The 107,167-nt window shown below is 34.5% G+C and overlaps 12 protein-coding genes, 2 non-coding genes and 3 pseudogenes across 29 annotated transcripts; 7 read left to right on the top strand and 10 right to left on the bottom strand.

Moving 5' to 3' along the window:
- The first annotated feature begins 222 nt into the window (after positions 1–222).
- Positions 223–3,045, top strand: LOC142542561 (glucan endo-1,3-beta-D-glucosidase-like). Of its 6 annotated transcripts, none has more exons than XM_075649249.1 (4): positions 223–2,280; positions 2,382–2,419; positions 2,511–2,745; positions 2,829–3,028. In XM_075649249.1, exons 1-4 carry the CDS (start codon positions 2,214–2,216, stop codon positions 2,861–2,863), a joined length of 375 nt encoding a protein of 124 aa, XP_075505364.1. In that variant the 5' UTR covers positions 223–2,213; the 3' UTR covers positions 2,864–3,028. The 6 variants fall into 6 exon arrangements, 1 of the variants encoding a protein (XP_075505364.1); XR_012819552.1 differs by having other exon boundaries at positions 244–1,009; positions 1,082–2,419; XR_012819548.1 differs by having other exon boundaries at positions 264–1,773; positions 2,281–2,419; positions 2,829–3,045.
- Positions 3,046–3,262: 217 nt separating this feature from the next.
- LOC142542560 (transcription factor bHLH144-like) lies at positions 3,263–5,509 on the bottom strand. The gene is made up of 3 exons (XM_075649248.1): positions 5,244–5,509; positions 4,397–5,087; positions 3,263–4,290 (listed from the first exon to the last, which is right to left on the bottom strand). The coding sequence occupies exon 3, from the start codon at positions 4,095–4,097 to the stop codon at positions 3,390–3,392; it is 708 nt and encodes a 235-aa protein (XP_075505363.1). The 5' UTR covers positions 4,098–4,290; positions 4,397–5,087; positions 5,244–5,509; the 3' UTR covers positions 3,263–3,389.
- Positions 5,510–6,079: 570 nt separating this feature from the next.
- Positions 6,080–12,837, bottom strand: LOC142542558 (tobamovirus multiplication protein 1-like; annotated as a pseudogene).
- Positions 12,838–20,210: 7,373 nt separating this feature from the next.
- On the top strand, positions 20,211–29,758 carry LOC142542557 (3-oxoacyl-[acyl-carrier-protein] synthase I, chloroplastic-like). Of its 2 annotated transcripts, XR_012819545.1 has the most exons (8): positions 20,211–20,775; positions 26,287–26,718; positions 27,303–27,476; positions 27,721–27,834; positions 28,041–28,142; positions 28,329–28,395; positions 28,503–28,691; positions 29,612–29,758. XR_012819545.1 is itself a non-coding variant. In XM_075649246.1 (7 exons), exons 1-7 carry the CDS (start codon positions 20,308–20,310, stop codon positions 28,568–28,570), a joined length of 1,425 nt encoding a protein of 474 aa, XP_075505361.1. In that variant the 5' UTR covers positions 20,211–20,307; the 3' UTR covers positions 28,571–28,790. The 2 variants fall into 2 exon arrangements, 1 of the variants encoding a protein (XP_075505361.1); XM_075649246.1 differs by lacking the exon at positions 29,612–29,758 and having other exon boundaries at positions 28,503–28,790.
- On the top strand, positions 29,628–31,944 carry LOC142541344 (DNA replication licensing factor MCM3 homolog 3-like; annotated as a pseudogene).
- Positions 31,945–33,033: 1,089 nt separating this feature from the next.
- On the top strand, positions 33,034–33,162 carry LOC142544048 (U6atac minor spliceosomal RNA). Its single transcript, XR_012820016.1, has one exon. It is a non-coding gene; the product is annotated as a U6atac minor spliceosomal RNA (small nuclear RNA).
- A 274-nt stretch (positions 33,163–33,436) lies between these two features.
- Positions 33,437–33,590, bottom strand: LOC142543982 (U4 spliceosomal RNA). The gene has a single exon (XR_012819952.1). It is a non-coding gene; the product is annotated as a U4 spliceosomal RNA (small nuclear RNA).
- A 1,101-nt stretch (positions 33,591–34,691) lies between these two features.
- Positions 34,692–37,099, bottom strand: LOC142542555 (large ribosomal subunit protein eL20y-like). Its single transcript, XM_075649244.1, has 4 exons — positions 36,899–37,099; positions 36,667–36,782; positions 36,442–36,505; positions 34,692–35,253 (listed from the first exon to the last, which is right to left on the bottom strand). The coding sequence occupies exons 1-4, from the start codon at positions 37,085–37,087 to the stop codon at positions 34,912–34,914; spliced, it is 711 nt and encodes a 236-aa protein (XP_075505359.1). The 5' UTR covers positions 37,088–37,099; the 3' UTR covers positions 34,692–34,911.
- Positions 37,100–37,770: 671 nt separating this feature from the next.
- Positions 37,771–40,237, bottom strand: LOC142542556 (large ribosomal subunit protein eL20z-like). Its single transcript, XM_075649245.1, has 4 exons — positions 39,885–40,237; positions 39,577–39,652; positions 38,647–38,761; positions 37,771–38,105 (listed from the first exon to the last, which is right to left on the bottom strand). Exons 1-4 carry the CDS (start codon positions 40,114–40,116, stop codon positions 38,046–38,048), a joined length of 483 nt encoding a protein of 160 aa, XP_075505360.1. The 5' UTR covers positions 40,117–40,237; the 3' UTR covers positions 37,771–38,045.
- Positions 40,238–40,402: 165 nt separating this feature from the next.
- LOC142542554 (uncharacterized) lies at positions 40,403–44,141 on the bottom strand. Of its 4 annotated transcripts, none has more exons than XM_075649243.1 (10): positions 43,984–44,141; positions 43,780–43,849; positions 43,560–43,688; positions 43,430–43,493; positions 43,249–43,336; positions 42,598–42,682; positions 42,352–42,408; positions 41,934–41,978; positions 41,305–41,375; positions 40,506–41,185 (listed from the first exon to the last, which is right to left on the bottom strand). In XM_075649243.1, exons 1-10 carry the CDS (start codon positions 44,097–44,099, stop codon positions 40,792–40,794), a joined length of 1,119 nt encoding a protein of 372 aa, XP_075505358.1. In that variant the 5' UTR covers positions 44,100–44,141; the 3' UTR covers positions 40,506–40,791. The 4 variants fall into 4 exon arrangements, with proteins under 4 accessions (XP_075505356.1, XP_075505358.1, XP_075505355.1 ...); XM_075649242.1 differs by having other exon boundaries at positions 40,519–41,185; positions 41,862–41,978; XM_075649241.1 differs by having other exon boundaries at positions 40,403–41,185; positions 42,352–42,682.
- Positions 44,142–45,032: 891 nt separating this feature from the next.
- Positions 45,033–48,952, bottom strand: LOC142542553 (phospho-N-acetylmuramoyl-pentapeptide-transferase homolog). 4 transcript variants are annotated; one of them, XR_012819542.1, is made up of 9 exons: positions 48,818–48,952; positions 48,576–48,727; positions 48,388–48,462; positions 47,719–47,942; positions 46,866–47,313; positions 46,695–46,759; positions 46,000–46,218; positions 45,645–45,853; positions 45,033–45,456 (listed from the first exon to the last, which is right to left on the bottom strand). XR_012819542.1 is itself a non-coding variant. In XM_075649237.1 (9 exons), exons 2-9 carry the CDS (start codon positions 48,717–48,719, stop codon positions 45,274–45,276), a joined length of 1,542 nt encoding a protein of 513 aa, XP_075505352.1. In that variant the 5' UTR covers positions 48,720–48,727; positions 48,818–48,952; the 3' UTR covers positions 45,033–45,273. The 4 variants fall into 4 exon arrangements, 3 of the variants coding, with proteins under 3 accessions (XP_075505352.1, XP_075505354.1, XP_075505353.1); XM_075649237.1 differs by having other exon boundaries at positions 46,025–46,218; XM_075649239.1 differs by having other exon boundaries at positions 46,025–46,218; positions 48,824–48,946.
- Positions 48,953–54,988: 6,036 nt separating this feature from the next.
- Positions 54,989–57,065, top strand: LOC142541449 (gibberellin 2-beta-dioxygenase-like). The gene is made up of 3 exons (XM_075647985.1): positions 54,989–55,493; positions 55,809–56,163; positions 56,722–57,065. The coding sequence occupies exons 1-3, from the start codon at positions 54,991–54,993 to the stop codon at positions 56,962–56,964; spliced, it is 1,101 nt and encodes a 366-aa protein (XP_075504100.1). The 5' UTR covers positions 54,989–54,990; the 3' UTR covers positions 56,965–57,065.
- Positions 57,066–57,920: 855 nt separating this feature from the next.
- On the bottom strand, positions 57,921–59,857 carry LOC142542551 (uncharacterized). The gene is made up of 5 exons (XM_075649236.1): positions 59,602–59,857; positions 59,048–59,215; positions 58,433–58,672; positions 58,294–58,353; positions 57,921–58,220 (listed from the first exon to the last, which is right to left on the bottom strand). Exons 1-5 carry the CDS (start codon positions 59,716–59,718, stop codon positions 58,116–58,118), a joined length of 690 nt encoding a protein of 229 aa, XP_075505351.1. The 5' UTR covers positions 59,719–59,857; the 3' UTR covers positions 57,921–58,115.
- A 796-nt stretch (positions 59,858–60,653) lies between these two features.
- LOC142541448 (glucan endo-1,3-beta-glucosidase 14-like) lies at positions 60,654–62,905 on the bottom strand (annotated as a pseudogene).
- A 16,412-nt stretch (positions 62,906–79,317) lies between these two features.
- Positions 79,318–81,493, top strand: LOC142542550 (9-cis-epoxycarotenoid dioxygenase NCED2, chloroplastic-like). Its single transcript, XM_075649235.1, has one exon. The coding sequence runs from the start codon at positions 79,398–79,400 to the stop codon at positions 81,222–81,224; it is 1,827 nt and encodes a 608-aa protein (XP_075505350.1). The 5' UTR covers positions 79,318–79,397; the 3' UTR covers positions 81,225–81,493.
- A 7,965-nt stretch (positions 81,494–89,458) lies between these two features.
- LOC142542548 (F-box protein At5g46170-like) lies at positions 89,459–92,092 on the top strand. Of its 4 annotated transcripts, none has more exons than XM_075649234.1 (2): positions 89,459–90,977; positions 91,738–92,092. In XM_075649234.1, the coding sequence occupies exon 1, from the start codon at positions 89,771–89,773 to the stop codon at positions 90,935–90,937; it is 1,167 nt and encodes a 388-aa protein (XP_075505349.1). In that variant the 5' UTR covers positions 89,459–89,770; the 3' UTR covers positions 90,938–90,977; positions 91,738–92,092. The 4 variants fall into 4 exon arrangements, 3 of the variants coding, with proteins under 3 accessions (XP_075505349.1, XP_075505348.1, XP_075505347.1); XM_075649233.1 differs by having other exon boundaries at positions 89,459–90,984; positions 91,727–92,092; XR_012819540.1 differs by having other exon boundaries at positions 89,460–91,082.
- Positions 92,093–93,534: 1,442 nt separating this feature from the next.
- LOC142541343 (putative protein S-acyltransferase 9) lies at positions 93,535–94,215 on the bottom strand (the record flags this gene model as incomplete). Its single annotated transcript, XM_075647891.1, has 2 exons — positions 93,535–93,916; positions 94,014–94,215. Coding segments are annotated over 2 exons (516 nt in total), but the record flags the coding sequence as incomplete, so codon positions are not given.
- Between the last annotated feature and the right edge of the window lie 12,952 nt (positions 94,216–107,167).

Here is a 107,167-nt window from a genome sequence, read left to right as displayed (position 1 = left end):
TCCATGGTATCAACATTCGAGCTAGGCAGGAATAAGATTCACTTGAAGACCTCAAAATTCCCATTGCTCAAATAACTCATAGTAATTTACATCCACTTAAAAAGTGAGTGAATTAGTTTGTAGCAGAGGCCCATCATGCGTTGCTGTCTACGAAGGTTTTTGTGTACGTTCCATCTGGAATAATGCCTTTCTAAACTCTTAGATAATATAAATCTCCCTTATTTAATTTTATAGAAACTTACACCATATTGGAAATCTAAAGCCCAAACATTAGAATTTGCATAGTACGAGGAGAATTATTCCAAATAAAACATAAGCAAAACCAGGTTTGCTAGATGATCAGCGAGGTCTATGATGGACAGGACAGTTTCCAGTCGCAATACCCTGCACAAAGAATCCAAACATGGAGTATGGCTAAGTCTACCATTCTTTAGTTTTTCGAGTTCTTCATTTTATTTTAAATGAATAACTATTATTGAAGAATAAGAATTAAAGTGAAGGAAGAGGACAAGGCTTAAAACAGAAACAGGGGAAGCAAAGACGTGCGCGCCTCTAATGCGTTCTATATAAGCGCTATGCAAAATTTTTCGGGGTTGCATTTACTTCAACTTACCCAGATCTTTTATCATCCATCCATAGAACCCTCATTGCATCAATCTCATGTTGAAAGTTAGAATTACACGCTAGAAAAAGAATGCAAAAGAATTCACCATCCCCTCAATCGCAATTTTTCTCTTCTTTAAGACAAGCGGAGAAAAGACTCAAACTTGAAGACAGTGCGCAACAATCCTCCACCCTTTCGCCGCCGCCGATTCTTCCTGTGGAACACCATGAAAACACGGAACAAACAGATTCTCTAGGTACACCCATTTACCTCAACTACAAAAATCCGCCCCCCACCACCGATGCGAACATCTCAACCCTCCAAGAAAGTGAAGTCCCCCGCGAGTTTCTTACAGATTCCACTGATTTCCCATCAATTCATCGCAGCCCGCCCGAGGAAAATCATGTGAGTGCGGAAACCACCGTTGATCATGATGAAAGAAGCAATCTTGGTGATGACATTCAGCTGTTGATGCAGCTTTTGCAGCTGTCGGATTCTGGGGAGCAGATAGAGAGAGTCAACCTGATTAATGTGGGTTGTGATGATGGGTTTTATAGGAAGATCGCCGGGTTGAAGGGCCCCAAGAGTCTGAAAGAATTAGAGAGGCTGGAGGGGTGGATTAAGCATTTCTTGAACAGTGAGGAGAGAGAGCCATTTGTATTGGCCCATTTGCTATTGGCTAAAGCTGCTTTATGGCATTCAGATGATAACTGTGATGGATTTGCAGGCCTTGAATTCCCCTCTACCATTGATGAGTTTTTGGAGAAAGATCCACCCTTAGATTAGGCTTATCATTGGATCATAATTCATATGCAGAATTTACAGGAGCGTGATTTCTTGCTCGTGTTTTTGTTATTCTTCACTGTTTATTGTTCCGGTGCAAAGCTAATGCTTAGTTTTGATGTATTGGTTGATGTGATGCTATACAAAGATAAACTCTTCCCTTTGAGTCAGAACTCCAACAAAATACACGGATCCATGTGCAGCGATCATCGGTCTTTTCATTGGGTAGTTTTGCGAATATCTTTTCTTGGGGCTTGGGTATTCGGGACTAAGAAGGCGATTGATTATCTCATAGGCATCGCATAAATTTCTGAGTTCATACAGCTATCCTTTTTGCCATTTGTATGGGAAATTCTACAGACAAAACAAAAGTTCCCAAGGAACGGGTATGGAAATGGAATCTTTTCCTGTCCTAAATCTTATTTATCAAACACGTTCTCAAAAATCGTCTTGTTTTCTGATTTACAAGACCCCCTTCAAAATAATAAATATGAGAGTTCAAAACAATGGGTCACACCATATACAAGAGTCGCATAAGAGACTATTAGTTGACCAACTCACTCACCAATATAGAACCAAATTCATAAGTTTCCTGGAATAACACAATCTTTAGGTGATTACACAATCTAAAGGATTATTCACTCTCTTGAATCAAAGAAAATGCCAAACGAATGACACTATATGATAAACTAAATACATCTTTCTACTAGGTTATTAGATGAATTCTTTTGGCATTTGAACTCTATAAATTTCCATAGCATTTTCCCACATCCAACAATAATTTTCCACCATTCTCCAACTGTATGTGATCACACAATTATTATTTATGGCCAATTCAGTTATTTTCCTTCCCCTTCTTGGTTCGTCTCTTATCATCTTGCTCTTTGTATCAGGTATGTTTATGATTTTTCTTCTCAATATTCATTCAAGAAGTTTGATGGTCAAAATAAATTGAGGTTCCCACTGAGGCTATTGTCAAGTTTTTGTGAATCAGGTGGAATTCTGAAGCCTGCGATGGGTGCATCTGAACAGGTAAGAACATAAAGAGATTCAAAAAATATTAAGACAGCGTATCAATTCTTCCGAGCATCATCGAGATATATGTTTCTTCCATTCATTTCAGGGAACTTGGTGCATTCCAAGGCCCTCGACCTCAGAACAGACGTTAGTGGATAACATAAACTTTGTGTGCACTATAGTGGACTGCAGTTTGATCCAAGAGGGAGGCGCCTGTTTTTATCCTAGCAATCTTCTGAATCATGCCTCAGTTGCCATGAATCTTTACTACCAGAAACAGGGAAGGCATTCTTGGAATTGTGATTTCAAGAAATCAGGTGTCATTGTTGTCACTGACCCTAGTAAGTATCCTACGGCTACTTTTACAAATGTACAAAAACATAAACACATGCTCGATTACCTCGATTTTTCATGGATTTTGCAGGCTACGGGGAATGCAAATTCGAGTTTTCCTATTAAGGGTGACTGCTGCAATTGAGCATTCTGAATAATTATGCGTTCGTTAACCTGAGACTGAAGATTTCCATTTCTGTTATTTTCCTTGGTCTGCCAAATTAATTAAATCTCGTTGAGCTGTTCAATGGTTCAAGGATGGTTTTTCGTATGATATTTTATATTTTCTGCTTTAGTTAGTTTACAAAATTACCATTTCGTTGTCTACAAACTACACACACTTCATCTGCCAGCCGTTGGAACATAAAAAAAATCATGATTTCACATATAATGGAGATCAACACCTTCGGTTACAGAGAGTCGATCAAGATGCACGAAAATAGTTGAGAATGATTAGCATTAAACCCTGCTTACAAGACAAGGAATAATTTCAATAACAAGTAGGAAAACCTGGCGATTCGGAACTAAAACAAATAAAATAACTGATTATCAGCTTCAAGAGTGGCAGTAAAGGAATGACTTACACGAAAACAAATTACCGGCCACAACCTGGGGCAATGAAATGTTTCTTGCAGCTGATTTGGTAGGTGAATCAGCTCTGAGCATGGGTTTTCGAATTTCCAGTTTCCAGATTATGCACTTGTGCCTTAAGGGACTTAAGGTATCGAACAGCCTCATCAAGGACGGTCACATTACTCATCCGTTTGGCTCCAGGAACCATTCTTCTTAATACCTTCACCATCGTCCTCATTCTCTCACGCTTTTTGTAATTGAAGCGAATCAAAGAAGATGTCCCAAAAACTGACCTTTTTCTGGGGGGTGACTCATAATTAGAGCACGAATCTGGAGAGTCGCGTTCATATACAGCATTTGTTCGTGCTGTGCTCACCTCATCATCATCACATTCTTCGTTTTCTACATCTTCCATGTTCAAAAGTGCATCAATATCATCTGAATCTTCTTTCAGAAGAGAGAAAAACTTTCCCTCATAGTTTGCATCCTTCCTATTATCTTCGTCTTTCAAGATCGATGCACCATCAGCAAGACCAAAATCGAAGAATTTGGAACGTATTTCGGGATGGAAAATTATCTGGCTTCTGGTATTAGATTTATCAAATATAACAAAATTTCTAGGGCAGGCTTCAGAGGGTTGGATATCAACACCATGGAAGGGCCTGAGAGGTTCAATACCCGAGGGCACAGGCATTATTCTACTGTTAAATGCAGGGGCCATATGAGCATTTTGCACAAAATAGCCCACTTGACCAGCCAGATGGAAGTATGGCTGATCACTATGCATGAGTTATGACTTCCAAACAATTCCAAGGTCAAAGTAAGTGGCAGCTTCAAGGAGGTAACATTTGGGCTTGGTAACTCACGAGCATGAAATTTCTCTTACACGACCAGAACTCGAGGCAGTGAATTAATGTCCTAATGCTCGTACCGAACCTAGATCACGTGACTGGTTTAAGCAACTGACGGAAATACTCAGCCTGTATGCAAAAACATCCAAGTGTACTTGAGAATTTGAACATATAGCGGAAATGCCACAAATCATGCATTGTGGGCATGCATAGTGATGAAATACGAAGCACTGACCTGACGAACTTGCATCAATTGGTAAAAAGCAATGCCCCCAACGCTCATCCTAAGTTTTCCCAGTTCTTAAACTTTTGTATTTTTCTTTCTTGCAACAACAGTGTGCATTCTAACTCTCCCAACCAAAACAAACTATAGGAATATAGAAGTCAGTCCAAATCTGGAAAATCTAGAAACTTTAACTTGCAAAGATTACAAACTCAAGAAGGTCATGACAATAAACAGGAGTCAAAATTACGATCCTCAACGTGTCATTTGTCCGCTACAAGTCATACCACGTACCAGCGAGGAATACACACAAAATTCTAAATGTAGAGTCATTTCACCATTATAATGTGCCAGTGTTAACGTCTACCTATGATTTACTGAACATCCCTTGAGGCAGTTTCAAATATGGGATTGAACTCATCAGCATATAGCACTTGAAAAAAAAATCTGTGAATTATGTATTCTTGCCTAGCATATTATCCACACGCATCACTTTCAACGGGTCTAAATTGTTAATGTGGTGATGGAACGTTAGAAGTGATAAGATCTCAAGGGAGGAGAGCAGAGCAACTCACCGAATCAAATTAAAAATCACAGAATACATGAAAGACGGGGACCAATTGTACGCACTTCCCATGATAGTTCGGAGATTCCCGAGGCATGTTCCCGTCTTTAGCATAACTTTTAAACTTGAAACAAAATCCTGTCATCAAAATGATAAAAAAGATTCGAATGAACGTAGGAAGAAGGCATTAAAATTCGAATAAAACATCCGATCATACCCTTCTTAGCCAGCACTTAAACAAGAAAACAAACAGGAAAAGAAAAGAGATGATTATAGAAAGAGGAAGACTGAGACCGCAAATTCTGAAGATACCCAACAAGGAATCACCAACCCATCACAAGATCCAAAGCCACCAAATTTGAATCTCTCTATCTTAAGGAAAAGGAAGTCAGCACTTTTCCGTATTACTAGAACATCGGTGTGGGTGCTATGTTTATAGGTCAAATGAGGGCCGTTGGATTGTGGGCGGATGGGTTTGGTGGCCGTAGGATCGGAGAGTGCGCGTGACTAGAAAAGGTGAGCCTTCACGAGGTTTGACAAAATGTGTACCTCTTATTGGAATTTGTTCGGAAAACCTGTTTTGACATTTTATTCTGCTAAGTTCATTGATAATCTAAGGTAACCTATTTATTTATTTTTCTTAAAAAGAAGTGAAACTTTACCTTAATTCAAGATTTCGAAATTATTATATACGTGAACTAAAAATTAAGACGGTGAACAAGTTGGATCACGTGAATTTCTCGTATTTTTATAACAAATTTGGAAATAGTCGCCGGTGATCATACATCCAGTTTTACCTTAATTCATGTTTCTAATTTTCTAATCTACTTGATGGAAATTTTTTGCTGCAAGGTAGCCCGACAATGAGACTAGAAATATTTATTATTACATTTGTTTTCGAAAATCTTTATGAAAAGGTGAAGGGCCCTCGCAATAAATGCTTCAAAAATGGTGGCTTCTGTTTTCAAGCAGTTGCGATGCTTTCCTGACGCGCATGCTTAAGAGCACGCTTTCTGTTGTGACAGCTCCATTTTTCTGGCGTCGTGCGAATAACAATTAATGTTGGCTCTTTGTTTTTTTTTTTTTGCACTTACAAGATTTTTGTCTCCACAGTCAACTTGGCCTACGAGTTTTGTTTAGAATGACTATGATAATCAATTGATGGAGAATTTACAGATTAATCGAGCATCATGAAATAAGAATAAACAGAAATCTACAACATATGTATTTGATTCTTGTCACTGTATACGCAAGCCAATATATTTCTCAAATGCAAGTCCAGTCTAGCGGCTGCAACCCGAATGTGATATTCTCCGTTGAGCTTCGTCCTACTTTAATGACCCAAATTTCTTCTTACAAATCATTGTTTGTTCATGTGATAACAGATCCAAGTATGATATCATATGGGGCTTGCTCTTGATATCTACATCCAAGAAACAAAATCTCAAAACAAGGAAACAAAATGGTACATAAAATCCAGTCAATGCTAAAAGCAAGCATTGGAACCTGATTCTGCAAGCTCGTTGCAGCAGTCCACCGCTGCTGCGGTTGGGAAGAAAATGAGCCATCGCTAATGAAAGCTATCGCCCTTGATTCTTCTTGTCTGTTGGTCAAAATTGGGGTGGTAGTTCTCTCATCACATAAAGTACAAATGCGGAAGGCACCGATGAACCTGGAAAAATATTCTAACCTTGAAATATGTAGCAACACTTCACATATCGTTGTTCAATCCCTAAAAATAAAATGAATGACCATTCTTCCAATAAACATAAAAAGATTTTACCGAACAAACACACACAACCTTAATCTCCACAATATTCAGAGAACATCATTGCCTTTAAAATGGTCAGAACGAGGACATGTAGCCATATTGAACAGTAGATTAAATTAATATTCAAGTGAAAGAGTTGCATTATGATGAAAAAGTTGCGAGAGTTACCCACGAAAAAGTACAGGACAAGTAAAAGGGATGTATAGGCACCGTCTATCTGTCTCACAGACCAGTGATAAAACAGCTGCAAGAATGAAACACCTGTTTGCCTCTGAAACCCTTTTTATCAGAAATATGAATTTAGGTGAACATGTAAGAGAATCGGCAAGAAGAACATACGGGTATATTTGTTGCTAAAGCAACAACAGCACTTAACGTAAAGCATACAACAGATACAATGGCCAATCCAGCAACCTGTTATCTCGTAAAGGAAATCAATCACATTAATGGTAAGAGAAATCAATCATTTTAATGGTAAGAAAAAGGAAAAAAGAAACTACCATTCCACACATAATCAAACCAGCAACACGATTCCAAACAAAAAGGAATAAGAACTATAGATACACATCTAAAAAGAATCGATCCCATTGAATAGATTAAACATAGTTATGGCAAATAATGATACGCCTTAACTGATGCATGACTTTTTAAATGTCAGATGACTGACTTAGGAAACAAGCAATTTCAGAAATTTCTCTGGCTGCCACTTGTCTTATAACATAATTATTTGAATTGAACCATGATAAACCACCAGAGTAAATTGAGTAACTACCTTCCACACCTCTGAGGATGCCCGCTCAGATCTCACTCTTCTCATTTTCAAGAACAAAATAAGACCTGAATATCAAATTTAATTGATGACAAGAAAATACATATATATAGCAGGGAAAATAATACAAATCATGAGGTGAAATTAGTCAGATCAAATAAATAATAGCAAAGATTGTCCACAAATTTTGGTCACCAACTTCTTGAATTACCTTTTTAAACTTACTTTATCGCTGAAGAGAAGGCAGTTGGTTACAAGACTTCATTTTATAGGTTCATGAGCATTTGAAACACATAGCATGTAGAGATTTAAAAATTTAAGGAGGGGTTGAAAAATACTATCACAAGTGATTGGGTCTGATCACAAATTTCTCAACTTACCTATTTTGATGGAAAAATATGAGAACGATGATTCTAGTATGAGGTATTGTACTCATAACTCAATATAGTAATAAATAGACACAGCATACTTAAGCCATATCTACTTCACTTAGTAGTAGTTACAAAAACATAACTATAATAAAATCTTAGAACGTGCTATTTATGTGCAAGACATTTTAGAAATTTTTTCCATTCCCCCTCCCCTCTTTGGTTTCTCGGTACAATGCTAGGCAGGTGCTGAAGGTATGCCCTAATGCATGTCCATGTCTACCATGTGTCAAACATGACACTTGTTCGTTTTCAAGATTCTAGAAGTAATATAACTGCCAAAATCGGCTGGATGGAAAGAAAAAAGACTTCCACCGAGAAGCCAACCATATAAATCAAGTCACAGTATCAGTAAGAACGGGTAATCTAGAAGTTTATCCCTTCGATATGCCTTACAGTTGACAGGTGGTCACATTTGATTTACTTAATAGTCTGTTCAACAAATTCAGTTGTGTGATGTGTCATTGACAACAGTTTATAGCAAAAGTCCCATGGTCAGGTTGTTATGAAATAAATGTCTACAGTCAATAAATATTCAATGATATAAGATGGTTTCGCCTCATTTGTTGAACTCAGATAGTTTGTAAGCTATAGTGATATCTCTCTCGCTCGTCTTTATCAATACCCTAATGAATATGCATATTTGCTTTCTTTTGGTTTAAATCTTTTAGATACAAATCGACCCATAACTCTCAACTCCTAGTTCATACAATGGGATGTTGGGTTTAATTCCAGATATTAAAAGCATAGACAGATAAAAAATTAATCCTAGCACCCAAAACGGGGGGAAAAACAATCAAGTTGTGGGTGAGACTGTAGGCACTCACCATAGCATGCCAAGGCTCCTCCGAGCAAAAGAACAGCTATGGCAATGAGATCTACATATACCTGCAATATAATTACAAACTTTCGGTTATTCGAGAGCCCTCTTGTATTATATATGGTAATAGGTCAAACATATTTGACACAAAAAACCAAACGGCAATGCATACATGCCTGCGCCACAACTGCTGAATCAATTGTATTCTTTCCCATGCCAATCCAGATAAGCACAGAAGAGGCGGCCATTATTGCAAAAACCAAGAGAGTAACCTGTTGAAAGTTTGAGATCAGACAAAGCAAAAGATGGCTGCAATATAGATTACAAGAATGTGGTGCTCAAATTGCTTGTATACCAAAATCACAACTTTCTGTCGGCTTCCTACATGAATCAACCTAAAGGAGCAACAATTTCTACTACCATTTGCAGTAGGATTGGCTTTATTCTTTTTATCCAGAAGAACTTCTTGAGGGCTTTCTTCATCTTCATCATCATCATTTGACTGATGACAAAGGTCAACCCTGCAAATCCCCACAATTGATGTTTATCTTCCCATCGTGAAATATTATCATATCCGTTCACATTAAACACATGTTGGACTCTGACAACATTAAGGCAAGATTCATCAACGTACTATAAATAACAAAAGCACAATCCACTAGAGGGCAACAGAATGTCAGAGAATCCATCTAAAGAATGAAATTGAAAATAAACAATTTCTTGTCCAAGAGGCTCTTAAACTAACTGAACTTGTTCTAATACTCTCTGTTATACGTAAAATGTTAGTTGATCTCTTTGAGAAATTTTGATGCACGACAAATAATAATAATAATATCAAAAGTAATTGTTTATGAACAAATTTCTCACAGTGTAAATATAATAAACACTAGCTGTAATTTATTTTTAACAGATACCGTTTTAGCATTCCCTAAAAGCATGTGTGGAAAGGTATCAGTTTTAGTTATGATAAATATAATTGCTACTTTTTTGCATTGTGCTGAGGGTTCACATCCGCATTGGAAATGCTAGATTGTGGATATTGCAAAAACAATTATATATTCCGCTGAAATTGTGAGCACATGGAAATATTATGCACCATAATAATACCGCGACTGGACTCTAAGTCATAATTAATCAATCGAACATCAGCTTACCAGAATGACAAGAGTAGAAGAAATGCTGCAACAAATAGAATTTTGGGGAGAGCTGAAAAGGAAATTTGGAAGTAAACAACCTTGTACAGTTATCATGTATCTAAACTTTATTGATCACCCAAGTAAAGAGTAATTTTCTTACCCATGACAATGAAACCACAAGAATGTGACCAGCAACTCCAACCCTTACAAGCAGCAATAAGATTTAACACAAAATAAACAAAATAGCCTGCCAAGAAATGTTGAATACCACAAGTCGTCATAATCCAGAAAGAGAAGCTGCTCAAATTAAGAGAAACTTCAAGACAGGGATAAATAATTTATCCAAGATAGAAGGTAGGGTCATTGTTGGGATATTTTTACAATCAAAACCATCATTATTGTAAAATAGAAGTACCCACAGCACTCTGACTACTAGGAGAATCTATAAGCGCTAGCATTCATTTTCCCCTCTTATTGCTATTCTACAAACAAACTGGCAAAGTCCCAAATATACCCTAGCATTAATTGTTTCAGATATTCCTCGCCCAACCTACTACAGTTGAAGCAATAGATGAGAACCTTTTGAACAGAATTAGTATAGATTTCTGCATAATAATTTAAATTTACTATAGAAAACAAACCCTACATATCAATTGAGATGAGAAATGCACTCCATATATGTAAAAAATGAGATTGCAAGCATTCAGCTTTCATATATATAGCACATCAAAACTGCATCTACCAAAAGACATGGTAAAACGAAAATATAATCCCAAAGCTAATGTTTCTAACCCAAATTGCAGGATCCAATCATTAGATGAAAGACCTGCAATCAAAATATATTCTAATCAGCCGACATCTAAAAATAAAAATAAAGAGACAATTATGGAGCCATAGTATAGATAATAGACATCTAAACAACAAAACTATATTTTTGAGCCTAAATTTTCCTTTTGAATCAAGTACCAAAGCAAAATGGGTACTAATGCGCAAGACAAACATTATTCTCGTCATCGGTAGGAAGACATGGAGACATTGACTGCTTAGTTAACAGGAGGCTAATGCACTGATAATATCGCTAATGCGCTGATAATATCGGATGCTTAATGAACAAGGTTTCACTGTAGTCCATCTTATCCAGTAACAAGAGAAAATTAAAGAACAATGTTTGCTTTTTACCGAAATTTTCGTGGTCAAAGTCATGTTTGCATTATATAGTGAAAGAGATAGATGACAAGATAAAGAGTCATGTAAATCATATTATTACTCACTTTTTGGCGGGTGCAGCCAGCCACTGAATTCCTTGAATGAATCCTCATCAACTGGTAAAATGTTGGAGGAAGGACAAGTGAGAAATAAGGATATCCTAAAGAGTATATAAGATCAGAATAAATGAAACAGGCATAAACAAAAAAATGGTTGATTATAAACTCGTTTTTATTCTTAAATCATGTTTGGCATCACCTGCAAAATTTAAAAGATATAAAGCCCTATCTAAAGAGAAGTCATTGCTACATACTGAGGTATTTTGCCAGACATCATGCCACAAACTACATGTGTAATAGGCATTTTGACAAATATTACTAACTTCCTGAGATATTTGGAAGCTATAAATTATTTGAGTGAAATATTCAGCAGAAAACACCCACCAAATTTCCTAGATACGAATGTCATCATACAGAACAACCTGCAGCACATAACTAATAATACTCTTCTTTTTTGAATTCCAACCATGTCATAACATTAGCATGAAAATGGCTTCTGATGCTTTCTTAGACACGTCTTTAATGTTTGATTGAAATACTGTTAAAATCGAAGGGCAGAATTCAGCAAATCGATTAACAGCTTTGCTCTTTCTTAACTAAAAAACTGTTAGTGAAGAAGATGTAGACAGTAGACACCATTCACGTGGAAAAACTTACATGGTAAGAATCCCATGATAAAAAGCAAGAATTGAAATCACCCGGTCAATTTAACGTATTAAGTTGGCTGAAACTTGGATTTTTAGAGTTCCTATACGTTAAATTCTAAGAAATTTTCATGTGAGGTCTGGGGCCTGCACTGCTAAACTCACAAACCATCCCACCGCAGTCTTTGGATGGAAACTCACCTCCCCCAATTCCCACATGGTTCACTTTCATGTCATTCAAACAAACACGCGTTTCTTATTTATTTGTATCGCACATTACTCCTCAGGAAAACCCAATGCAAGAAGCAAAATTTAGGATAATGCGTAATACACATCTATCCTGGTCCAAGACTTGAAAGAATTCAGATGCCAGATTTTCAAGAACACCACATCACGCACTGTAGCAACAAAATCATCATCACATACATAAAATAAAGAAAAACAAGAATTATCGGAACTAGAACACAACCCAATAATTAAAACAAAAAAAATACCTGACAAAAGGCAAGAATTGCAATCACACAATCAACAGAAGCCAGACCCACGTTGACTCCCACCACAGCCTTAGGATAGCAACCTCCATCTCTCAATTCCAACATCTTCTTTCTCACGATTCTCTCTATTTTCCACTCACACTCCACAGCATCGTGTGTATTTGTCTGTATCTCCCAGATACACTTCAAGAAAGTCCAAACGCAAGGGACGAGATTTTGCAAACTGTGTGTGACTGACTATATGGATTTATCCTCGTTGAGAACCGATGTATGAATGACAGAATGGTGCTACGGCGAGTATCGAAAGGGATACCCTTACTCTTTATATATGGAATTTCAATGGCGCCTCAACAGAGTACAGATCTATGTGGGTATTCCTCCTTCACACCCTACAATACATATATATCTGTCTTGTATCTATACATTGTACGTCTCTTCTTTGATGAAAATATGTCCTCGCATATGTGGTACAGATGTGATAATACTAAGTATTGTGATTTTTTTAATATTTGAGATTGACCCAGAAAGTGAGTCACATCGTAAATTTGACACGGTCGTTTCCTCCTATGATCCCAACATTTTCGAGAAATTATTCATGTTTTTTGAACGGACAATACATGGTCGGGTTTATGTTATTCAAAGCATTCTTTGAACTATTCATAACTACTTGTTTGTCTATTAAAAGAATCAGAAATTGAACAAGTAATGTTTGCCCTACTAACACGTTGATGTATATACACATACATACACATATAAAAATGTTATATATTAGCAGATCGTGAAAATGACTTTTTTCAGTTTAAAATTAGATTTGTTCAATTTTAAAATTGAAATACAAAATATATGAGATATAGTGAAAATTCGTTTGAGGATTTTTTGGACTGTGGATAGATGAATTATGTTTTTCCTTATTGATGTGATGGAGTGAGAACCATAAAAAAGTTCTGAATGGGTTTCCAGCAATGTAGATGTCTTAACTTGACATTGTATATATCAGCACTACGTTGATATCATATCAACGATGTATTAGTGTCGCTCCAGCGTGAAGTTAGAAAAAAATATAAATTATTTTTTATACATAAATATTACTTTTTACTGTAAATATGAGTATTGTTGACTCGTCTCATAAATAAATATATGTGAGAGAATATCACAAGAGACATACTCTTATTTTATTAGTTATTTTGGTTTGTACCTGAAGTAAGTTGGGAAAAAACTTGTGTAATACGATTTCACGGGTCGTATTTTGTAAGACAGATATCTTATTTGGGTCATCAATGAAAAAGTATTACTTTTTATGCTAAGAGTATTACTTTTTATTGTTAATATCAGGTTGACCCGTCTCACAGATAAAGATTCGTGAGACCGTCTCACAAGAGACATATTCAGTAAGTTGAAATTACACGTTTTGATCCATGAATTTTTATCTAGCGATAAAATAATATCTGAATTTAAAATAAACTTAAACGTGCATTGTTGCAACTGTTAATTGCTAATATTCGGAATACTCTATAGCTCATAGATTGTAACAAAAGTGTTACATATTCCCCTGCCCCTTGTGTGCAGGAGTAGCACACAAATTGATAGATTCGAAAAATGACCGTTCACCATGTATAAAGAATTCGTTGTATGGAGGCTCCAGCTTTTGGAGAGTATATTAGTATAGTGGGTTTAAAAAGTACTTGTTTTTTCCTAAGCACCAATTCAGTGATTCCGCCAAGTCTCAATAAAAAATGAATATTTTGATAATATATAATCCATTTAAGAATTCAAAATATGATATTTATTTCTACAAATTACATATTTAATATAAATATATCATCGTTATCTAAATAATAAGTAAAAATCATAACAAAATTTTATAAATCAAATTGAACTATCAATGATTATACGTAATAATCATTGATAATACATATATCGAGTGTGTGCAGTTAGTTCATAATAATAATAATAATAATAATAATAAGCAATAGAAAATGATAAAAACTTCTTTGAGACGGTCTCACGGGTCGTATTTTGTGAGACGGATCTCTTATTTGGGTCATCCATGAAAAATTATTACTTTTTATACTAAGATTATTAATTTTTATTTTGAATATTGGTAGGGTTAATCCGTATCACAGATAAAAATTCGTAAAACCATCTCACAAGAGAAGAGATCTATTAATAAGATATTAGATTTGTGGCTTTGACATAGCAGCGGTGAAATGGCGTCTTTCGCTTTAAAAACATGTTAAAGCATTTTTTTTAAAAAAATAATAATAATACTTTTATCAAAGGGCACATCCAGACATCCTTAGTTCCTTACAAGAAGAACTACGAAGTAGCTATCAACCAACCATATTTTTTACGTGACAATAAAAATTATTTCAAAAATTTCTTATTTTATAAATCAATTTCGTGTATTTGAATTGTGTTAGTTATCAAATACTCGTTCATTCGTTTATTTCTCAAATTTAAAATATTTATATATATATAATTAGCAGCCGTGAATCCCTGAAACGCGGACCCCACTCTCTAAGCCCATAAAATCTTCCTCCCTCCAATGTTGAATCCTTCAAACTACTGCAACACTCAAGTCCATTGAACGCTATATAACTACATCTAATAGTTGATACCGAGCCACAGATTCATGATGAAGAAGCCTTCGATCAGTTTTCTCTACTTCTTCAAGACGCTGAACAAGAACAGAACCAGCGTACACGGCGGCGCGTGGCGGTGGAAGACCAAAAGATTCAACTTACACCACTGGTTCATGGATAGTTTCGTTTTCAAGATCGTTTCTGTTCTCGAAGCCGTCGCCCTCATCTCCACCGCCTGTTTCTTCTGCTGCTGCTGCGGCCACTTCTGAACATTCTTGCAGGATTTCCAACAAAAATTGCTCTTGCCACGGATCGGAGTGATTAATTATGCACGACTTTTTTCCATTTAACAGATTAAAGGATTGTGAATTTTCATTCTTTTTATAATGGTTTATCTCACTTGATTCGTTCGCATTATCTCACGGTTTCTTGTGTTTATAAATTGAATGAAAGGAAAAGTTGCATTTATGATGATATAAAGATCTTTATCTAATAATAATAATATATCTTGTTATTATGGATTAAAAGGTTGATTTTTAGAACGAGTTTCAGATAATTAGGATAAACGTTTCAAATTATTCAAATTGTAGTTTATTATAAATTCATTCAAATATATTTTTTTAACCAATTTATGCATCACGAAAAAACAAGTTCGAGTCGCTACAAAGACAATAGGAGTTAGTGACGAAAAAAACTTCGGTTTTTGTTAAAAACTTGCGACGGTTTTTGTTTAAAATCGTCGCTAAGACAATAGGAGCTAGTGGCGGAAAAAACTTGCGACGAACCAGCGACGGTTTAAACCGTTGCCGATTAGATCGACGACACAACTGTCGCTAATAGCGACGGTTTTCTTCTTTAATAGCGATGGTTTTTTTCGAAAACCGTCGTTTTCTCGAAAATTGTCTTGGGGTAAAGTTTTTAGCTTCAATTCTTGGAAAATTTCAGAGTGCTGGTTAAGATCATGAATTTTGTCAGCTTGTAGTGCATGTCGTTTTCTGGTTGATTTTTTTGTGCGTACATAGTGCTTCGGCGTCTTATACTGTCAGATTGTAAGTTTGTTGTAGATTTATACATAGTTTAATTTATTTTTATTGTATGTTATTTAGAAATTAAATAATATATATTAAATGTTTGTTCAAATTGAATAAATATTTTACGAATTTTCAAATTACTGACATTTTATGGGCTGTGATGGATAGACAAGCCATCTAGAATTATTGATTCTCCGATTTCAGAAAGTGTGAAACACAAGGAGAATATTTGAATATTGCTTTAGGAAGCTTCCGAATTAATGCATCTCTTGGCTGTACGTCACTTGTTGGTCAACTTCTTCCGGATGATAACGAATAAAAGATTGAAGGATCCAATTGCATTGACCCCTCTTATTTCAATAATATTTTTTTTGATATTGAAAATATTATTAAAATCATTATTATTGACCCCTTCTATAAAAATGTAGAAATAATGGAAGGGGGTCAAAACTCTAGATTGAATATAATTTTCACATAATTTTAATTCGAATCAACATCTTAAAAGGCTATTATAAATTACGATTAAATTGTTGAGGAAAAACAATATATTTAGGACAATTAAAATATTCTCACAGATTGGTCCAAATTTTCTCCCGAATGTCCTGAAAATTGTTCATGGCACTAAATCAAGTGTGATTCATGTCATACAATGGTTTCTCTATTTCTATTACAAGTTGTTTTGCTTCCCTCCATCATATTAATTGGTTTTTCTTATGTCGATTTGATTTCATTATATCTTAATGTCCAAAGGAAATTTTGTGATTATTTTTAAATTGCGGTATATCTATTCTATTACCCGTATTGTAGTATAAGAATGAGTTGAGTTCAATCTATCCTTTGGTATCATATCCATCCATGGTATATCCAACCATTAGTAATTATTCTTGTTATGTTATGGAAGTCGCATATATTCATAATAGTATGATACCGTATACTTTGAGCTCAAGCTATCATGGATTTGCTTTACTTTTGGTTTTTATCCAAAAATGTCTCGTACCAATAGAAATATTATTACATCTCTATTAACTCATGATAATCAACTTATATTTTCAATATGAGACTTTAGTTGTATTCTCAACAATCATAATCCTCTCCTCAAACAAAAGACCACAATTCTCTCGTGGTCCAGATATCCCCTCAATCACGTCCATCCATCCTCGAGATAATACTTGGAGCATTGTCTGTCTCGATCTCATCACGGATTTACTGAGAGTCCTCATCTAATTCGTTTAAATATATGAGGATTCCACACACATGGATCGATCTAGACCATGATTATGTTTCTCACATATGGCATTACTTGTTATGTCATGGAAGTCGTATATATCCGTAATGATATGATATTGTTCATTTTGAGCTTAAGACCTTATGAATTTGCTTTTTGACTTTACTCAAAAGACCTTATATTAATAGAGATATCATTCCATATTTATAAGCACATAGTCTTCCCTACGTGAGATTTATAATTTTTTGTGAATATCATATATGAGAATGAATGTCAACAATTGGATGTACTTTCATGATAACCTCTAATTGACCAAAATATATAGGAAAAGATAATGTTATAATGTCATATATCTTTTCTTACTTATTATCCATAGGAATTATTTAATTTCTAATACTTATTTTGTAAAATGTGTAGTACCAATATATATGTATGCATACTCACTTATCATCAAATTATGTAAACGATTTAAATTAACTATCAACATATTTATTTTTCGACGGGTCGACCAATGATCAGGTTGTTTAAAGGTGGACCGAATACTTTTCTTATATCGGGCCATATGTTTAGAGGTGAAATACTGGAACTGGAAATTGTATGACCGGGTTGGTTTCAGTAATTATCAAATTCAATATCAGAAATTACTCGAAGCTACCCCGATGTTGGATCGGGTTCGAGCCCGAATGACAACCTGAGATGTTCGTACCGGAATGTATGCCCAGCCTCTATGAATTATGATTGCCTGATTTGCTTTCTGCATTGTTTCAGGTTGCTACGCAAGAAAAGAATAGTTACAAGTTACATCTCCTTTTACTTCATAAGTTTTCGCAATCAATTTTCCATGTTGAATGAGATTTTTTATTTAGAAATTATCGCTCGAAGACATTAATTCTCGGGTTTTTATCTTTCTCCACAACGGTATTGTACGTAGGAATCCTGGGTTTAAGAAGGTTTCTGAATTTCTTCAATGAATGTTTTTTTCAACTCTTCACGATTAGTCAATGGCTCTGAATTTAATTGGGTTCAGAGATTTTTAAACAACTTAAATGTTTAAAGCTAATGTGCACTGGAATATGATGAAAAGTGAAAGGAATGTTGCTCACTAAACGTACAGGAAATTAATTAAAATATTATAATGTGTGCATCAGAAGTTAGTGTTGTGCTATGATGTTATCAACACGAGCGCACAACATACAGCGGAAATTTATTTTTAACACACACGTAAACTTTAATAAATAAACACCAGATTTAAATTATGCACAAGTACGAATACTTGTGCGATGCCTCATGGCAAAAATTTCACTAGAAAAATATGTAAATCGTTTACACCAAAACAATACTAGTAAAAATAACAAATTAAATTCTTTGACACTCCAAGAAATTAAAACATGCATTAAAAACACAAATCAAATCTAGATGTATAAAACAAACATGTATTGCTTAAAACCAAACGAAACCACTATTCGACCAACACTCTGCGTCAGTGTTATTTTTCGAGTGTTGACAACACCAATCAGCAACACGGTATAACAGTGAATCAATCACACAAATTCTTCATAGGAAAATCTTCAACTCTGAACTATGAGTGTATTCAGAGACAAACTCCAGCAGCTGCGCAAAGTGATCAACCGATCACACGAAAACTTTCAGCAACTGCACAAAGTGATCAAACGATCACACAAAAGCTTCTCATCAAAACAGACTCGACTCTTGTATTTTTCTTCTATGTAAGAACTCCTCCGTCGACCTCTCTCAAGCCTCACGAAAAGGTACACACGAAAAGCTCCCACGAAAAAGACTATCTTCTCTCCAACTCTCTCTATAAAAGCTATTAGCACATTCTCTCTCTAAAAGCCATTCTCTCTCTAGAAGTTGTTCTCTCTCTGAAAAGCTGTTCTCGAGAAGCCCTTTGTACGGCTATAAGGCTATACATATTTATATCCATGATTTGACCTAAAAGTTATTCCATAAAAGATTCCTACAAAATATGGAAACAAAATTTTCATTAGATATAAAACTCTTTTTAACAAGGATAAAATATCTTGGAGATAAAAATCATATTAAAAATAAATCCTATAATATCTAAATATAAATCAAGCAAGATCTTATCATCTAAAAATAAATCAAATAATAATCTAGAAAGACAAAATCATAAATTGATAATATCAATTATCAAAATAATAAAGGAATAAAATATTACTTTCAAACAAGTTGCGGACTACAGAGGCTCCAAGATCCAAGGAAAATTCAAGAAATTATATAAAAGAAAAGAAAATAATTTGTTATTATCGTCTCAATTTGTATCCATTTTGACTCTTTCCAAGCTTGAATTTTTTTTTTTATTACTGACGGGTTTTTTTATGTCTACATAATTTCGGGCTATATAGCTCAGTTGATAGTTACTGAAGTGTGTGTCTTCCTTGTTCAAAAAAACGTTTCTGTGACAAAATGCTACCATTTCCCTAAGAACCTGATGTTTTGTATATATTCAGAGTATACTTGCTTCTGTTTTAGGTGACGCTGAGGGCAAGGGAAACATTAGAAAAGAAGAACTTTATCTTGCCTCTGCCATACTGAGGGCGATGTTATCTTTGACTTGATGCTTGTAATCTCTACACACAGTGCCACACGCCCTTAGCTTTGGCGGGATTTGTGGCACAGGAGTGTGATTTCCTAATTTACTATTATAATGGGCTGTAAACTTCAGGTAGGTTGTGGGTACCTGAGTTGTAGCCAACTGTCCCTCTCAAATTTTTTTAAAAGTTTTTATTATTATATATAAATGTCTGTATACAGACAAATTAAATAAAGTTGTTAAAATTAAAATAGAATGTATAATATATTTACATAGTCTTATTTGATTTCAATGTCGTTAAAAATTATTGAGAATTTCTGATTTTATTTTTTTATCTGAACAATACTATAATAAAATGTTCTTTTTATTTTTTTTTAAAATATTGTTATAGAAGAAGCCAAAACACTTTGTCTATATTTTAAATTTGAAAAACAAATAAAATGTGTAGCTCCGTCTCCGTCGATGTAATCATTTTTGACCTGTGGTGGGAACAAGATGAAATTGAGGAAAATGTATATAATGATTAATAATAATTTGATCCTGTATCCAACCTCAACTACCTCAATCACCCGCCATTAATACCACATAGTTCTCATCGAAACGCCGGTCCCAACCTCCATGCATTCCCTTCAGTCCACCGCCGCCCTCCGCCCCTCTCCGCTCGGTGCCCTCCGCCAACCATATTCCTCCACCCTTATACCCACTTACAATGCCAAGCCCCGCTCTCCAAAGAGCCGTCTCTTCACCATGTCCGCCTCCGCCACCACCGTTTCCGCGCCGAAGAGGGAGACGGACCCCAAGAAGCGTGTAGTCATAACTGGTATGGGTCTTGTATCCGTGTTTGGGAATGATGCGGACGCGTACTACGACAAGCTACTCGCTGGTGAGAGTGGTATTACTCGCATAGACCGCTTCGACGCGTCGAAATTTCCTACTCGATTTGGGGGTCAGATTCGGGGATTCAAATCTGAGGGGTACATTGATGGTAAGAATGATCGGAGGCTTGACGATTGCTTAAGGTACTGCATTGTTGCTGGGAAGAAGGCTCTCGAATCTTCGGATCTTGGAGGCGAGAGACTCAACAAGGTATATTGGATTTTTTAAGCTGAATTAATTGTGCACAGAGGCTTTATGAGTGGTATTGTTAGAACTAAGAACAATGCTCGTTTATATACATGATAAATACAGTTACGTGGGGTTAATGAATTAACCTCCTTACCGACTATACTAACCAACTAACTGTAAAACTCCCCTCAAGGTGGACGACAAAGATCTTTGATGGCCATCTTGGAGATGAGTGGAAGGAGAACTCTTGGAAGGGGTTTTGTGAAGACGTCAGCGAGTTGAAGTTGTGAGCGAACATAAAGGAGTTTTATGGAACCATCACTGACATGATCACGAACAAAATGGCAATCTAGTTCGATATGTTTAGTACGTTCGTGAAAAATCGGATTAGAAGCAATATAGATGGCTGCCTGATTATCGCAAACAGTAGAGCCGGTTGGGTACAAGATAAATGTAATTCTGAAAGAAGTTGTTGTATCCAAGTGAGTTCACTAGCAGTTGTAGCCAATCCGGTACCCAGCCTCGGGAGAAGAACAAGATATTGTCGTATGTTTTTTAGCTTTCCATGATGCTAAGGAATTTTTAAAGAAAACACAAAAACCAGTAGGGGATTTTCTTGTGTCGAGACAGGAGCCCAAATCAGCATCATAAAATGCTCTGAATTGCAAGGTCGAAGATGAAAAGAAAAATAACCCCTAACTTGGAGTGCCTTTGAGATAACGTAGCAAATTATGGACAGCTTGTAAATGGGGTTTATGAGGATTAGACACAAACTGGCTTAGTTTGTGGACAGTGAAGGTGATATCTGGCAGAGAGATGGTGAGATATAATAGGCGACCAATGAGCCTACGATATTGAGAAATGTCAGCCAAAGCTTCGCCATCAATAGTATTGAGGTGAACTTTGGGATCCATGGGAACTTGAGCTAGTTTGCTAGAGAAGAACCAAATGTCTTCTAGAAGTTGCAAAGCATAGTTCCTTTGAGATAACACAATGCCAGTACTAGAATGAGCAATTTCAAGACCCAAGAAGTATTTAAGTTGAACAAGATCCTTGAGCTTAAATTGCTTATGTTGAATGTTCTTAACAAAGTTGATTTCTTGAATGGAGGGGCCGGTGATGAGAATGTCGTCTACATAGACAACCAAGGCCATGAAAGTGGATTCCCAAACCCTCAACGAACATGATTAATCCGACTTTGAACGAACATGATTAATCCGATTTTGACTACTGGAATCCGAGTTGAATGATTAAAGAAGATAATTTGGAATATCATTGGCATGATGCTTGTTTTAACCCGTAGATTGATTTGTGCAGTTGACAAACTAGCTTGTTTGGAGAAGAGGTGGGCTCCCCCTGTCGAGAATAGCCAAGAGAGAGATCCATATACACTTACTCAAACAAGTCACAATGGAGGAATGCATTACTGACGTCCAATTGGAATAAATGCCACTAATGAATGGCAGCAAGTGAAAGAATAATCTTGACGATGACAGGCTTGGCCACAGGCGAAAAGTCTCAAGAAAATTGATCCCTTCCTGTTGATTGTGACTTTTAGCCACCAACTGGGTTTTATGACAATTAATAGCTCCAGAGCCGTTATACTTGATCTTATAAACCCATTTTGAGCCAATAGTGTGTTTGCCGGGAGGTAAAGGCACAATTGACCAGGTTTTGTTAGACTCCATAGCCTTTAACTCATCTTGCATCGCGAGACGGCACTCCGAAAATTTCACAGCCTGATGATAGAATTGTGGTTCGTAGTTGGTAGTGACAGTGAGGGCAAAGGTCTTAAATTTAGGACTCAATGCATCATAGGAGACATATTTGGACATTGGGTATGGACATGTGTATGGAATGACTGAGGTAGTAGGATTATTAGCCAAGGGATTGCAATGGAACTCACGAAGATAGAATGGAGTTCGAGAAACTCGCGTAATTCTTCGAAGAAGTGGTGAATTAGTTTGCTGTGAGACAGATATTGGAGGGTCCGATGTGGGTGCAATATGTGGAAGTGGAAGATCGAGGTCTATCGAAGAATGCAGTATCACCATGTCAGGAAAAAGATCATCCGTCAAAATATCACCATTCTGATACTGAAATGGGAACTCATCTTCATGAAAGATAACATCTCGTGAGATAAAGACTTGTTTTGTGGTGATATCAAACAGTTTGTAAGGTTTCATCCCTAGTGGATAACCCATAAATACACAAGTTCGAGCTCGAGGTTCAAACTTTGTTCGAGATTAGAAAGCGTGGAGGCAAACACAAAGCAACCAAACACATGAAGACTATCATAACCCACTCCAGTTTTGTATGGCTTCTCAAAGGGTGATTTATTGAGAAGAACAGATGGTGTCCGATTGATGAAGAACACCGCACTGACTATACAATCAGTCCAAAAAGAAATAGGAACACGTGCCTGGAAATACAAGGCTCTAGCTACATTTAGTTAGTGTTGGTTCTTTCGTTAGACCACTGAATTCTGCTGGGGTCGCTCAACACAAGAAAAGAAGGATTTTTTGTATCTATATTTCCAATTTTTAGACTAGTTAGTTATGAAGATGTGCCAAAGAGCATTTACTAGAGATTTCTAATCTACTCTTTTGTGATTCCTGTTGAAGCATATACTCGGATAGCTGGTGTATGACACCTTTTTGCTTGAAAAAATCAGTAAGGGCAAGTTCCTTTGCATTATCCAAGTGAAAGTTTTGATAGAGACTTGAAACTGAGTTACAATCATATTGAAGAACTTAGGGATAATTTGAGCAACATCAAATTTTTGGTGAAATAATTAAACCCATGTAAATCTTGTGAAATCATCGACTAGTGTAAGGAAATAGCGAAATCCACCATAGGAAGCTGTATGTAAAGGACCCTAAATGTCACAATGCACAACTTCAAATGCATTTAAAGCCTATGATTATTTGACTCAAATGGTAATCTCTTTTGTTTAGCTGAAGGACAAATGTAACACAGAGTATGAATGCAAACTTTTGAATTATCAAGCTGTAGAGAATGTTTCAGAGTATGTAAACATTGATCAGATAGATGTTCTAGACGATTATGCCAAGTATGTACAAAAATATTGTTGACAATGGCATGAGTTTTATTCTGCAAAAAATTCATCTTCATCTTTGGTGCCCACAAACACTTATAGGTCACCAACACGTTCACCGCTGCCAATCTTCCTTGGTCGGTGTGGTCCCGAAGAATAAAAAACTCAAGATAGAAGGTCAATGTGAGGTGATGAGAACTCGCTAGAGCACTGACTGAAATCATATTAAATTTGAAGCGAGGCACGTAGAGCACAACTTTTAATACTATACCCGAATCAAGAAGGATGTCACCAGTAAAATCCACAAAAATACAAGATTGATCGGGCAACGTGACATAAAAATTTTGGACTTGCCGTAAACACGTAAATAAAGTTATATCATAACATACATGCCTTGAGGCACCAGAATCGACAATCCAAACAGATGGATTGAGAGGTCGGTGTTGGTCATAAAGAGAAGCAGACGCCTATGTAAAAGTCAGTAGATGTGTCTTCCTCTTGTTGTTGCGGAGCCATAGTTGAGTGGAGATGGCTCGAGATAAAAGTCACGAGTAGTTGGCAATATGGCATTGATAATTATTGAGAGCGTGCAGAAAAGTACCCAAATTTCCACTTGATTGAGTTGAGTTGTGCTCAGTGCCAAAAACTTGATTCACTACATTAGATCGAGTTGGAGGAGCTGAATGGCGGGTTTTCTGGCGAAAACCTGGAGGATATCCATGGATTTTGTTGCATGTATCGATGGTATGACCATTGACCTTACATTTAGTGCAGTAAAGGCGCTCTTTCCTCGAGCCTTGCGGACCTCCAAAGATCTTGGGACCCTTGTTATTCTTGACCATAAAGGCTACATTGTTCATCGAATCAGAGGATAAAGAAACTCGAATGAAGCTTTGGCGTTCTTCTTGAGAGATGAACGAAAAAACTTTGTTAATAGTCGGCAAAGGATCCATTAATATGATTTGGCCGAATGTGAGAAAAAGACTCATTCAATCCCACCAGAATAGAGAGCGCATAATCACGTTCAAAGTGATCGTGAATGTTTTTGAGACCACCGCAAGTGCATTGTCCACACGTGCAATTTGGTCGAAAGTTGTTTAGTTCTTCCCATAGTGTCTTCGGCTTTGTAAAGTAAACACTGATGGAATCCGAATCTTGAGTGACATTAAGAAGATCACGACGTAATTGAAATAAGTGAGGTTTGTTGCTTTGTAGGATTCGATCTCGGAGATCACTCCAGATGGCAGCAAGAGAGTCATAGAACAAAATGCTAGCAGAAATCTCCTTGCAGACGGAATTCAAAATCCAGGAAATAACAATGTTGTTATTTCGGATCCAATATGGAAGGAGTGTACGATCAGTACCTTCGGGTTTGGAGATTGAGCGATCGACAAACCCTAGTTTGTTCTTGGATGATAGCACAGTAATCATTGCTCTTCTCCATGCAGCATGATTTTCGCCATTCAATTGTTGTGAAACCAGAATCATGCCAGGATTGTCAGAACAGTGAAGAAAAAACGGAATCAATGGATCATCAATAGCGGACTTGTCGATTGACACGGAAGGAGTCACCAAACCGAGATTCTCCATCGACGATCTAAGTATTGTATACCAGGGAATTGGAAATCGATCAACGATCGGGAATTGATCAGTGTGATCAGATGCAAGGAAACGTGCGCTTGCGTGAGAATTGTTCAACTATACCATATTAAAACTAAGAACACGAAAAAATGAAGTATGCGAAGGATTTCTTTATTATGAAAAATTGTAACTCTATTCTTTACATTGCTCATTTATATACATGATAAATACAGTTACGTGGAGTTAATGAATTAACCTCCTGACTAACTATACTAACTAACTAACTGTAAAAGGTATTATTGGAAACTTGAGTTAGCATTTGGTTCTGTTATGCCTTTTGAGGTTGGTTAATTATGAGTCTGGATTGTTGTTTCACTAATCGATAGCTCAGTTTTTGATGGGTTATTGATTTCTGAAGATTTTGAGATTTGTAATTGAATTTTGCGATGTATTGAATCCAGCTTGCTATTTCTGAACAGTGCTATTTGTTTTAAATGATAAATTTCTTATGCAGCATTTCTTTGATCGAACCATGGATGTTTTCTATAATAAGTATAAGTTTCTGTTTTCATGTTTGGGTTTCATTGTGTTCATCATTATGATATGTTTTATGACTTTTACTCCCACTTTATTTTCTATTATTTTGGACTTCTGTTTAGATGCTTACTGTGTGGATTGTCTTCTTTCTCAGTTAAATAATGTTGAATCATGATTGAAATTCTTTAACTAATGTATTATCTGATTATGACATCTTTAGAGTTTGTTCGAAAGCTACTCTGGTATCCTTTTATTGTGAGAAGTTTAGTTGTTTGCAAGATTGCTCCCTTTCTTCACTTCTTGGTATTTTATATACAGGCACAGAGTTTGATATATTTGGTTTTCTATTGATGCAGATTGACAAAATTCAGGCTGGTGTACTGGTTGGAACTGGAATGGGTGGTCTTACAGTTTTTTCGGATGGTGTTCAGGCTCTAATAGATAAAGGTTACCGGAAGATAACTCCCTTTTTTATACCTTACACCATAACAAACATGGGGTCTGCGTTGCTGGCAATTGATCTTGGCTTGATGGGGCCAAATTATTCAATTTCTACTGCTTGTGCTACATCAAATTATTGCTTCTTTGCGGCTGCTAATCACATCCGTCGAGGCGAAGCTGATCTGATGATTGCTGGTGGAACTGAAGCTGCCATTGTACCAGTTGGATTAGGAGGCTTTGTTGCTTGCAGAGCTTTGTCCCAGAGAAATGATGACCCACAAACTGCTTCTAGGCCTTGGGACAAAGATCGAGATGGATTTGTTATGGGTGAAGGAGCTGGTGTCCTGGTGAGTCTACTTTATGGTAATTATTGACCATGGTCCATAATATTGAAATTTTTGAAATTACTATGAATTAAAGATTGAGTGATATGTTATTTATGTAATTGTCCAATTTAGTGAGAGCATTAAAAACGGGATGGTGAAGTCCATATTGTGTCTCGTTCTCGTTATTCTAATCCAATCATTTGTTTTTCTATATGTATCCATAGTAGGAGTGATGTTGAGACGGAGCTAAAAAAGTTCGTAAGTATTCAATTCCTCCTTTAGCTTGAAGAAAAATAAAAAAAAGTGAACGCCATTGTCTGCTGGCCATACTTGGGTTGGAGAAAAAGTAATGATGAAAAAACAAAGGAAAAAGGGGCACCCATGAAATCAAAGATTCTCTTGTGGGCCTTTTGTTCCCCGCTTCTTTCAGCTTGTGTTTTTTGAACGGTGTGATCTGGGATTGGATAAATTTCTGGATTTGGAGTTGTGCAACTGTGAATCTTATCTGTTTACTTTAATATTTCTGGGATTTTTTGCTAGTCGGAACGTGCAAGCAATCTTGACAAATGAAAATTTGAAGTTCTTTTGTCTCTCTTCTTTAACAGGTAATGGAAAGTTTGGAACATGCAATGAAACGAGATGCGCCAATTATTGCTGAGTACTTGGGAGGTGCAATAAATTGTGATGCGTATCATATGACAGATCCCAGATCAGATGGACTTGGGGTGTCTTCATGTATTCTGAATGCTCTTGAAGATGCTGGTGTATCAACTGAAGAGGTATTGATTTATTCTTTCATTATGAGTAGTAGTTTGTCCATACACACTAAAATAAAAGAGCTGAGACTAATGTCGGGTTAAATTACCTTCTCCCAGATTTCTAAGCTTCTTTTTATCATTATGATCTCAAATCTATATCTCTGTCGTACTTCTTTTGTAAACTTGATTTACATTAATCTCGAGATTAATGTCGGTGTCTCTGAGACAGTAACTTGACAGGTTTTAACCGTTGAATAATTTTCAGGTTAACTACATCAATGCTCATGCTACGTCCACCATAGTGGGCGATCTGGCTGAGGTAAATGCTGTTAAAAAGGTGTTTAAGAATACTTCAGAGATCAAAATGAATGCAACAAAGGTTACTTTCTCCCTACCTCTCTTACTCACGCACAAAGCAGAAAATATTAAGTTTGAGCAGTTATTCGAGCTTGGCTCAAGAATAGGAGTCTAAAGAATTAAAAAAAAACACTCGCAAGAGGAGATATGAATTGACATAAAACTAAGAAGAATATCAGAATGAAGATTTACAGTTCATTATTAACCTCACTTTATATCTTGTTCCAGTCTATGATCGGGCACTGTCTTGGTGCTGCTGGTGGTTTGGAAGCCATTGCAACGGTTAAAGCCATCACAACTGGCTGGCTTCACCCTTCTATTAATCAATTTGTAAGTTAAAATGAATTTTTATGCCATATTTTTTAATCCGGTGAAATCTTTGCATTTCTTTCCCTTTACTGTTTCTTCATGGAAGAAGCGCATTCATGGCAGTCCTTTTCTGTATTTCAATTGCCTGGTGACAAGTCCCATCCTCTCAATATTCAAACTCACGAACTTTGTTTTTATAACATTCAGAATCCTGAGGCTTCTGTGGAGTTTGACACAGTTGCAAACAAAAAGCAGCAACATCAAGTCAACGTCGGTACGGTGATTTGCATTCCAGGAAAAAAAGGAATATAGTGAATGCCATTATGAACAACCATCTTTCACTTTGTTGCCGATCCTAATTTACTTCGTTTACATATGCAGCCATCTCAAATTCATTTGGATTTGGTGGTCATAACTCTGTTGTGGCGTTCTCTGCATTCAGTCCTTGATCAAAACCTCTTGTTCATGCCAGAGCATTCTCGCTTATCCAGAGTGGCTGTGGCCACAATCTTTTATTTTTGGCTCCCTTCTACTAGTTGCTCAGATCACCATTCGAGCAACTCGAATTAGGTTAGTGTAATAATATGAGCTTTCAGCTCACTTAGTTTTAAGGAATCTTGTCTATTTCTTGGATGATGATTTTGTTAAATGTATCAATTTTTCTGTTAATCCCTTATTTAATGTAGGAGTTACCTTCCAATAATGACTAATTCACGTTATCATATATATAACTTCTCTATTTATCTGAACTAAACTAAATTAAATTACGTTTAATAAAAGTCGCTATGCCAGCTGCCTGGCCATAACGTTAATAATTTATTTTATTTTTCGGAATAGCCTTTAGCCAATCACTTTTATTATTATTATATATTTTGAACTTTTAAAACTCAACTTATTACAAACGATTATTTTAAGCGTTTTCAAATTTTTAATCAATGAAATATTTGGAAATTGTATGAAAAAAAGCAAGAATCACGTAAAATAAATTCTTGCAAAGGCTAACATATTGTTTGAAGAAACAAAATATTAGTAACATAGGCTCTCTGCTCTCAAAGGACAATGGTCTGTCATCACTCAAATTTTATAAGAAAAATCTCTAACTAAAATTTCAAGAATTTTTAGTTGAAAAAACAGAAGTTGAGAAAACACAGCCTAAATTTTTTGATTCATAAAATTAATTTCGACAATATTCAATGCGTGACACCCCATTGTAAGTAAAGCGGGCCCGATCCAAGTGTTTCGTGTAATTTCCAGCCCATTATCCACATCCGGCCCAGTCCATTTTCTAATGTGCACAAACATCGTCTCCCCCCGCCACGCACAGTGAATTTCCCGCCAAAAATAGCAAGCCCTAGAGCTGAGAATAAGGTCTACATTGCATTCATTTTTGTTATTGCTGTCTCTGGTTTATATTCCAACTTCCTAACATGGATGTTTCATAATTTCCAATTGTAAGATGCTTGATGATGCTCACCACTTTGACATTATAGTGACATAAATATGATGATGGTTGGTGATCCTTCCGTTGCCAAGTCTCAGTTATTGAGAGCAATCATGAATATTGCTCCTCTAGCCATATCAACCACTGGCAGGGGGTTTTATGGTGTTGGATTGACAGCGGCAGTTACTTCCGATCACAGGTAATTATATTCTTGATGTTATTGAAGATAGATGTAGGCAATTTCTCAGAATACTGGATCCTTCAACGTAGGGGAACGAAGAATAGAAGCTGGCGCAGTGGTTCTTGCTGATCGAGGCATCGTTTGTATTGACGAGTTCGACAAAATGAATGACCAAGATCGTGTTGCTATACATGAGGTGATGGAACAGCAGACTGTAACAATTGCAAAAGCTGGTATTCACACATCATTGAATGCTCGCTGCAGTGTTGTAGCAGCTGCAAATCCAATATATGGAACTGTAAGTCTCTTGAAGCATTGACAATGTTAGGCATGCCTACTTGCCTCTTCTTTTTCTCTAGCAGGATTTTTGACTCTTCTACTTCATTAATGCTTTATAATGGTAAACACAGTATGATCGTTCCTTAACCCCAACAAAGAATATCGGACTGCCGGACTCCCTGCTCTCTCGTTTTGATTCATTGTTCATCGTTTTCGATCAAATGGATCCTGGCATTGACCGTGAGATTTCAAAACATGTGTTGCTTATGCATCAGTGTGGTTCGGTGGGAAACGGAGGTACGTGGACATTATAGTAAATTGTGGATGGTCAATGATCAAATGAAAAACAAGGGCTTGTGAGCTGGTCTATTGACTGAATATAAATGTCAAAAAGTCATTTTATATTTCAGGCAGCACAGCATTAGATGATAATGCTTGGCGTGACAGAGAAGACGACACAGAGTCTGGCTCATCTGTTTTTGTTAAATACAACAGAATGCTACATGGGGAAAGATCTGATAAAGGCTGCAAAAAGGACACACTCACAATCAATTTTCTGAAGAAGTTTATTCATTATGCGAAAAATAGGATTCAACCTGAGCTCACTGGTGAGGTGACTATTGTCTTCAATCTAATATAGACTTCACGAGTGCATACTTGTGCTGATGATTTCTTCTAATCTTAAACTTAAAATTCATATTTCCTTCTTCACTTTGGTACATTAGGTGCAATCATTATACACTCATTCTGTTAAGGCTTCAAATAAGTATTTGCATTGCAATTTCGCTGATTTCTCTGTAATAAATCATTTTCTCCAGGCATCTGAACACATAGCGACTACATACGCTGAATTCAGAAGTGCAAGTTCAACCACAAAGGTTGATAAGTTATTCATCTGATAGCACCAAAATTATGTTCTTTTGTTTCACAGTCCCTGAAGATTCTTAAAATAACTCGTAAATATTTTTTAGACTGGAGGGACGCTACCAATCACTGCTAGAACCTTGGAAACAATAATAGATTATCAACTTCTCATGCCAAACTGAAGCTGCGGAGACAGGTAGTGTTCTTTATCAGTAGGATGGCTGTATGTAAATTTTCTGACATTCAAAAATTTATTTTATCAATTGAAGAAATAAGCATCTCATTTGAAATATGACATTAGTAGAAAGAGATATATCTATAGTTTGCTGAAAAATATCATTCATTTGATTCCCGTTAGATAGCATCAAACAGTAATAAAAAAAGTACTTAAACAGGTACTGAATTCTGATGTCGAGGCAGCTCTTCAAGTTCTTAACTTTGCTATATATCATCAAGAGTTGAGTGAAATGGAAGAGCATGAGCAAAGAGAAATGGCGAGACAACACAGATCTAACATGGACAAAGGTGATAATGATGCTCCTGGTGGTAGCAGAAATATGACTGCAAATGGCAGATCTACTGTAAAAAGAGGGTAAGCGTACTGAAACTTTAGCTGTTGTACATTTTGCACAACTTTTGCAGCTTCTTTATGTGCTTCACAATATCCATCCACTTGGGTTCTATCGTAGTAGTTGTTAGGCAGATAAGTTGATGTAATCTTGTTGATATACCTTCTTTTCTGTGTTTTGGTAAGTGAAACGGAAGCCATGGAAGTGGATACATACTCCTAAACCTTATTTTTTCTGAAAAATATCTTTTCCCACTTCCTGATTCATGTTTATTTATTTACTTTTTAAAATTCTGTATAGGTTAGAAGCGTCAGTTCTGCACTAGGGTATTACAGGCATGCACAAAATGTAGAAGTAGAACAGATGTCAATAGCTGATATAGAGGGTGTTGTTAACAGTGGGGCAGCTGAACCTTACTCAGCATCAGAAATTATGTCCCATTTGAAGGTAAGTTTTGAACTCTCTCAATTAGCCATTTGGACCAATCATCTGCAGAAGTTTTGGCCTAGCATCAGCATAAAAAACCAACAGCAGAAATTTTTTTTGAGTCTGCTGATAATGCAAGACAAAAGCATCTTAATGATAGTCAAGGACAAGAATCTCGATTTTTTAATTGTTAAAATTATAAAAAAAATAAGATATTATGAGTTAATATAAGTAACTATATATATATATATATCAGATTAGTTTTATAATTATAATGTTTTTAAAAAGTAAATTTATTTTATATTTATATTTAGAAAAATTTATGTTGTTTTAGAAAAATATTTAATATTATTTTTAATGTGTGTAAATAAATGAAATGTTGATTAAAATATTATAGTTAATAATTTATTTAATAAAATATTAACATTTTTCTTTTTTTATATCTTAATAAAAGATAGAACAAAATCGTATTTTAAATTTGATTTAAAAAAAAACAAAATGATAAAGCGAGAAATTAAAAAGTGAATTAAAATGGATAATTTAAAAAATATATAAAGATATTTTGGATAAATATAATATAAAATTAAGATTTTTTTGAAAAAATATGAGATATCTCACTTTTTTTGAAACAATTCATAAGTTGTCATTCAACTTATTTTCACAAGTTATAAGTTATTTATAAATTTTTTTTATCAAAGAACTTATAAACTCAAAGTCATATCACAGAAATAGTCTTTGCTAAGTTATAATAATACAAAAGTATACGATTCAGTATAATGCTGACATCATACAGGATAGTTTAAAAGCTAAGACAATTTTAAAATAATAATAAAGAATAATAGCAGGACACTTTTTTAACTCAAGAGAATCTATTGTTATTAGCAAAAGTTCACTTGAACCTTTTTTCGTTTATATATTTTCGATCTTTTATAAAATGAGAAATAAAAAAACAATAATATTATATTCCAATAGTAGTGGAAAAGTTTAGCATGAAATTATAATAAATGAGAATTTTAACTTACTAGATTTTGACAAAGGATTCTAATAATAATATCATATTCCAAAAGTAGTGGAAAACCATAATATATCCCACATCGTATAGATTATCATGTCTTATTTAGCATTTATAGAGAACAGTCAGTGCAACCTGCTGTGTTCGTAGAAAGGAGAGATGGTTGGCATCTCCCCCGACAGGGACGGGAACAGCTCTCGGGCTTTCTTGTTACCATACACATCCGGTTAAGGCTACCCACTTCGGTGGATCTCTAACCCAATTTTTTTCCCATTCTCTCTTTTTTCATCGCCCAGACCCTCCGCAAGTTTCACATTTTTCACAAATTATAGTATCCTTGGGTGTCTCGATTCCATGGCGATGCTAAATAATTTAAGAAAAATCATACTTGATCTCGCAGTCTCATTTGGCCAAAAGTTAAATAAAAAAGTTCTTCCCTTCTTTTCTGACTAACACAATCATCACTCACACATACACAACGAATAGAGACTGCTGAAACGATGAAAGATAAACTTAGCGAGTAAACTAAAACTAGAGTTGTAGGGCTTTACCTTTATAAAAGGAGCCCTTCCAGAAATTCTCGAAGGCCAGGGACAAGCCCAGGCCTAAGAGGGGGTTTGGAAATAGTTTTCAACCAGCAATAGACGCGCCTCGGTTAGAACCTCACTAGCTGCGTCATTGCCCCAAGCGCAAAGATAATTACAACAGCTCAAAATTTCTTCCTTTATAGCTCACACCATAGTCTTGATTTCTAGTACTTTCGATGTGGGACTTTGCACCAAAAGAAAAGAAGGCCCATCTCAGGACAAAAAATCTTCACACATTCATTCATCTGCAATGGAATGCGCCAAAACAACACATCTAAATATCGAATCATTTAATCGCAGGTTATCAAGAACCATAAACATTAGAACGATAATGTGAAAACCGCAGCAAAAGATACCGAGAAACAAGGCACAAAATCTGAAAAATAATTTTAAAAACTGTGGGGTACCGGTGTCGGTGCAGGCGCTTTTGCCATTTTTACAGCTTCAAAATGCGCGGAGCGTTTAGGAAATTAGCCAGAGGAAACAATTCACATTTGTTTTTTCGTCTCATTTTCTTCGAATATACAGGATAAATTTTGAGGTCGGTTGTGGGTTGTCGCTGGGTGTAGGGAAATTTGAGGAGAATGCAATATTGTTACAGCAACTAAGATCGAGAAGACGTACAGCTTCTGGGAATTTGGAATTTCACGCGGTTATATCTGAATTCAAGTAGGTGGATGACTGTATTTGGTTTAGACGAATTTCCCCCTTTAAATATTATTTGGAATAAATCAATAACTTCACATTTACATAAAAAGTAAAAACAACGTTATAACAAGTAAAAACACTTATCATTGTTTAAATATATTATATAATATTTGAAGCCCTCGTAATCACATTTTTATCAATTATCATTAAATTTTCTCTTAATCTTATCTCAAATTTAATCGGGAATCAATTATTATTAAATTATCCGTATAAAAATCTAGTCACACACACGTCATATGTACATAGTTAACGAATTATTATATTAAAATTGCGTATGCATCGGTTAGTTAGTAGGTTGGTATATGTTTTTTGTTAATCGTCAACATCATCCCTGTAACCTCTTCATGTTTCTAATTACCCTTTTGATAATTTTAGTTATCAATATAATAGTGTCAATTTTAATTAAAAAAATGAACAAATTTATTTGATTTTTTTTTTAAAAATGAATATATATATACTATATACACACACACACACACACACATATATTTAGAAAACCTACAAACAAGCAACACGAGATGTAATCCTTTCCACAATTCAAAAAACATATCCAAAAAGTAGTAAAATTCTTGAACCACGATAGACCACAATACATCAAACAACCACAAAAAGTTCCACATTGACTTTCCACCCGGCAATGAAGAACTACTTACTAGAATCCAAAATTCAGAAAGATTAATTAAACCAAATAGCATAAATTGAGGCTAGTCCTTTTCCAGCAAACTACATAAACAAGTTTGGCCTGGTCGCCTTGTATGTAGTTTTGAGTTTCCGGGTAGGTGGCCTAACTTTCCTAAACACCAAAGGGAATTTGATCTTAGAGTCATGGAACTGTTTGGTACTCTCCCTCTTGCAAAGCTTTGCTGGAATGGTGGCCGTCTTTATAATTTGAATGCAATGACAGCGGACTCTGTGACGAGATGCCATCTCAGTGTACATTTGCTCCACTGCCCCATTCAATGTTGTGTCACGGTACTCCTTGTACATGTTGTGATAACCGGTCCTGCTTTGGTAACGTAGCCAGATTCCATAATTCTTGACTGTGGTTGGATTCTTCTCAAATATCTGTAAATAAAGAAATGTTGGTGACATCCTTGGACATCAATGTTGAACATAGAACAGCTAATTCGCGTGATACACTAGAAAATCTCAAACAGACATGAGAGTGGCTCCAGTTATAAGTGAAGTAAATTTGTAAGTGGTTAAAGGACTAGTAATGGGGAATGAATATGCAAAAATTGGATAGTAGAAGATGCCAAAGAAGTTTTCAGCCCTATTCATCAATAAACAAACCACAACTAGATCTCATGAAAAAATTTGAGTTCTTGGAACTTGGAAGATTGATTTTCCAAAAAAAAAAAATCATCTCAATGGATTATTCAGTAACGATCATAGATCCCAGTCATATTTTTAGTAAGAACAACAGTTGTAAAATTAAATAACAGAACTTTCGAAGAAATTGGAACCATTTGAACTATGATTTGTAGCATACCATAGCCAAACTTCCATTTCTACCTCTCCTTGAATGAGAATCAAAGAAAATGTACAAGAAAGGTAGCTCGTGAAACATAACAAAAAACCGATTAGCCAAAAATATTGAAGATGTGTTTAAACGAGTCATTTCTTGTCCAATTGCTTGATGCAAACACCGACTTACAACCCTAGCACTTCGATAGTGATGTTACAAATCTTCTTACAGGCAAACAGTAAGCAATATCTTCTAATCACATTAGAGTATGTGAAAATTCCGTGATTTCACATCAGTTAAGGAATTTTAAATAGTGCTCCACGCCATATCGACATGAGAGTGTGAAACTTAGGAGATTCCAAACCAGCGTGGAAATTTTAAACATCCACTCACACACTGCAACCACATATTCCAATGCATATTATAGCACGTGCAGCAACCAATTCGACGAAACCTCCCCTGTACTTAGTGTATTTGACACTTAAATCACTTCCATGTTATAAGTTTTGGACCTGACAAGGAAATAAGGGGCTAAGCGCCAAATACACGAAGTACAAGGAGGCTAATGCAAAAAACAGATGCATATTTTCAAGAAAAATTCCACCTAAGTCATTTTAAGTAAAAGGGCCCAAATTAGATAACTTATGGATTCCAGGAACACTTTTCAAGCACAGAGTACGTGTTTTAACTAGATAATCGTATGATTTGGTAGATCTGGAAGCATAAAACTCACCAAAAATTGTCTATCACAAGGCACCAGAAAAAGAACAAGGGAAACAGCCTACCTCATTAATAGCAAGAACCTGACCGATGCTCTTCTTCACCTTCTTAAGCTTCCTCAAGAAGTACCTTCATACATAAAAGCCAATCCACAAATACATTTAGCGCAATCACAAATAAATCTTTACTCAATTGTCTCAAATCAAATGCAACAGAGCATTGAGTATATAATAATTATCATATCAGATGCACAGCAGCTTTTCCTATAAGACACAGAACGTAAAGGTTACCAAAACTTGGACTTGGCGCGGACTTCATTGGTGGCCCATAGCTTCATGCGGTAGATCTTCGGGTGCTCTTCCTTATCAGTCGGAAGGGCTCTCCCCACCACCTGGTATTGATGGAACTGCACAAAATACAACATTAGAATTAAATAAACAATCAAACCAAATTGAAAATATTTTTACACAAACATAAAAGATCAAATCCGTAACGAAGAAAGCGATGAACGAGGAGTCATACCCTGTAAGTTACCATCTCGATCGATTTCAATTTTTCAGCACCTTTCTCTTTTGCAGGGCGTAAGCTTGCGGGTGGAGCTGGGGTTGATAGGTTTTGCTGCAAAGCTTGGCTGATCTCCTGATAAAACCCTACTTGAACTATAATGGGCCACATGATGCACTGACCCATTTCGTTAATGGGCTCCATCATTGTTAGTTGGCTTTTTTCTGGTGGCATATGATGATTGTATGGGCCCAAATGGGCTTTACCAAGTCATGTTTGCCTATCGAATTTCTTTATATATATATATATATATATATTTTTTTTTTGAGAAAGTAAAATTTATTAATTTATTTTAATGTGTTGAAGAATATCACAAAAGTTTTTTGAGGAGTGGAAGAAATTCGATCGAGTTGTTCATCAATATTCTCACTTTTAAAATACGAAGAAAATCTGTTTGACATTATTTATAGATATTTTCAAAATATTTACTTCAACTATTTTAACATCACCTGATAAAATTATAATTAACTTCGAATAATTCTTGTACTACTACATGGTTCTATTACAACATTAAAGTTTCACCTTTAAAAACAGCACACGATAAAAAATGATGATATATTTTGTATGCTATCACATTTGCAATAAAAAAATATTTAGTTTAAAAGTTCCACACTGAACAAATAAAATAATCTCAAATTTATCAAACAGTTTTAACACATTTTGTAAAAAAAATAAAATAACAAAAAGACAACTATACATTCTCGTGCTTCATTAGATTTGATTTTGCAATAAAACTACAATTGCTGGAGGTTATGACACAATTGAATAATCTCGTGGAAGCACTAAAAGTGAGGTGCGATATACGTAACGCACGCACTGCAGGCACGCTGTTTCGATACTAAAAAATTTACACGTTTCAAAGTGCTGTTTTTGGTATATAAACAAGAAATTTTGCCCCGCAGCACTAAAAAGGGATATGACGCTGTCTCTTCAAGAATTTAACAGTAAATATAGAACAAAAAAAAGGATACACACATTTTTTTTATCAACAGTTACAACAACGACGAGTAGAAAGATAACGAAATATATTTCAAACAGCAACTTTATCTGTTTCTGAAGGAACATTAGTCGAGATTGGGGAATATACATGCAGAAACTGAAAAATTCACCAAGAATGAGATGCCCTTGTCACACCAAGAGTAACAGCAATGGAAGCTAGGATTGCCTGCCAAATAGAGTTGAAAATCAATCAACACCCCAATAGTAAGATAATAAACGGTTGCAAAAACCTTATGCAATCAAGCTTGTACAATGACTCAAATTCTCTCATACATGAACACGATTTTTAAATTTAATGTAAGAGCTGTTTCCCCAAGTTATCTTCAATATGTCGGTACTTATACACAAGGGCCAAAAAACGCCTTCAACTCACCAAATCAGGATACAAGGAATAAATGAACAAATACGGGCCAAAAGTAAGGTAATGAGAGAGATAGATGCCTTTTCTACTTTAGTGTTCTAACCACCCAAAATTGAACCCTCATAATTTCTCCTCAAAAAACCTAGGCAAACTTTCATTTGCCTCTCACCTCTCTACTGAATCAGTACTTTCACTTGGAAGTTGGAAGCTTTAAATTATAAAAAGATATTAATTTTGTTACAGAAATCACATAAAATACTAGTCTAAAACACAATTAAGTAACATTGAAGCAAAAGGTATATGTCACCAAATAAAAAAGACAGTAGTAAAAGGTTGAAACAATTACAGCTAAAGTGCACGCAACCAGACCAGCCTTTTCTCTGTAATTCAACCGAACACATATCAGCAGAAAAGCGCCAATATACCATGGAATGGCACCAAGAAAGAAACCGCTTATAAATCTTGCATACAAAGTCAAGAAAGCTAGCAATTAGCACCCAACAGATAATCTGCATAAAAAACTTGATGCTGTTCAAGCTACAATAACCAGTAACTCCTTGAAGAATTTTAACAAGTTTTAGCATCTAAAACATATAATAAGCAATGAAGGTTGTAGACTTATTAACTCAACTAACAAGAATTTGGCAAAATTGTTTTGAGACAATCCCTCAAGGTCCCTCTTGATATAAAAGAGAGCACCTTGCTGGGCAAGTGACAACAATATTTTTTTACCAAAAAGAAAAGAAATAAATCAACCAAACATTTTAAGTTCTTATGTTATCCTTCAATCAGAACTACAGCCATATTAGTTCGGCATTGATCCTATGATGAAGTTTTGGATCAATAGCTAAGGATACGATAAACCAAAAGAGTATGCAAATTTTTTTTAAAACAACAAATGCATGGAATATGTTGGGAAAGAGAGTAAAAACAATGACAATCAATCACAGAGAAACCAATATTCTTTTCCCTCCAAGATAGAAATCAGCTAACAATGTGAAATCAGTTAGTTCCACAATAGCAATCACCAACAAAAGTAATTCAATGAGTGCAAGAAAGTAAGTCGACGTTACAAATATAATGTACAATACCCAAATTCCGAATAACTTAGTAGGGTCAAATTCTCCAATCTATCAGCAGTGGGCATTAAAACTTTTGACCTAAAATAACTAGGGGATAACAAATATTGTTGGGCACTGGCCGACAAAGTCTTCCCGAGCAACCGAGAGAATATAAAGAGTATGAAAAATCACAGTATTGGGGAGGGGGGACTTACAAGAACCATCCAACTCCAATACCACAACAAGGAAGCCTCTCCTCTCTAAATGGTCGTCCTGTAACAACAGCATAACCTAGAAAATAACAAAAGTAAACGAAACGGAGAAGATCAATATGGTGCCAAATGTAAATTGCTGGAAACCCAAATCTCCTATTAATCCAGCAATAAACACATCAACTCTGGCTGAAAAAAATCCTAGAAAACTATCTAGACCATCAACAAAATTAAAAATAATCCGATTTCAATATAATATTCCAGATACATATCGGTGGTAAAAAAATATAGAAACTGGTCAAGAAAATTACCGGGAACTGTCTGATATCCATAATGATAGTGTTGAGGAGAAGGACATGAAAAGCCGGGAGGAGGTATGGGTTGAGGAAATCCCATAACCGGCTGCGACGGCGGAGGAGGAGGATAATTTGCAACACCTTGAAAAGTGCCATAATAATAATTCGGCGGAGGAGGAGGAGCAGATGGAAGGTGGCCTGCAGGCACCGAGATGCCTTTGCTTTTCTCCCCGCCTTGTTCGCTCATTTTTCCTTCTCAGTTAAGATTTGATTTCAAAGTCGTCTCACGCGCTGAATTGAGCTGCCTGCTTCTTACAATCTCCCCTTTTTAACGGTGATACCGATCACTAGTCATAAATATTATCAAATAATTATACGACTCAGAATATGTTTTTTCCAAAAAAAGGAAAGGAAAAAGAAAATCTGATATGTTATAATATATAAAAATAAAATAATATAATATGTTACATCAGAACAATAAAAAAATAAAATATATAGTATATCTGAAGGAAAATTATATCTAATAAAAAACATTCTATAAAACGTAATACCACTTTGTAAAAAAAATATAAGAAGCCAAATACTATGATTTCTGAATATCGGCTTCATATTTTTTTTTAAAAAAAAAGAAAAAAAAAATACTAGTACGCAATCCAATTATGAAAACTGCTCTAATTTTTTTAAAATAGTAATAATTAAAAGTAATTTTTTTGGGGGAAAAGGGGGAAAATGTTTAAATTATGAATTATTTGCTCAAATTAGCTCTAACATAACCATTTTTTTTACTTTCCAAGGTGCGGGCGCTGAAGTTCTATCTTCAAAAAGTTCAAAGACACGGAAAGAGATTGTTGTAGTAACTTTCTTATATTTAATATCATAAAAATGCAAACATTTGGAGAATATCAAATCTGTCACTGCTGAATTAGACTAAACTGTTGCTACTAATAACTTGAAAATAAATCTTAAATATTCGAACATTTAATCGCGGGTACGAACTTAAATAAGGAAGAAACTCGAATATCTCGACCTTCTCAGTAATGTCCATGACAATCAGGTCGGCCTTTGCTGCCAGAGCAAGAAAATAGTCGAAGGTTTTGATGTTACGAATCACAGAAGTAAAAAATGCAACGGGGCCATTGGCCGAAGGATGGCCGAGAATTTCCGAAGCTGGAGAGCCATTACTTGTTACTTTTTCTTGGAGAGAATGATTGAATCTTCTTTCATTATGTAATGAAGAATCGGGTCTCAAAAGGGTGGCCAGCACACGAACAAGATGAGGGAGGCATGATGGATTATAAATTACGTCTGAACCTAAACTGTGGAGACAAAATTATGAATATAGGAGTGGCATGACTCCTAGAAAACTACTTTTGATCGAACCAACAAAAATGGCATGTTAATGTTATGCTTGAGAAAAATGTAAGTCATCACTTACATTATGTCAGGTGAGAAGCTACAGAGATCCTCCTTCGAAGCAGATTCCCAAGGTAAACAAACACACTGCACCTGTACTCAGAATAGGTCCATCGTGCCATGAAATAATTGAATTGCATAAAAGCAGGCTTATTCAAGACATGGAAATTTTTAAGCTATTAAAAGCCACAGCATCCAAATAATGAATCAGGTTACAAATGATGAATGGCGTTGGTTACTGATAAAATAAAGTTATCCCCTATCGGAGAAGTATAAACAAATGAAAACGACTTAAAAGACATAGATCTTAAGGACATAATTCACATTCTCTCTACCATCTGGAGAGGCACTATATTAGATGTCATTGATCAGTTCTCACATAATTTCCGTTGATAAATGTTGGTAATCAAAGGCCAATCAAACAGGTCATAGCTAGAGCTGTTGGTTTTCCAGGACACAGCTCTTGGATTCGAGTCATATAAATGTGTGAGTGTGAATTTTAAAACAAAAAAGTTGGTTATGAAAGCACAAGGGATGGCAAACATAGTTGATCATGTAGCACAAAATATTTTGTCTCACCATACTGTGATCCACACTATGGTCATCTATGGTGCAAGTATTGGTGGTCAGATGGTTCAGTTCCAAGTTCACCTTCATGTTTGCTAATGCTGACAGGTCGCCGTCGCTTAGTATCACCTGCACCATGATAGCAGTTTAGATGAGAGGGGGGGGGGGGGGGGGGGGGGGATCAAAATAAACAATACTTTCAGATGCGGTATGATACACAGAGTTTTCCATACGGGAACAAAACACAAGATTAGATATAAATCTATAAATCAAGTTTGGAGAACTTAAAATGACTCAGAGTCAAATTCCACATCTCAAGATTTTAGAGGAATGTGTAATGCACATTTATTGGGATTGAAAACATGTCTATGGGTTAGATGCACAAATGAGATGTAAACATCATTTGAATTTTCGTTAAATATTTTATCAAGAAAACCTGGAGGGCTTTCTTGTAACTGATATTATCTTTTACAATACATTGAGCGAGCTTACTTGTGCTTACCTTGGATGCTTTCACATGAGCAATGCAAATGCCAACCAAACCAACTCCTGAGCCAACCTGTTGACGCAGGAAATCAGAATTACAGCAAGAGAGAGAAGGAGACAGAGGTTCTTGATGTTTCTGTGTAAGATTTAAAACAAAGACACAACTGGTAAAGGGAGTAACAGATCTAAAGTACATACGCAAAGATTTAAAACAAAGACACAATTGGTAAAGGGAGTAACAGATATAAAGCACATATGTAACCTCAAAGCAACACTTATTTACAAATATCTCTGGGAATGAAAGGACAAATTCTGACATGAATATACTGGATGGCCAAAGAGAACACCTACATAACCATGTAGAGAAAGAATTAGGGGAAAGGAAACAAAGAAACAAGTTCAGATAGAAATTAGAATGCAAAGTACGTGAACATGAAGCTGGGAAATAATTTTTAATAGAAGTCATGCAATGAAGCTGCATGAACCACAATTGCTTTATGGTGAATACATCAGTAGAACAGAAAACGTCTAAATTGGCAAACATCTACTTGAGACCATTCTTCAGAATTTCACTTTGCGGAACGTATATTGAAGAAACAGGCAGGCCAGAAAAAATGGTATAATTCATTAATTTCCTGTTCAATAGTACAAGACGAACAGAGATCATTATTGATATAGAAAAAATGCAAAACCATGGATCCCCTTCAATTAAGTATAGCACCACTAAGACTATCCTTGTATTACACTAGCAAAACCAACAATGATCTCGTGAAGCTTCAAACCATCTTCAGAAAAGATCAAGGTGATGATGATAAAATAAATATTATAAGACTATGTTGATGAGGGTTCTTGCTAGCAACTAAAATTTCTAATGACCACGACAGCGATTAAAATACTATAGGATGGTTGATACCCAGTATCTCCTTCCAGCAGGTTGAGAGAACACTGAAGTTGAACCTCTAAATTCCTAGACTTTGGGCAGCTAACGAGTCCAGACGATTCTACACATGCATCCAAGTAAGCTATACTTGCCACCAAAGCATCAAAGACATTAACCAAGAAATGAACAAAAAGTCAAAGGAATAAGCAGCTACCATCGGAAAATAGAAATGAGAAACTTTTCAAGATTCTCGAGTTCCCCTTGTCCACATCATTATCCTGACAGAAAAACAATCAATTCCAACATATGTTGACCTATGAAAAGATCAAAAAATTATCTTATACCTGCAAGGAAGTCAAGTAAAAAGCATAGCGTTCGTACAGTTCATCCAAAACGTCTTCGCCATCAGATTCGATTTCAAGAATTAGTTTCTTCAAAAACCTTTTCAAGTAAGGACCTTGCAACTTCACATCCTGAAAGAATATTTTACAAAAAGTTTTCTTTCATCTCCACATTCTTCTTTTATTGGCTGTAATATATCGGCAACCTAGTAGAAGTACCTACAGCTTTACAAATACATTGGCGCCAAATGCAACTCTGTACTCTATCATCGAGGCAACCGCCGCCAAAATCCCTGATGCCCGAGAAATCGAGATTATATTAAATCACAAAAACATACTGAAAAAGGGAATTATGACAGTGGAAAACACCAGTGGGATCTTGATTCTTGGATGGGAAATTGTGCCTGGGTCTAACTCTAAGGGGTACCTGGCGAGTGAGATTACAACATCTGGTGGTTCCATGGCCAGAAACGCAGATACCATGTGAAGCTGCAAAGGGGGCGAAATGCCATAATCTTCCGCCGCCGCCGCCATGGCCAACATATGTAAGCACTCGAGTAAGGGCAACGCGCAATGGTTGATTAATCTATTCTAACACAGTAACATTTCTGTTACATTTTTCTTCGTTTTTCTATATATAAAAAATTAGTGATATTTTAATTGTATACCGTAAAAGTAGCAAAATGTATGAAATTTGTAATTAATTCAACCTTATTATGCCACTCAGGAAATTTTATTTTTGTTATTGTAAAAAAGATAATGCCAAATTAATCATATCACTGTTTTGTATGACAAATTTTAATTTTATATTTATTTAAATTAAATTAACACTAATCCCATAGCTACTTAGAATTTGCTCATTTTGAAAATAGAACTAGCAGTAACATAAGAATAACAATAACTTAAAAGCAACCAAATTAAAAAAAAAATCAAATAGTTAATTCTTATTTTTATTTAATTGGGAACCTATTTATTTCGTTAAATATTAGCTTTAGAATCAATGAACATATCTTAATTTATTGACTACGTTTGGATAATAATTGTTGCATGATGTAAGAAAAGGTTATTGAAATTTATAAAATGTACTCAACAATTCATAAGCACAGCCAAAGTATGGAATGTAAAGTAAAACACAAAAGCGTCTCACATTTCAATTTGTGAGACAAATCATTTATCCGATTTGTTGGAAAATATTTTTTTATATTAAAAATATTTTTTTCATTTCGACCCAAATATTGATCAATAAAACCATCTCAAATTCAACATACTCAAAGTAAAATCAATAATTTATTTATCTAATCATCGCAATAGTTTCCAATGCAAAGCTTTTCAAAATGTATAAACCCTATAAAGATTTTAGAACATTGGATTTTGGTCCTGGAATCAATACTTCTGATTACCATTATCTTACGACTATAATCAACGTTCCATCTTTCTTCTGTTCCTGCAAAGGCAGGAAATTTTCTGACCAGAATGAACAAAATGTATTTACTGACAAAAAAGGTATAAAGTTGGTAATACAAAAAAATACAATTAATGAAAAGCAAAACAAAACACAAAAAATCTTGATGTCCCGGCCTTGATTATGATAACAGAACCAAAACTCACTGCCTTTTAACTGTTCTGTACCCAAGACCAAGTATAAGAGAGAAAAAAAAAAGGAATATTTGGAGTAAAACCAAATTAGCAACGTCGGGATCACCCACACTTCAGTAACTCATGCTGAAGTAAGGCCCACATATGCTGCGCATAAGATCAAGACACATGTGACAACATAAGCTGCAGAAACTATCATTGGTTCTTCAACTCCAGATAACTCAAGGTGACGATGGAATGGTGCCATGTGAAACAATCGCCGGCCGGTTTGACCAAAAAATCTGGTCACCTTGAAGAAGCATACCTAACCATGCACATAGGTTGCCATCAGATGAAAAATCGTTCAAAATCGTTCAAAACTCCAGTTAACGGTGCAGATAAGTCAAGTCAGAACTAAACAAAGCAATATTACTTTATCCACCCATCTAAAATGATGTAAAAGAAGATATCATTCTGCATATATACCAACGTCATATCTGGAGAGTAATATACCTGAGCAACCACGGAAGCTGCTTCCAGCACAAAAACTCCTGATGAAATGAACAAAGGGAAGAACATTCCTGTACAAGAAGCCATTGCAGCAAGGGCACCTCCTAAGGCCAAGGCTCCTGTATCACCCATAAATATCGATGCTTTGTAACGGTTGTGCATAAGAAAACCGACACAAGCTCCTGCCATTGATGCTCCAAATATAGCAAGATCTGAAATTGGCAGCAAAAACTTGAAGCACGAAAAAGCCAAAGTGAAATTTGGATGTAAACTTGATTTAGGTATTGAAATGTAAAGATGGAATCACATAAATATAGATAGCCCACTTTCATGCCTGCTAGAGTGTGAGTGTGATTACACAATATTGACGACAAGGACGATACCAGAGCATATTGGAAGAACCACAATAGACATTCCAACAAATGCCAATGCAGCAGCTCCCGCAGACAGTCCATCAAGTCTATTGGTTATATTGATTCCATTTGCCATGGAAACAAAACAAAACAAGGTCAAACTTGTATAATTTTTTTCAAGGCGAACAATGCCCACTGGCGCAGGTAGAGGAACCACCATTTTCCTGATATACGAAATTACAAATGACAAGTAAGATAAGAATTTATCCATTTGCGCAAGATGTCAAATATGTTCAAAGCCATACTGGTTGATAAGAAGCATTTTTCAGTACACGTTAGAAATTATCTTTTGGGTCAAAGCATTGAAGAAAAAAATGTCATATATACTTTTAGTCCTTGGACTAGAAACTGAAAAACCATATAGTGAAGTTACATTGGCATGATTAATTACATCAGGCCAGAAAGTTAAATACCAGGACCTAGGACTCCTAGTGTCTGAAAACTTTCGAGTTATAGAGGCTATCGCTTATGCATTTAACATTTGATGATTTGATAAAATAATGAAGTTCATATCAGAAGATGACGTTAAGTTGATCAACGTCGAGATAGAGGACATGCTCTGGAAGTTCACCAGTATAAGAAAAGATGGGTGAGTTACCCTCGGAAAAAGGTTGAACAATTTAGTTATAAGAGGATATACATGCTGTAGGGTGTTGATATGTCTGTTGTGCACAACCAATAGGAGAACCATACACCGACAGCTGCCTGTGTGACATCAAAACAAGATTAGGGCAGTAATGAATACAGTAATGAACACAATTAGCTCAGAACACAACCGAAGGTTGAAACAAGACAACTAAAAAAACTTCACCTCCAAACAAATTCTCGTCAAGCCAGATAGCCGGATGTGATAGTTCTTGAGGCTCAAGAAATCATCCAATAGCCCAATTGTAGCAAAAGCAATGGTAGCCACCACAGCTCCAGAAACTTCAATGGAGGAAAAACCAAGTAGAACCTCTGCAACAAGTAGGCCTATAGGTACAAAATATAGGCCACCCATTGTAGGGGTTCCTTTCTTAGAAGGATGCTGTTTGGGTGATTCTTTTTTAATTATAGATTGAAGTTTCAAAAGACGAAATAACGGGACACAAATATAGCCTACACAAGAAACTATAACTGCAGAAATTACGAAAGGCCGCATCAAGTAGAATGATTCCAGAGGCAATCTCACGACTCGCCATGCCCACTGGTCTACTATGAAAAGAAGAAATGTCAAGAACACTATAAGCCCAACATTGTTTAGAATTCCATGTACAGTCCTGCAAGCGGAGGATTTCAGACACAAGTTATTAAAAATTACTGGATAAAGATAAACAACTGTCTATTAATAAAAATATCACAAGCCACAGAGTTTCTCAATCAACTAAGCCTTTTCAATATTTCCTACAAAAAAGTTCCCTTCACAGAATGCTGTATTTTAATTTTCTCCACGCAATTAATTTTTTATGCTGCATTCTTAAGCAATAAATAGACAAGGAAACAAGCAGGAATGAGTGATAGAGAAAGATTTACGAAATAATGCTTGAAGGGTGTGACTATTTTAATTAGAAAGATAGTTCCATAAAAGACTAGGCAATGAACTTAAGGGTACAAAATCATGCAAGATCTCAACTCAAGCCTTTTTTGTCTGTAATTCTTGCTATTCTGCTAATGATGATTTTTACTTTCTTTTCTTCCGCGTTCTCGAAAGCATTCCAAGCCTATGAGCAGTCACCGCGATGGCGTCATCAGCTGGAAGCAACCGCTCCTTCGAGGTAGGCAAATCAACATCAGTTATTGGTTGTAAGATAATTTCTCCATCACTGTTATCACTATCGCTGGATGAAAACAGAGATTCAACAGGCATATCACTTTCCCCCCAGTCGAATGACGAAATACCCATTGAATCCTGCATACGAAATCAAAAAAATAAAGTTGGACAACCAATCTTGGCATTTGACAGAAAAATTGTATTGCTAATCAGTTTTCACTCACATTCTTATAAACAAAAAGAAATTTACATCGCCTAAAACAACATTAGCATCCAGAAAGCAGACTTTGAAATCATAATACTTCAGGAAGTTGAAAAACAAACCAATTGCTATAACCAACAAAATCAAATGGTCAGTCTGTCTAACCAGTATGGTCGGACCGCCTAATATACAAAATTATGTGGGGAGCTACAAAAAGTGGCTTAATAAGTGCCACTTCTCATATTTAAACTTATTTCATTAGATTAATGTTGGAAGCAGTATTAGTTTAAGGAATCAGACAAACTCGACAATTGCATTCGTGCTTGTTTGTAAAATAATACACATCATAAATCGCGAAAAGAGAAATAAATCGGTCAATACCTCATCCATTGCACAAACTTGAAGAACTCTATGCCGCGCGGGAGACCCATGTGTTCGCACCCGTAGTTCAAACGACTATCAACACAAAGCCGACGGTATACTAGTTAATTAGGTGAAAGAAACCCCAAAAGAATAGGCAGAAATAATTTATCAGTACACACGAGAGGTTTGAAGCAGCAATCATTTACCTCAGCATCGAAACGATAGCATCGATTAAATCGTTGGCAGAAACCGGAATTATATGAAACCCGAGATGACAGACACCCCGAACGAGTAAATCCTAAATTCGATAGATTTCTACCATTCGTAGCACACGAATTGAGATATTGCATGACGATGCCTACATCAAATATTTGATGAGCTCAAACAGCTTAGTACTGATAAATCGAATAATCATATTTACGAGAATTCGTATACGCGAATCAGTTACCGGAACCTCGTAATTTTCGCAGATTGGGAGAAAGGATCCAACGCGCCTCCACAGCACGTTAGAGTGGGCTCTACAACGTCACCGAATGCGAGATATACATCCATGTAAATATATCAATGTTCACAAACATAATTCACAAATAGAAGAGAGATGGACGTGTAATATGCACAGTATTATTTTATAAAAAATAAAACAAATTGCCTATTAGAAAATTACAGTTTTGTCATTTTCTATTTTAATCATGTTATATTAATTCGTTCATAGTTTTAATTCACTAAATTATATTTTTTTTCAATTATAATTTTTTTATTATCACACCGGAAAATAATGACATTGTGATAAACATTATTGTGTCCGATATCATGTGTATTCTGGTAAAAAATACTAAAATAAAATAAGTACAATTTAATGGACTGAACATGTTGATTGACTTATAACAAAATATAAATGAAAAATATATAAGTTGAAGCTCATTCGAATAGGTCTCTTGTGATATGGGTTCACATATATTATATCCATGAGACGTATTGACTTGAGAGTCGCATTGGATAAATTATCTCATATCATATGAGTTTTTTTTGAAGTTGACCAAAATTTGGATGAATTGGGCTCTAAAATATGAGTTCGGTTGATAGACATATGTAGTTATTCTACCCATTGAATTCAAATCGGGAAGATTAAAAAAAATATAGAGATATTACAATAAAATTAGAAAATTGTTTCCTAAAAATTGTTTACGTCCTCTGATTCTCTCTAACTTGCTAATGCTCTCCATCTACTTCACCGGTCTCCAACAACCCATGTTTGCCTTCAAATTTCATCGCATCGATCCCATGCAAGCACAGCTAAAATGGCGCAACGTCGCAGTGAAAATATCTCCATCACGTGCATCTCTCTTCTCGTTATTCTCTCTGTCATCATCTCTTTCGCCTACTCGACACCAATATCACAAGATAAACTCCGTGGCCCAATTCCTCGAGTTTCAGAGTCAAAGAACCAAATGACTTTCCATATAAATGAAAGAAAAACAATTCCCCCCGATAGTAATGAAATGGGACAACAGTATTGCAAGAATCAGATTTACGGGAAAGTTCGGATGAAGAAGACGACGAAAAAGAAGAAGACGAGGGAGGAGCAAGAAGTTCAATTCGAGGCCTTTAATGGCTATGCTTCCCAAGGGTTTTGTGCATCCTTCAGCCTCTTCGTCTTGCCACAATGTGTATCCAAATTCAATCACATTCTTTTGTGATGAAAGATCGCAAAACCCTAGTTAGAAATGAAGCGAATTGAGAAAATCTCTAAATCGATTCAGGGTTTTCTGTTATATTTTGGATTGTGTAGAATGGAAATTAAAGGGTGATAATTTGTGCCATTTCTTAATGACAACATTCAAATCTTGATGACTCTTGTTTTCTTTGGTTTCAATTTTAATTAGTTTGTAAAAGAAAAAAGGCCAGATTTTGTGATCAAGCCTGGGATAACCGAAAACTTTATTTTCAAGAAAGATTCAAGGATTTATGTATTTTCATACCTAATCTATTAAAATCTAAGTAAATAAACTTAACCCAAAAGATAATAATAATAATAATAATAATAATAATAATAATAATAATAAAAGAATCGGAGTAGGTCTTTTGTGAGACGGTCTCTCGAATTTTTATCTGTGAGACGGTCTCACGAATTTTTATCTGTGAGACGGGTCAACCCTACCAATATTCACAATAAAAAGTAATATTCTTAGCATAAAAAGTAATATTTTTTCATGGATGACCCAAATAAGATATCTGTCTCACAAAATACGACATGTGAGATCGTCTCACACAAGTTTTTGTCAAAGAATCGATGATAGTTGGTAGTTCATCTGAATAATCTAAAAAAAATATCTTTTATGAGATGGTCTCACGAATCTTTATCTGTGAGACGATTCAATCCTACCGATATTCACAATATAAAAAACAATATTTTTTTATGGATGATCCAAATAAGATAAATGTCAACAAAACACGTTCCGTGAGACAATTTCACGTAAATTTTTGTCATCTAAACGATGTAATTATACTTAAAAGTGAAAATAGTCAAATTCGTCATATAAGTCAACCTATTCTAATTTTTGGTATTCTGACTAGTTTAAGTATTGTTTAATACAGTGACTTTGTCCTTTGGAACAACAAATAATTTTTACGAAGGATATATATATTTTATCTAATAAAAAAATATCAAATATCATGTGTATATATAGAGTAATTTATTAAGGGCCAATGTGGATACATAGCCTAAAGAAGCAATTAAATAAGTTTTAACTTTTACAAGTTTTTTTCTTAAAAAAAATAGAAGTCGTTTTGACATTTGGACAACTAAATAAAAATCAAAACATAAACCAAAATATAAAAAGTTCTTGTATGAAAGAAAACAAAGTGTTTGATTACAAAAATATAGAAAAACATAAAAAATTCTTGTATGAAAGAAAAGTTATTGCGTCAAACTTTATTTTTCTAAACTTATGTTTTAGAAAATATATATAAAAAAAAAATATAGAAACACATTTTATACTTAAAATTAGATTTTTATGTTACAAGACAAAGAAAAATAAAGTTTGACGCAACCAGACGACAAAAGCTGCAATAATATATAATGAGATTATTATCATGAAAAGTTCTTGATGTGATCTATATTATATTTTTTTAAAAAAAAAACTTTATATGCCTTTCATATAAATCAAAGGATCATGTCTTAAAAAGCACAATGACTCAATTTAATATTATCACGTTTATAATTATGTTTTCCATAATTTATGAGTTAATTCAACAACATATGGGAAAAATGGCATATTCACTGCTTTATTATCATTTTTTTGGGGTTAAAAATGAGTATTTATTTTCTCTGGAGGAAAATAAATGGCTACCACTGTAAATTTTGGAAGCAGTGAATTTTTTTTTTAATCAAATTAAAGAATTCGATTTTTATTAAATCAAAGGTAAAAGTTTTTCGTAAAATTTAGGACATAAACGAAATAGAGACGACGTAGAAGGATTCTCAATCAACTTTTTTTAAAAAAATGAACAGTTGTAGTGAATATTTTTTTTTAAAAAAAATTTAGTTAAAAATTATAATAGTTGATTTGGTGGACACCCATTCACTTGTGCCTTAATTGAAAACCAACAACCAAGTGTTGCAATATATATGTTATAATGTAATAATCAATATGATCATGAATTACTCAGGTCACCGGTCACCATGCCCGGACGGCGGAGCTTCGGCGACGACGTCCTATTGGAGAGCTCGAGCAAACTTCCGGTTAGTATTTCCAATTTTAGTTATTTTAATGTCATTTTTTGTATTCAATTCTCCTTCACCTCGATTTTATTGCTTTTGCAAAATGCAGAAATCCATTTAAACTCTAATTAATTCCAGCAAAGACAAATTAAGACATATATGACAAAAACTTGTGTGAGATGGTCTCACTGATCGTATTTTGTGAGACGGATCTTTTATTTGAGTTATTCATGAAAAAGTATTACTTTTTATTGTAAATATTAGTAGGATTGATCCGTCCCACAAATAAAGATTCGTGAGATCGTCTCACAAGAGTAGTACGAACCATCAATAAATAAGGGCATCCGCATCCGTCGGAATTAATCCATGTTAATAACTCTCCATCTCATCAAAAATGATGGGGTCCACGAGCCACATATTCATTACATTAACACTTCCCCATTATTAACACACACCCACATTCATTTAATTTCAACTTTCATTATTTATGGGTCTCACTGTCCACTTACTCATATTTTTTTTATTTTTAATATTTCAATATCGTTCTAATATTTTTAAAATTTTACAACAAATATTACTAAAAATAAATAGTATTATTATTTTAAAAATAACTTAATTCCAATATTCATTAAAATATTATTAAGAAATGAAAAAAAAATTGGACTCTTTTATTTAAAATATTATTCAACACAATCTCTTTAAAAAAAACACAAAATACAAAGAAAACGAATTACGATAATTGAAAAGAGAATTACATCAATCGAAAATTACATATTCCATTTCTCTCTAATTTGGTCACACAGATGTTCATGAACTATAAGCTGCTCCGGCGTCATTTGTGAAGTGTCTTTCGAAAGGATTTCGTATTCCTTAAGCAAATATTTGCTCTTTTTAGCTTCAGATTTGTGGGATGAATTTGTAGAAATTGATTAGTATATATAGTGAGTAATTTCGAATATAGCCGTTGGTGCATAATTTTGCTGTTTGAAAATAGCCGTTGGTGATAATTAGCGACGGTTTTTGAAAAACCGTCGCACATAGCGACGGGTGTTAAAAAACCGTCGCAAATAGCGACCTTTTTTTTTTAAAAAAAACAGACGCTTTTCACTTTGCGACGGTTTACGAAAAACCGTCGCAAAGTTGCGATGGTTTACGAAAAACCGTCGCAAATTTCGAAATAACGCCGTTCATTCTGATGAATTTCTTGGCTGTCATGTCAGCCAAGATTATTAACTCTTGCGCCCACATTGGTGGACGAAAATTAATGGGTGTTATTAATATCCATTAACCAATCAATGTGGTGCCCGAATAAGAAATAGTAATATGAGGTCACATGTGTTGTGTCGCTTGGGAAAAAAACCCTGGCCTCGCCCCCATTTTCGACGTGACATGAATTAGAGAGGGCCCCGATAAGCATCTATTTTCTTCTTCTTCTTCCAATCAAATCAACTCCATAAATGACAAAATAATTTCCTGTCCATTTTTGTAAATTTTTACATATTTCTACCTGCATTCTTTAAATAGCAATTTTTTATATTTATATATGTATTGTGTTGCAGTTCGGTCCAATTTTTTTTTTTTTTTTGTGTTGCCATAAACTTTTTGTCAAAACCAAAGAAATGACAATTATGAAACAGACTAAAAAAAACTTGTCACTACAACAAAAAAGTCAAATGATAAAGGATGAAAAAACGTTGTCTATTGTTGATTTAAAACAGATGTTAAAAGCCCTGCTAAAAGTGAATTCAAAGACAAAAACGAAGACCACGGTGAAAAAATATTGTCTTTAAATATATTTTGAGTAGGTTTCTTATGAATGAGATGATTGCACGAATCTATATTTTGACAGCATGGGCTTAACCACAATTGTTGGATATTTAATGAATTGTTGACTTATCACCTGAACCGACGGCCTATTAACTAGCGGAGCTCTCCATTACTTGATAAGCCCACGAGGAGAGCATTCAACCGAACTGAACCGATTTTTTTTCATAACTGAAACGATCGATTTATTTACCCTAACCAATAATAAAAATCGGTTAATCCAGTTATGACAGAATTAATCGATTTTTTTTTTTTAAATAATAGAAAAACTTTTGATGAATTTTCGGGTTAGAATCATATACTACACAAATATTAAAAATATATGAGAAATAATATTATTTAAAATATCGGTTACTTCAGTTAACTGATTAAAAAAAATCAAAATCGAAATCGAAATCGAATTGAATTAACCGATTTGACATATTTTTTGTTAAATGAAGTAAAATTTCGAAATAATCGGATTGTCGAATTGGATTTTTCTGTTATTTCGATTTAACCTAAAATTTGTTCACTCACAATAATCTTCAAGATTGACTTAATTTAATGCATTTCAATCAAAATCACTCGCAGGTCAAATATTTTATTCATCCTTAAAAGCAAATCTTGTAGAATAAACGAAATCCCCTGTACAAGACTTTGACATAAATATTACAGGCAAATTGCATTAACATCCGTTGTAAAAATTCCAAAAAGCAGAAAACTCCATGTACAAAATTAATTGCATTTGGAATTTCTATTTTTAAAAACTAGACGTCAAACTCCTTGCAAATGAGAAAAATATGGTAAAGTTAAAAAAAATACAGGGTTCAATATGCCTGGTTTTTTTTAAAAAAAATGGAGGACATATTAGCCTATTAATATTTTCAGGGGCGTTTTTTGAATTTCATACTTTTCATAGGGCTATTGTGCAATTGACCACAAATACTAGATGAAGAATATGCGCTGTAAATGACTGTTACTTAATAATAAGTATGACCCTAATCTTTTTACTTTATTCAACAGATCCATCATATTTATCATATTATCTAAAAATGATACTGAAATTGGAAATCTATTGGTTCCCGAGTGAGTATAAAATGGCGTCCATCTCCACTGCCCAACATGTAATATTAGCATTTGGCATCTCCCAACATATACGGCCCACGGCTCAGTTTTCCGCGCATATCACAGCCATGGTGGTATTGTCTCAGCAGGTCGACATTCTTGATAATTTTTCCCAAGTGAAAAAGTCATATGAATCCACTTTTACAGGAATTCCAGTCGTTGATCTTTCGGACCCTGATGCGAAAACTCTAATCGTTAAAGCCAGTAAAGAAATTGGGTTCTTTAAAGTTGTCAACCATGGTGTTTCGATGGAGTTGATCAGTAAACTCGAAGACGAGGCCGTCAGGTTTTTCGGACTACCCCTTGAAGAGAAACAGAAATCTGCGGGGACAGCAAATCCATTCGGGTATGGTAACAAGAGAATCGGATGCCATGGTGATGTGGGTTGGGTCGAGTATCTTCTGTTCTGCACCAACCATGAACTCATTTTACAGGACGCTGGTGCCGCTCTTCCGGCAATCTCGGAAAGTTTAAGGTAAGTATTCGAGAATGGATCTGCATATGGTACATGCATGTGATGCTACTACATTCTCCTATTCTGTGATAATATTTATGGAAGACAATATTTGAAAAAAATAGCAAGTTTAATAGAGCACTCGTGTACACAAATCATTAAATAATGTGACTATATATATTTTGGTGGGAGAAATTAAAATAAGTACATGGTAAGTGGTAATTTTGGTTCCTTTCCCAATATCAGTACGTATATTAATTATCCCAAAATAATCTTTTGTTATTTATGGTGAACCACAGTGAGAGAACTTTGACGGGCGTATGTATTGGAATGTAGGTGCCTTGTGATGGAATACGTTTCATCAGTCAGAAATTTGGGCTGTGAGGTTCTTCAAATGATGGCAGACGGTCTGCAAATTAAGCCAAGAAACATTATGAGTAAGCTGATAAAAGACGAGAGAAGCGATTCTTGTTTTCGGGTGAATCACTATCCACCGTCTCCAGAACTCGAAGCATTTGGTGGTGGTAGAAATTTGATAGGGTTTGGAGAGCATACAGATCCACAAATAATCTCTATTGCAAGATCTAACCACATAGAGGGCCTACAAATCTGTCTGCAAGATACAATTACCTGGGTCTCAGTCCCACCAGACCCCTCCGCAGTTTTCATCGATGTTGGTGATTCATTGCAGGTGCGTATATAATCTAAGCTTGTTACAATTAATCGGCACACACGGTGAAAGCTCTATAAATGAGACCTTATAAGTACGTATAAAATTCTCATGTAAGGAAGATGATCACCTCTTGTCTCTGCCGAGTTTGTGTTTTTGGGTGCTTTTACAAGGAACGCTTTTGTTCAAGATGTGTTAGTACCCTCAAAACGAAACTTTTGCTTACTCACGAAAACAATTATTCAAAAGGGGGAGTACTACACGTGCTCGCGCCATCGTCGCTGACATTGTCTTGTCCCATGTTAGCTTCAGGCTTACATTCTTCGTCCAATTGACCCATTGGATTGGTGAATACACCCGGGCCGTTATCTCTTTCTGCTCCCGAATCAGGGGGAAAAAAAATTACTTTTGTCTAAGAAAAACTCGATTAAAACAACCCTTGAATCCATCTTACCATTACTCTGGCCTCAATTATTGGCCACACATCTAGTATTTGATCATTGTTTCATATATACAGTGACTTGAAAATATATATTCGTATATAGTGAATGGTACATGACGTGGTACTGCAATGTGCAGGTGATGACAAACGGCAGGTTCAGAAGCGTAAAACATAGAGTTTTGGCCGGTGGTTTGGGGTCAAGGGTGTCAATGATTTTCTTTGGAGGGCCACCTCTGAGTCAAATTATTACACCTTTGGCTTCATTGATGCAAGAAGATGAGGAAAGCTCGTACAAAGAATTCACGTGGTGTGAATACAAAACATCAGCTTACAATACAAGACTGGCTGATAATAGACTTTCCCATTTTCAGAAATCATAAACATTACCAATATAGAAATTCTAAGTTTGACTTGCCCCATTAGCTAGGTGCATCCAATTATATAAGTATTACCTATTAATGCATGTTTTACATTTATATGCGTCGAGAGAAATTTAAGAAAACAAAGGAAGAAAAACATTTGTTTGACCAAGAATTTGAAATATAAAATTCTCAATTTTTAATATTTGTTAGGCCTTTGTTTTTCCGACATATTTAGAGGTCATTATGAAATAAGAAAGGACACGGGGTCTAAAAAGACAAAATAAATTCGAATTTTTCGTTATACTATATATTGTGTTGAAATGTTCAATGTCCATGTGGTCTTTTTCTATGGAAAAACAAAAACGATAAACAAAAAGTGGCCGATGAATCTGGGCTGCTTACGGAGAAACTTGAAAATGCAACTAAATTAAAACTGAAGTATTATATATTTTTTAAATTCTACGCATTACAATAACAACATACACAATAAGTACGGGAAAGTTCAAGAGAGGGCCACTTTCTTCGTCTCCTCTCTACCTTGATCAATCCTTTCAAACATTTGCATTCTTGTCCTTTACTGCCTCAGGCTTGCATACAGTTTCAACATTGTCCACCATGGATTCAAACAAGTGTTGGAGCGAACAGATGAGGTAATAAAAAACTCACCCTGTATAATTTCAACAACGTGCGCGCGCGTGTGTATACATATAAACAAAGGCATGAATTGGCCAAAATAGGATTGAGGTGAGCCAATTGTAGTTCTTAAAGTGCAGATTCAACTAATCATAAACTTTGAAAATCACTTCATTATTGTATATCACCCCCCTAATATACTATACGTTCCTTGTTGGCAGACGTCACCAATCCTGGAAACTACTTGTACTAGACACTGCCGATACGTAGGTGGCCCTAAAAAACCTGAGAACTTCTACCCCTCTTGTTTAAAAGCAAAATTCATTTCAAACAGTAGAGAATGAGCAAAAAAAACTCTCTACATAAGAACAGTGTTACAGGTGGGAAGTAATAACCTTGCAGCATATCGACTTCCAAAATCTATGACAAATAACATAACACATGGCATCAAGAACAAATTATGAGACAAAACACAACAGTTACACCACAGGTGTTCAACCACACCTACTTATTGAAACAGAGCTCTATGGAAGTTTTCAGCGATAATTATTCATAGGGTCAGCAGCTTTTCCAGATCTTGCATCAGTCCACGCTTTAGCTATTGTTCGCTTCATCTCCTCATCACCATCCTCATACATATTCTGCACACGGATAATAACTCATTTATTGCAAATACACATTGAGTAAGTTAAATTCGAGGTTGGATGAAGATACCTTCATCAAGTCCATTATACCAGCCATCGGGTCGCTGCCTTTGTCTAAATTCGGCTTCAGCTGCACAGTTGTAATGAGAATAACTTAGTATGAAGTCTTAAAATAAAAAAAATTCATATCAGAGTGTCGGAAGAATTACCTTATCATCTTTGAAGTGCAAATCCAACCAGTTACCCTTGGAAGCTTTAATTAAAGAGATAACCACCCTTTTAGGCTTCACAATCAATTTACATTTTTCAGGCACGATCTCCTTGTTTAGCTTAGGTACAGCACACCGATAGTTCTTCCCTTGGACATCATGGAATTTCACATCAAAGGACATTGGTTTGAAGTCTGATTCAGTCTTCTCCTTGTCAACCCCCTCCAATGAGATATATATCTAGGAAAAAAGAACAAAAGTTGTCATTAATAACGGTTTACAAATAAAAGCAATAAAGAATCTCAGCCAAATAGCACAGTTTAAAAATAAAACGTAATAAGTAGCAATAATCACAACGCAATAACTTATTGCAAACAGGCAAGTCTATGCAACAAGTAATATCAGAAAAAAAGACCTCTACATTAACACGTAAACTGCAAACTTCAACAGCTTGTATTGAAAAATCAGATATGGCAACTTCAGGTGTAATAGTGTTATCTTTCACTCAAGAGAGACAAGCATAGACGAAGACATGAACTCACCCGATGTCAAAAGACGAAGATATGCATTTCTACATCAACAAGACAAAAATCAATCACAAACATGAATTCTAACCTTCAACTGATCACTGTCCTGATCCCAGCTAAAGGAACTAAGAGTAGCATAATTCAATGTCGGGTTTGATGCAGCCATTGGTAGATTTGGTATTGGAGTCGGCATGTGTACAGCTGAAACTGGAGTTGGTGTGTGAGAAGATGGTTCGGCAGCAGCTTCAGTAGATAACTGGAAACAACGTCACAAGCAATTAGCATAAAGTGTTCAGACACAAAGTTATGAATGATAAAACACTCTTTTCTCCCATATTTCAAAAAATTCAAGAATCCTCTTAACAAGTATCGTCGATAGGTGTTACCATATCACAAACACACACACAGCTTAATTACGAATGAAAGAGTAATAAACTTTGTATGATCCAAATAGAATCCAGAGGAGCTCAATCGATCATAAGTAATGACTTTTATCTAGTTCGTTTCGAATTAGATATAATCATCAACAAGAGATACCAAAAGGTAAACCGCCATTTAACCAATCAAATCTGAGCAGATACAAAGGAGATTCTATCAACTAAAGAAAACTCAAAAGAAAAGAACAGTTAACGAGCCAAAAACCTTTTCTAAATAAAGAATCCCAGAGGAAATGATTGAGAGAACCCGAGGCCTCTTCGCTATGCTTTGAAGCTGTTTCAGTTCCTCCAAGTCTAGAAGCAAATCTTCACTGCCCGCCATTTCAATCTCTGTGTCAGCTGAAAACAAACGCTCTCCGAATTACTGAACTTCCCGATGAAGAAACAGTGGTTTAATGATGCTGGGAGCCTTGAATTCTAGTATTCCAAAATATAAATTGTAGGGTTTCGAGATTTTCATCGCCAAAGAAGATTCTAGATTTCGTTTGATATTTGATACTGGACCGATCTGTTTTAATTGGGCTACATGTGATATTGACCCATGCCATAATCAGAAGCCCAACTCATTTGGGCCTAGTTAATGAACTAAATTTCTTCACAGTGTGATACATATATTATGTATAAATTGATTAACCAACGTTTCAAATGTCTAATATTATGTTACACGTACACAAACATGTGTGTCTCGATTGTTAGTATTTATAAACATTTTTAATTTTATGACACTTTAGTCAGTTAACTCATATTTAACAAATAAGCTAATGGAATTTAGATGATCCCAAACTATATATAAAATTTCTTGCCAGTCTGAACGTGAAAAAAGCACCAAGTCCAAACAATTCTTCCACTATATATATCTTTCGTACAATAAAGGGGAACACAATATGTAATCTGCAACATATAGCGAATAATTTAGATAATATATTTACAATGATATATAAGTACTTGAATCCCGTCTTCATGGCTAACTTTTCCCAGAATAATTCGACCACGGCGAATCCAGACAAATCGATGGCTCGCGGATGATCCACCACAAAATGAATATAAATCGATTGCATAATTTGATTTCTTTATTATTTTCTTGGATCCAGCTTTCAAGAGCTTTCAAGTCATGTGATTTTCTTCGGATCGTGGAATTAATTAGCTAATTCTCCGCGACGTTCTCTAATTTTCGATAATACATATACAAACATACATATCCAAATCTAAACGTATGGTAAATTTGTGTCTTTTAAATTAACTTAAATTAATTTTTTAGAATTGGCGATGTTATATGTTTATATATAATAAACAAAAATGAAAGATTTAGATAACTTAGTTTGGTGAACTGGACTAATTCCTTCCTTTGAAATCGATAGTTTTACTATTATACGCACTTCACTTCACTATAATTGCCTTCTCAAGGAAAATTTGAAGGCCAGCAGATATAGTAGTACTGAATGCAGCAAACTCTCATATCCCTTCTGTTTAACCTGTTCAAGTCCAATGGTAAGAAAAAGAAAAAGGAAAAAAGAAAGAGTATTTTGTTATTTTGTCAAGTTATTTGTTATCTAACACTAATCAATCATTATTTTTTTTAAAGCAAAAACTTGTGTGAGACGGTCTCATGGGTCGTATTTTGCGAGACAGATATCTTATTTGGGTCATCAATGAAAAATATTACTTTTTATTGTGAATATCGGTAGGGTCGACATGTCTCACAGATAAAGATTCGTGATATCGTCTCACAAGAGACCTACTTATTTTTAAAAATAACATTCTGCAGTTTATTTCAAATACATTCGAGATGTTATTTTTTTTAAAAAATGGTTGATCGGGTCTATTTTCCGAATATCCTACGTACATACATATTATTTATTACAAATAAATGAAGATTGAATAAAATAAATAAATAAATTTAAAACATAATCAAGTATTTACCCGGTTTGCATTTGAAGTTAAGGAAATAGAAGCAGTGGAGGTTGACGAAGGATTCGAGAAAGCATAAAGCCCGATATTATAAGCCATCGTACCATTGGGCTGGAACAATCCGTAATTCCTCTCCGTCTTCGGGCCGGGTTTCATGTCTTCATTAAACAGAGCAAATAAATAAATCTCAAGTCTCATGTTAGGTCTCAGTGGAGTCCCTTCATTTTCCAACTGCCGTCTAAACAAATTTCTATTATAAATCGCTGCGTTTTTTATGGTGGCTCCAATTTCTTTTGAATCTCCATTAGAAGGCCAGCCTGTTTCTGAAACCCGAACTTCTATTCCTCCGAACCCTAATCTCGCCATGGCGAAAATGACTGCATCAACTTGAGCATACAACATGTTGTCGTAATGGAGATTTGTGTACGGGTCGACCATTCCTGGATTCGGGTTCATAAGTACGTAGTTCAAAGGAATATTATCCGGGTCATCTTTGAATGCGAAGTACGGGTACGCGTTGATCCAAAATGGGGACTTGGTTGTTGCAAGAAAGTTCAGAATCTGGGGCATTATCCCGTTGAGCTCCGCCTGGAAACAGCCCGCTGAAGGCGGGTAAGATTCTTGAAGAACTGCTAGAGAATTTGGTGAGGAGACTTTAATGAATTGATCCAGTCCCAGTCCGAACCAAAGCACTGTGGATGTTAACCATGGCGGGGACAAGGTAGGTTATCAGCGTGGTGTCACCGCCGGTGAAAACCTCATTCCCGACGGAGATTCCTGTAATCCTCGTAGAAGGAAAATAAGGTTTAATGTGAGTGTAAACCCATTGAAGGGCTTGGTTTGAGTCCGTTAACGTGGGCAGAATTTCGTTTTCCACGGTCACGATGAGTTGCATAGTCGAGTTAGCAAACGATGTCAAGATTCGAGGGTTCGTGTCGTAGATTCGCGCTTTTGAAAGTTTAAGTGATTGCAGAAGATCAAGAACTTTATCTGGTGGTAGCAAATTGTCGGCCACTTGGCCATAGTTGATGCCCAGTGATTCTACGTCGCCAATAAACCATAAACCTGCAGTAATCAATGTAAATCTCAATCAATCTCCAACGATAATCACAACTTTTTAATTTGATATTTTGTTGGTCGTCCACGCATTCAATAATATGATATAATTAGAGTACTTACGGATGAACGAGGCTTCACCATATATATAAACACTATAACACATGATCAAGAACGTACGCCAAAACAGAAGGAGAGGAATTAAGCTGCGTACCTGATAAATTTAGAAAGATGGATGCAACAAGTATATGTATTAACACAAGATTCTTGCTCACGAGTTTTCCCATTAGAGATATTTTAAGCACTAATTAAATTATAGAGAATTGAAGAGGGCGGCAAGATTCCTGCAGGTTCCTATATATTATTCTTAGTAGCTAGTCAAGAAAAGGGAGAAAGGGAAATGAAATGGACGTAGAAAAGAGAAATTTATAGGTAGAGTGTAGCGTGAATTCTTTTCTTTACTTGTTTGGTCTCTAGTTTATACGAAGGAGAGAAGGTTTCGTTCGGTTGGTGCTTTGCCTTTGGCAGTTTTAGTGTTTGCTTTGAATGACAATTGGTCTTCTTCTTATAATTTTGAAAGCTTCTTTTTAAAGAGGCTATGGTATTGGTGGTCTTATAAGTTATACAAACTCTTTCTTCATGCAAAAGCAAAGAGGTCTTTGAATCCCATTGCTTTTGTTTTTAGATTATTTTTATTTATAATTAAAGCCCAAATCAGTGGGATGGACCAATTAAATATTATGCCTTCATTTATATATTTATCTGAAATTTTTAATTTGAGATCGGAGTTCAAAGAATGGATATCTATTTATGTATTTTTATTTCTATTTGTGAGTATATAATATTACAAAATTAATTGAATATGTTAAATTTATCAAGAAGAAACGATTTTTTGTTCTACGGAATCATTTGTAAAATAATCTTTTTTAAAAAATAATAATAATTTGAATAATTAATATTAACAAAATTATTTTGAAAGTTTTTGTTTTATATTTTTGTACATGTATGTTAATATTAACATAATGTTCGTATTTCTTAACAAATTCTACGAACGCGTGAGGTCCACGGTGCATGTATATCCCGATTGGTGTATGATCAGTAGAAAATATGAAATGAAATTGTTCGACGCAAAAATTATTAATAATATCTTTTAGTAGACACTTGTATGATTCATATCAATATTGTTTTTCATTAGAATATTCATATAATTTTGTGAATATTGTTCGAATTTTTTTCGTTTTAGGTAAATTTTACTACACTAGATTACTAGAATTCAAGTAGATATCTACCTCATATTTTTTATCCTTCACATGAAAAACCAATATAAACATAGATAAATTGCAATTTCAATCATGTAAATTGATATGTTTTGAGATTTAGTCATGTAACTCGTCAAAATTTGGTTTTCATCAAGTAAATCGATATTTTTTTTTGGTGTTTTTTTTTTGTCTGAAACCAATAAAACCATCGAATATCGCTTATTTGGTACTGATGCTCTTTTGCATGACTTATGCGACGAGAATAAAGTTTATATTACACACATTAAAATATACATAAACAAAAACAAAGAGAAACAAATTTTTTTCATCTCATTTTAAAGTATTGGAGATAGTTTACTTTGTTTTTCCCTTTCTTTTTTATCAGATGGATTTTTATGTTAGTAATATGAGCTTTATTCTCACCATAAATGCCACGTAAGAGAGAATTAGTTCTAAATAAACAAAATGTTTGATGAATTTTATGTTTTTCATGCAAAAAAGGTCCTAAAACAAAAACAATTTCAAGTTATTGTATGAAAACTAAATTTTGATAAATTACATATCTAAAATCCAAAACAAACCAACTAATTACATCATTCAAACTACTATTTTCTCTATAAATAGAAAATATTTGTTGCTTCATGCTTCAAACCAAATTGATGGATGGATGGAATAAATTTAAGTCACAATTATTCTCTTTATTTCAAGTGCATGCAATTGGTACCTATAATTTTTAACAAATATTTATGAATGGTTAACATGTGGAAAAACAATAATTCACTAATTTAGTCAATGCTTTAGGGGACCAATAACATGGATTAAAGTAACTGCAGTTTTTATTTAAAAAAAAAACATTGCTTTTAAATATTATAGAATATATATTTCCCATAAAAATTATATTAAATAACTCTAATTTCCCCTATATCATATACCTAATTGCTTTGCTCTCGTACGTCCCTTGTTTAAGGAAATTAATATGTACCATGTATGTATTTGAGAAACATCAGTGCGCAACTGATATAAATTAGACAAAGTTTAAATTATTTTAAAATTAATTATATATTCATTATATCTTATTAATATTATTAAACTTTTTTTACACAAATTTGATTTACTATATTTGACACAAAGCTAGCACAATACAGGAAAATATTATTTTTTTATATAACCAAGGGTTTTTTTTTTAATTGAAAATCATTTGTCGGTTAAATCATTGTGCCTAGATAATATTTAATATCTCTCACATTCTTTTGTTTATTGTGATCACCTATGGTACCTATTATATATAGATGATTCTTTTTCCACTTTTTAGCTTAATTAATTCTGTATGGTATATATATTATTAAAATTATATGTTGATCAAGGACGTATCTACATAAGAATTATGGGAAGCTATGACTTAGCAATTTTTTTTTTTTTTTGTATTTATATAGAGACCCAAAATAGTTAATAATGTAGTAAATTCTTACCTTGTATGAAAGTTGTTTCTCTGAAATTTTTACGTAAAATTAGCCTAATGATTTTGGTCTCTCAAGTGTCAATAACCATTGTGTGATATAAATATATTAAAAAGTGAAATTTTTAACGATTGGGAAATTAAAAATTAAAAATCTTGATTAATGAAGCTTTAATTTGTTAATTTTGATCAATGATTTGTTGTTGGATCAAAATAAATTATAAGGGTATGAACAAAATAAAAGTTTCAATTCATATTTACTATCGTATTACTCTTAATTCATAAGATTCTCAAATGAATTTCAAAATGTATTGTATATAAAATTTATTATAATTTTTTGATAATAATATATAATTTATTACATTAAGTTCAAAGCCAGCTAACTCTAGCTCCTGGATCCGTCCATGATGTTGATGATGTCAAAAGCAAAATAATTATAATATGAATCATAATTGTGAGTTGTGAGCATGATACGCATAGTTGAATATCCCACAGGCTCATTCAAACTTATAAGTTAATATTAATTAATATATATTACATGAATGACAAAAGACATAAAATCCCGATTGTTTAATTGTTGATAGAAAATTAAGTTTCAAGTAGGTTTCTTGTGAGACGGTCTCACGAATCTTTATCTGTGAGACATGTCAACCCTACCGATATTCACAATAAAAAGTAATACTCTTAGCATAAAAAGTAATACTTTTTCATGGATGACCCAAATAAGATATCGGTCACACAAGTTTTTGCCTTTTAAGTTTCGTACCACCAAGTTATATATGGGATCCCTGTTGGCAAAAATTAGGAAACATTATTGGTGGAGGTTTCAAAGCAAAATAAATAAAAGTGGAAGGATTTGGCGAGTGGATAAGAAATCAAAGAGTAGAGAATGACAATGTGTAACTTTAATATTGTGTCTTTATCTTTAGATTCCTTGTCTACAATTTCCTTTCTGCGAAAGGCGTTGAAAGATATCAATAAATTACTTCGATAAAGTTTTGAATGTCAATAATAAATCATGCAAGATTAAATAAAATCTACGGTTAAATTTAGGACTGCAAAAGGATTTATGCTTGCCCTAATTTTAAATATTTGTATATACATGCAAGATGATTGATGAATCCTGTGCACTTGTAAGGCAAACTCATGGGATGCTGGCAAGGGGACGTTTTTAAAGCTTCTTATTTTGTGGAGTTGGATGCACGTTTTTTTCTGGTCCGGAGAGGCCAATAGGAAACCGAGCCGGAACTGCCTCGAGTAAAATGAGTGTCTACCCTACCTCAACCATCAGTGGCAGAGCCAGAAATATGGCTCTACCCGAACTAGAATTTTAAACTCTAGAATCTTTTAATATTTTAAATTGATCTATCCAGACTAATATCGTATTATTCCAAAATTATATAAAATTTACATATAAATTTTTTTAAAAAAAATTGGACCACCCGGGCAGGTGGCTCCGCCACTGTCGACCATCATCTTCACCCCTGGTATACAGCTACCCAAGAAACAGGACATCACTGGTTAATCATACATGTCCGAGCGCATATTATTGGTCCGGCAGGACATGAAAGATTAGGTAAAATGATCGTAGACACTACCCACCGATAAACACGAGACACATTCCCCCATGTCCACGAGATCGTGTTGAGCTTGAGACATGGGCCACGTCCTCGTATCGCGGCTACTATCCGAGTATCTATGAATGGTCACTGACTTTGACACCCTATAAATACATCCAGCAAAGATAAAATCAGGGAGTTCAATTCATTGTGCTACAAATACTTATAATACTCACTTTCTAGAACATTATATTTTCTTTTACTTGAATACTTCACTTATTTGAACATTAGAGTGGGTACGTCGAAACTTTTGAGATCTCCCACTAATATTTTCTTATTTGAGTGTGTGCAGACCACCCAACTCGGGCTCATCATATCAGGTCAAGAGTAATCACAAGGAAGGACACATTAAGTTTTCCACCCAGCTCACCCAATTATCTCGGGCAACTTCATTTTTAAATATCGTTTGCATTTTTTATAATGATCTAAATCGTGTACGGTCTCGGTTTTAATTCGAGTATTTTGTTGAGATATAAAACCTCGGTTAGAAATTTGTGATCTACAACGTAGTCTACTCCTGCATTGCTGAGATTCATCTGTGTGCAGAATTAATATCCTTTTCAAAAGTAGATACATCGGTACGTAGGAATCGAGTTATATATCAAGAGGAAGTTGGGTTTCTTCGGAAAATTAAAGGGCCTTTGCCAAAAAGCAAACCCACCATCTCCTATCTTCTTTCGGTTTCATTTGTAAGTACAAAAACACACCTTTTCTCGTTTAAACTCAGAAGCTTTGTAAGATTAATCGTCGAAGTCGTCGAATACATTAATTTACATCGTACATAAGATTAGGTTTTGATGCAATCGAGTACAACATATTATGCCTAATGAATGTGTTTGATTTTTGAAAAAAATTTGGAAACTCCAAAATTTCATAATATTTGTGTTATTGATTAATTATTATAAGATAGAGTTGCATGAATTCAGTCTAAAACAATATTACTTAATATATGATTCCCGTAAGTTAACAAAGAACAATTGGGATGTGCATGAAGAAAGGATTAAAATTTTCTAGAATGTATGATTTTATAATAAAATTATTTTCACTTTGTTGTATACTCAATTCACCTACAAATAGCAAATTATATTTTGTAAAATAATATTAAACTATTCAAAGATTTAATTAAACTATTAATCTAAATGGGGACAAAGTAGATTCGTTAAAGTGGTGATTAGATGACACCAAAAAGATTACCCAAACGTGTGTGTGCATGTTAAAGAAATATCTGTGCATTGGGAGCACACACGTTGCATGCATCTACAAGTTTTTGTCTACAATAAATATTTATTTTTTTGTTTTTTGTTTTTTTCTTTATATTTTGTTGGGAGTTGAGAGGGTTATTCAAAAAAAAAAATGGTGAATCCCTTGAAGTATCGAAGATGGTTTTGATCCACCCCTATTTTATCATACACAAAAACTTTTCTGAAACGATATCACGAATCAATTTTATGAAACAGATCTCTAATTTGAGTTACCTATAAAAATATTACTTTTTTATTGTAAATATGGATAAAGTTGACTCATCTCACGGATCACTCTCACAAAAAATATATTGTTTAAGATAAATATTGGTGAAACTGTATTACAAAATGCATATTATTTGTTATAAAAGTAAAGATAATATGCATCTATAATATCTTAAATCATATTTCCACAATGTGACACAAGCACGCATTGTCGTAACTGGTAGTGAGTTTACATACAAACATGTGCTGAATTGTGTTTCCTTCATTATTTACTTCGAAGTAGGCAAGAAAACTGTTGATAACGTGTTCAATTTGAAGACAGCGATACGTGGAAATGCATTTTGGTAGCAAAAATGGTGCTGGTCCGATCCATGATATACCCATTCTATGTCACTTAGTAACATAGAATTCGAGATGCGTGCACGCTACAAATATTTCAACTCTTGATTTGAATTGATTTCATTACTAAGATAAATAAAACGAAGGAAGATACCACAAAATGGTAAGTGATAGGACTCGTTTTTACGTGTTTTTAGTGTTGGTTTTGAGTCGCATTCATGCATCATATTAGTTTGTTTAGTTTAATTTTGCATCTTTTTAGCATTATTTAGCATTTGACTGACCTCGTGTATTTTGTGGTGATTTTGTAGGAATTGAACCAAAGAGTGGGAGAAACTTTGGCATAATGTCGAAGAGGATTCGCTAGGGCGGTCAAAAGTGACCGCCCCAGCGAGCATTGTGGTCTGGCCGAGGATTATTTTGCGCAAGTGTCTCGCTAGGGCGGTCAAAAGTGACCGCCCCAGCGAAACCAGGGACATGCTCGAGGAAGCTTATTCGAGGACCTCTCGCTAGGGCGGTCAAAATATACCGCCCTAGCGAGAAGCGAGATTGAGAAAGATTTGTTTCCAAATTTCTAGGGACTCTATCCTACACCATAACCTAACACACGAGAACAGCAGCCGTTTTTCATCTTTTATCAGACTTTTCATCATTTTTCTTGGAGAGGAGGCTAGGAGCAAAGGAGATTTCGAAGACCTCGAGATTTCCACGCGTCGTGGCCGTCATCCATCGTCATCTTTAGTATTTTCATTATTCAGTATTTTATTTATTACATTGATTGTTGGTTTTTATCATGAATTTCAGTAGCTAAACTCTAGATTTGTTGGGATTTGAGGGGATCCTACCCCGTACTCGGTGTTTAACATTATTTCTCGACGTTTTCATTAGTGAATTGTTTATGCTATTATTCTTTCGTGTTTCAATCGAAGCCTAGCTAACTTCCTTTGATTATTTCATGTTGTTGATGAGTTCGATAGAATAGTTAACAATAGGATCAAATAGTATAAACCACGGATTTACAATTTTAGTAGATATACGGAATTGGGTACGTGTCGATAGTGATAGTTCACCCGAATGAAAGCTAGTGGATTCCATAGAATGTAATGCAATCTTGAACTGTTAAATATTTGAGGACACTTTACTGCATGTTTTTGATTAGTATTAATATAGCTCGACAGAGTATATTAATTAGTCTAGGGAATTCCGTCGAACGCACGAGTAAAAGTCGAGTGTAATTATTTAAACACGAGTGGTAGGTGAACTGATAATTCCCAACCAATTCATTTCTCATTTGATTTAATCCAAATTAATCATTGCGTTCTTGAACACGTTTTCTTTGCAATTTAATTATTTTAATTGTTTACTTTACATTAGTTTAATCATCAACTCAATTTATCGTTGCTAAAGAAATTTTACTTGAAAATAAAAAATAGTGTAACGCAGTCCTTGTGGAACGATACTCGTATTCACTTACGTTTATTATAACTTAAATATCGTGCACTTGCGATATTTAAATCGAGCTTTCATTTATAAAATAAATTTTGGGATTATTCACTGTGCAAGTTTTGCTCGATCAGTAAGCTATAGAAATGTAATGCCTGAAGTAAATATCACAAGTCATGGATTTAGTAACGTGAGATTACTAAATAATTAATGATTTTTAACGATAGAAATATGCGATATCTTGGTCATATGAAGTCCAAATGAATTGAGATTTGGATATAACGTAGAAAACTCAAAAATATAGAAATTTCATGTTTTGAGTTTTGAAAAATTTGATCGTTTGACTAGTCCAAAGCGATATATCGACGTTGAAAATGTTAAATATTTTAAATTATATTATATTATATAATTTTATTAATATAATATAATATAATAAAGAAAAAGGATAAATTTGAATGTGTCATTTAGAATTCATTTATCAACAATCGAAATTTACAGTGGAGGAGTAAGAGAAATAGAAACAGAGTTTTGGAATTTCTTTTCGATCTTGCGAGTTATCGGTTTATCCAATCGACGAACCGACTTCAGTTCTTGGATCGTTGACACGAGATCTTCGATTTGAGGTATAAATTTTATATTTTCGGCGATGTTTGAAATTCGTCGATTTCTGGTAAATCCGATAAATTGTTAGATCATACTGAAATTGAAGATTGTTGAGTAGTGTATGATTTTAACGAAGTAGAAAAGATTATAGTGGTGTTATTTTGAATTATTCCCAATTTATTATAATTAGGGATTTTTAATCGTTGGATTGATATTGGAGAGTTGTTTGTTGTTGTTATTAATTCTGATTATATATTCGGAGTCTACGAAGTATAGGCTACACGTTGATATAAAGTTTTCGCAATTTGACGAATGTTGTAAAATAGCCTATTATTTGATGTTAAATTAATTAGGGTGTATTTGATGGTAGTATTGTGAATTAAATACACCAGAATATTAAATTGTTGAGCGATAATAATTTATAATCGAGTTTTATATTTTGTTGAATTAATTGTTGTTGGGCTATTTGATGTTATATATTGAGGCTGTTATAACTGTGTTGATACGGTGACAATGATCTGATAATTATTGTTGAATTATTTAGATACATCACAAGCCTCGGGATCAAAGAAGTAGCCAGATTTGATATATATACTCGATTATCAGGTACGTGTTGACGTACGAGCATATGTTGTTATTGTTTAGTATTGATGAATACTATTGTGTTGAACGGTGGTAAATCACTGGATATGAGTGATTTGATATTATATATGTTGTTGTTTATTATTGTCGATGTTGTTGGCTGTCGTTGTTGGGAGACGTTGTTGGCTGTCGTTGTTGGGGGACGTCACGTTGATGTTGTTCGTTCAACGATATTGCTGTCGCCGGAGTTGGGGTGCGACGTATCGTTGATGTTATTCGTTCGACGATATTGCTGTCGTCGGTGTTGGGGTACGACGTATCGTCGATATTGTTGTTCGTTCAACGATATTGCTGTCGCCGGAGTTGGGGTGCGACGTATCGTCGATGTTATTGTTGCAGTGTGATGTTGTTGAGGTTGTTAATGGTTGATTGTCCAGAAACGGCAAAGGGGGTATTTCTGTTATCATTTCAGTTATATCTTATGTTGTTAATATAACTGTTATGTATTACGATGATGATTGTTGTATATGCTCACCCTTTGGGGGCTGTTTCTGTTGGACAGGTTACAGGACTAGGCCATGAGACAGGATAGTGGTGAAGGACTACGTGTGTCTAGTCAAACAGTCCTGTAGTTGATAGTAGATAGAAACATTATAGCTTATTGTCTTATTTGAGTTGTTGTATATGTATTTATTATACTGTTTCTGCTACACTGACGTAGATAGTGTGGTGATGACATTATTTTGTCGTATATGCATTATATTATTACGTCGTCGAAAAGAAAATTTTTATGCATATGACGTCACATGTTGTATGATTACGTGGCGAGGTTTGGGGCGCCACAAGAAATCACCAGCAGATATGCTCTCGGTTAAAATAACTAAATTCAAACAACTAACGGATCACGATTGAGGAAAAGATACTTCACGTCTGGACCGGTTTGTAGGCGAGCCCTTTGCATCCAGTGAGGATTACAGGTTTGAAAATCCTTTCGGGTTTCGAACTACATGAAAAAATCACACCATGATACAGTTGCGAGCGAGCAATACCAACGGTTCTCATGATAATAATCTCATATCAGGAGTCCATCAAATTATGTTTCATAAGCTCCATATCATTGCAATATTGCTATATTCTTTGAAAGCAGGAGTGTTTTACTGGTTTAATGACCAGGTTTAGACTTCATGATGCAATCATGAAGAACAGAACCAGAGGAATAGCTGGCTAGAGTATATCAGAACAATAGAAGAGGATGCACTGTCTATTCATATGTCAAGTTATAGTCTGCTAGTATAGATGGAGTAAAAATACAGAAAGTCGCCCCTCTCCGATGCTGCTGAAACACTCGAGGGCGATAAATTGGTTCAATCACATACATGGTATATTAAATGAAACACTCGGAAAATTTTATTTAAAGATATGAGCCAAAATTCATTGAGGTGGTGCTTCTTGCCTATCACATCACACCATCCAATCCTTTGAATATTTCCTACTAAACTCAGCCTAATCTATATTATATTCGTCTAAGGTAATATAACAAAAGGAAAAGGTATGTGAAAGCATGCCTCAAGGAAAAATTGATTCTTAAACAAGTTTCAAGATCACCCAAAAGCCTTCGAGGTGCATGATTAACGTAGGAAAATCCTTCCCTCCTCGTCTCCGTGTGAATACAAATTTAGAAACAATTCGAAACATGATACAAAATTTACATACTTCTATTGATATTTTCCCCCTCATGATATATATTTTGAACATCATTTTCCAGTCAAAACTCCACTAGAAAAGTGTCAATAAACTTGAAGAAAATAACTTACACCAGCATGATCAAGAAGTCAATGAAATTCAGAACAAGACAATCAAACACATAGATCCCTTTCGTTGCGATCCGATCTCCATCTAAAATTAGTCCACCAAGAACAGAAAAAGTCGAGAAAAACGGCAAAAGTTTGAACCCAGGAACAATTACCGAGAACCAACAGTGCGTAGTCAAAGTGAATCACGATCAGACGGCCTTGGAAACTGTGGAAGAGGCAGCTGCATTGGAATCATCAGATTCATTGTTATTGGGATTGAGTGGTGCGTCGAGGGTTTTCATCATCGGGATCGTAGCCGGGGTTGAGATTACGATCGATGGCACCGCGGCCACTTTCGAGACAAGGCTTGCAAGCTATCTCAAACGTCAACCATCCCAAAGCCACCGCCGCAATGGCTATCAGAGCCGCCGTCACAGCCCCCATCCCTTGTTTCCTCCGCCGCAAACTCAGCTTGTTCGACAGAGGAAAAAAAAAGTCGTTTTAGCAATGCGACTCTTCTGATCCATTCTATAATGCGACTCTTTATCACAAACCTGTTGTCCTCTTACCATGTGGCATGTGATTTGATTGGATGGTCATGATGAGTTGGAAAATCTCCTCTCAAATCAAAATTCCATTTCTTTTTTTTTAAAATATATATATAGCAAATATAACCTAAAAAATAATCAATCACGGTGCATTGGGCCTGAGAGTTGGAATAGGCCATCACACAGAGTAGATTGATATAGTGTCCAACCTCAGCCATTTTCACTGAGGGATAATTCATAATTATATCTTCATAGTGTGTCCTTGTGTTAAATTTAGTTTCTCTAGTTTCACATGTATTAATTGTGTCATTCAAATTTTAGATTGAGTCCCTATCTCATCCCAACCGTTAGCTGAACGTTAAGATTTGATGGTCCACTTAACGTACTTTATTCTTTGTCTAAAATTTGAACGATCCAACATTCATTGTCCCTAATTTCATCGCTATTTGCATTCTTAATTCCTAAAGGTCGCGCTTTGCAGTATGAAATCTCTCTTTCTATTCAACCGATCTTATCCGGCACCCTAGAAAGCTTCATGGGGCGAGCCTCCTTCGACTGCTATAAGTGACAATTATAAACAGAGTCGCACAAGCTCGATTGAATTCGGAGAGAGATTCAGATACAATGTGTGACCGTTTAAGGTGCAGAAAGAGATGAAATCAGGGGTTATGGATTATGATCGTTCAGTCTAGGGCCAAAGAATGAACTTACGTCGTCGTCGACTTGCATTGGATATCAACCCTTAATGCTCAACTACCGATTAGGACGAAATTCAGACACAATCTAAAACTTGAGATATATATTTAACACATGCAAAACTAGAAGGACAAAATTGAAAATGAGAGAAAAATATAAGGATATAATTATTATTTATCCCTTTCTGTGAGAAGGGTGACTTGTAATAAAAACATAATTTTGATTGCCCAATACAAAATTTGAAAATATTTCCCTTATTTTAATCGAAAAACGTGAAACAAAATGAGGCTTCCTTACGAGTTACGGCCATGCCGGTCCCTCATAACTGTTAGTGCCAGACTCAGGCAGGTCTCGGTTAACCAAGAAATAGTTTTAAATTAAAAACTCTGAATTTGAAAAGGAAATTTAACAACATACCTATATACTTCAAATCATAAATATGTAAAGGTGAGTTTTCGGTTAAATAGGGGAAACCTATTCCAAAATTTAACAAAAGTGATCAACCACAATTGGTCCAACTAGATTAATCCGTGTCGGGTTTTTTCCCGAGCCGACCGCGGCTTACGGTTTTTCTCGAGACCAGACAAACCTTATGGGGGAGATTTATACTTCCACTAAAAAAGCATGCATGCTAGCTAAGCTGCATGCCCATATGCCCCAACTTGCTTCTATTATAGCTCAACAAAGTTGCATGGCAATTGGCAAGTGGCGTCCCATAAAACAGGCTCAACTTGTCCATTTAAGAAAAAACAGTACCAAGTTGCCTCTCCTTTGCTCCTACAAATTCCTTATCTGATGTGTTCTGCTGTCTGAAAAAGGACCATCTCCAACAAAAGTTGATGCAGACTTTTAACTATTTGGTACTCAAATACCCTTTTCTTTCCCCGACCGATTGAAAGATCTTAATGCATGCCTTTCTATCTCTCCTAAAGTTTAGGCCACTTTTTATCCTTTCTCAAACATCCTTTTCCACCGCAACTTGCAAAGGTGGGGTAACCCGAACGGATTTATTAGAGAATATCGTTTGGATCATTGAAACTCTTTTCTTGAATTGAAAAAATAATAATCCTAGCCTTTTATATATATTTTGCGTACGTCGGCCTAGCTTGTATCCGAGCATCCTGATAATTTGGACAAACTTGATAGGAAACAAGTGATCCGCGGAGTGAGAAGTCAGCAAGGTGGAGCCTGTAATTTTGAATTGCTACCACGAATTTGCACTTTCGATCATTGTAATTGCACGAAACTGAAATCCCAATGCGAAGGGTTAATTAGTCAAAAATTTTGGTTAATATTTTTTTTTTAACTGAAGAAAAGTTGGTTATAATCATGTCTCGAACTTGATATATCGTATCAAATTTGAAGTATTATTGTCAAATAAGCTGTAAGCTAGTCAGTTGACATTTTGTACATAGAAGATTTTCTTGAAAGACATTTTATGAGGATAATAATGTAAAACCTTTTAACAAATTAGCATTAAAAATTTCATGCTTCTATTAGCTAGGTAATAAGATATTGTTCTGATTTTAAATTTGATGTTTTATTTTCTTTTATCTTTTTAATTCCAACAACGTTAAAGCAGGTGAACATCACATTTCCTTATATCGGACAATTAATACCCTTAAATATATGATGTCTAAAAGACAAGAAAAACAGTGCCAGCTACTTCATTTGACCTGAAAGGAACATTAATACAAGAAAAACAAGAAAACATGCTTGGTGTCTTATTGAGAAGATCGATACATGTTAGAAATTAAGCTAGCTAGATTGGCGAGGTATTTAAATTTCAACAAAAAAATTGGTTATGTATCCAAATCTCTCCATATTGTATTAACTATCAAAATCAGCATCGTTTTTCTTTTCAATTATGAAGTTTTTTCATTTTAGTTTTTCTATGATCGGTCATAGGATATAAAATTCATTTGACTCGACGTCACTTAATCATAAAAATTCTTCTCGACGAGAAGAATATTTATTTACTTTATTGGTTGAATCAACTGCATTAATATATTATATATCTAGAATTCATGATATCAGGAATTCATCTAATCATAAAAACAGATATTTTATTTGTATCACTCATTAAAAACATTACTTTTTATTTTAAAAATGGACATGACTTACCAGTATCACAAATAAAGATTTATAAGATCATCTCATAATATACCTACTGTGCAAGCATATCCAAAAGTGAGTCGCCTCCTTCCCTTCTTAAACCTTGAAAACTTCAATTTTTTGTTTAGTTTAGTGAAAAAAATAATTTCAATCTCCAAGATTTTATCAACAATTTCCTAATATGAAGTATTCTTATATCATGACCCTTTTTTTTAGTTGAGAAGCCTAAATCATGTTTAAATACATGTTGATTTTTTGACTTTTCCGTGCCATGAGAACAAGCATTTTTGTCATAATGTGGACCAAACTTTTAACCTAAATCCATAATTATTTTCCCACTAGCTATTTGCGTGTCAAAATGTGAGAGAATTTGACTTGGAAAGTAGCTAATTCTGTAGTAAGGGACGGTGTTACCGAACTTTTCAGATTGAAGACCTTGAATTATCCCACGAACTTTGGAAAAATATGAATTCAATATTAGATCAAAAGAATGGTCCATGAATTAGGTTTACCAGTTTAAGGGTGGATGGTCAACAAGTATGACGGTTTTATATATATATATATATATATATAATAATAATAATAATTGATGTCAATATATTCTATACGAAATATGTAAAGAAAATCTTTCTGGAGAATAGTTCCATGCGCGCGGTTGGGCACATGTAAACACATGTGCACCCGTGGACTAATGAATTCCAGAGGTTGGCCATTTTAATTTTGACTGGCAACACACACATGCCCGCCATTAATTCTACATTTATTCTTTTTCATTCTATATGTGGGTTTATGTCTACTTTCACGTAGTTTATTGCATTTGGTAATTTGTTAGATTTAGGTTCCGTTGGATAAGTATTTATAAAACGTTTTTACTAAATAAAAAATTTGTAAAAGGTTTTTAAAATTGTTTTAAGGAAAAAGAGTTGTGTTTGAACAACTATTCTATAAAAACATTTTTACAATTTAAAAGTAATAAATTTTGATTTGTATCAACGTCTTCATTTCTAATAACATAAAAAAAGATCTCAATTGTTATTTAAAAAATGAGTAGGTCTCTTGTGAGACGTTCTCACGAATATTTATGTGTGAGACGGGTCAACCCTACCGATATTCACAATAAAAAGTAATATTTTTTTATGGATAACCCAAATAAGAGATCCGTCTCACACAATACGATTCGTGAGACCGTCTCACACAAGTTTTTGCCTTAAAAAATATACTTGAAGCACATTTTTTTAAAAATATTTTTAAACAAATATTTTACAAAATCTTATCCAAAGGCATACTTTAAAAATTTTACTTATAAAACATTAAAAATATTTTTAAAGTATTTTAAAATTTTGATTCATATTTTCATGACAAATTATATAATATCCAATTCTATTAAAATGCTTGTGTTTAATTAATCAAATAAATCCTTATCGAGTTGTTTGTATATTTCAGATTTTTATATACTTGCATGTCATTAATTATGATTAAATCAGCTAAATTTTATTGTTGAATTTTGTTAAACCAAAGTATCGCTAACTAATATTACAAAATGTTAACTCACCTAAACCACTATACATTTTATGTTGCTAATCAATCATTAATGTTTCAATAACACAAATACCAAAGCTACGGGACATAATTATTTATAGGAGTCGTGGTCAAAAAATTATAAAAAAACAATTTTTTTAAAAAAAATCAAATCTTTAGTTGATTAATAATGATTAGATATCACATGCATGGTTTAATTATAGAAAGTAGTAGTAGATCACGGCAAATATTTGCTATCTGCAAATAATTATCATGTGCTGCGATCATCATGATTAATCATTGAACTAATTTGTCACGAAAAATTTAATAAATGGACTAAGCCTTTCAATAAAATAATATACAAAATAATAAATATTTTTTTATTATTTGTGATATATGAATTAAGGCAAATATAAGTTATGTTGATTTTATATTATTTACTTTTTAAAATATGTCTATCGTTAATTGTACGGGAAATGCCTCACTTGGGAAAATTCAATGGGAAATATTGAAGTAATTAGTTGGATGCGCTCGATTGGAAGAATAATTGAAATGATTGTTGGATTAATTAATGGCCTGAATTAATAAGCGGTAAATCAATATTAATTGATTAATTTGCATGCCGACTGCATGTGCCTCACTTCAATTATTGTTTTAATTGTGTGACGATTTAATTAACTTATAGAGAGTTGTGTAATTATCAAGCCACTGGCTGAGGATTTGTCACATTTGACAAAATATTGTCTACTTGTCCGATAAAGTGTCATTTCATCAAGTGGATTAATGAACTATATAGTTTCGTCCTTTTTTATATATAAGGTATATAAAAATAAAGTTGTTAGCAAATATAAAAATATTATATTTTCATTTCAATGATAGACACAAAAGTGGATATAGTTGGTGAATACGACATATCAAAATTATATAGGTATATACCAAAAAATGTTAGTTTAGAAAATTGTATCTTATGTATGTATTATTTTACATTTCACAAATAAAAAGATAAATTCTAATCAAGAAATGTAACGTCCTACGGGCTCGGGAGTTAGAGCTAAATGAGCTAGGTTAATGGTAGTGCATATAGGAACTATAGTAGGTCTCTTGTAAGACGATCTCACGAATTTTTATCTGTGAGACGGGTCAACCCTATCGATATTCACAATAAAAAGTAATACTCTTGGCATAAAAAGTAATAATGTTTCATGAATGACTTAAATAAGAGATATGTCTCATAAAATATGACTCGTCAGACCGTCTCATACGAATTTTTGCATAGAAACTAATGTTTTAGGAAGTGGGCAATCTAAGTTATTGACTCTAATTCTATTAGTCAAATCATGCGACCGGTTGATTTACATGCTTCCTGGAGAAGATGCAACCCCACGATCATACATATACATTACCTCCCATTCCACGTGGTCTTCTTTGAGATGTCTAATCTGGTCCAAATTTTTAACATGAAAGCACCGAACAAACTCGACCTTAATTCTCCTTTCCCCCCACACCACTCTATTTAAACCCCCATTCTTTATACCCTCCTCACTCCCCTTTCTCATCTTAAGAACAAAGCTATTTCAACTTCTCTTTTCCACACCTCGAGATGATTAAGCATATGGCTTCATCTTCTTCTGTATTAGACACAAATTCAAGTTATTGGGCAGGAAGTAGAGTTTCTAGCCCACAGTTCTCGTTTGTCGAGGTGGGATATCGATCAAACTCGGTCTCGATGAGGAATAGGCATTCGAAAAGAAATAGCATCAGTTGTGTTTTGCATTCACCTTCGATTTTCACTTTACCCAAGCTGCCCTTTCAAACAACCACGACACCTAGAACAAATTTGCCATCCAAGAAATCTGATGTTCAGGCGCCACCGCCCGAGTGGAACATACTAAAAAAGGTGGCAGCCAAAATCTTGGACGCGGTGGAGGGCGTATTGGTTTCACACGAGCGCCAACACCCACTCCCCAAGACTGCCGACCCAGGAGTCCAAATTGCTGGAAACTTCGCTCCGGTTCCAGAGCAGCCGGTACAGAAAAATCTTCAGGTAACCGGTAAAATTCCCTCCTGCATTAACGGCGTGTACTTGCGTAACGGCGCCAACCCTTTACACGACCCAGTCGCGGGCCACCACTTATTCGATGGTGACGGCATGATCCACGCCGTGACCATCCAAGGAGGCAAGTCCGTCAGCTACGCTTGCCGGTACACGGAGACGCAAAGACTGACTCAGGAACGTAAATTGGGACGACCCGTTTTTCCTAAAGCCATTGGCGAGCTCCATGGGCATTCGGGCATAGCCCGGTTGATGCTCTTCTACGCCCGAGGCTTATTCGGGATACTGGATCACAGCCATGGCACAGGGGTGGCTAACGCCGGGCTAGTATACTTCAATCAAAGGCTCCTAGCCATGTCTGAAGATGATCTTCCCTATCAAGTTCGAGTGAACCCATCAGGAGATCTCGAAACAGTTGCGAGGCATGATTTCTCGGGGCAATTGAAAAGTGCCATGATTGCGCATCCAAAGATTGATCCTGAGTCTGGTGAGCTATTTTCTTTGAGCTATGATGTTGTTCGAAAACCTTATCTTAAATTCTTCAAATTCTCCAATGAGGGCATTAAATCACCTGATGTCGAAATACCACTTGGTGTTCCCACAATGATACACGATTTCGCCATAACTGAGAATTTAGTGGTGATCCCTGATCAGCAAGTGGTTTTCAAGCTTCAAGAAATGATCAAAGGAGGCTCCCCTGTGATCTACGACAAGGAAAAGATTTCCAGGTTTGGAATTTTGTCGAAAAATGCTAAAAATGCGGACGATATTATATGGATTGAGTGCCCCGAAACCTTTTGTTTTCACATATGGAATGCTTGGGAGGAGCCGGAGACTGATGAGATCGTGGTGATTGGGTCATGCATGACTCCACCTGACTCTATTTTTAACGAATGCAATGAGAAATTGAAAAGCGTTTTATCCGAAATCCGACTGAATCTAAAAACAGGCGAGTCCAAAAAGCGGCCAATGATAAACTCGTCGAAGCAAATCAACCTAGAAGCCGGCATGGTTAACCGGAACCGGCTTGGCCGGAAAACCAGGTACGCTTATCTTGCCATTGCGGAGCCCTGGCCCAAGGTTTCCGGCTTCGCAAAAGCGGACCTGTCCACCGGAGAAGTCGAAAAGTTCATCTACGGCGATTGTAAATATGGAGGCGAACCGTTTTTTGTCCCCAATGACACGAATTCCAAAAGAGAAGATGATGGGTATATTCTCACATTCGTACACGACGAAAATGACTGGAAATCAGAGCTTCAGATCATAAATGCCATGACATTAAAATTGGAAGCCTGCGTCAAGCTTCCATCAAGAGTCCCGTACGGGTTTCATGGGACCTTCGTGAGCTCAAAAGACTTGGAAAATCAAGCATAACCAACGTACTGGAAGATCGAATTAAATGTATAGATACGTATAGCAGTTCGTATGTATATATATTCTGTCGACGGCAGTACCAGAGGGATCGGTAGATTTAGATCAGCGTCCCCGGAATTTTCTGCTACACTCAGATTATGATTTCGACAGTGGTTTTGTTAGCATAAATTTTAGTTTTACTCCGCTGCCAGGCTTGTAGCTTTTGCTGTAGGTATTAATGGAGCTCAGCCGGTTTCTGTTTCTTCTACATATTCCATGCTTGCTTTCGGTTCCCCAATAAATGCATATTATTATTATTTTCTTCAATGTGGTTTTACATTTTGTCATCTTTTTTCTTTAAATTTAAGAATGCATATCATGTAATATTATTATCTAATTATTGTAATAATAATTAGATAGACTTTATTTTATTTTAATTAATTATTCCTTGGATAGAACTATATATATATTACAACTATTAAAAATGAATGGCATTAAACTAGAAAATCGAAATATAGAGTTTTTATTTTTAAATTGAAATATAGAGTTTTAAGCAAATCGAAGGTTGACCTTCAAGTTGAACCACTAGCTAACCAATTAACTATTAAGGTAAATCTTCCCTCGGAGATATCTTATCTTTTATTGTTCAAAACAATTGTCTTAATCAAATAGGATTTAATTTGGTTGTTGTAAGAGACACGGTGCTTGTGTTTGGATCGAGATATTTGGACTTGTTGAGGGATTTCAAATGACAAGGTTGGATAGTGGATTTGAAATATACTTGGTTTGGATACGATGATTTGATTTGGAATGAAGAATTTCGTTGGAGAAGACATTTGAACGATGATTTTGAAATGACATTCATCTTAGGGTGTATCTCAAATTAATCACAATTATCATTACGAGCACATATATATACAAGATTTTTTATGTGCTTTTCGAGTGTGTTCCAGGCTTTATGGCTGTTGCAATAATTTGAGTTAATAAAATAGATTGGGATATGTTAATAACGTCTCAGCTTGGATAATATAATCAAAACATATAATAGATTTAAGAGCGGGCAGTGCTGCATTATCTGTGTAGTTGGCCATTCTCTTAGTGTTATTTTTCCATAAAGAATAGTCTCATCCTCAGCAAGTGGAAAAACCAACGGAAAGCTTTAATTTTGTGATAGATATATAGCAAAAAATTGTGTGAAACGGTCTCACGGGTCGTATTTTGTGAGACAGATCTCTTATTTGGGTCATCCATGAAAAAATATTACTTTTTACGCTAAGAGTATTACTTTTTATCGTGAATATCGGCAGATTTGACCTGTCTCACAGATAAAGATTCGTGAGACCATCTCACAACAGACCTACTCTGGATATATATCCTTTTCCTTGGAATTAAGTGCGCTCTAGTAAAATTTGGTCGACTGTGCACGTCCATATATGTATATTCAAATTAGTTATAATTGACCCGACATGACGCCACCGGCTTGCACCTCCACCCACTCGGAGTAGAAAATGTTTTATAGAATCAAAGTTTACAAAACACTTTCAAATTATATATTCTTAAATAAAATTATTTTATATCTTTTTTTGACGATGAATTTGCGGTCGTTCTTAGGATATTATTGGATACACTCAAAGGCTAAAAGTAGTGTTAGCTTTTAAACTGCACTAAATAAGTATTGTTCGACGTGCTCGATCAAAAAAGTATTTGAAAGAATACCAAGTTCTAAATCACCTGACGTCACACTTATCTTTTCAACAAACTCGAATACCTCATGAAAGCAAACCGAATTGGACTTACCAGGTTCACGGGATGAGGAGGGGCAGGGCGGGACGAGTGGACCGAATCTCGGATTTGGCCAAACTCGACCGGTTGCCATCCTGACCTGACCCTCTTCCTCTTACTGTGGACGTTATAAATTTTGTTATATAACAAAGAACGATGAGACGGAAAAAAAAATCACGCATTCCTCCATATTATTATTCCGTAGATAGATAAATGTAAATAAAGTCCATGTTCTTGGATGTCCGAAGAAAGTGAAGCCAGCCACGAAGACGACGGTTGAGATTATTTCAAATTTGAGGGACAATAAAATTCAAATTTATGAAGTTGTTGCAAGATCTTCAAAATAACTATTCATCTACTGTCATATTACATCGTCCGTACCGATAAATTAATAAATAAACAAAACTCGTTGTTTTCTATATCTATATTAAAAAATGTTCATAAATTCTAAAAAAAAATTCAATAATAATAATGAAATTTCAATTGTTACTATTTTGAGTGGTATAAACAATGGTAAGTAATATATTGCAAAACGACAATACGAGGATTCGGCACAGAATTTCAAAAATTGAGTTTACGCACCACAAAATTGTTTGGATGAACAAAGTGCATGTGAAATTCACGTGGACCACAATATAAAACAAACTAGAGTCCAAAAAAATGGGACAAGCTTTCATATTTTATACAAATACAAAGATATTTATTAGGTTATTTTATTTTTTTTATTGTATGAAAATATTAACCTATTAAATATTTGAATTTTTTGACAAAATTAATTTTTTAAATATTATTTAATTTCATGTATGCACTTAAAATAGTACCTGGTAGAACTAACTCGACTAGGAGTGAGCAGAAAACAAACTGGGAAACCCAATCGCTGCTTTGCATTGGTTTTTAATCGATTACGATTTGTATTGATTTTAAAATTAATCAAATCAAAAAATTTGATTTCATCAATAAAATCAACTGCATGTTAATATTTATCTATTTATAATAATTAGTTTGAAAATTTTAATCATTAATAATCAATGGTAGCATTATTCGATATAACACCGTAATTAATATGGAAAAATTAATTTTTTGGGGTCATATTTCATATCAATCGGGATGAACTCGACCTGACATATTTTTCGAGTAAGATACCCGAAAATCCTCAACCCTATCCTGGAATTTGTTGAGTCTTGTTGACGAATCTGGTTCGCTTTTGACATCTTTATATTTTTCATGGATAACTCAAGCCGAATTAATATAAATTTGAAGGAAATTAGGTGGTTTTTCATTACTAAAAAATTTTATGTTTTATTCTCGATAATAAGAATTACTTTATCTCTTTTTTTTTTACTAGGTCTTTTGTGAGACGGTCTCACGATCTTTATCTGTGAGACAGATCAACCCTACCGATATTTACAATAAAATGTAATACTTCTTAGCATAAAAAGTAATACTTTTTCATGGATGACTCAAATAATATATCTGTCTCACAAAATACGGCTCATGGAATCGTCTAGTTGTCTTTCACGAATGACAGGAACGGGGGGAATTAATTCTATTTTGGGCAGTGAAACATTAAGCAGATCTCCTCGAACTTAGCATGACATCATCATTTGTCCCGTAACTCAAAATGTTCAACAAGTGTCCCGTAAATTCTGTACAATCCTTCGGGTGATAGATATTTAACCAAGTGGGTCGACGGAGCTTCTGTTTCAGAAATACCACTGAGATTCATTATTTAATCTATCAAACCTTATCGAAAAAGAGGGAGGGAACTCGAAGAAACACTTCTATATTTATAATCGTTCTGTAATGGCGTTGACAAAATAACCAATAAATAATAAACAAATTAAATTATTGAGGTAAATTTAGTATTTTCTATGTCCATCGCCGTCGGTCAAATGCTATATATTATATAATTTTTGTTTGGTGCGAAGGATGATAAATTAGTACGCAGATTACACATTATATTTTTTCACACTTGATTATATTAAAATTTGTAAATTATCAATATATATTGATTTATAATCCATATATCATATATCATTTCTCGTTTCATCGCACGATTCAAAATGTTCCATGTAACACGGTCTTAGTTCTCTCGTGATGCGTATTTAAATTTGTAAGGAAAGTGTGACATTTGTATTATTCATATTATCTGGCAATAAATGGGCATAAAAACAATTAACGATTTGGCACTTAGTTGGTACAATAGATCGCACGTGTCGTCTTTGTTCTTAGCGTTGTGTCGACGGTGGAGGATTTAATTATTTATTTAAGGCTAAAAAAAGAAGAAGAAGAAGTAATGGTGTGGTATGAAATGAAACAGTGCTGCGCGCACTATATATAAACGATGTTTTGAATTTTTCAAGATGAAATATGTATATCATGATAATAATGTACTTTCGGAAATTATCAATTCAAGACTTTGTTAAAAGAATAATTATAATATTTTAATAAATGTAAAAAGGGATGAAAATCAAATATATCTTCAGGAAAAAGTAATAATAAAAAAGAGGGCCATTAAAAAAATTTAACTTTTAATCGTGGGTTTTAACCAGGCAAGTGTTTTCTGGATATGAATTTATCAATAAATTTTTAAAAAATTATCAATCAATTTAGCATATTTCGATAGATAGTTAGATAGATAGATATACTTTGTATAAAATACAAATTTAAACTTTACATTGGATTGGATATAAACGCAAGCAGTTGCTCGTGGAGAAATATCTAATTAAGAAGAGTATGTGTTTTGTGAAACGATTTTACGGATTCATACGTGTGAGACTGGTCGACATGATCTATATTAACTATGAAAAATAAAATTTTTATACAAGTTAAGTTTGGTCGAACTGTTCTATTCTCTGGATTTATGTATTTACGTGAATAACTCTATTGTAATCTTTCATCGGACTGATATATCAAGATTTTGACTTTTAAAATTCATTAATATTAAATATATGAAAGAAAAGGAGTACCACTAACTTGATTGTGACTGTTCTCACAATAAGTTTTGTGAATTAAGAAATATAGAAATTCTTACGCAAAGAAATATTGAATTTATATAATATTGAGTAAGTCTATTGTGAGATAACTTCATAAATTTTTATCTATGAGACGGATCAACCATACCGATATTCACAATAAAAAACAATACTCTTAGCATAAAAAGTAATATTTTTTCATGGATGATCAAAATAAGAGAATGGACCCACGAAATTGATCCGTGAGACCGTCTCACAAAAGTTTTTGTGTATAATGTTTCGATCTTATATTTCATTAAAAAAAAAAAAACACACACACATATATATGTATATATATATATATATATATTATCTCCTACTTACGAGAACTTGCATTGTGGCACCTATTCATTCCTCATCTTTAGGATGCTTTCAGTTATTATATTCTCATATCACACCTGATAAAGTGATAATCTATACTTACTAATATTATAAAGTTTTTTTTAAAAAAAATAAATAACTATATCGTAAAGTTTAATATAAACGAAGGAGGTGATCTGATATATATATGTTGCACGTGTGTACATGTATATGAGGAAGTCTTCTCTCAAGAATTCATATATATACATATGTGAAAAGTGTTGACTCGGTTCATGTTTACTTAAAAAAATAATAATTTTTTTTTTCAAAATAATAATTTTGATTAAAAAAGAATTTTTTATTAAGTGGTTTTTCAAAAGCTGTTGTATGTATACAGTGGCGGAGCCACATGCTAGCCCTGGTGGTTCAATTTTTTGTATAAAAAAAATTATATGTAAATTTTGTATAATTTTGGAATAATATGATATTAGCCTGAGTATATCAATTTATAATATTAAAAGATTCTTGAGTTTAAATTCTAGTTCGGGTAGAGCCATATTTCTGGTTCCGTCACTGATTGTATATTCGGATAAGATATTTAAATTAACCGACCATCTGTCTCAACGTCAAACTTTTTGTTTCAAGAAGATATATATGGTAGCATTAAATTATTTTTATTTTGGCGAGATATTTGTGGCGAACATTTTGGATTCCTAGCTTCTGTTCAATTTGTATTGTTTTTTGCATCATGATTTCAGATTTTTTGTAAAAAAAACAGTCCATCTTTTGTAATTAAAATCATATAAATTATTAATTTAAAAAAATGTAAATTCCGCGTTGGGAAAATGCGTAACCACAGTAATTGACTGCGTAAAAATGCTCTTAGAAAGTTTGTTTTCCAAAGACATAATTGTTCAAACTCGTATGCTTCTAAAATTGTCTTCCACATGCAGAAAATAAATGCTCCGAAGATCCATGATATAATTAAGGCCTATGAAAGTGACATTTCTTTATTTTATTTTATTTATTTTTTAAAAAAACAAAAAACTTTTCATGTGGACAAATTAAAACCTCAATAAATTCTTATATATATAAATTGGATTCTTGAATTTTGGCATGGAGCAATGGAATTTTAATATGCAACATTAAAAACCTGAACTGTGTTGATGTAGACGACATACCCATGTTAGCAAGTATTACAAGAAAACCCAAAAAATAAACATGAATGTGGAAGTTGAGGCATTGTCTCCATCGAATTTTGTATGCCGTTAGCTCTTTCACATGGCGGACCAACATGGAATTAAAGTCGGTAACGTTAATCATCTCTCTCAAAAACAGAAAAATATATATATGTCTGATATTTTTAGTCTTATATATTTCGTTAGATCAATTATAGTCATGTGACTATGTTTTCTAAAACAATTTTAGTTATGTTATTGTTAAAATTTTGTGAATACGTGGTCTGCATTTTTCTCAAAACATGTACTTGTGTTTGGCAATGATATTAGCATGATTTTGACGAAAATGACTAATTTTTTTAGTTACATAAGTGTAATTGATTGAACGGAACTTATATGACGAAAAATATCACATATCAATAAATACAATACTAAAATCGACATTTTGCCTTCCCTTTTTTAAAAAGAAATTAAAAACAAATTTTTTGTGCTATGAATAAGTGGATATTGGGCTTTTTGTCCATATTTTTCGTTATACGACTATTACCAATTAAAAGAGATATGGATTGTAGAAGTGCATGGATCCGATCCAGAAAGATCGCAAATGCTTAAGCCCATAACCATACGAGTTTAGTTGGTTGCTGTGTTCCCATTTTGGGCAAGAGAAATATGAAAACCTAATTCGATTTGAGGATGATACAAATGCAAAGAATAATTTATCGTGTTTATTAAATCCAAATATGACACTGGATGCTTAATTTCTGAATCTTACATGTGTGTTTGTGAATCCACAAATTTCAAGGATTTTTCGGCCCAAATCTCAGACACATCTTTTAGGTGAATGGTTCAAATTTCCAATTGAGTCCTCCTTACTTGGATCTGAATCACACATGTTTTTAAATCGCAAACCATGTTAGTCAGGTAAATCGCTCGTCCGAGAAAGAGCTGATAGGGAGAGTTGAAGTCATAATCATTGCTCAAATATTCATCTATTACACAAATTCTTATTATATGAAATCACAGTACGACGTAGAAAGAGGGAAAAAATGGCATCTATGTAGGAGTACATAAACAAAAATGCCTATGTCGTAAATAGTTTCTTAAAAACCGTATACCACACGTATAAAAAAACAACAAAAGACAAATAATGAGGTGCCCCTTTAATCTCATAGACGTAGACATATCTGTATGAGTCAATTTTTTGAATGTGTTTTGAGGCCCATTTCTTGGATGCATGAAACCCACGTCCATTGTTCCATTTCAAATTAATTTGATCACGAATTAGTAGTATACATGTCAGGCCTAAAAGAACAAAACATTTCAAAGGCTTAATTGCGTAGCGTATAAGCAATGTATTTATTGAAAAGAGATTTCAATCTTCTACGTTGTTTGTACCATCTGTCTCGTATATGATACATATCTAGGATTTAGTTAATTATTGAAGTACTAAATCCGAAAAATAACTAATTTGATGGTGCGTACATACTGCTCTCACGTTTCTGATATATGAGTTTTCCACGTGTGTGAATGAAAATTGGATAATGATGAGTTTGTCACATGGCGAAATCAAGGAGATATAGAAACTTATACTGTGTTACACTTTATGGAAGTATGAGAATGAACGATCAAGAGGCTCTCTCTCACGCACGTCAGTGCAGAGAATGCAAATCATGAGTTCGATTTAAACTGAAAAAAACTTGACTTGTGCGCAAATATACGAGCACGATCTAATTACGTCGAATGTTGTACCGATCAAGACAAAAATCGTCTGATCAAATCCTCGAAATACATAAAAGAAGTGATGATATATTTTAAGAAAATTATACTTGTTATTTATTCTTATATATACAATACTCATAAGAATATTCTTATGTCGTTTACTATATCACCTTTTCTTTACAAGTTTACTTCTATAATTCTATTATTAAAAATTTCGATAACAGAGATTTCTTTTGTAAATTTTGTTTTTGGTCATGTTTTTTGGTGTGTGTGAGGTACTGAGGTTATTTAACATTGGCTGAAATTTCTGCGGCTGAAATGTTTGGGAATAAAGTTTTGTTTTGCATTCGTGTAATTTGTGCATTCGGGAACTCGTCTCCATCTTCCTCCCTCAACCTCCCATTCACTATCCGGTCCCAATTGCATCCTCTTTTCCCCGAATTCTACTGGCGGCCGAAGCTAGAATCTTTCTTTCTTGTTCTTCCCATCATGCAATTCGTTTATCGATAGATCCATAGTTTCTTGATCTTCCCGACAATTATTCACTCATCACTCTTCACTGAAGCTACACAAAATGGGCTCGATGAGATTAGATCTGGGTGGAAGACTCCACCCCGAACAGGTGGATCACTTCGACCGGCTGCCGGACTCCATTCTACTCCTGATCTTCAACGGAGTCGGCGATGTCAAAGCACTGGGCCGATGCTGCGTTGTTTCCAGGCGTTTCCGCGCTCTTGTTCCCCAGGTGGATGACGTCATCGTCCGCGTCGACTGCGTCATCTCGGACGATGATTCATCTTCACCTGGCACTTCCTCTTCTGTCTCGGTTTTAGATAAGTCCCGCTATCCCATTGTCTCTCTTTTCAGGCTATTATTTTCTGGGCTCGTCAAACCCCTCCACTCGCTCATTACGCAGCTCATCGTTCCCTCCTCCACTTGTCGAAATCCTTCTCCGTCAGAAGATTTTGAATGTGATTCTGAACAAAATTGCGTCACGCACCACTCCCCTACTCAAGTCTTGAGGAATTTTAACGAAATTAAGCTCCTCAGAATTGAATTGCCGAGTGGCGAGCTCGGGATTGACGATGGTGTTCTGCTGAAGTGGAAGGCAGATTTTGGGTCCACTCTTGATAGCTGCGTTATTATTGGAGCTTCAAGCGTGATTCGAACTGCGGATAATATGCTGCACAATTACTCAGGTGCTTGTGATGTTTCTGAAACCGACATTGGGAATAACAATGGAGGCGGTGAGATCGATTATTGCAGTATTCCTGAATCTTTTTACACGAACGGGGGATTAAAATTGCGTGTTGTGTGGACGATAAGCTCTTTGGTTGCAGCCTCAGCGAGACATTATCTTCTTCAGCCTATAATTGCCGAGCATGAGACATTGGAGAGCTTGTTTTTAACGGATGCGGATGGGCAAGGAGTGTTGTCTATGGATAAAGAGCAGCTGCAGGAGCTGAGGATGAAGCCTTTGTTGGCATCATCAGCATCTAAAAGGACACTTGTTCCAGCTCTGAATGTGTGGTTGTGGTATTCCCCGCGTTTGGAATTGCCTTGTGGGATGGTGTTGGAAGGTGCAACGTTGGTGGCGATTAGGCCTAGTGAGCACCCGAAGAAGGAGATCTTGGGTCCAGAATTGAACTGGGTGGCCTCGGCGCTTGAGGAGCCATTTGATACTGCCGCAAAGATGTTATTAAAGAGGAGGACTTATTGTCTAGAAATGAACTCTTTTTGAGATGGGATTTGAATAAGGTGCAGGTGAATGGACGCTTGAGGTAATTTGTCTTTTTGCATATCCTTGCGCAAGTGGCTTATTGATTACAAGCTTTGGAAGAACTAATTTGGATTCTCGGTAAAATGGACGGGTTAGATAATTTTATGTTTTTTGTGACTGTTCACGGTAAGGCATCAACATTGGGTACTTTTTATGCAATCACGCGTTTCATGAGGTTCTGGTGTACCTAGATTATGCTTGCATATTTGAATGGTTAATTTGGTTCCTTTATACTGTTAAGATAGTGAGTGATAACACGAATTAAATGGTTATTCTAGTACTCACTGATTGGGAAATGCTAGGGGTGATCAATTGTTTGTTTTGGGTTGGGACTTGAGTAAAGTGCCAACCTTTGTCATGTAAGAGCAGGATGGGGCTTATAATATCTATTCGCGGCTGCCATAATGTGAATCAGAACTTTGTATCTGTGAACATTGCAAGACATCGAAATATAAATACCTTTTGAGTTAAAGCCTTCGTATAAATCTCAAAGCCCGCTGAATGTTACGCGTCTTTTTACGGTTTGATGTGCCTTTTATGTTTATTTCTTCTTTCTTTGTTACCTCTTATTGTGCTATCGATCTTTCTTTCATGCAAAGATCAGTTGTTTGTTTTGTGTTATGTGAGAAATGGTTGTTTCTGCCACCATGATATGGTCAATTTTCACTAAATTATTTGCTGTAAAGAAATCCTCTGCTGCATCTGGTCATTCAAAGCTTGTTCTTGATGCGAATCAATCTTTCAGGCAAGTTTTTTCCAAGGGAAGCACATAAAATGCAGTTTCTTTTCATCCTAGCATGTTATGGAGTGGACCGTGGAGTTCGTCTTCCTTTCCATTACAACTGCACTACGAGTCACTGATTGGTTACAAGCCCTTAATGTAGTTCCGTCTAAAGTCCATGCTGGTTGACAGGCATCTACTTACATCTCGAACTCAGGCAGCCTGTGCTTATGAGCGCACAAATGCTTGTAAGAACTGGCAAGCCCTTTACTTTCCCATTTGTAAATATTTTAGGTTTGAAGATCTTATTCTTATGTGTTACCCGGTTAAAGATTCGCAACAAATAACTGATTTTCGAGCTAATAATAATTATCTGAAAATTTTGATCTTTGTTATTACAATGTTTGGTGTAGAGATAATTTATAGTGTGATTATTGTTAAAAAAAAAAAATAGGGTAAGACAGAGAGTGATTACATACAAATAATAATATGTTTAATTTAATTGACCAAATTCTGAGTAGAATTGTAATTAAACAGTTGTCTTTTAAACTACGATCAAAGGGTAGGCAATGAAGGGGATGTCACGAGGTTTTTCAATTTCTTTCCATTCATCACTAGATCTCGTTTGAGACGATGTCATGGAATAAGTAATAATTTTTGTATAAAAGCAATATTTTTCGTAGGTGATTCAAATAGGAGATTTATATCATAAAATTGACATTGCTAAAATTAATAACTAAAAACCATGCCCAAATCCAATCATTAACGGGCTTTTTGTTTTTTAAAAAAATTATTTCTGTAAATAAACACTAGATTAATTGAAATTAATAACCGTATCACATGTTCATCACTGAAGTAAACGATGCAGTGTTAGTGGGTTACATTTAACTTGATAATTAGTACATATTTTGTTGAATAATAATAATGTAGCACTGTGTGATGTAGTCGTGTAGAAATAGTTCTGTCTAGAATGAGATGTCGGCACCTATGAAATATCTAAGCAGAAAAATGTGTGTCTGTGTGTGAGTTACCTTGTTGACAGAAACCGTCACAGAACAAATATTTGTACGATGTCTCCTCCACTGGGTCCATTTGATAATGGGTGTTTCTTTGATCAAATTCCGTATGAATGTTTTGTGATCCACAATGTTTTGGAAATATTAAAAATAAAAAGTTGCATTTTTTTTTTGTGGAGAAAAAGTTGAATTATAAGTAAACAAATTTTATATACATGCTAGTTTCTAACTGTACGTATGCTTGTTAGAAATCTAAGATTAAATTTGTAAAATTAAAAATCAAATTAAAATTTTCTAATTTTTATTTGTTTTTTTTTTTAAAAAAATACATAAATTTAATTTTCCATGCTTAAAAAAGATAGGAGGTATTCTGGGGACTTTAAAAAATCACCATGACACTACCGAAACTTAATATATATTTCATAAATGTAATTTTAAACATGTTACAAATGAAGTATATGAGTAAAATGTAAATATCCAAGGTCTCCGAAAGGTCTTGGCTGGTGTAAATTTTACTGTACATCCAAAGCCGCGGGCTGATCTCTGTTTAATATTAAGGGCATTTTATTAACCTCCTCCGGATTTTTTCTACCCAAACCAGTCCAAATCACCACCCTCATGCTTCCCTAAAAAGATATAGCCACGAATACATTTGATCTTCCTTTCAAATAATCCCCAACAGATTCCCTTCTTCCCAACCCATGCAACACCATTTGATTTTTTCAAGTATAGTGAAGGATTCCAGAACAAGGCAACAACCATTTCAGCAACCAAACATGCAATAATGTGCACAAAATTTTCGGAGCACAAACTACATTAGCTCTTTTTACAGTTTCCTACAATAATCAAAACCAAACTCCAACAACCAACCGACCAATGATAATCATGGTTAACAACAAGAACAAAAAAAGAGACAAATAAACACAACAATAAAATCAACCCGATCCGTGCCTATTAGATAAAGGTGAAACCCGGTGAGTCCACCAACAAACCACAAGGAAATAAAACAATATGCCATCAGAATTACAGATGCCGGAGATTCTTTCATTGCTTTCCATACAGTCCCATGATAATCATCCATCAGAACCTTGATGTACAATGCAGACATCGCAAAAACACGTAGATACGAAGTAGTATAGCTAGCAGAAGAGAGAAAACCAAAGAAAAACCAATAGTTTCGCCGCACATTGAAGAGCCAGTTAGCTAGGGGAATCATGTAATGCATCTAAAACGGAAACACAGGGAGAATCCTAATGTTAACAGTCTCGTGATGAATGACATACCAATCCTATTCACTGGCCTCCCCAAGGGCAGTGCTGATCAAAACGCTCCACACAATGGTTGCAAATGAAACAATGTGAGCAACGAGGAGGACGATAGAGCATGCAAGTATCACAATATTTAACTATGGCAGGAAATCCACTGACCATTACTTCTTTAGTTTGAGGAAACCGGAAGCTTGGTGTCTGCCGCCCACCAACCTCCACTGATGCTGAATTGTCTTAACGAAATTCTTCTTTAGGTGGATACAATACCAGGATCCCAAGCTCAAGTAAGGAGAAGAAGCACCAAAACCTGTCCAAATTAGTTAAAATCTCGTTATAAACCAACAAATGCTTGAATTAGCATCAACCATGACATTAAACAGAGCAGAGTGAAAAGACCAGCAAATAAAGGTTAGTGGATTGCATAACTGGAATATACAAAATCTATGATTGTGTTTGGATGAATGAATTTCAAATCCATGGTTGAGGCCCAAAAAAGTTTCATCATTGAGAGCAAAGAATCATCACAGAAACCTGTTTCCGGATAACCTTCACTCCAAGAATTGTTTATCCATTTCCCTTTTGGATTATTACTTGTATATTTGATTATCAAGAAACCTACCATTCAACCCCTGATGCTATTAATTCAAGAAGTTACAGAAGATTGTTTTACAGATATAAATGTAGATGACAAGGAGAAAGAAACAGCATCCATCATCATTATACATATTAAACCTTCATTTCCACTCATTGTGCTGGCATGCATATAATACTAGTTCTAAACATAAGCATTGCTCCTAAAAGCATTCAAGTATATTTTTTTCAACAATTGTTTTTACTTTTCGGTTTTACTCCATTTGGCACCTTCATATAATATTACATTGTAGTATAAAGTCTAATTCCATGTAAATAAATTTTACTACGAGATATAATTAATTATGTCTGTATTTATTATGTTATCCCAGATACGTGTACATTTTTTTAAAAGTTTTATTTTGCCATTTGAGTTGTAAAAATATTGTTTTAAAGCAATGCTAGTTCGTTGGAATTTGTTATAAAAAAAATTTATTGGAAATTTTTACATTCTAGTCTCTTCTAATTCACAAGTAATTAATATTGAATCAATATTTCATCGTATTAAAATAAGATTAATTTTTTTAAATCATATTGTCAAATATAATGATTTTATTATTATTAAGGGTGTCAATTCTGGTGGGTTGGGTCGGGTTGAGTAATAGTAATATTCAAAAATTGTTCAACCCGAACCTGAACTCGAATCAACCCGTATAACCCGATTTTAAAATTTTTTAAAGAAAATTAAATAAAATTCAAATAATAATAATATTTTAATATTTTAAACAAATAATAACAAAATCTCCCTCATATATATATGATTTAAATTTGAAAGCCTAATCGTAGAAAAATAAAGTATATTTACTAAATCAAATAAACAATTATTTAAAAAATAAAAAATGTTCAAAAGAAATATTAAATTATGAAAATTTATGATATAAATATACAATAAATATTTTTTCGGACATAACATATATAAAAAATGTAGGCAATATTTATTATTTATATATATTTTTTAAAAAATTAAATTTTTGGGTCAACTCGAACCCAACCTAACCCGATCATTTTTACGGGTCAGCTATCGGGTCCAACCCGATCTAACCCGAACTCGAACCCGAAAACCCCAAACTCAAAACTTGTTTTTAGGGTTGAACCGTGTCGGGTTGGTGGGTCGTGTCTGATTTTGACCCCTCTAATTATTACTATTTATTGATAGCAATGTTTTTTTAAAAAAAAAAAACTAATTTGTTGGTAATTATTTACTTTAAAAAATTGGCGACCGCTAAGAAAAAAGTGAAGCTCCCTCCCCAATTAATTATAATTATAAATTTTTGAAAAGTAACATTGATATATATATATCGTCGTTTCAGGAGCAGACGGCGTTGTTGATGGCGGAATGGTGCAGAAGCGAAGTAAAGGCATTCGAAAGCTTCCATTTTGATGATCGTAAAAAGAACGACTTGTCTAGCTGTCGGTATACAGCATATGGCCTTTAATCCTCGCGCCTCCATCCCAAATCTGCTCCTTCCTCTGTGTCCATATGTCTGCTATAAATATGGAAGGATTATGTGCACAAAAGAAGCAATTAGGGCTTATAAAACTCAAAAGAGGGCATTTCCATTTGATCCGTATTCTGGATCGATGATGCTAATGTTCTGTCACGCCGTCTGGAAAAGCAACTCTACCCGCAGTCCATCGCAGTGTGATGAGGTCAGCAATTGTCGCACGCCATTAATGGTCTTCCAAGTTCAGTGACTGCGATAGTAAGTCTGCAACTGCGCAGTTGCTCGTATCGGATTTCTACGGTTATTATTCGTCGACCCTAATTAAAGTGTCGCAGTCCGTTGCCAATAATATGACACTCATTACGTTTTTTTGTTTTTTTTTTTTACCGTCGTCGTCGGTGGTTCAAATAATCTCCCTTTTGTATTTTTTTATACAAGTTGGCACAAATGAGTTTAATATTTTTAAATTTTAAACAATTTTAATTATTTTTTTTATCGAGAGCGATGATATTTCATGTACATCAATATTATGTCCTACCAATATCATCGTGACAAAATTTCAAAACAATAAAAATATAATATTAATATTGAAATTTGGTAATATAAATTAATAAAATCACAAATAATCGTAATTTAAAAGGACATTAGCATATTTTCGAATACAAAAACAGTGTCCGCTGTCCACTCTTTCAGTTTTGCCTTTTCATCCAATCTTCAATTTCCAGTTTTGGCCCACAGTGTACGTACGTGTTTTTTCTTTTATTATTGAATGGGCATATTGGTATTTTCGTGTGTAAATTAGAGGCCTATTTCTTTTCTGTCGCTTGCGAAGTTTTCATTTACTACACACCTAAAATGCACAACATGCAGATAGCAAAAGTCGATGCATCATCCCCTCTAGTAAAGGTGGGAGGCGGCACCGGAGAATTTGCGGCGGAGAATTTCCGGCAACGCGGTGGTTGTGTTCACCGTCAGCGGTTGCTGCATGTGCCATGTTGTAAAGCAGCTGCTTTTCGGCCTCGGCGTTGGCCCCACCGTCGTGGAGCTCGACCGAGACTCGAGTGGCCGTGATATTCATGCCCTGCTCCGCAGCCTTGCCGCCGGCTCCGCTCGTCTTCAACCCATCCCGATTGTTTTCGTAGGCGGAAAGTTCTTGGGTGGCATTGAGTCTGTCATGGCTTGCCATATAAACGGCACTCTTATTCCACTCCTAAAGGAGGCCGGAGCTCTTTGGCTTTGAACCCTTCATGCCCGAACCACGGTCTGGGTTGGAGTCTTGAAGATTGCTGGACGGCAACTACTGACAAATTTTATGTACTCTCTCTTTCAAATTAAAAAGATGTAATTTTTGTTTATTAACTTTAGCAAGTATTTCGTTATAATTTCACAAGTGAAACATATTTTTTTTCTTCAAAATTTTCGGATCAAGTAAAGAAACCTAATATAAAAATCATCAGTTAAATATAGTTGACGCAGCTGCGAGTCGTTGTGTTATCCATAAACAGGGACAATGCCTGGAAAAAAATCAATTGCAGGGCAACATCACTGTGCTACGCGATACATAATATTTTGTATATTTTTTTATAAGAAAAATTACTCATTACAACACGATTTTTTTTAATAATTCTAATAATCGAAAAATGGTTTTAATGAACAAAATTAAAATATGAAAATATAATTGAAAATTTTTTTAGATATAATTTACACTATAAGTTGAATACCAATATTATATAATTACTTAATATTATATTTTTCAGAAAATGAAAAAAGACTCACATTGACAAAGTTTTTTAAACCAATAACAACCTTTGATATTTTTATTTTGAATATTTCAAGAAATTCTCATTTGTACTTTATTTTTACAAATTTTCATATTATATTTACTCATTTTTTATACAATTTAATATCATTCATTGGGATTTTGGCAAAAATTATTATTATTATTATTATTTTTTTTTGTTTTTAACAAGTTTCTCTATATTTGTACAATATTGACTTACTAATACAAATCAAGTTAAATTTAGTATAATAATTTTATTTACGAGTTACACTCAAAAAACTAAAAACTTATGTTTAATAATAATTTTTAGCACGAGCTAAATTAAATAATTTTTATTATATATATAATTAAATTTAAAATACTAAATATATATAGGTCGGAAAAAACAACCCAAACCGAGCCCACCCCACCTTAGAATGACTCCATCTTGACCTACATGGGCTTTCAGAGGAAGAGAACAATAATGTATTGGTGTTGTATGTTCTTTTCCCACAAAAATAAACCTATTAAACTTTGAAAATTAGTCTCATATTATTATTCCGAAAAATTTAGAATTTATTTGAAAATGTTATTCTAAATAGATAATTTTAGAACATTAATATTTTAAAACTGAATTTGAGTGAATTATAAATTAATTATTTAAAGAAGTTAGTCGAACCATTAAAGTGATATCAGCATAATCATCATGTTAAGTTCGATAGAGCTGGAAATGATCAGTATAAGTAGTCACACTGAATTCAGCGGATTTGGAAACGCTCTAAGAACAACAAACCCTTAGAAATCGAGGTGTTTTCCACACAAACTTCAAATGTCTGTAGTGAAGTATTAATATAAATTCAATTCTTTGGGAACTTAATCCCCAATTATCATGGAAAACGAAGGCTTGAAGATGCATCGCGTCAAGAAAAGGTTAAATAGCCGAATCCAGTATGCTCTTGTTGTTATCGAACCTAAAAACTTTGATGTATTGATAAGAGTTGTCATCATTGCTGAAAATGGTATCAAGAAGCGTGATTGGTGAGAATAAACTCAAAATAAACGTCCTCATCTTGGGTATTTATATAGTTCAGAAGTCGTATAGCTCCATCGAAGTCGAGAGACAAGAGAGAGAGACGACATGCAAAAGAATTTGGAAGCAAAAAAATGTGATACGAAGACGAAAAACACGATATCCGGGGACTGAGAAGAAAATTTGGCTTCTTTTCTACTATAATTGCTTCTATAATTCTTAGATTGATTTCTAGATCGAAAAACATGCTTTATTTTACTTTTTATTTCATTATGAACTTATTTTTTTTATTCTAGAGGAACAACATAGTTAAGTTGAAACTATGTTTATGTCTTTTTTATTTATATGACTGAATTACTCTTCATTTAATTGTATAATCACGTTTTAATGCTTGCAATTTACCAGTAATAAATTTATTGGTCATAAATTGATTGATAAAATAATTGTGATATATCAGTCAAATAATTGTGATAAATTTTAAGTGTTATGAAGTAGTAGTGAGAAAAATTTTATGTGTTATGAAGTAGTGAGAAAAATTTTAAGCGTTGTGTGAAGTGATAAAATTATGTAAGAGAGAAAAATTTTAAGTGTTATGAAGTAGTGAGAAAATTTTTTATTGTTGTGTGAAGTGAGAAAATTGTGTAAGAGAGAAAAAATTTTAAGTGTTTTGGAGGAAAATGGACCGAAAATGGAGATATTTATAGAGAGTTTGCGCTGTATTTTGTTAAACCGTCGCTAATTTGTTTATAAAACCCGTCGCTAAATGTAGCGGCAGTTTTTAAAAACCGTCGCATGTTTTGATTATGCGACGGTTTGGATAAAAATTGTCGCTCAATGTAGCGACTGTTAGTACCACACTGTCGCTAAGTGTAGCGATGGGGTTTTAAAAAAGTCGCTAATTTTGAACATGCAACAGTTTCTTTAAACTAAAATCGTCGCCTAAATTTAGCGACGGATTAAGAAAATCCGTCGCCAAATATGACAACAGTTTCCAAAATCGTTGTTGTTTGTCCAAAAACCACGCCAATCGACAACGATTTTAAAAAAATCGCTGTAAAAAAAACACGCTAATCGACAACAGTTTTCAAAAACCGTTGTCGATTGAAAAAAAACGCTGAACGACAACGATTTTTAGAAAACCGTTGTCGTTGACACCCTAAAAGATAACGGTTTTTAGAAAAGTCAAAGACAATGGTTTTTAGAAAACCGTTATCTTTGACCCTCTAAAAGACAATGGTTTTTATAAAACCGTTGTCAAAACGCAGCTACGACAACGGTTTTCACTAAAACCGTTGTTAAAAACTATACGACAACGGTTTTTCAAAAAAACCATTGTCGTAGCTGCGTTGTCGTTGGGCGTTTTTCTTGTAGTGATATGTCAGAAAAACTTATAACCAATCGAAGTTCGTGTAAAAATTAACAATCCTTTGCATATAATGTTTGATGTTATATCTTATATAGGAATATCACAATCAATATTAGACGATAAATCTATTTATCACTTAGGAAATTAACTATAAATAATTAAGTGTCATTAGCTAATAAATGAGTTGAATTCATGAATGTAAACAAAATTAATAATTAAACATAATGGAAAGCCAAATGAAATCGAACATCTAGTTTATTTCTAGCTCTCATCAAACTCTCGTTATTAATATGTGCTTGTTGCAATAATTATTCCAATTTTTTCTTGAATTTCTAAATAAGTTGAGATTATTTTAATTACAGTATTTGATATACTTTTAAATAAAACATTTTTCGCGTGAACAATACTTTATTCATCACATATTAGAACTTTGCATCATATGTTTACGGAAAAAAAAAAATATGCAACATAATCTTAAAAAAGATAGAATACAACTCTAGAATCGACTTGCTGCCCGATTTTATTTTGTTTCAAGTGTTTAATACAACATTCCATACGACAACTTACATCAATTTAATATTTTCAGCTCACCTCACGCCGACCTGACAACTGATAATTAATGGATATTGATAGATATGAAATCATCCTTCTGTTTTTAAACTAAATTATTGGATATTGTTGAAAAATAATATCTAAAATATGTGTATTGAATATTTGAATGTTGAATATTTAAATGTTAAAAATAAGAGTTGTAAAAATTGAAAATTAGTGTGTGATGATGTAGGTAATGATGAATTTATTTTTGGATTATTTGTAAAGAAATTCTATAAATAGCATCACCATTTGTGAAGAAATTCACAATTGAGTTGAGAGAAAAATATTATAAAATGTGTAGTTTGATAATTTTGAGAATTTGAGATTTTTACTTTTTAACATAAATTTTTACTTTTTCACAACACGTTATCAGCACGAAGCTCTAAAAGTCCTCCATACTTTTCCAAGCTCCAAACAGAAGAAAAAGGTAACAAAAGTAATAATATTTATTTTACTGTTATTTATTTATTGTGTATATATTTAATATATAATATAATGTTATTCAGAAATAATAAATATAAATTTTTCAAAAACTTGTTATAAATCCTGGGAGGATGTTAAGACGACATCCCACACTCCCGGTAAGGGATACGACAAGTATAAAAGCCTATAAGGTTTTTAAACAAAATAAGTTGTGACACCGCATTATAATAATGTGATATGATATACATAATTATTTAAACATGACTAATATTATATACATCATATTATTACCATAAAATTATACGAATACATACATTTATTTTTTTGTACACCAACGGTCATAAACGGTAACAAAACAGCTAGTTTTTGCCTTATAAATATTATCTCACAGACACATTCAATCACTCCAACTTTCTCTTCTTCTCTAAACAATTGTTCTTCATCAAATTTTCGAAGAAAAAAGAAGATGAGTTTCTCAAGGTTATTTTTAATTATTTTGGTTATCATACTCACGAGTCTTGTATTTATTGGAGAATATCATCCTCGTGTGTTTTCTTTATTTTTACAAATGCTTGTATTTGTTGTTTATCCATTACTTTGTATTGCAATATTCATTAACTAATAAAATGCATCGTAATTTTTTAGTACCACCATGTCAAACTTGACAAAGCTCGAATTCATTGCTCTTGATATTACGGGGAAAAAATTATATGTCATGGATTCTCGATGTAGAAATGCATCTTGAGTCAATGGGTCTAAGTGAGACCATAAAAGAACATGGCATATCGACATCACAAGAAAAGGCAAAAGCCATGATATTTTTGCTTCGACATCTCGACGATGGATTGAAATGTAAATATCTAATTGAAAAAGATCACATGACTTTGTGGAAGGGATTAAAAGAAAGATTCGAACATATAAGGGAAGTTATACTTCCGACCGCCAGGGATGAATGGAATACGTTGAGATTCCAAGATTTTAAAAGAGTCAGTGATTACAACTCGGCGATGTATAGAATAATCTCGCAATTGAAATTTTGTGGGCATGAGATTACTGAAATGGAAATGCTTGAAAAAACATTTTTCACTTTTCACGCATCGAATATAACTCTACAACAACAATATAGAGTGCATGGATTTTCGAGATATTCTGAACTTATCGCCTGTCACCTGGTGGCGGAAAAGAATAATGAGCTGTTAATGAGAAATCATCAGGCACGACCCACTGGTTCAACGGCATTTCCTGAAGTAAATGTCGTAAGCAAAAATGAATTTAAATTTGGAAACCAAAATCAAAGTTATAGACAAGATTTTGGTCGATGACGAAATCGAGGTCGTGGTCGTGGACGTGGACGTGGACGTGGAAGTGGTCGTGATCGTGGACGCGGCCGTGGTTTTGAAAATAATCGAGATAGTTACTTTCATAAATCATCTCAAAAGAGTGTCCCAAACCATCCACAGAAAAGACATCATGAAAATATGAGTGTTAATGAGAATCATTCAAAAAGATTTGAAAGTTCTTGTTTCAGATGTGGTACTCCAGGACATTGGTCCCGTATTTGTCGAGCCCCTGAGCACCTTTGTAAACTTTATAAAGAATCAATAAAGGGGAAAGAAAAGGAGACCAACTTCACTGAACAGAGTGAAACTTTGAGTGATTCAACTCATTTTGATGCTGGAGATTTTCTGATTGATTTCTCAGACAATGATCAATTTGATGGTGGAATAAATATGTAAAATATTTTATGTACCCGTATGATAATGTTTTATCGCGTGCTATATTTTTTACATATGTATTGTATTTTATTTTATTTTTATAAATATATTGTCAGTAATTTTATTTCATTGCATATTTTTTTTTGAATTTCAAACATGAAAAATGCTATGAACAAAGCTGAAATTTGCATACCCGATAGTGGTACAACGCACACTATCCTCCGAGATAAAAGATATTTCTTGAAACTAAAACCAACAAAAACAATGGCGAATACAATATCAGGTCTTGTAGACTTGATTAAAGGATGTGGTAAAGCACAATTTTTGTTACCTAATGGTACAAAATTTTTGATCAATGATGCTTTGTATTCACTACAATCAAAAAGAAATTTGTTGAGTTTTAATGATATATATTCTCATGGGTATGATACTCAAATAATGAATGAAGGGAATGAGAAATATATGTGTCTTACCACATACAAATCAGGAAAGAAATATGTAGTTGAAAAACTACCAATGCTACCTACTGGATTGCATTATACATATATAAGTCCAATTGAATCAAACATGATAGTTGATAATTCTTCAATACTGATCAATTGGCATGATCGATTAGGACATCCTGGTTCAACAATGATGCGAAGAATTATAGAAAATACACATGGTCATCCGTTGAAAGACTAGAAGATCTTTCAGAATAATAATTTTCAATGTAAATCATGTTCTCTTGGAAAACTTATTATAAGACCATCACCAGCCAAAATCCAAACTGAATCATCAATGTTTCTTGAACGTATTCAGGGTGATATTTGTAGACCAATCCATCCACCATGTGGACCATTCAGATAATTTATGGTATTGATTGATGCCTCCAGCAGATGGTCACATGTATGTTTATTGTCAACTCAAAATGTTGCATTTGCAAGATTACTTGCTCAAATAATAAAATTGAGGAATCAATTTCTCGATTATACAATCAAGAGAAATTAGACTTGATAATGCTGGTGAATTTACTTTCCCAGACTTTCAATGATTATTGTATGTCTATGGGAATCATTGTTGAGCATCATGTTGCTCATGTACATACACAGAATGGATTGGCTGAATCATTGATTAAACGTCTGCAAATGATTGCTAGACTAATGATTATGAAAACAAAGCTTCCTATTTCTATATGGGGACATGCAATTTTACATGCTGCTTCATTAATTCGCATCAGACCAAGTGCATATCATAAATACTTCCCATTGCAGCTTGCATTTGGTAAAGAACCAAACATTTCTTATCTGAGAATTTTTGGATGTATGGTGTATGTGCCTATTGTACCACCGTAACGAAAAAAAATGGGACCTCAAAGAAAGGTTGGAATTTATATCGGTTATGATAGTCCATCAATCATTCGATATCTTGAACCTCAGACATGCGACGTGTTCACAGCACGTTTTCTGATTTTCATTTTAATGAGGAAATCTTCCCAATGTTAGGGGGAGAACAGAAACATACTGAAAAGAAAATTACATGGTATGTATCATCATTGTTACATCTGGATCCAAGAACAAAACAATGTGAAAAAGATGTACAGCAAATTGTGCACTTGCAAAGAATAGAAAATCAAATACCAGATGCATTTGCAGACACAAAAGGGGTAACTAAATCATATATACATGCTGCAAATGCCCCTGCTCGAATTGAAATTCCGAAGAAACAAATTGAAGATACTCATGATGTCATTAAACGCCTGAAGCGTGGAAGGCCAGTCGGTTCCAAGGATAAAAATCCTCGAAAAAAAAATTCATAGAGAAACACGATGATCACAAAAGAGAAAATGATGTTCCTGAAGAAACACATGATAATCACAAAATAGAGAATGATGTTTCTAAAGAAACACATGATGATGAAAATGTTCTGTCAGAAACACAAACTGACGAGAATCGTGAAATATCTATCAATTACATTAATACTGGAAAAATATGGAACCGAAAAGATATAGAAGAAATTGATGATATATTTTCTTATAATGTGGCAATCGACATCATAAATGATAATGAAGATCATGAACCAAAATCTTTTGGTGAATGTAAAAATCGGCAGGATTGGATAAAATGGAAAGAAGCCATCCAGGTTGAATTGGATTCGCTAAATAAACGTAATGTTTTTGGACCTATAGTCCTTACACCTGAAGGTGTAAAACCTGTTGGATACAAATGTGTTTTTATTCGAAAGCGAAATGAGAAAAATGAAATAGTAAGATATAAAGCTCGACTTGTTGCACAAGGTTTTTTTCAAAGGTCTGGAATTGATTATGAAGAAACGTATTCTCCCGTGATGGATACAATTACGTTTCGGTATTTGATTAGCTTGGCGGTATCTGAAAATTTAAAAATGCGTCTTATGGATGTTGTTACAGCTTACTTATATGGATCACTTGATAGTAATATATATATGAAAATCCCTGAAGGATTTAAGATGCCTGAAGCACAAAGTTCAAAACCCAGAGAATGTTATTATGTGAAATTACAAAAATCATTATATGGGTTAAAACAATCCGGTCGAATGTGGTATAATCGACTAAGTGATCACTTGATGAAAAAGGGATATGTAAATAATTCAATATGCCCTTGTGTTTTTATTAAGAAAACAATATCCGGATGCGTAATTATTGCTGTATATGTTGATGATTTAAACATCATTGGAACGAATAAGAAAATTCAAGAAGTTGTGTCATACTTGAAGGAATAATTTGAAATGAAGGATTCTGAAAAAACCAAGTATTGTTTGGGTTTAAAAATTGAACAAAAAGAATGTGGAATATTTGTTCACCAGACAAATTATACAGAAAAGATCCTTAAATGTTTTAATATGGATAAATCAAATCCTTTAAGTACTCGAATGGTTGTTGGATCATTAAACCTCCGGGCTTCTTTCTTTCGGCCTTCACCCGTTGGCAATTTAAGCACTTAGACACATATTCGGCAATATCTGATTTCATCTGTTTCCACCAGAATTGTGTCTTCAAGTCGTTGTACATCTTTCTGCCACCAGGGTGAATGCTGAACCGACTACAGTGCGCTGCTGACAATATCTGTTGTTTCAACTCCGAAACATCTGGCACTACAATACGGTTATTCACATACAGGACAAAATCACGTACCTGATATTCAGACTGATGTCCTGATCTGACCATCTGAATTGACTGCTGTATATTCTGATCTGTTCTTTGAGCTTCTTTGATTTTCATCATCAAATCTGGCTCAACTTGAATCGTGGCAAGTCTTAACGGTCTACTATCTGTGTCAAATGCTAAACCAGACAAACAACAATCTTTAATTAAATTTGAAACACCTATCGTCGATAAGGATAGGGCACAAACCTTTCGACTCAAGGCATCTGCTGCTGCATTTGACTTCCCTGGATAGTACTTGATCTCGCAATCAAAATCTTTCAGTAGATCAAGCCATCTACGCTGCCTCATGTTCAATTCTGACTGAGAAAACAGATAATTCAGGCTTTTATGGTCAGAGTAAATTTCAAATTTCTCACCATAAAGATAGTGACGCCAGATCTTCAAGGCAAATACGATAGCCGCCAATTCAAGATCATGAATGGGGTATCGAATCTCGTGTGGCTTCAGCTGTCTAGAGGCATATGCGATCACATGACCTCGCTGCATAAGAACACATCCTAGCCCTCTGTGAGATGCATCACAATATACAACGAAATCACCAGTACCTGAAGGAATCATCAAGACAGGTGCACTGGTCAGTCTCTTCTTCAACTCTAGAAAACTAGACTCACAATCCTCCGACCACACAAAAGGTGTATTCTTTTGCGTCAACTGGGTAATCGGCTTCGCAATACTGGAGAAATCTTTGATGAATCGTCTATAGTACCCTGCTAGACCCATGAAACTGCGTATCTCAGGCACCGAAGTGGGTCTCGGCCAACTGATCACAGCTTCCACTTTACTCGGATCCACAGAAATACCATCTCCAGATATGATATGACCCAAGAAAACAACTTGATTCAACCAAAACTCACACTTTGACAATTTAGCATACAGCCTCTCATTTCTCAGTGTCTGCAATACAATTCTTAGATGCTCTGCATGCTCATTCAAATTCTTTGAATACACCAAAATATCATCAATAAAAACAATCACAAACTCATCTAAATATCTCTGAAAGACGCGGTTCATCAGTCCCATAAACACTGCTGGAGCATTCG

This window comes from Primulina tabacum, chromosome 4, assembly GCF_025594145.1.
Source record: "Primulina tabacum isolate GXHZ01 chromosome 4, ASM2559414v2, whole genome shotgun sequence".
NCBI classification, from domain to species: Eukaryota; Viridiplantae; Streptophyta; class Magnoliopsida; order Lamiales; family Gesneriaceae; genus Primulina; species Primulina tabacum.
This window is presented reverse-complemented; position numbering and strand designations above follow the sequence as displayed.

Bases quoted from the DNA above. Each gene is read 5' to 3' on its own strand.
- LOC142542551 (XM_075649236.1), bottom strand. From the start codon at position 59,718: ATGGCGGGCAGTGAAGATTTGCTTCTAGACTTGGAGGAACTGAAACAG. The intron at 58,354-58,432 runs GTAATTCTTCCG...ACAACTGTGCAG, and splicing joins TGCACTTCAAAGATGATAAG to CTGAAGCCGAATTTAGACAA. The intron at 58,221-58,293 runs GTATCTTCATCC...ATCCGTGTGCAG, and splicing joins GTATAATGGACTTGATGAAG to AATATGTATGAGGATGGTGA.
- LOC142542560 (XM_075649248.1), bottom strand. From the start codon at position 4,097: ATGCATAGTGATCAGCCATACTTCCATCTGGCTGGTCAAGTGGGCTAT.
- LOC142542550 (XM_075649235.1), top strand. From the start codon at position 79,398: ATGATTAAGCATATGGCTTCATCTTCTTCTGTATTAGACACAAATTCA.
- LOC142542561 (XM_075649249.1), top strand. From the start codon at position 2,214: ATGGCCAATTCAGTTATTTTCCTTCCCCTTCTTGGTTCGTCTCTTATC. The intron at 2,420-2,510 runs GTAAGAACATAA...CATTCATTTCAG, and splicing joins CGATGGGTGCATCTGAACAG to GGAACTTGGTGCATTCCAAG. The intron at 2,746-2,828 runs GTAAGTATCCTA...TGGATTTTGCAG, and splicing joins CATTGTTGTCACTGACCCTA to GCTACGGGGAATGCAAATTC.
- LOC142542555 (XM_075649244.1), bottom strand. From the start codon at position 37,087: ATGATGGAGCCCATTAACGAAATGGGTCAGTGCATCATGTGGCCCATT. The intron at 36,783-36,898 runs GTATGACTCCTC...TATTTTGTGCAG, and splicing joins TCGAGATGGTAACTTACAGG to TTCCATCAATACCAGGTGGT. The intron at 36,506-36,666 runs GTAACCTTTACG...TTATGTATGAAG, and splicing joins CGCGCCAAGTCCAAGTTTTG to GTACTTCTTGAGGAAGCTTA.
- LOC142542553 (XM_075649237.1), bottom strand. From the start codon at position 48,719: ATGCAATATCTCAATTCGTGTGCTACGAATGGTAGAAATCTATCGAAT. The intron at 47,314-47,718 runs GTAAAAATCATC...CTCCGCTTGCAG, and splicing joins AGAACGCGGAAGAAAAGAAA to GACTGTACATGGAATTCTAA. The intron at 46,219-46,694 runs GTATATCCTCTT...TTCGTATATCAG, and splicing joins ATATCAACACCCTACAGCAT to GAAAATGGTGGTTCCTCTAC.
- LOC142542557 (XM_075649246.1), top strand. From the start codon at position 20,308: ATGCATTCCCTTCAGTCCACCGCCGCCCTCCGCCCCTCTCCGCTCGGT. The intron at 26,719-27,302 runs GTGAGTCTACTT...CTTCTTTAACAG, and splicing joins GTGAAGGAGCTGGTGTCCTG to GTAATGGAAAGTTTGGAACA. The intron at 28,396-28,502 runs GTACGGTGATTT...TTACATATGCAG, and splicing joins GCAACATCAAGTCAACGTCG to CCATCTCAAATTCATTTGGA.
- LOC142542548 (XM_075649234.1), top strand. From the start codon at position 89,771: ATGGGCTCGATGAGATTAGATCTGGGTGGAAGACTCCACCCCGAACAG.
- LOC142542554 (XM_075649240.1), bottom strand. From the start codon at position 44,099: ATGTTGGCCATGGCGGCGGCGGCGGAAGATTATGGCATTTCGCCCCCT. The intron at 43,494-43,559 runs GTATAAGATAAT...TTTTTCTGTCAG, and splicing joins TTTACTTGACTTCCTTGCAG to GATAATGATGTGGACAAGGG. The intron at 42,683-43,248 runs GTATCAACCATC...ATGGTTATGTAG, and splicing joins CTGCTGGAAGGAGATACTGG to GTGTTCTCTTTGGCCATCCA.
- LOC142541449 (XM_075647985.1), top strand. From the start codon at position 54,991: ATGGCGTCCATCTCCACTGCCCAACATGTAATATTAGCATTTGGCATC. The intron at 55,494-55,808 runs GTAAGTATTCGA...ATTGGAATGTAG, and splicing joins GCAATCTCGGAAAGTTTAAG to GTGCCTTGTGATGGAATACG. The intron at 56,164-56,721 runs GTGCGTATATAA...TGCAATGTGCAG, and splicing joins ATGTTGGTGATTCATTGCAG to GTGATGACAAACGGCAGGTT.
- LOC142542556 (XM_075649245.1), bottom strand. From the start codon at position 40,116: ATGAGCGAACAAGGCGGGGAGAAAAGCAAAGGCATCTCGGTGCCTGCA. The intron at 39,653-39,884 runs GTAATTTTCTTG...GTTATTTTCTAG, and splicing joins TGGATATCAGACAGTTCCCG to GTTATGCTGTTGTTACAGGA. The intron at 38,762-39,576 runs GTAAGTCCCCCC...TTTGTATGCAAG, and splicing joins ATTGGAGTTGGATGGTTCTT to ATTTATAAGCGGTTTCTTTC.